This window comes from Ranitomeya imitator, unplaced genomic scaffold, assembly GCF_032444005.1.
Source record: "Ranitomeya imitator isolate aRanImi1 unplaced genomic scaffold, aRanImi1.pri SCAFFOLD_325, whole genome shotgun sequence".
Lineage (NCBI taxonomy): Eukaryota > Metazoa > Chordata > Amphibia > Anura > Dendrobatidae > Ranitomeya > Ranitomeya imitator.
Window position 1 is genome coordinate 714 of NW_027193546.1, and position 144,179 is coordinate 144,892.

The window sequence follows — 144,179 nt, forward strand, 5'->3', positions numbered from 1 at the left end:
GGTGGGGGGCAGGCTCCCTTCAATTTCAGTTCATGTGCCTGCGTGGCGTTTGCAGGTCACGTTGCAAGCTACACAGCAGGGGAACAGCTGGCGTTGCTGAACCCCACTGACACATTGACTGGTGTTTTTCTCTGTGCAGATTGCATGTCCGGGCAAAAACTAGCGGTGTTAGAGCCCAGGGTCAGCAGGAGGAGGAGGAGAGGAGCAAAGTGTAGGCCGAAGCCTGCACTGGTGGCAGCTTTTGGTCGGTTGTGCCAGCGTGGCTTGTGCTGGACACGATGCCGGCTACACAGCGGGGGAACAGCTGGCGGTGCTGAACCACACTAACACATTGGCTGGTGTTTTTCTCTGTGCAGCTAGCATGTCCGGGCAGAAACTGGCGTTGTTTGAGCCCAGGGTCAGCAGGAGGAGGAGAGGAGCAAAGTGTAGGCGAAGCCTGCACTGGTGGCAGCTTTTGTTCTGTTGTGCCAGCGTGGCTTGTGCTGGACACGTTGCCGACTACACAGCAGGGGAACAGCTGGCGGTGCTGAACCCCACTAACACATTGGCTGGTGTTTTTCTCTGTGCAGCTAGCATTTCCGGGCAAAAACTAGCGGTGTTTGAGCCCAGGGTCAGCAGGAGGAGTAGAGGAGCAGAGTGTTGGCCAAAGCCTAGTTGAACCAATTTCAAAGGTTACCTTTAACCCCCCCCTCAGGTGTTGCAAGGTACAAGAGCCACACCTTGAACAGCATTATTGATGCACAAGTCAAAGGTTGCTCTATTTAATTTTGCTCCTTGCACACGCTGAATTAAACACGTACACTATTTAGCCCATTATACTGTCAAACAGTAGTGGAGGCGTGACTACTAGTCTTTTTAAGGAGACGCAGCACAGGTGTACAAATTTACACCTAGGTGCTGTGCGCAGATTCCTTACCGTTGTTATTTCCAGTACAGGAAACTGCGCTCTTGTGTTATCCCTTGGCAATACCCTGTTAGTGCAGGCCGTCTCATGACCTCATTTCATGTTGGCCGGTGCGGTTAACGATGGCCATAAATCCCAGACCCACAGTGGCTTTTCCTAAAGTCACACTGCGGTGCTGGGATTCGTGGCCTTGTGCAGTAAATATGTTCGCCGCTCACACATGTCCTTACACCTGCTTCAGACTGGGCGGCCTCAGCTGATCCCTTATCGCATGCCGCGGCCATGAGGCCGCACAGTCAGAAGAAGGCGGAAGGAGGGGAGTGAAAACAGGGGAACATATGCACTGCTCGTGCCCATCAATCACACCCTCGCAGTCAAAATATATGAGACAACGGGGGGCGTTGTGTCGGGCAGGGGGGACGCACAGGCACAGCCAGCCAACCAATGATGTCAGGAGACGGGCAGCGCTAACAATGGGGGTGCTGCGTGTCATTAAAAAGGAAAGTCACACCTCAGGGACATTGTAATGGTCTGTAATGAGACACATTTTGTACTTGTTGAGTTCCACGTGTGCAAGGAGAAAAAGTCAGCCACCTTGTACAAATGCAGCAGTACTGCTGTACAAGGTGGCTGTTATACATAGAAACACCTGGGGGGGTGGGGGGCAGGCTCCCTTCAATTTCAGTTCATGTGCCTGCGTGGCGTTTGCAGGTCACGTTGCAAGCTACACAGCAGGGGAACAGCTGGCGTTGCTGAACCCCACTGACACATTGACTGGTGTTTTTCTCTGTGCAGATTGCATGTCCGGGCAAAAACTAGCGGTGTTAGAGCCCAGGGTCAGCAGGAGGAGGAGGAGAGGAGCAAAGTGTAGGCCGAAGCCTGCACTGGTGGCAGCTTTTGGTCGGTTGTGCCAGCGTGGCTTGTGCTGGACACGATGCCGGCTACACAGCGGGGGAACAGCTGGCGGTGCTGAACCACACTAACACATTGGCTGGTGTTTTTCTCTGTGCAGCTAGCATGTCCGGGCAGAAACTGGCGTTGTTTGAGCCCAGGGTCAGCAGGAGGAGGAGAGGAGCAAAGTGTAGGCCGAAGCCTGCACTGGTGGCAGCTTTTGTTCTGTTGTGCCAGCGTGGCTTGTGCTGGACACGTTGCCGACTACACAGCAGGGGAACAGCTGGCGGTGCTGAACCCCACTAACACATTGGCTGGTGTTTTTTCTCTGTGCAGCTAGCATTTCCGGGCAAAAACTAGCGGTGTTTGAGCCCAGGGTCAGCAGGAGGAGTAGAGGAGCAGAGTGTAGGCCGAAGCCTAGTTGAACCAATTTCAAAGGTTACCTTTAACCCCCCCCCTCAGGTGTTGCAAGGTACAAGAGCCACACCTTGAACAGCATTAATGATGCACAAGTCAAAGGTTGCTCTATTTAATTTTGCTCCTTGCACACGCTGAATTAAACACGTACACTATTTAGCCCATTATACTGTCAAACAGTTGTGGAGGCGTGACTTGTCTTTTTAACGAGACGCAGCACAGGTGTCAAAATTTGCACCTAGGTACTGGGCGCAGATTCCTGAGCGTTGTTATTTGCTGTACAGGAGTCTGCGCTATTGTGATCCCTTGGCCATGCGCTGTGAGCGCTTCCTGTCTTCTGACCTCATTTCATGTCGGCCGTTGCGGTTAGCGATGGACATGAATCCCAGACCCACAGTGTGTTTTTAAAAAATCACACTGCGGTGCTGGGATTCGTGCCCTGGTGCACTAAATATGTTTGCCGCTCACACATGTCCTTACACCTGCTTCAGACTGGGCGGCCTCATCTGATCCCTTATCGCCTGCCGCGGCCATGAGGACACCCAGTCTGAAGAAGGCGGAAGGAGATGAGTGAACACAGGCAAACATATGCACTGCACATGCCCATCAATCACACCCTCGCTGTCCAAAAAAATAAGACACCGAGGGCCGTTGTTTCGAGCAGGGGAGATGCACAGGCGCAGCCAGCTAACCAATGATGTCAAAAGACGGGCAGCGCTAACAAGGGTGGTGCTGCGTGTCATTACAAAGGAAAGTCACACCTCAGGGACATTGTAATGGTCTCTAATGAGACACATTTTGTACGTGTTGAGTTCCACGTGGGCAAGGAGAAAAAGTCAGCCACCTCGTACAAATGCAGCAGTACTGCTGTACAAGGTGGCTGATATACATAGAAACACCTGTGGGTGGGGGGCAGGCTCCCCTTCAATTTCAGTTCATGTGCCTGCGTGGCGTTTGCAGGTCACGTTGCAAGCTACACAGCAGGGGAACAGCTGGCGTTGCTGAACCCCACTGACACATTGACTGGTGTTTTTCTCTGTGCAGATTGCATGTCCGGGCAAAAACTAGCGGTGTTAGAGCCCAGGGTCAGCAGGAGGAGGAGGAGAGGAGCAAAGTGTAGGCCGAAGCCTGCACTGGTGGCAGCTTTTGGTCGGTTGTGCCAGCGTGGCTTGTGCTGGACACGATGCCGGCTACACAGCGGGGGAACAGCAGGCGGTGCTGAACCCCACTAACACATTGGCTGGTGTTTTTCTCTGTGCAGCTAGCATGTCCGGGCAGAAACTGGCGTTGTTTGAGCCCAGGGTCAGCAGGAGGAGGAGAGGAGCAAAGTGTAGGCCGAAGCCTGCACTGGTGGCAGCTTTTGGTCGGTTGTGCCAGCGTGGCTTGTGCTGGACACGTTGCCGACTACACAGCAGGGGAACAGCTGGCGGTGCTGAACCCCACTAACACATTGGCTGGTGTTTTTCTCTGTGCAGCTAGCATTTCCGGGCAAAAACTAGCGGTGTTTGAGCCCAGGGTCAGCAGGAGGAGGAGAGGAGCAGAGTGTAGGCCGAAGCCTAGTTGAACCAATTTCAAAGGTTACCTTTAACCCCCCCCTCAGGTGTTGCAAGGTACAAGAGCCACACCTTGTGCAGCATTAATGCTGCACAAGTAAAAGGTTGCTCTATTTGTTTTGCTCCTTGCACACGCTGACTAAAACACGTACACTATTTAGCCCATTATACTGTCAAACAGTTGTGGAGGCGTGACTTGTCTTTTTAACGAGACGCAGCACAGGTGTCAAAATTTGCACCTAGGTACTGGGCGCAGATTCCTGAGCGTTGTTATTTGCTGTACAGGAGTCTGCGCTATTGTGATCCCTTGGCCATGCGCTGTGAGCGCTTCCTGTCTTCTGACCTCATTTCATGTCGGCCGTTGCGGTTAGCGATGGACATGAATCCCAGACCCACAGTGTGTTTTCAAAAAATCACACTGCGTGGCTGGGATTCGTGGCCTTGTGCAGTAAATAGGTTTGCCGCTTACACATGTCCTTACACCTGCTCCAGACTGGGCGGCCTCAGCTGATCCCTTATCGCCTACCACGGCCAGGAGGCCGCACAGTCTGAAGAAGGCGGAAGGAGATGAGTTAAGACAGGCGAACATATGCACTGCTCGTGCCCATAAACCACACCCTCGCTGACAAAATAAATATGACAACGAGGGGCGTTGTTTCTAGCAGGGCGGATGCACAGGCGCAGCCAGCTAACCATGATGACAAAAGACGGGAAACGCTACCAAGGGGGGTGCTGCGTATCATTACAAAGGAAAGTCACACCTCAGGGACAGTGGAATGGTCTCAATGAGACACATTTTGTACGTGTTGAGTTCCACGTGGGCAAGGAGAAAAAGTCAGCCACCTTGTACAAATGCAGCAGTACTGCTGTACTAGGTGGCTGTTATACATAGAAACACCTGGGGGGGTGGGGCCAGGTTCCCTTTTAATTTCAGTTCCTGTGCCTGCATGGCGTTTGCAGGTCACGTTGCCGGCTACACAGCAGGGGAACAGCTGGCGTTGCTGAACCCCACTAACACATTGGCTGGTGTTTTTCTCTGTGCAGCTAGCACTTCCGGGCAAAAACTAGCGGTGTTTGAGCCCAGGGTCAGCAGGAGGAGGAGAGGAGCAGAGTGTAGGCCGAAGCCTGCACTGGTGGCAGCTTTTGTTCTGTTGTGCCAGCGTGGCTTGTGCTGGACACGTTGCCGACTACACAGCAGGGGAACAGCTGGCGGTGCTGAACCCCACTGACACATCACCTAGTGTTTTTTTCTGTGTAGACAACACTTCCAGGTGGCAACTGACAGTGTTGAAACCCAGGGAATCAAAGAGGAGCAGAGTGTAGGCCGAAGCCTGCAGTGGAGCAAGTTGAAAGGGAACCTTTAACCCCCCCCCCAGGCATTTGTTGCTGAAAGAGCCATCTTGTACAGCAGTAATACTGCACATGGAAAATGGTGGCTCCGAAAATTATGCTCCTTGCAAACGCTGAAGTACACACTCATATAATGTGTCCCCTCACACCGTCAAACCATCCCGGAAGTGGGACTTTCCTTTGTAATGTGACACAGCACAGCCGTCATTCCAACCCCCTTGGTGCCGGGCACCACCTCCTCAACGTTGTTTGGTTCTGTCACGGAGCCCGCACTGTAATGTTATCCCTTGGCCATGCACAGTTAGCGGTGCCCGTCTTCTGACATCATGTAGGTGTCAGGCTGGCAGTGCCTGTGCGTCCAAGCTGCCCGAGATCCAACCTTGCAGTGTCATCTAATGTAGTCCCACTGCGGGCCAGGGATCCATGGGCATGCGCAGTGCATATCATCGCCTCTCACTCACCTCCTTCCTGCTTCTTCAGACTGTGCGGCGTCACGGCCGTGGCATGCTATTAGGGATCAGCTGACGCCGCCTAGTCTGAAGAAGCGTGAAGAAGGGGAGTGAGAGGCTAGTATATGCACTGCGCATGGCCATGGATACCAGGCCCACTGTGGGATCACATTAGACGACACTGCGAGGTGTGATTTCGGGCAGCGTGGACGCACAGGCGCAGCCAGGACGACAACAAATGATGTCAGAGGACGGGCAGCGCAAACTGTGCATGGCCAAGGGATAACATAACAGCGCAGGGTCCATGACGGAATCAAACAACGCTAAGGAGGCAGCGCACGGTGCCAAGGGGGTAGCAATGACGGCTGTGCTGCGTCACATTACAAAGGAAAGTCCCACCTCCAGGACGGTTGGACGGTGTGAGGGGACACATTACATGAGTGTGTAGTTCAGCGTTTGCAAGGAGCATAATTTCAAGAGCGACCTTTCCCTTGTGCAGTATTAGTGCTGCACATGGTGGCTCTTTCAGTAACAAACGCCTAGGGGGGGGGGGGGACAGGTCCCCTTACATTTTAGTTGTGCCAGCGTGGCGGTCGCATGACACGTTGCCGGATACACAGCTGGGGATCAGCTGACGTTACTGAACCCCAATAACAGAGGAGCGACTGTTGACTGTGCACACAGCACTTCCAGGCACCAACTGGCGGTGTTAGAGCCCAGGGACAGCAGGAGGAGCAGATTGGAGGTATTGCCGCACACACAGCTGGGGATCAGCTGACGTTACTGAACCCCAATAACAGAGGAGCGACTGTTGACTGTGCACACAGCACTTCCAGGCACCAACTGGCGGTGTTAGAGCCCAGGGACAGCAGGAGGAGCAGATTGGAGGTATTGCCGCACACACAGCTGGGGATCAGCTGACGTTACTGAACCCCAATAACAGAGGAGCGACTGTTGACTGTGCACACAGCACTTCCAGGCACCAACTGGCGGTGTTAGAGCCCAGGGACAGCAGGAGGAGCAGATTGGAGGTATTGCCGCACACACAGCTGGGGATCAGCTGACGTTACTGAACCCCAATAACAGAGGAGCGACTGTTGACTGTGCACACAGCACTTCCAGGCACCAACTGGCGGTGTTAGAGCCCAGGGACAGCAGGAGGAGCAGAGGAACAGAGTGTAGGCCGAAGCCTGATTGGAGCAAGTTGAAAGGAAACCTTTAACCCCCCCCCCCAAGACGTTTGTAGCTGAAAGAGCCATGTTGTGCAGCACTAAGGATGCAAAAGGAAAAGGTTGCTCTTTTAATTATGCTCCTTGCAAACACCGAAGTAAACACTAAAAATGTGTCCCTTTATACCGTTAAACCGTTCCGGAGGTGCGAATTTCCTTCGTAATGGGACACAGCACAGCTGTCATTCCTATCCCCTTGATGCCGTGCGCTGCCTCCTCAGCGTTGTTTTAAGCTGCCACGGAGCCTGCGCTGTTCTGTTAGCCCTTGGCCATGCCCAATTAGCGCTGCCTGTCTTCTGACATAATTTGGTGTCAGGCTGTCAGTGCCTGTGCGTCCACGCTGCTCCAGATCCCACCTCGCAGTCTCATCTAACGTAATCCCACTGCGGGCCTTGGAACCATGGGCATGCACAGTGCATAACCTCGACTCTCACTCCCCTCCTTCCCTCTTCTTCAGACTGTGCGGTGTCACGGCCGTGGCATGCTAGGGATCAGCTGACGGCGCACAGTCTAAAGAAGGCGGAGGGAAATGAGCGAGAGCCCGAGGGGAAGATATGCACTGCGCATGCCCATGGATCCCAGGCCCGCAGTGTGACTCAATCAGAAGACACTGCGAGGCGGGATCTCGGGCACCGCGGCCGCACAGGCGCAGCCAGCCTGACACCAAATTATGTCAGAAGACAGGCAGCGCAAATAGGGCATGCCCAAGGGATAACAGAACAGCGCAGGCTCCATGACAGCTTAAAACAACGCTGAGGAGGCAGCGCATGGCACCAAGGGGGTAGGAATGACGGCTGTGCTGCGTCACATTACGAAGGAAAGTCCCAGCTCCGGGACGGTATAACGGTATCAGTGAACACATTTTATAAGTGTTAAGTTCTGCGTGTGCAAAGAGCTAAAAAAAAAGAGCTACCTTTTCCTTGTGCAGCATTACTGCTGCACAAGATGGCTCTTTCAGTAACAAACGACGGGGGGGGGGGGGGGGACAGGTTCCCTTACATTTAGGTTGTTGTGCCAGCGTGGCGGTCGCAGGACACATTGCCGGCTACACAGCTGGGGATCAGCTGACGTTACTGAAACCCAATAACACTGGGTCGTATGTTTTTACTGTGCAGCCTGCACTTCTGAGCCGCAACTGGCGGTGTTGGAGCCCAGGAATAGCAGTTCAGGTGGTAGAAAGATGAACACAGCAGGAGACCTGGATGACACCCAATTACTTAATCAGGCAGAGGAGTGGCAAATTCCTGCGAGATCCAGGCCTGGTTCATTTTCAGGAAAGTAAGCCGGTCAACGTTATCGGAGGATAGTCGCATGCGACGGTCTGTTAGTACACCACCTGCGGCACTAAAGACACGTTCCGATAAGACACTAGCCGCAGGGCAAGCCAGCACCTCCAATGCATACTGGCTTAGCTCTGGCCATGTATCCAGCTTAGAGACCCAAAACTTGAACGGGGAAGAGCCGTCTGGGAGTACAGTAAGAGGGCAAGCCATGTAGTCTGTCACCATCTGACGGAACCGTTGCCTCCTGCTGACTGGAGCCGCCGGTGATGGTGTAGACATTTGGGGCGGGCACACAAAAGTGTGCCAGAGTTGTGCCATACTGGGCTTGCCTTGGGCAGAGGCACTGCTTCTGCTCCCTCTTTGGGCAGAGCCTCCCCCACTGCCTCGACGCACTGAGCTGCTTTGTAAAGCACTAGCAGCACTCCTCTCAGTTGGACAGGAGAAGATGATGGAATTCACCAGTGTGTCGTGGTACTCCCGCAATTTACGCTCCCGGGTCAACGCAGGGATGAGGTTTTGGACGTTGTCCCGGTAGCGAGGATCGAGGAGGGTGAACACCCAATAATCAGGCATGTTGAGAATGTGGTCGATGCGGCGGTCGTTTCTCAGGCACTGCAGCATGAAATCCACCATGTGCTGCAGAGTGCCAACCGGCCCAGAAACGCTGTCCCCTGCTTGAGACATGATCTCTGCCCGCTCGTCATCACCCCACCCTCGCTGTACACACTGACCACTGGACAATTGTGTCGCTCCCTCCTCTGGACGGAGCTCTTCCTCCTCCATTGACTCCTCCTCATCCTCCTCACAAATTGGCCCCTGCGTACCCCTTTGTGAGGAACCACGTGGCGCTGACTCTCCAGAAGCTGATGGAAAAGGTGACTCCTCATCCTCCACCTCTTCCACCACATCATCCCTTAACCCTTGCAAAGTTTGCTGAAGCAGGCAGATAAGGGGGACAGTCATGCTGACTAGTGCATCATCTGCACTTGCCATCCGCGTGGAATAATCAAAAGGACGCAAAACCTGGCAGACGTCCTTCATAGTGGCCCACTCTGTGGTTGTGAAGTCTGATCGGCGCTGACTGCGACTTCTTTGCGCCTGATGCAGCTGGTACTCCATAACTGCTTGCTGCTGCTCACACAACCGCTCCAACATATGTAACGTGGAATTCCACCGGGTAGGTAGGTCACATATGATGCGGTGTTCCGGAAGGCGGAATCGGCGCTGCAGAGCAGCAATGCGGGATCTGGCCAAGCTGGAACGCCGCAAGTGAGCACACTCTAGGCGGACCTTGTGCAGCAGGGCATCAAGATCCGGATAGTCCCTCAGAAAACTCTGCACAACCAAATTGAGCACATGTGCCAGACATGGGATGTGAGTGAGGTTGCCAAGGGCCAAAGCTGCCACCAGATTTCGGCCATTGTCACACACTACCATGCCTGGCTGGAGATTCGCTGGCAGTAACCACACATCGCTCTCCTGCTTTATAGCATTCCAGAGCTCCTGCGCTGTGTGGCTTCGATGCCCCAATGAAACTAGTTTCAAGACGGCCTGCTGACGTTTGGCCACGGCTGTGCTCATGTCGGTCATAGGTAAACGTTCACGGGTCCATGTGGGGGTGGACTGTGACGGATCCTGCAGAGAGGAATCAGAGGAACTGGTGTAAGAGGAGGAGTCGATGCGTACAGACTGGATTCCTGCAATCCTTGGAGTGGGCAGGACACGTCCTGCGCCACTCGCACGATCTGTACCTGGCTCAACAACATTAACCCAATGGGCAGTGAGGGAAACATATCGCCCCTGTCCATGCTGACTGGTCCACGCATCGGTGGTGAGGTGGACCTTGCTACTGACGGCGTTCAGTAGCGCATGTTTTATGTTTGCCTCAACATGCCTGTGCAGGGCAGGGACAGCCTGCCTGCTGAAGTAAAAGCGGCTGGGCACCTTGTACTGTGGGACTGCCAATGCCATCAAGTCACGGAAGCTGTCAGTCTCCACCAGCCTGAACGAGAGCATTTCCAGGGACAACAGTTTGGCAATGCCTGCATTCAGAGCCTGTGCTCGGGGGTGGTTGGCCGAGAATGCCCGCCTTTTCTCCCATGCCTGTACTACCGATGGCTGTAGAGTAGACTGGGAGTGTGAGGATGACTGGGAAGGTGGTGCTGTGGGTGGAATTACACAAGGTCTCTGGGAGGAAGCCAAACCAGCTGTGCGTGAGCTGGAGGAAGAGGCAACACGAGCTGAAGAGGTGGTAGCTGCCGCTGTTGGTTGGCCTACATCTTCAGTGTGTTTCTGTAACTCCACCGCGTGCCTGGTCCGCACATGTTTCCACATATTTGTGGTATTGAGGTTGCTGACATTTTTCCCTCTTTTTACTTTATGATGACACAGCTTGCATTTGACAAAACAAATGTCATCTGCAACTGTGTCAAAAAAGGACCAGGCACTGCAAGTCTTGGGAGCGCCCTTTTTGGCTTTGGAAAGAGACAGGCTCCTAACGGGTGCCAAAGTGGAGGCTACAGGCTCCGCAGTCTTCCCCCTCCCTCTCCCTCTTTGGCCCGTAAGAGGAAGCTCTTCCTCTGAGCTGCTCCCACCACCTTCCTGTTCCTCACGCCACGATGGGTCAAGGACCTCATCATCTCCACTACCCTCTGCCACCAACTGCTCCTCCTGGGTAGTCTCAGCAGCACAGTACGCACGAGAAAGCGGCACCTGAGTTTCATCATCAGATGCGTACTGCGCTGTGGTCACCGGAGGCACTGGCCCACCTGCCTCTTCAGAGTCAGAGAGAAAAAGGTGTTGGGCATCACTGCACACTGCCTCTTCTTCCATTTCTCCAATGCTGCTTGGCTGGCCCCCTGTTTCCAAGCCAAGAGATTCAGAGAACAGAAGTAGAGACGGCTCCTGTCCTGGGCTCTCTGACTGCCTGGCCAATTTGGCAGGTGGTGAAGAGACAGATGGCTGCTCTCCAGTGCTCTGTGCCTGAGAGGATGTGGCACTAACTGAAGTCGATGCCGAGGCGTTAGCTGCCATCCACCCGACAACGGCTTCAATTTGGTCTTCACGCAGCAGCGGTGCACGGCACTCTCCGACAAAGCTGCGCATGAAGGACTGTTCCCTGCTGAAACTGAGTGACGACGAGTCACCGGCGCCCGCAGCAGGCACAGAATCACCACGTCCTCTCCCTGCTCCTCTCCCTGCTCCGCGCCCACGCCCACGTGCCTTACTCCCTGCCCTCTTCATCTTGGTTGACAGATAAAGATAAGCAGAAAAGTACTAAGGCCTTAGTGTGCTTATTCCTGTAATGCTCCTCCTAACAGGTGTAAGAAACACTAATGTTGTAAATTGTGGACTAAACTTTATTATTTTGCAAATGTGGCCTACACAAGTGTAAGTTGTGTTTGGTGAACTTAACCTTTTTTTTGGTGCAGATCGGGCTACAGAGCTAGTTTAAATCACACGGAGACCGTGCAGACAGCCGTAAACGGCGCTGCAAGGCCAAGAAACCCTCCTCTCGGTTATCCTATATAGTGTTTTTCCACTATTTAGCTGGATACGAGTGGAAAGACACTAATAGGAATTTTTTTTTTCAAATTTTAAACTGGCTGCACTATTTGAAAAAAAGGAAATTGTTTTTCAAGGTATGAGGCAGTAACGCACCCTGAGCTGAATCCAACCGGCTATGGCTGCACACAGACTACAGGGCGAGCTGCGCTCACACAGAGACCGTGCAGACAGCCGTAAACGGCGCTGCAAGGCCAAAAAACCCTCCTCTAGGTTATCCTATATAGTGTTTTTCCACTATTTAGCTGGATACGAGTGGAAAGACACTAATAGGAATTTTTTTTTTCAAATTTTAAACAGGCTGCACTATTTGAAAAAAAGGAAAATTTTTCTCAAGGTATGAGCCAGTAACGAACCCTGAGCTGAATCCAACCGGCTATGGCTGCACACAGACTACAGGGCGAGCTGGGCTCACACGGAGACCGTGCAGACAGCCGTAAACGGCGCTGCAAGGCCAAAAAACCCTCCTCTCGGTTATCCTATATAGTGTTTTTCCACTATTTAGCTGGATACGAGTGGAAAGACACTAATAGGAATTTTTTTTTTCAGATTTTAAACAGGCTGCACTATTTGAAAAAAAGGAAAATTTTTCTCAAGGTATGAGCCAGTAACGAACCCTGAGCTGAATCCAACCGGCTATGGCTGCACACAGACTACAGGGCGAGCTGGGCTCACACGGAGACCGTGCAGACAGCCGTAAACGGCGCTGCAAGGCCAAAAAACCCTCCTCTAGGTTATCCTATATAGTGTTTTTCCACTATTTAGCTGGATACGAGTGGAAAGACACTAATAGGAATTTTTTTTTTCAAATTTTAAACAGGCTGCACTATTTGAAAAAAAGGAAAATTTTTCTCAAGGTATGAGCCAGTAACGAACCCTGAGCTGAATCCAACCGGCTATGGCTGCACACAGACTACAGGGCGAGCTGGGCTCACACGGAGACCGTGCAGACAGCCGTAAACGGCGCTGCAAGGCCCAAAAACCCCCCTCTAGGTTATCCTATGTAGTGTTTTTCCACAATAGAGCTGGAGACTGGTGGAAAAACACTAATAGGAAATTTGAGAAAAAATGTGCAGCAGGCTGCACTAAGAGCAAAAAAGAACAACTGTGTGAGGCAGTGTGAACCCCCCCTGAGCTGAATACAACCGGGTATATGGCTGCACACAGACTACAGAGTGAGCTGCACACACACACACACACAGAGACCTTGCAGAACGCTGTTAAAACAGCGCTGCAAGGCAAGAGCAAGGTGAACAGTGAAGAACACACAGCGTTTTGCTAAATTAGCCTTTGGAAAGGAAAATAAAGCAATTAGCTAGCTCGACTGGCCCTCAGTTAGAACACAGCGTCCTGTCCCTAACTGAAATCACAGCAGAGTGAGCGCAAAATGGCGGCAGCGCTTTTTTATAGTGCAGAGTGACATCATTTCAGCAGCCAATCCCAGCCTTGCCAGTACTTACATGCCCACCATGCTAAACAGGATGTGCCCACACTTTCATTCATTCCTCATTGGCTGCTGCGTTCAATTTGAATTCTGGGAACTTCCGATTCCGGTATCCGATACGCGGGAAGTATCGGAATTCAGTATCGGAATTCCGATACCGCAAATATCGGCCGATACCCGATACTTGCGGTATCGGAATGCTCAACACTAATGATCGCAGAATAATCTCCATGGTGAAGAAAACCCCTTCACAACAGCCAACCAAGAGATCAACACTCTCCAGGAGGTCGGCATATCAATATCCAAATCTACTATATAAAGCTGAATGTGTGTGTGTATGTGTGTATGTCCGGGATTGGCATCTGCACCGTCGCAGCTACAGCCACAAAATTTTGTACAGTCACACGTCTGGACCCCGAGAGCGTCATAGGCTATGTTGTGAGGCGAAATTTTAACCCCGCGCGTTCCAATTCACCAAACTATTTTGCCCCTATCTACATAATGGGGAAAAAAGTGAAAGGAAAAGTGTTGGAGGCGTCGCAGTTACAGAAACAAAATTTTGCACAGTCACATGTCTGGACCCTGAGAGCGTCATAGGCTAAGTTGTGAGGTGAAATTTTAACCCTGCGCTTTCCAATTCACCAAACAATTTTGCCCTTATCTACATAATGGGGAAAAGTGAAAGGAAAAGTGTTGGAGGCAAATTGACAGCTGCCAGATGTGAACAAGGGGGACTTAAAGAATGAGAGTGATGGCACAAAAGAGTATATACCGATCAGTTGCTAAGGTGGGGCCCCGACATGAGATAATCACCACACATGGGGATATGAACACACACACAAAATGCGCCACACACTACCACGTGCTTGAACACATATACCACCCTCAGCACACATTTCACCACACATACACCAACCTCGCCACATAAAAGTCGAAACACAAAAGTCGCCGCTCAAAACTCACCACGCGCAAAACTCGCCACATGCAAAAACTAGGCTCACGCAAAACTCGCCACAAGTGCAAAACTCACCTCATGGAAAACTCGCCACACGCAAAACTTGCACACGCGGAAAAATTGCCACATGCACAAAATTTGCAACACATGCAAAAGTTGCCTCACACTAAACTTGCACATACTCAAAAGGCACCAGACATAAAACTCACCACGCGCAAAACTCGCCATGCGCAAAACTTGCTACACTAACCTGTCACATGCAACTCGACACACAAAAAGTTGCTACACGCATGTTGCCACACAAAACTCATCTCACAAAAGTCGCTACATGCTTGTCGCCACACACAACTCAACACACACAACTTGACAAACGAAACTCGCCCTAAAACACACACAAGTCTGGTATTAGCCTTCAAAAATAAAAATCTGATTAATAAGCAGACAAACTACAAGAGCAACAAATGTACCATATAGGAAATACAGCAGCTGTCAGTCACATGACCTGTCTATTATGTGTATGTGTGAGCTAATATATACTGCCAGGGGGAGGGCTTCCTGTTGGCTGGGGATTTATCAGGCTGCCAATTTATCTTACAAATACTGAGTTAAAAATACTGAGCAAATAACGTGTTAACGAGGTCTAATACAGGAGATCACACAGGTATATACTATATACAGGGGAGATGACACACAGATATATACTATATACAGGAGAGATGACACACAGGTATATACTATATAGAGGAGGAGATGACATACAGGTACATACTATATACAGGAGGAGATGACATACAGGTATATACTATATACAGGAGGAGATGACACACAGGTATATACTATATACAGGAGCAGATTACCTACAGGTATATACTATATACAGGAGGAGATGACATACAGGTATATGCTATATATAGAACATGACATACAGGTATATACTATATACAGGAGGAGATGACATACAGGTATATACTATATATAGAAGGAGATGACATACAGGTATATACTATATATAGGAGGAGATGACATACAGGTATATACTATATATAGGAGGAAATGACATACAGTTATATACTATATATAGGAGGAGATGACATACAGGTATATACTATATACAGGGGAGATGACACACAGCAGGTATATACTATATACAGGGAGATGACATACAGGTATATACTATATACAGGAGATGACATACAGGTGTATACTATATATAAGGGAGATGACAAACATGTATATACTGAGGTGAAAATGAGAGGTGTGAGGTGAAAATGAAAAGGTGTGAGTGCAAAATGAGAGGAGTGAGGGAAAATAGTGGAGTGATCGGAAAATGACAGATGTGAGGTCGAAATGACAAGTGTTAGGGGGGAATGAGAGGAGTGAGGGGGAAAATGAGAGGTGTGAGTGAGAAAATGAGAGATGTGAGGGGGAAAATTAAAGATGTGATTGGGAAAATGAAAGGCGTGATGGGAAAATAAGAGAAGTGACGTGCTATAACTAACCACAGATATTTACTATGCCCAGGCAACGCTGGGCTCTTCAGCTAGTCTACCATAAAGAGAAGACTGCATGAAAATAAATACAGAGGGTTCACTGCACGGTGCAGCCACTCATAATAATAATAAATAATAATCTTTATTTTTATATAGCGCTAACATATTCCGCAGCGCTTTACAGTTTTGCACACATTATCATCACTGTCCCCATTGGGGCTCACAATCTAGAATAAGAATCAAGAATAAAAAGGCTAGACTGGACTTTGATAAAAACATCTAAAAAAGCCAGCACAGTTCTGGAAGAACATTCTTTGGACAGATGAAACAAAGCTCAACCTCTACCAGAATGATGAAAAGAGAAAAGTATGGCAAAGTCGTGGTACAGCTCATGATCCAAAGCATACCACATCATCTGTAAAACACGGCAGAGGCAGTGTGATGGCTTGGGCATGCATGGCTGCCAGTGGCACTGGGTCACTAGTATTTATTGATGATGTGACACAGGACAGAAGCAGCCGAATGAATTCTGAGGCATTCAGAGCCATACTGTGTGCTCAGATCCAGCCAAATGCGGCAAAACTGATTGTCCATCTGTAGTATGAAACGACGACCAATGACCCAAAACATAATGCCAAAGCAACCCAGGAGTTTATTAAAGCAAAGAAGTGGAATATTCTTGATTGGCCAAGTCAGTCACCTGATCTCAACCCAATTGAGCATGCATTTCACTTGTTAAAGACTAATCTTCAGACAGAAAGGCCCACAAACAAACAGCAACTGAAAACCACCACAGTGAAGGCCTGGGAGAGCATCAAAAAGGAGGAAACACAGCGTCTGGTGATGTCCATGAGTTCAAGACTTCAGGCAGTCATTGCCAAAAAAGGGTTTTCAATTAAGTACTAAAAATGAACATTTTATTTAACATTATTGAATCTGTCCAATTACTTTTGGTCCATTTAAAAACAGGGTGGTACATGTTAAAGAGCTGAAATTCCTAAACCAATTTTAATGTGGATGCCCTCAAATGAAAGCTGAAAGTCTGAACTTCAAGTGCATCTGAATTGTTTTGTTTAAAATTCATTGTGGCAATGTCTATAACCAAAATTAGAAAAATGTTGTCTCTGTCCAAAAATATATGGACCTAACTGTACATACATACATACATATTCTAGAATACCCAATGCGTTAGAATCGGGCCACCATCTCATTGTTTCTATAAATAGCTGGCTCCACCTGAGCAGCTTCACAGCCAATTTTTAGTCAAAAGAATATTACTGCGTCTTGGTGTTTTTATTGGTTAGCTAAAGTGGGTTTTGTGTCACCATGAAACTAGGAGAGGAGTGATTCACTAATTTACCAATTAAACTAGGAAGGGAGTGATTTACATATTTGACAACGGAACTATTAGGGAAGTGATTCACTAATTTACCAATGAATCTAGGAAAGGAGTGATTCACTAATGTATCAATGAATCTTGGAAAGGAGTGATTCACTAATGTATCAATGAATCTAGGAAAGGAGTGATTCACTAATGTATCAACTAATCTAGGAAAGGAGTGATTCACTAATTTACCAACGAATCTAGGAAAGGAGTGATTCACTAATGTATCAATGAATCTAGGAAAGGAGTGATTCACTAATGTATCAACGAATCTAGGAAAGGAGTGATTCACTAATTTATCAATGAAGCTGGGAAAGGAGTGATTCACTAATGTATCAATGAAACTAGGAGAGGAGTGATTCACTAATGTATCAATGAAACTAGGAGAGGAGTAATTTACTAATTTATTAATAACATTTAGAGGGTTGACGAATTATTACTGACAGGCTTTAATTACAGAGGACTTTGCTGATATGATTTCAGTAGTAGGGAATAATATGACCAGGAACAGTAATATTTCTCTATGGACTTATTATTAGCTATGACTGAAGTAATATCAGCCCCCTATAGACATAACATGGGCATACAGAGTTTATATTAGACACTAAAGAAGTCACCTGTGTGACTATATTACAGAAGTAATGTGGAGCGCTCCCAGACGCAGGGCCGCGGGGTACTCGGTACCGGTTCTTTCTGTCTCGGTGCTGGGGTTGTCACGGTGGCTGGACCCGGTCCGTGACCCTGCCAATGGGATGTCCAATGAAAGGGTGAGGAAAGTTTGTCAGGGGTTCGTGACGCCACCTGTGGTATTCGGTCAGGGCGACTGACGCTGCTTGGGGTCCGCTGGGGTGATGGAATGGCAGCTAGATGGTATACCTTCCCACAGGTGAAGTATATCCCCAGGGCTTCCCAGTAGTGTTGGTGGCGATGATGTGAGGTGCAGTTAATAACGAGGACACAGGGTTGAAGTCTCTTTACCTTTTTACAGAAGACTTCGGCATCCGCAATCCAGAGCACTGCTAACAGGCCTGGCTGAGTCCGGACGTTCTGAAGGCACACCCAGAGTTCCCTTTGCAGGTGGAAATAAGTGCCTACCAACTAGCGCCTGTGTGTTGTAGTCCTTCCCTGCTGAGCATTCGGGATAGTCCTCACAACTTTCGTATTCGTTCTTTCTCTTCTCCGTCCCCCAAGTTTATCTGGCTAGGAAGCACCCGTATGACGGGTTGGCTCGTAGCCATTCTGGGACCCTAGAGACGCCCCTCTCCACGTTTGCCCCTATGTCTGCTTAGGTGATGTAAGGTAGACAGCCAACCTATAATCAACTGTCCTGCCGCTGTTTGAAGTAATGCTTGGAGTGTTTCACTTCCTCGGCGTTCCGGCCACCGGCTACGCGCCTCAGTAGGATGTTGCCGATCTCGGGGCACGACTCCTACTGGTTTATCTCCTTGAGCTGCAATTTAGTTTCTCACTTCTCCACAATATCCTTCACTTCGTGTCCTTCCTTAGGATGCCACCGCAAGGTAGTGCAGGCGCGGCTCCATAACTGTCTGTCCTTTCTGCTAGGTACCTGCCAGGAACCCACCCCTGACAGGTCCTCCCTGGAGCTCTCCCAGGCTGCGTTCTCCCTCACTTCCCATCCAACCCCCAGTTTTACCAAAGTGTGAGGAGTGACCTAATACATAGTGCCTTTTGCTCCCCCTGGTGGCTGGAGTGTGAAGTGTAATGCGTGACTGTGATACCTGGTTAGGTGAACTCCTTTAGTGCAATCAGACAAAACATCACTCCCCTTAGTGGCAGAGCAATATTACTGCAATGACCAGGACTCTGGGGCGCTGCAAATATAAGCCTGTATCAGCCACTGATATGAGCCTTGTACTGTGTGCGATTAACTTAAAGGGGTTCTCTGGGCTAAATGTAATGTTGCCCAGAGGCATTGATTCCCCCCCCCAAAAAAAAAAAAAATTGATGATCAATGATTTTCAGCATGGATTCAGTCAGCTACAGATGTGATACCGTCACAGTTCACCAACCACGGATGATGAAAACAGGCCATGATGTAATATTTGATTTATCTGAAAACTGCAGGTGTTTTTTTGGGGTGGAGATGTTTGGACAGGAGGTGGATTATTTCAATTTCCACCTCTGGCAGCAGAAAAGCTAAAGTTGTCGTTCCCTGAGACTGTTGTGTGCATTTTGCTGCAAGGTTCCTAAAGGTTCTAAAACCAAAATATCATCTCGGAATTGTCGGGTGTTAAAATTCAGCAAAAACTGTGCTACCATTAGAAATTTCACCACCTACTCATTCTTTATGAAATCTCTTGTCACATCACACATTTCATCTCTACACGGATTCTTGTCCTTCAGGAAAATCGGCCCCCATCTAGAATCATTCTTCTCGGTGACAGCGACGAGCGTCATCTGGCAGAATCTTCTCAGTTGAGTGTGATTAAAAGCACACATACAGCCCACCGGCAGACACACACACACCATCACATCTAAACAATGCTCGTCCCGAAAGCATATATGACAATGTTGTGATTACTGCAAATGATGAAACCGTTGAAGATGATCAAGCAATAATTTCCTATATTAATATGTGGAATATAGGCATATCGCACGGTAATGTGCACATCAGTGCCTGCGGTAAGCAGACTGCTCTGGAGTGCAAAATGTGCAGAAATAGCACCATTCTTTTGCGTGGACATGTCTGGTATTTCAAAGCCAGCCTATTCAAAGAAAAGGGTTTTACGCCGCCACCGCCACCCGCTTTTCCCTGCTATACTTACCTGTCCTCGGCGTCCCGGCATGGCTCTGCTGCTGCGGCGTCCCTCCTCCAGCACTCGCTCCCGGCGTCAGCTGATCGTCGGGTGCGCGCTCACGCTGGCTTTCGTTCTGCGCATGCGCACCTCTAGCCTCTTACTAACGCTGTCTGCCCTGTCCACTCTATGATCCTGGAGGACCCTCTCCACCCGGAAGTAAGCTCTTGCGCTGCTATTTCTTCCTGTCTGCTCCTTGCCTCTGTGCCTGATGATCACTTGTGCTTCGCAAGTGCTCCTGGTCACACGTAATCTCTGTGCATCTTTTGTGCTCTGATCTTGTGCTTTGTTATTTGTCTTTCTGCAGTTCCTGCGTCAGTCCTTGGCGTCGGTTACTCAAGTTCCAGTCTCGTTACTGTTCCTGTGTTTCCAGCTCTCCTTGTGTTTCTAGTGGTACCGTGTTACTTCTAGTCCCCGTCTCCCTGCGGTTCTCTTGTGTCTTTTCCTCCTTGGTCCTCCAGCTTCCGTGGCGATAGTCCCTTACGTTCCTGCCCCTAACACTCGCTGTATAGGTGTGGTCAACCTGGTCAGCTCGTCCGTGAGGGGATCATCGTCACGTCTCAGAGGGTCCACCTTTTTCCTAGAGATCCTCACAAAGGGGTTTAGTGGTAGTATTATGCATGGCCTGTGAAAAATAATGGTGCTGTTTTTGAACAAAAAATGTCCAATTTTATATGCCATATCATAAATGTACTTACATGCTGCGTTCAGGCACCCATTCAGTGGCGCCATTGGAGCTTACATCCCTATATGTGGCCGTAGACTTTAATGATGACGACAGAGTCTATGACCCTGCCGGCGAATGCACCCACATCTAGTGGATTTGGATGTAAGCAGTGAGCATGCAGCCCCGACGCGCGCTCATACCCTCCACTGCCTGCACAGACACCAACAAATCCCCGCAGGATACAGTGAGGACTCATAAGTGTGCAGTCACACAGAGTGACTGCAGACTTATCAGTTTTGACCAGACAACCCCTTTAATCTAACACTAAAGATGTTTTTTGAAGCACACATCTGAAGATGGCCTAATACTTGCTTAAAAACGCACCATATCATAAAGGACCTCTTTACAATCCTGCGGTACAGTGCACATGCATTTCTACAATATTAAATGTGACTTCCGTTTAACGTAAGCTTTTTTTTTTTAAATAAAAGGAAACTGTTAAACAGAATGTCTTTTAGCCAACCTACCCAAGAAAGTCATTCTCCAGCCCAGCAAGAATACAATACCATAGATGATACCATAGATGTACCATAGTAAAAAAAAAAAAAAATCAGTAAAATGCTTTCAGAGGTATTTGCTTGTTAAAGCTCTCAGCAAAGGTCATACAGAGTCTCTAGCTGATTCTCCTAATAAAAGCTTTGAAGAGAGGAAATTCTGCTAGCACGAAGGAAAAGATAAGACCAAAAAAAAGGAAGACGTTGATCCCTATACAGGGATATCAAATGAAAGTTCAGTTCCTTGACAAAAGTTTTCTTTTAATTTCTACCTCATTTAAAATGGTCCGAACTGTATAAAAAAAATAGCTCCCACCTTTAATGTAATGCATGACACCAATTATGCGAGGTTGAGTGCATGGCTCCTGCATACGCAGCACACATCTTGTATTAGAAACATTTTTAATTAGACCTTGGCATCATTAGTAAGTGTTGTGTGTGGCCCATCATTAGTAGCAGACTAACACAGACTACAGAGAATCGGGGATTTTCTGTTGTGTATTCCGAGACAGAATGTGACCAAGTTCTAATCAATGTCAAACAATGGCTGAAGCCGAAGAAACATTTGACTTCTCAAATACACATTATATCCTTTGGTTGCGTTATAAGTTTGTGAGCTATACACAACAAAATACTAAACCAGTATTATGTCAGGTTCCTCCCTCTGCAGGTTAAATCTCTAATTTACAGTTGTCTCTGAGCTGGTGGGTGGAGACATGCATACACAAGAGATTCCTACTCTGTTGTTTCTATGTCACTCATTTAAAGAAGAATCAGCACAGAGTCCTTTATACGACTGTACTAACTAGTGTAGCTGTGAATCCAGCATGCACTGAAATAAACACATTTTAGAAGGCAGCAAAATGATCTTCATATCTCTGTGCCCCCTAACTCTCCATAAACTTCAAAAGGCAGCTAAAATCTGATACCTCAGTGAGCTTGGCAGACTGTCTTTTCTTGAATAAGACAGATTTCAGCCTTTTTTTTTTAGAGTTAAAGGCGGATTCAGTAAGAAAGGGCATATGTCTCTGAAAAAAAAATTAGAGAATTTTCTTATAATCGTTTGTGCTATTAAATTATGTGAATTTTACTAAAACGACAATCGAACTACATCCTCTCTACAGTGCCAATTGTGCCACACAATACAGAAACACCAGGTGTTTTCTTTCCTTATACCTAAGGGTATATTTACATGTATAGAAGCTTCTTCAGTTCCATTCATCTATCTGATTGGAATTGTTTTGGTGGGAAAGAGATTTGGTCAAAAAGATTTGTACTACCTCGGTTTAGCACCCACGTTTGTACTCCATGGCAGACGATCCATGGCAGTACAAAATTCCTCAGTTGGCATTCGAAAGCTGGCATCCTTGGCGTCTCTCGTAATTACTAGGTCACCATGACCACATGATGTCTAATAAATAGGCCTCATATGGCGCTATCATGCATGACAACATGACTTCGTGACTAGGGTTGAGCGAAATAGATCGGCACTTTTCAAAAGTCGCCGACTTTTAGCAAAGTCGGGTTTCGTGAAACCCGACCCGATCCCACTCTGGAATCGGGTCGGCGGTCGGCGATCTGTACTCCAAAGTCGGGTTTCGTCTTTTATATATATATGTCATAGAGACACATATATATATATATATATATATTTATATATATACAGTGGGGCAAAAAAGTATTTAGTCAGTCAGCAATAGTGCAAGTTCCACCACTTAAAAAGATGAGAGGCGTCTGTAATTTACATCATAGGTAGACCTCAACAATGGGAGACAAACTGAGAAAAAAAAATCCAGAAAATCACATTGTCTGTTTTTTTAACATTTTATTTGCATATTATGGTGGAAAATAAGTATTTGGTCAGAAACAAAATTTCATCTCAATACTTTGTAATATATCCTTTGTTGGCAATGACAGAGGTCAAACGTTTTCTGTAAGTCTTCACAAGGTTGCCACACACTGTTGTTGGTATGTTAGCCCATTCCTCCATGCAGATCTCCTCTAGAGCAGTGATGTTTTTGGCTTTTCGCTTGGCAACACGGACTTTCAACTCCCTCCAAAGGTTTTCTATAGGGTTGAGATCTGGAGACTGGCTAGGCCACTCCAGGACCTTGAAATGCTTATTACGAAGCCACTCCTTCCTTGCCCTGGCGGTGTGCTTTGGATCATTGTCATGTTGAAAGACCCAGCCACGTTTCATCTTCAATGCCCTTGCTGATGGAAGGAGGTTTGCACTCAAAATCTCACGATACATGGCCCCATTCATTCTTTCATGCACCCGGATCAGTCGTCCTGGCCCCTTTGCAGAGAAACAGCCCCAAAGCATGATGTTTCCACCACCATGCTTTACAGTAGGTATGGTGTTTGATGGATGCAACTCAGTATTCTTTTTCCTCCAAACATGACAAGTTGTGTTTCTACCAAACAGTTCCAGTTTGGTTTCATCAGACCATAGGACATTCTCCCAAAACTCCTCTGGATCATCCAAATGCTCTCTAGCAAACTTCAGACGGGCCCGGACATGTACTGGCTTAAGCAGTGGGACACGTCTGGCACTGCAGGATCTGAGTCCCTGGTGGCGTAGTGTGTAACATATGGTAGGCCTTGTTACATTGGTCCCAGCTCTCTGCAGTTCATTCACTAGGTCCCCCCGCGTGGTTCTGGGATTTTTGCTCACCGTTCTTGTGATCATTCTGACCCCATGGGGTGGGATTTTGCGTGGAGCCCCAGATCGAGGGAGATTATCAGTGGTCTTCTATGTCTTCCATTTTCTAATTATTGCTCCCACTGTTGATTTCTTCACTCCAAGCTGGTTGGCTATTGCAGATTCAGTCTTCCCAGCCTGGTGCAGGGCTACAATTTTGTTTCTGGTGTCCTTTGACAGCTCTTTGGTCTTCACCATAGTGGAGTTTGGAGTCAGACTGTTTGAGGGTGTGCACAGGTGTCTTTTTATACTTCATATTTCATCAAAGGATAATAAAAGAAGCGGCACTCACCAGTTTGCTGAAAAAAGTGTCTGTCTGTTAATGCAGCCTTAATCCATGCTTACAGGCTATTCAGACACGTTGCAGGTGATTGTGAGGGTGCGGGGAGTGAAGGAGGACGACGGCCGTTTCGTGCAATCAGCACTTCGACGGGTCCATGTGGAAGTGCTGATTGCACGAAACGGCCGTCGTCCTCCTTCACTTCCCGCACCCTCACAATCACCTGCAACGTGTCTGAATAGCCTGTAAGCATGGATTAAGGCTGCATTAAAGACACTTTTTTCAGCAAACTGGTGAGTGCCGCTTCTTTTATTATCCTTTGATGAAATATGAAGATTACTGTTACTTATTGAGCAGAGCACCGTATCCAGTAGCTTTATCTGGAAAACGCAATTGGTATATATCGGTGAAATAAGCAAAGGGGCATAGAACCAGAAGGCGAGCCCTGGTGCTGTTCCAATCTCTATGTTTGTCATGTCTTTTTATACTGATAACAAGTTTAAACAGGTGCCATTACTACAGGTAATGAGTGGAGGAAAGAGGAGACTCTTAAAGAAGAAGTTACAGGTCTGTGAGAGCCAGAAATCTTGACTGTTTGTTTCTGACAAAATACTTATTTTCCACCATAATATGCAAATAAAATGTTAAAAAAACAGACAATGTGATTTTCTGGATTTTTTTTCTCAGTTTGTCTCCCATAGTTGAGTTCTACCTATGATGTAAATTACAGACGCCTCTCATCCTTTTAAGTGGTGGAACTTGCACTATTGCTGACTGACTAAATACTTTTTTGCCCCACTGTATATATATATATATATATATATATATATATATATATATATATATATTTACTTCAGCGCGATAATGTTGAAAAGCCGGTAATTCAATTGCTGGCTTTTCATTTCTCCTGCCTAAACCCGACATGATATGAGACATGGTTTACACACAGTAAACCATGTCATATTCACCTTTTTTTTGCATATTACACACTAATAATGTTAGTAGTGTGTATGTGCAAAATTTCGGCGCTCTAGCTATTAAATTTAAGGGTTAAATCGCGGAAAAAATTAATCTCCATTATTAATCTGGCTTAATGTCACCTTACAATAACAAGGTGGCATTAACCCTTCATTACCCCATATCCCACCGCTACACGGGAATGGGAAGAGAGTGGCCAAGTGCCAGAATAGGCGCATCTTCCAGATGTGCCTTTTCTGGGGTGACTGGGGGCAGGTGTTTTTAGCCAGGATGGGGGGGCAATAACCGTGGACCCTCTCCAGGCTATTAATATCTGCCCTCAGTCACTGGCTTTACTACTCTGGCGGAGAAAATTGTTAAAACTATTAAAAGTCTCTCATCCTACTATCTACTAAAAAGTGACAAACTCTAGAAAGCAGCTGTCTGTTCCTTTCAGAGAAATCTCTGGTTTGTCTAAATATCCTAAGTTATGTGTCAAAGTTTGTTAAAGATTGAGACTGTGACTTTTAAGGTAGCTACCTTCAAAGCATGGGGCTGTAGAATTAGCTTGAGAATTGAAGGTAATTTGAATATGTAACGTGCTAGGGCCGCGGGGTACTCGATATCGGGTCCGGTACTTAAAGGGATGTGTCACGGCGGCGGCGACCCGATCCGTGGCCTTGGGTGCCCATGTTAAAGGGAAAGTCTTTAAAGGAGTTATGAATAAAGTTTGTGTTCATGATGCCACCTGTGGTTCTTGGTCAGTGATGACCGATGCTGCTTAAAGGGGACCGCTGGGTGATGTTATGGCAGCTAAGATGGCATAGCTTCCCACAGGTGAAGCTGGATCCCCAGGGCTTCCGGTATGGAGATGAAGATGGTGAGTAGTGTAGCTAAAACCAAGGACACATGTTTGCAGTCTCTTTACATGGTTTATTGAAGAATTCAGGCAGCCACACTCCAGGGTCCCGTATTACAGGTACAGGTCCAGCCATCTTGGAAGTGAGTTCGGAGTCCCCTTTACCAGGTGGCGTTAGAAGCCTTCCCTCTAGCGTTGTGGTGTAGTTCCTTGCTGCCCTAGGCCTTTCACAAGGTCCTCACGTGTTCTCTCTGTCCTTCTTGAAGTTAGGACACTATCCTGAATGGCAGGTGGCTCAAGCCTTTTTACAGGGTCTCTATCATGACCCGGGCTCTATGCACCACTGTGTCTCCAGCTGTCAGGGCGGACAGGTAATATATAATCCAGCTGTCCTGCCGGTTTCTGCTGTGAGCCGTGGAGTTCCTCACAACCTTGATCTTCCGTCTACCGTTGTCTGCATTCTGTAGGGAGGTAGCCCAGTCGTAGCTGTCCTCCCCAGTTCTCACTCTCCTGCTCTTCACTTTTCCTACATCTCTCTACAAATTGTTCGGCTTTCTCCTTCTTTCTTTCCAGGAGCTGCAGCACTTTCTCGTGGCTGCACAGCCCATCTGCTTCCTTCTCCTCTGTCTCTTTGACAGGAACTACCTGAACTTTCCCTCCAGACCAGAATATATATAGGGGAGCCACCCACAAGCTGGATCATTGCTCCCCCTTCTGGCCTGGAGTGTGAACATGTTGTATGGTTGTATGTACCTGGTAAAGATCCTTTCTCTCTTCCAAGCATGACATGACTCTCCCCGTGAGGAAAGGAATGCCACTGTCACAACCAGGACCCTGGGGTGTCACAAATACTTTTCCCCAGGGCCTATGCGTCTTCCTACTTCAACTTGGTGGTCTCCACAAGAAGAAACTGCACAACCTAAACTTTTATCAAAAGCCTCTCAACCAACCTATCTCAGTCCCTATCACTTTCTGATGATATGATTGGGTATGTTAACCCAAAAGCAGCGATGGCTGGTTGGCTAGACGGTTGGTTGGCTGGATAGTTGGTTGGCTGGTCAGTTGGTTGGCTGGTCGGTCAGTTGGTAGGCTGGTCAGTTGGTTGGCTGGTTGGTTGGTTGGCTGGTCGATTGGTTGGCTGGTCGATTGGTTGGCTGGTCGGACAGTTGGTAGGCTGGTCAGTTGGTTGGCTGGTCTGTTGGTTGGCTGGTCGATTGGTCATTCAATCATTCTAGAAATCTTACTTTGTGTGGCAAAGCTTGTTAAAGAGTTAAGATCTTAATTGAGGAAACCTTGCTGCCAAGGAGCATGATCTGGCCTTTAAGACTCCATTAGCCAGCTTGGCAGTCTCAAAAAAGAGAACCAGTGCCCCCTAAACATCCTATTCTGGTGACATGTCTATTTTGTGCTTCCTTGTGTATATCTAATATTAAACAACGGCAGTCACTGGCTGTCTACAGTCCAATAAAGCTTACAATATATTGTGGAAAAAAAACAACACCTATTGATTGAGGCAAACATCTCAATACGCAACTGTCAAAAAACAATATCCTAAATAAGCTGACCTTTAAGATAACAATGATCCAGATCCAGTGATAAACATTTTCCCACTGACATTTTTCACAGGGTCTCGTATGCTTCAGTTTCCCAGCAATATGCACTGTAGACGTTGTATTGCTACATCGCTTGTGTAATATATGAAGAATATTAACGCTCTGTGCTGCCTGCTCAGCATTATTCCAGTGCAATCCATGCTATTTTATTGCCAACTAATGCACATTACTATATTACAATCTCCAAGATGTACAAAGCTACATTATGGCAGCACCTGATTAAAATCACATTATACCCTGCCCTTTAAGTAGTAAACACTATAAAAAGGGTTAAACTTTAATTTCCACAGGAAAGGCCAAAATCTGCCCAATGGAGTCCTTAGTTACCAATCACAAGAATGGAGTCCTAATGCTCCCTTTGCGAATGTTGCAAGAGTAAGCATATGCAACCAGGGGACTCGGCAGTTTGCAATTATTTGCTGCATACGTTCCTCAGGTTAATGTTAGAATCGGGAGTTCCATTGTCAGCTGAGAACATTTTTAGGGACTGTGCAGACAAATGACTTTTCTCGGCATTGTTACACCATTTTGTAACAGTTCCAAGAGTTGTCCGCAGGGCCTGTTTGGCTGCGATGACCGAGTTTCTTAAGGACCATGGAAGAAGGGAACTTGTCAATCTCATATGGAATTTAGTTTCCGCGGGAACATGGCAAAGACACACAAAAGCTTGGAGTGATTGGCTTCTATGTGTGATGGGTATCGTATTGGAGGCTCATCTTTATTATTGGCAATGTTTGATTACTTAGAAGTCCTGTGGCAGTGAGATGCGTCAGCTAGTAAAGTAACCATTACACATCATACTGGTAACTATTATTCATCACACTGGTAACCATTACACATCACATGGGTAACCATCACACATCAGACATCACACTTGTATCCATTACACATCACCCTGGTAACCATTGCATATGACACTGGTAACCATTGCACACCACAATGGTGACCATTGCATATCACACTGGTAACTATCACACATCACACTTGTGTCCATTACACATCACACTGGCAGCCATTACACATCACACTGGTAACCATTACACATCACACTGGCAACCATTACACATCACACTGGTAACCATTACATTACACTGGTACTAACCATTACACATCATACTGCTAACCTTTACACATCACACTGGTACTAACCATTACACATCACACTGGCAGCCATTACACATCACACTGGTAACCATTACATCACACTGGTAACCATTACACATCATACTGCTAACCTTTACACATCACACTGGTACTAACCATTACACATCATACTGGTAACCATTACATATCACACTGGCAGCCATTACACATAACACTGGTAACCATCACACATCACACTGGTAACCATTACACATCACACTGGTAACCATTACACATCACACTGGTAACCATTACACATCACACTGGTAACCATTACACATCACACGGGTAACCATCACACATCACACTTGTATCCATTACACATCACACTGGTAACCATTGCACATAACACTGGTAACCATTGCACATCAGAATGGTAATCATCGCACATCACACTGGTAACTATCACATATCACACTTGTATCCATTACACCTCACACTGGTAATCATTACACATCACACTGGTAACCATTACACATCACACTGGTAACCATTACACATCACACTGGTAACCTTTACATATCACACTGGCAGCCATTACACATCACACTGGCAGCCATTACATATCACACTGGCAGCCATTACACATCACACTGGCAGCCATTACACATCACACTGGCAGCCATTACACATCACACTGGCAGCCATTACAAATCACACTGGCAGCCATTACACATCACACTGGCAGCTCTCCTTCATGGAAAATAAGCTCTGGAGGCAGAGATATCTTCCAGGCACTGTCCTCCCCATAATTTGGAAGAGATTATTTATGTAAAGGGATAAAATATGATTTATCTACAACAAGGCACCTAATATGAGACACATGGGTATCACTTTTTCAGCATTATTTAAGCTGTGTGCCCATATTAATAGTATAGAGATCAAATGTGGTAACAGATTCCCTTTAAGGATCGGGGAATTAGTCCCTCCTCCATAAAGTGAATTTAAAGGTCTCCCGCTCAAGGCTGTATTAGTATCGGAAAATGTGTTGAGAATCTGTATAAGAAGATCAAAGACAGATGTTTTGGTAGGGCCACATGGCTATTGGCTAATAAGTTGCGAACCAAATTTTAACCAGTCAGTATGTTTGAGTATTCAGGTCTAAGGGGTTTGTGTGAAGTATTCCTTTTGCACATAGACAATTCTCCATTGACTCATAAGTTTCGGCAATAATCAAAGTTTATATTTGGGAATTTGGGTTTGTTGTGTGTGGCACGGTTGCAAAGAAAGTGAAGGTTTTAGGTAGATTTAAATCACAATGTTATAGGGGTTATATTCCACCGGATTAGCAGTCGGAGGCCCTATTTGTTAGGTAGGGAAGCATTATTACCCATTGATTTTAATTTGGTTTTAGTTGTATTTGTGATAGGACATTTGTATATTTTCTGGGCAGAATGGGCAACGAGAGTTCATCCGGTTGGAATCAACTTTGGCCATCAGAATGTTTCGGTTGTTTGGATGGGTATAAGAGGTCTACAATAGACACAAGTCCTTAATTCTGAGGTTAAGTGTAGCAAACATTATTAGGCAACTTAGTTTTGGTGATACATGCAGGTGGCAACGACTTTTGGAAGGTAACAGTCGGTAATTTACTGTTTCAAATAAAACAGGACACAACAAGGTTTGAGGAGTTTTTCGATAAGGTTGCTATAGTTTGGTATAATATAAATAGTGCCAAGGAGGAATTGTCGAGGTGCTCTGAGCCCTGCAGGAATAGAAAAAGGCCGGAAGCCTTTTAAATACATGAATATCTAAACATGTACAGTCCATGGACAAGGGTAGTAATGAAACATAGGTAGCTCGAAGGTGACAATGCGGATTTACTCAGGAGACTGGGTTCATTTGGACCAAATAAGAACATATATATTCCTTTAAGGGTTACAGCATAGGCTTGAAAAATCCTTAATTCTTTTGGATGGGGTTGGTTGAAATACAAAGTAGATTTATTTTGTCTTCGTAGGTGGCAATTCTCCTCCATGCCTGAGTAGGTTTAATCACAATGCCCATTGTACAGCAGAGGTTGGCCTTCATTTTGCTGTTTGTCTAAGAGATTGGTTGGAACAAAAAAGAAATGGGCATGGTAAGAGTGTAGAGTTGTTGTAATGGTTTGACAGTTGTTCAATAAAGCTATGGCCAAGCTTTTTAACCCAGAACGATGTCCAGTGTTTTTATTAACATAGGCTACAAGGTTTTAAAGCAGACTAAACACCTGGCAAGGGGCCAGAGATTTGCACTCCTTGCTGTCTGGAGAGCATGGGTAAGGCGATAGACAAAGATGAAAGAGGAGATGTATGGTGGGGCAGAGCTATGGAGACCTTTTTGGGTGAGAGTGATATGTTTTAATTAGTGATGAGCGAGCATGTTCTGGTAAGGTCAAACAAAGAGGCTATCTCTGCATGTGTTGCGGCTCTCAAAAACCATGAGACATGCAGCAGCGGCGACTCTAGAATTTTTTTTTGAGCATGCTGAAAATACTCAATTAGGAAACAAGCGTGCTTGGATGGCACATCATTCGAGCATGCTCGTTCATCACTAGTTATAATGCCATCTCTTCCAAGTGATAACTGGTTAAGTCTTACCTTCTTTCCTTTTTTTCCCACTAATCCTTGATACAATTAACACAGTCAGTTAATCTTCTGCCAGCTGCCAGTAGATTTTAATACTGCAGAGTTTTCCTATTGATATGCAAGAAATGTCTTCTGTGTTTTGAGTTGTGCAATTATGTGTAATTCATTTATGCCATGATGTTTTGTTGTCACTATAGTGGGTGAAGAAATTTTAGCGCCACTCAACCTCCCGTAGCAATAAATGTCAACAGCAGCGTATTTAGAGCTACTTCATAGCCATATTTACTAGGACAACATTTACTGCTGGGGCTTCCCAAGGCATATAAGACTGATGAACTTGTCTTTTACCAATACAGTTGCAGATAAACTTGTTGGGTAATTAAAAATTGACAGCAGTTTCCTTCACTCTCAGTAGGCACTCTCTTCAAAAATAGGTCATTATTGGGTTGGAGGAACTGGCAAGAAAACCTGATGACTACTGAAGGTTCTAAATGGGGTGGTGCAGGACACGAAAAAACGTAGATAGATGGCATGCGTCACCCCCCTCTAAATTTTATAGAAGGCAAAGCAGAGTGTAGAAGTTTTCCTGAAATGTTTTTTTAACGCACTGAACTCCATGTATTTTTCTCGATTCATTTGTCACGATCTTTATGTACAAGCTTTGTTCCTGGTGGGTCTTCTTTCAGTTTTTGACCCAAAGCAGCACATGATTTCCAGTGTCTTAACTCTCATATCAAACAAAGAGGAAAAACACAATGTGAATTAAGCCTTAGCAATTGGTTTAACAGATTAAAAATAGTAAATTGTGAACTCTTAATTTATGACGTTCCCAGGTTATGTGCAAAACTTGCATTCTAAAGATTTTGCTGCAAAATCCATGCGATAATAGGCATCTAGTGTTTATTCTTTCCTCTACATGTGGAAGAGGGTTTCAAAACAAAATGTCTGCAATGTAAAGTATTGCAATTTGAGAGAAAAAGAGAGCAAGTGAGCGAACGAGACTGATCAGAAGAGAGAGCAAGTAAGCGAACGAGACTGATCACACAAAAGAGCAAGCGAGAGAATGAGAAAAATAGAGAAAACGAGACAGACAAATCAAGCCAGCGAGTGAGTGGCAAGAAAACAAGCGAACAAACAATGTAAAGCAAACAAAAGAGAGCACAAGCTTGTGAGAGAAAGAAAAAGAGCAAGAAAGCAGGAGAAAGAGAGAAAGAAAAGCCAGCAACTGAACAAGTGAGAGAAAGTCAGAAAATGAGAGTAGGCATGCCAGTGAAAGCAAGGGCAAAGGAGTCAGGAAGCTGGAAAAATTAGCAAGGGTGAACCAAATAAAGAGCTAGCCAGTGAAGAAGACATAAAGCAAGATAGCAAACAAGAGAAAGCAATTGAAAAAGAGAGCAAACTTGTGAGAGAAAAAGAAAAGTGTAAGCAAAAAAAGGAGAGAGTGCAAAAGCATGATAGCAAGCAAAAAGGTGAGCAAGTCGGCAAACAAGGAGAAAGAAGCAAGAGAAAAAACATTTGAGCGAACGAGAACAAGTGAGCAAGGGAAAGAGAGATAAAGATAACAGAAGAAGAAAGAGTAAGAGAAAGAGAGCAATTGAGCTTTAGAAAGAGAAAGAGAGAGAGGAAAAGCAAGAGAGCAAGAGAAAGTGCTAGAGGAAGCGAGTGAGAAAGAAGGCACTGTGGTGTATGATGTTTTGAGGTCAGAAAAGCCATGCTCATTGCTTAACATCCTTTGTCTTTCCAGCAGTCAGAGCTCTGTGAAGCGCGTTCATGTCTGTGCCAGGTTGTTCTCACACATACATATACTGTAGCTCGCTTTAGATTGAATGTATTGTTTATTTTAGGATCATAAAACCTCGGAGAACTCATGTGGACTCCTGGCCCATAAGTTATTAACTTCTGTATTATTCCATTAAGTATTTTTTCTTTATTAATTGGCAAAGAATTCAGTATAATGGTGGGGTTTCTCCGTCACTTGTTTTTTTTCGTCACATTTATCAGCTTCAGAATTATCCGCGTTCTTTAGAAGCGACTTCCTGTGGATCTTTTATTTACTATAATAAAGCAGCGGCTTCATATAAACACTTTCTGCCATGAACCGCAGGATGAAATATTTAGTAAAATAATCTTTGGACTCTGCCGTTGTATGCAAATTAGAAGACACTTTAAATGATCCTAAATGTTTTCTTGGCAAGTCCAGCAGCATTTGAGCACACGCACCCAGCGGGGAGCTGAATTACCGATAGTTGACATTAATAAATGGACTTGGCTTGGTTTATGATAGCTATGAGTAGAGAATGAAGGCAATAAGTATGTTACGTATTTATATATACACTATGCAGCATATTGTTATGGATTTAGCTAGATTATTGCAACAATTCAACTGTGAAATTTGTTAGCTTTTTTTGTAATAGATTGATTAAAGGGGTACTATATTCCCATCAGATACACCAAAAATGTCTAAGAGCTGGGAATCCAACCTTTACGACCCCGATCTACTAACAAAACAGTGACCCCAATTTTACAAGCCAAATCAGCTGCATATCAGGCGGAACAGAGTAAAGAGGTAGGAAGGGTTTTTAACCACTTCTGCACCACCTGTAGACTTTAAACATCAGGAACTCTGCTATATACAATTGTTTAGCTGCAGAAGCGGTGACCCAACTGTCAGAAACAGCTGCAATTCCCATACAGAAGGCACAGGTGGTTTATTGCCACCTCCGCCTTCTCCATCACTGTTTAAGTAATGCTAAAGAAGTATTGAGTACACGGTAATAGGAAGTGCTGAAGGTGCGTCTTTCCCCATACATAAATGTCAAGTGCTCGCTGTGTATAGTGTGTGAGAAGGAACTGCTGGGTCATAGGAGACCTAGACAGCTCTGCTATGCAACTAGGAAGCTGCATTTCCCCTGTAACTTGGGCAAATATACCAGCCCCAGTTACAAAGAAATGATGAAAATTAAAATAATTTAATATTTAAGTCCGAGTGCCCCCCCCCCCCCAAATGACTTCTTATGATCTTATCAGGGTGCACAATGTGCAAACTAAAAGTAAATGCATAAATAAAAACATGCCACTGTCAAATCAAATCTATTATTTTAGCTGTTGCTAAAAAAAGTATTCAATGTATAATAATAATAATTGCAGACTGGGGAACACATTTCTAACTGTATTTCAGTGGTCCTAAAGAACAGATACTTATTTCCTTCATTTTTTCACCGTTACCATAAAGAAAAGAGAAAATGTGGCAGTGACATAAACGTAAAGCCTTATCTGTAACAAAAATTGTGCTTGAATTTCTTGAATATCCAAACGAGAAAATAATATATAACTGCTTAGACCACCTGTATGAAGAAACTTTAAAATGTTGGTCAGGAATGGGTCTTTGTTTTGAGCTGGTTAAAGGGGTTGTCCAGGTTTAATACTATTTTCATATTCTTTGCCTAGAATTGTCTCTTGGTCAGAGTCTACAAGGGCTCCCAAGAGTGTATCTTGCTCAGAAGGGCCTGGCCTGCATTGATTTCCACATACAACTCATTGCATTTAATGGTTACTGTGCAAGGCTTAGTCTCCCCTGTGATGGCACTGCAGTAAAACTGGGCACTATCTACCAGGTTTCTCCAAAATTTAGGCTGATCTCTGGAGGTCTCAACAGAGAGACATATTGTGATCAGTATGTTGTGAACTGAACAGGTAGGCATTTACCAAAGAAGAGAGTCCCTTGAACTCTCATAGACTTCAATGGATAGAGCCATATAGTCCATGGTCAGTGGGTTCCTCTCCTGTAGAGTAGAAGCTGTTATAGTCAGCAGGGTCCTCTCTCTCCTGTAGAGTGTAAGCTCTTATGGTCAGTGGGGTCCTCTCTCTCTCCTGTAGAGTGTAAGCTCTTATGGTCAGCGGGATCCTCTCTCCCCTGTAGAGTGTAAGCTCTTATGGTCAGTGGGGTCCTCTTTCTCTTCTGTAGAGTGTAAGCTCTTATGGTCAGTGGGGTCCTCTCTCTCCTGTAAAGTGTAAGCTCCTATGGTCAGCGGGGTCCTCTCACTCATGTAGAGTGTAAGCGCTTATGGTCAGTGGGGTCCTCTCTCTCCTGTAGAGTACAAGCTCTTATGGTCAGTGGGGTCCTCTCTCTCCTGTAAAGTGTAAGCTCCTATGGTCATTGGGGTCTTCTCTCTCCTGTAGAGTGTAAGCTCTTATGGTCAGTTAGGTCCTCGCTCTCCTGTAGAGTGTAAAATCTTATTGTCAGTGAGGTCCTCTCTCTCCTGTAGAGTGTAAGCTCTTATGGTCAGTGGGGTCCTCTCTCACCTGTAAAGTGTAAACTCTTATGGTCAGTGGAGTCCTCTCTCTCCTACAGAGTATAAGCTCTTATGGTCAGTGCAGTCCTCTCTCTCCTATAGAGTATAAGCTCTTATGGTCAGTGCAGTCCTCTCTCTCCTATAGAGTATAAGCTCTTAAGGTCAGTGCAGTCCTCTCTCTCCTATAGAGTATAAGCTCTTATGGTCAGTGGGGTCCTCTCTCTCCTATAGAGTATAAGCTCTTATGGTCAGTGGGATCCTCTCTCTCTCTTCTGTAGAGTGTAAGCTCTTATGGTCAGTGTGGTCCTCTCTCTCCTGTAGAGTGTAAGCTCTTATGGTCAGTGGGATCCTCTCTCTCCTGTAGAGTGTAAGCTCTTATGGTCAGTGGGGTCCTTTCTCTCCTGTAGAGTGTAAGCTCTTATGGTCAGTGGGGTCCTCTCTCTCCTGTAGAGTGTAAGCTCTTATGGTCAGTGAGGTCCTCTCTCCTGTAGAGTGTAAGCTCTTATGGTCAGTGGGGTCCTCTCTCTCTCCTGTACAGTGTAAGTTCTTATGGTCAGTGAGGTCCTCTCTCTCTGCTGTAGAGTGTAAGTTCTTATGGTCAGTGGGGTCCTCTCTCTCCTGTAGAGTGTAAGCTCTATGGTCAGTGGGGTCCTCTCTCTCCTGTAGAGTGTAACCTCTTATGTTCAGTAGGGTCCTCTCTCTCCTGTCGAGTGTAAACTCTTATGGTCAGTGGGATCCTCTCTTCTGTAGAGTGTAAGCTCTTATTGTCAGGGAGATATTCTTTTTCTTTTTTGAGTTTAAGTTCTTAAGGTCAGTGGGGTTTTCTTTCTCCTACAGAGTAGAAGCTCTGATGATCAGCAGGGTTCTCTCTCTCTCATTCTCCCTCCTCTTCCACACATGTATTTAACAAGCTTTCCGGTAAGAAATTTTCACAAATTTATTCGACGTGAATCAAATTTTGGGGGAAAAATTCTCAGAAGTCGGTGTATTTGAACTTCAAAATATTCACTGATTTCTTTTCATGGTGACTTGATGGTCTACACTGTAGCCTTACACAGCTGGGCTCTTGAGTTCAAATCTCACCAAGGAGAACATCTCCAAGGAGTTTATATGTTTTCCCCTTGTTTGTGTTGTTTTCCTCCAGGTTCTCCCCTTTCTGCCCACGTTCCAAAGACATACCGATAGGGGATTTAGATTGAGAGCCCCTAATGTAAAGAGCTGTGAAAAATAATGAGCTGTAGTGAGTAAATTAAATAAAATGTGATTGAAAAATAACTCAAAAGTATAACAAAGTCATAAAGTCAGAGGTAGAAAGTCCATGCAACACGTTTCAACTCCAGACCAGCATCCTCATCAGAAATTATATGAGTGTAGGTGTTGACATTGGCAATTTTTGGTTTTACCACCCTAACCAGTATAAATGAGTATTGTATGACTGGTTAGCCAGTGCTAATTTTGGCTGCTGCATAGGAATAAATTTTACCTTAGCATTAGTTTCCGATGTAATGAAATTCATCCTCCGTGATCCTAATGAGAGGCTATACGTCCAGTATGTTAATGATAGCCGGCTTATTTCCCTCTGCTCAGATTCTGGCTACGTTCTCCGTGCGCACTCGCTCGTCATGTAGGAATACATTTGCTTACTTGAAAGTTAGAACTAAGATGTAATCTCATTTTGTTTTCAATAGACCGAAGCTAAATTAATTATTCATCGGGATATTTTCTTAAAGTAGTGTCTTAGCCTTAATTTCCAATTCCCTTAATGCGGTAAGGATCTGTGCTGGCAAGCTATCAATTATTAATGGAGTTAAAACAATATTTGTTTTACATACGATAAATTCCTGAGGGGGAGCATTAAATCTGCTTACAAATTCCGTGTTAGCGTTTCGCTTCCGCACAGATGAGACTCAGAACCAAATACAACAATGCCGGCTCCTTACTTTTGTTCTACTAACTTTAGTTAATGTACTTTTAATAAGAAAATGGTAAACTTAGACTCCTCGGAGACAGACGTTGCCATGGGAATTCTTTGTTCCAGGCTGGACATATGCTGAGACTACATGCAAATTATTCAATGCAGATAGAAAAATGCAACAATAAATTTCCACAGACGTAAGCCTTAAAGGGTGACAAATAAACAATAATGTTCCCCCAGAAATGGCACCACTTCTTTTTTTTTGCCACATTTGATATTGCTGCTGCTACCCATTCTGGTAAATGTATGGTAGTTGAACGGCACTGTCCAGAGGAACAAAAACCCTCTTAAAGGGAATATGTCAGCAGGTTTTTAATGTGTAATCTGAGAGCAGCATGATGTAGAGACATAGACCATTATTCCAGCAATGTATCACTGGGCTTTGTTTTGATGTTTTAATACAATTAGTTTTTTAGCAGCATGAAATTGTAACTACATGACTAGGTGTCTCATGCCTCCTAGTCCAGCCCCCAGCACAGTGTACACAGAAAGCAATCAGTGATGTGGATAATACTGAACCTGTGAACATGGCCTTAGCCTCAAATACATGAATTTATGTATGGTTCAATTTTTTTCATGGGCCCATAGACTTGCATTGCCAATTTTAATCTGAATCCTCAGATCAAAATAGGACATGTCTTCATTTTTTTTTCTCGGACCACTGGAAAAAATTACACATGTGAATGGCCCCATAGAATATCACAGGTACGAACGCTATATGTAAAAACCACAGATAGAACTTGCATTTTGTTGACCCTAAAAGCTTGTTCATACTTCCGATTTTATAATACAAGTGACATCTTCTTTGATTAGACAACTGGAGACCTTTGCTTGATCCTGTGAACTGATACTCCATTCAAAGAGGACTTGCTACCAGGTCAGCAGTAATCAGTTCTTGACATCATTTAACAGGGGGCGCATCATCGCGAATGAAGGTAACTATAGGTCATTGACCTACATTACCTTCATTCGCTTTGGTTTACAGCCACGAGCACAGCTGCATTATAGCAGAGCTCCTGGCTGTAAAATATTTTAACCCCTTCAGATGGATTTACAAAGTGGGACGTGACAGATCTACGGAAGGTATGTATATTGTTGGTTTATTATTTTTAATTTGTTACAGAGCGAGGGTCTTCAAGTGGATTGAGAGTACAATAAAATATTAAAACAACCTGTGTGTTTATTTCATTAAAATACTTTTTAGTAATGTGTGTGTGTTTTTTTTAACCATTTAATGAAATTGGATTAATAATGGATAGGTGTCAGAATTGATGCCTCTCCATTATTCATCTGGCTTAATGTTACCTTACAATAGCAAGGTGACATTAACCCTTCATTACCCCACATCTCACCTCTACACGGGAATGGGAAGAGAGTGGCCAAGTGCCAGAATAGGCGCATCTTCCAGATGTGCCTTTTCTGGGGTGGCTGGGGGCAGATGTTTTTAGCTGGGGGGTCAATAACCGTGGACCCTCTCCAGGCTATTAATATCTGCCCTCAGTCACTGGCTTTACTACTCTGGCGGAGAAAATTGCGCGGGAGCCCACAACAATTTTTTCTGCCATTTAACCCATAAATTTAAGAGCTAGAGCGCCGAAATTTTGCACATACACACTACTAACAATAGTAGTGTGTAATATGCAAAAAAAGGGGGATATGACATGGTTTACCGTATGTAAACCATGTCTCATATCATGTCAGGTTTAGGCAGGAGAAATGAAAAGCCGGCAATTGAATTACCGGCTTTTCTGCTATATCACGCTGCAATAAATATAAAAATAAAAAAATTCCCATTGACTGTGCATTGGGTTTCGTGTTTCGGCCGATCCCCGACCCCGACTTTTCAATAGGATTGGCCGATTTCACTCGACCCGACTTTTCAGAAAGTCGGGTTTCACGAATCCCGACTCGACCTGAAAAAATGAAAAGTCACTCAACCTTAGTTTTGATGCCTTCAGTGTGAATGTGCAATTTTCATAGTCATGAAAATACAGAACAATCTTTAACCCCTTACCGGCATCGGACGTACTATACCGTCCGATGCCGGCTCCCCTGCTTTGATGCAGGGCTCCGCGGTGAGCCCGCACCAAAGCCGGGACATGTCAGCTGTTTTGAACAGCTGACATGTGCCCGTAATAGGCGCGGGCAGAATCGCGATCTGCCCGCACCTATTAACTAGTTAAATGCCGCTGTCAAACGCAGACAGCGGCATTTAACTACCGCTTCCGGCCGGGCGGCAGGAAATGACGTCATCGCCGACCCCCGTCACATGTCCGGGGGTCGGCGATGCGTCTCCATTGTAGCCATAGAGGTCCTTGAGACCTCTATGGTTACTGATTGCCCGTCGCTGTGAGCGCCACCCTGTGGTCGGCGCTCACAGCACACGTGCAATTCTGCTACATAGCAGCGATCAGCAGATCGCTGCTATGTAGCAGAGCCGATCGGCTTGTGCCTGCTTCTAGCCTCTCATGGAGGCTATTGAAGCATGGCAAAAGTTAAAAAAAAAAGTTTAAAAAAATGTGAAAAAAATAAAAAAAACATAAAAGTTTAAATCACCCCCCTTTCGCCCCAATCAAAATAAATCAATAAAAAAAATATCAAATCTACGCATATTTGGTATCGCCGCGCTCAGAATTGCCCGATCTATCAAATAAAAAAAAGTATTAACCTGATCGCTAAACAGCGTAGCGGGAAAAAAACTCGAAACGCCAGAATTACGTTTTTTTGGTCGCCACGACATTGCATTAAAATGCAATAACGGGCGATCAAAAGAACGTATCTGCACCGAAATGCTATCATTAAAAACGTCATCTCGGCACGCAAAAAATAAGCCCTCAACCGACCCCAGATCACGAAAAATGGAGACGCTACGAGTATCGGAAAATGGCGCAATTTTTTTTTTTTTTTTTTTAGCAAACTTTGGAATTTTTTTTCACCACTTAGATAAAAAATAACCTAGTCATGTTTGGTGTCTATGAACTCGTAATGACCTGGAGAATCATAATGGCAGGTCATTTTTAGCATTTAGTGAACCTAGCAAAAAAGCCAAACAAAAAACCAATGTGGGATTGCACTTTTTTTGCAATTTCACCGCACTTGGAATTTTTTTCCCGTTTTCTAGTACACGACAGGTTAAAACCAATGATGTCGTTCAAAAGTACAACTTGTCCCGCAAAAAATAAGCCCTCACATGGCCAAATTGACGGAAAAATAAAAAGTTATGGCTCTGGGAAGGAGGGGAGCGAAAAACGAACACGGAAAAACGAAAAATCCCCTGGTCATGAAGGGGTTAAATGAGAAGGTGTGTCCAAACTTTTTGTCTGTACTGTATATATATTCCACTCTGCAGCCTCTATTACATTATGTGTCTGCTCAACCTGAAAAAATTGGTGAAAGATCCTCTTTACCCAAGTGCATAGCACACAGAAACTTCTAGTTAATGGGAATAGGTAAGAGTAACTCAACAATTGGTTTATAAGTTTGTCCAACATGGATAGTTATGAAATTTTGCAATTCACTTTATTAAAGGATTTAACTTTATTCCTTTAAAACTAAAAAGTGCACGTAAGTGGCTTCCAACTCTCTGCTTTGGCCTTCTCTATGCGCCTATTTTTTTTTATCATCATGGGCTCATTTGGATTACTGATGCTGGGAGTGAAGAAGAATATATAGAGGATTGGAGTATTACTTGGAAAGAGAGTTGGCTACTTGATGATCACTGGACTTCCTTGTAGAGTTAAAGGATGGGGTGAAGTCTGTGGACCAGACAGACGAAGGACGTAGAAAAAAAGCCTAAGCCCTGATTTTGGAAGAGAAGTGCACCCTACATCACTATCCAGTGAATCTGCTTATGTTTGTAACTTGCTGCTGTACCCACAGAGGAGGAACCGCTAACCTTTGTGCACTAAAGTACATCATGAAAACCTGGGTTTGACTTCAACTACTGCTCTCTGGATCTCCTGTATTGTCTTTATTTAACATCTTTGGGCACATCACTATCTGAGACAGGAGGAACTTTACAGCCCAGTGCCACTACAACTTTTCCATCACTTCAAGTAATTTCCTTTGCCCATTACTCTCATATCTGCATCAGGCCACTAAACATACACTATAAGGGTAGGTTCACAGTCTGATGTCTCCACATCCAAGAAAAATGGTCGTGTGGCATCAGTATTTCTCAGACGTGGAGAGGGAAAAAAAAGGTTCTTCACCTTCTCAATTCTGTTAGTCCGTTAAAATTGGACAAGACACAGATGTTATCCAAGTGTGGTCTGATTTCTATCACGGACTCGTAGGCCGTTGACAATTTTGATCCGACAACAGATCAAAATCGGACAGGTCTCCTATTTTTTTTCAAGCATCACTTGGTCCAAGCAACAAATTAGACATGTGAACAACCCCACAAAATATTATAGGTATGAGTGCTATCCGTGAAAACCACAGATTGCACTCATCAAGTAAATCGATGGTGTGCGCAAGCCCTTAAAAAGCAAATTTGAAAGAGAAGTCTAAGGCAAACAATAGGAATTTGAACAATCGGAAGCAAATTAAATTAGATATAAATTTCCCCAAAATTTAGGATTTACCAATTTGTTTTTCATTTTCTGGTCTGAGAAGGGATTAAAAATGTAAAAAAAAATATATATACTCACCTGTGCAAGATGTTAAGGGGTGACGGATGTCATGATGGTGCATGAAGCCTAGTCATAGCAAGAAGTGCCAAAGAATGAAGACTAGGGTTGAGCGAAACGGGTCGAACATTTTCAAAAGTCGCCGACTTTTGACAAAGTCGGGTTTCATGAAACCCGATCCGACCCCTGTGCAGGGTCGGCCATGCGGTACGCGAATTTCGCCCCAAAGTCGCGTTTCAATGACGCGAAAAGCGCCATTTCTCAGCCAATGAAGGTAAACGCAGAGTGTGGGCAGCGTGATGACATAGGTCCTGGTCCCCACCATCTTAGAGAAGGGCATTGCAGTGATTGGCTTGCTGTCCGCGGCGTCACAGGGGCTATAAAGGGGCGTTCCCGCCGACCGCCATGTTACTGCTGCTGATCTGAGCCTAGGGAGAGGTTGCTGCCGCTTCGTCAGAAGCAGGGATAGCGTTAGGCAGGGTCCATTAACCACCAAACCGCTTGTGCTGTAGCGATTTCCACTGCCCAACACCACCTTCGGTGTGCAGGGACAGTGGAAGCTACATTTTTTATTTTTTTTTCCCCTCAGCGCTGTAGCTCATTGGGCTGCCCTAGAAGGCTCCCTGATAGCTGCATTGCTGTGTGTACGCCGCTGTGCAAACCAACTGCTTTTTTCAAAGCACAAATCCTCTTGTTCCTTCCTTTCTGCACAGCTATCTTGTTTGTTTGTCCACACTTTTTATTTAATTTGTGCATCAGTCCACTCCTTATTGCTGCCTGCCATACCTGGCTGAGATTACTGCAGGGAGATAGTAATTGAAGGACAGTTCCTTTTTTTTTTTTTTTTTTGTGGGAGATTAAGATTGGCATTTCTGCTAGAGTGCCATCCCTGTCTGTGTCATCTCTCACTCAGTGGGCCATAGAAAGCCTATTTATTTTTTTGCTTGATTTGGGTTCTAAAATCAACCTAAAAAAATCACTACATCAATCAGTGGGAGAAAAATATTGGCCTCAGGGCTTGTGTGCCACTCCTTACTCCTGTGTGTGCCATCTCTCAGTCAGTGGGCCATAGAAAGCCTATTAATTTTTTTGCTTGATTTGGGTTCTAAATTCTACCTGAAAAAATCAATAAATCAATCAGTGGGAGATTAATATTGGCCTTTGGGCTTGTGTGCCAGTCCTAAGCGTGCCATCTCTCCCTCTCTCAGATAGTGGGCCATAGAAAGCCTATTTTTTTATTATTTTATTGGGTTTATAAATTTTCCCTGGAAAAAAAAAAAAGTGGGAGATTAATATTGGCCTCTGGGCTTGTGTGCCAGTCCTGAGCGTGCCATCTCTCTCACAAATAGTGGGCCATAGAAAGCCTATTTATTTTTTTGCTTGATTTGGGTTCCAAAATCTACCTGAAAAAATCAATAAATCAATCAGTGGGAGATTAATATTGGCCTTTGGGCTTGTGTGCCAGTCCTAAGCGTGCCATCTCTCTCTCTCAGATAGTGGGCCATAGAAAGCCTATTTATTATTTTTTTTATTGGGTTTATAAATTTTCCCTGGAAAAAAAAAAAAAAGTGGGAGATTAATATTGGCCTCTGGGCTTGTGTGCCAGTCCTGAGCGTGCCATCTCTCTCACAAATAGTGGGCCATAGAAAGCCTATTTATTTTTTTGGTTGATTTGGGTTCTAAATTCTACCTGAAAAAATCAATAAATCAATCAGTGGGAGATAAATATTGGCCTCTGGGCTTGTGTGCCACTCCTGACTCCTGTGTGCGTCCTCTCTCACTCAGTGGGCCCTAGAAAGCCTATTTTTTGTTTTATTTGTTTTCTAAATTCTCCCTGAAAAAATCATTTTATTTTATTTGGTTTCTAAATTATTCCTGAAAAAAATCATTTTTTTTTTTTTTCTTAAAGTCTCCCTGAAAAAAAAACAAAAAAAACAAATCAGTGGGAGATTAATATTGCCCTTTCTGCTTGTGTGCCAGTCTTGATTCCTGGGTGTGCCATCTCTCTCTCTCCAATTGTGAGCCATAGAAAGCCTATTAATTTTTTTGCTTGATTTGGGTTCCAAAATCTACCTGAAAAAATCACTTAATCAATCAGTGGGAGATAAATATTGGCCTCTGGGCTTGTGTGCCACTCCTGACTCCTGTGTGCGTCCTCTCTCACTCAGTGGGCCCTAGAAAGCCTATTTTTTGTTTTATTTGTTTTCTAAATTCTCCCTGAAAAAATCATTTTATTTTATTTGGTTTCTAAATTATTCCTGAAAAAAATCATTTTTTTTTTCTAAAGTCTCCCTGAAAAAAACAAAAAAAAACAAAACAGTGGGAGATTAATATTCCCCTTTCTGCTTGTGTGCCAGTCTTGACTCCTGGGTGTGCCATCTCTCTCTCTCCAATTGTGGGCCATAGAAAGCCTATTAATTTTTTTGCTTGATTTGGGTTCCAAAATCTACCTGAAAAAATCACTTAATCAATCAGTGGGAGATAAATATTGGCCTCTGGGCTTGTGTGCCACTCCTGACTCCTGTGTGCGTCCTCTCTCACTCAGTGGGCCCTAGAAAGCCTATTTTTTGTTTTATTTGTTTTCTAAATTCTCCCTGAAAAAATCATTTTATTTTATTTGGTTTCTAAATTATTCCTGAAAAAAATCATTTTTTTTGTATTTTTTTTTTCTAAAGTCTCCCTGAAAAAAAAAAAAAAAATCAAATCAGTGGGAGATTAATATTGCCCTTTCTGCTTGTGTGCCAGTCTTGACTCCTGGGTGTGCCATCTCTCTCTCTCCAATTGTGGGCCATAGAAAGCCTATTAATTTTTTTGCTTGATTTGGGTTCCAAAATCTACCTGAAAAAATCACTAAATCAATCAGTGGGAGATAAATATTGGCCTCTGGGCTTGTGTGCCACTCCTGACTCCTGTGTGCGTCCTCTCTCACTCAGTGGGCCCTAGAAAGCCTATTTTTTGTTTTATTTGTTTTCTAAATTCTCCCTGAAAAAATCATTTTATTTTATTTGGTTTCTAAATTATTCCTGAAAAAAATCATTTTTTTTTTTTCTAAAGTCTCCCTGAAAAAAACAAAAAAAAACAAAACAGTGGGAGATTAATATTGCCCTTTCTGCTTGTGTGCCAGTCTTGACTCCTGGGTGTGCCATCTCTCTCTCTCCAATTGTGGGCCATAGAAAGCCTATTAATTTTTTTGCTTGATTTGGGTTCCAACATCTACCTGAAAAAATCACTTAATCAATCAGTGGGAGATAAATATTGGCCTCTGGGCTTGTGTGCCACTCCTGACTCCTGTGTGCGTCCTCTCTCACTCAGTGGGCCCTAGAAAGCCTATTTTTTGTTTTATTTGTTTTCTAAATTCTCCCTGAAAAAATCATTTTATTTTATTTGGTTTCTAAATTATTCCTGAAAAAAATCATTTTTTTTGTATTTTTTTTTTCTAAAGTCTCCCTGAAAAAAAAAAAAAAAATCAAATCAGTGGGAGATTAATATTGCCCTTTCTGCTTGTGTGCCAGTCTTGACTCCTGGGTGTGCCATCTCTCTCTCTCCAATTGTGGGCCATAGAAAGCCTATTAATTTTTTTGCTTGATTTGGGTTCCAAAATCTACCTGAAAAAATCACTAAATCAATCAGTGGGAGATAAATATTGGCCTCTGGGCTTGTGTGCCACTCCTGACTCCTGTGTGCGTCCTCTCTCACTCAGTGGGCCCTACAAAGCCTATTTTTTTTAATTTTATTTTCTAAATTCTCCCTGAAAAAATCATTTCATTTTATTTGGTTTATAAATTCTTCCTTAAAAAATCATTTTTTTTTTTTTTTTTTTTTTCTAAAGTCTCCTTTTTTAAAAAAAAAAACACAAATCAGTGGGAGATTAATATTTACATTTGCGCTTCAGTGACAGTCCTGCGTGTGTGGCATCTCTCTCATTTGTTGCCACCAACAACAGAGTGTGTAACATTGTGCCTGATTTTCGTTGTGGTCTCACCCACCTGTAAACGGGTAGCTAAATCATACTGAAGTTATAGCTCACCGTGTAAGTTGTGTGACTGCAACAAATACCGTTAGTTTGGTAACGTTTTTAAAACAATGAGGAAGTCTGGTGGAAGAGGTCGTGGCCGGGGGCGTTCATTGTCAGCTGGTAATGAGGGTAGTGGTAGTGGTGGAGCATCAGGTGGTCGTGGGAAAAAAAATATTGCACCTAAGTCTGGAGCTGTGGAGCCAGGTTCGTCGTCTGGCTACACAAGGCCTCGAACGCTCCCTTTTCTGGGAGTAGGAAAACCGCTTTTAAAGCCGGAGCAGCAAGAGCAAGTTTTGGCTTATCTTGCTGACTCAGCCTCTAGCTCTTTTGCCTCCTCTCGTGAAACTGGTAAAAGTAAAAGCAGCGCGTCGTTAGTGGATGTTCACAGTCAGGGACAAGTCGCTTCCTTGTCCTCTTCAGCAAAAACAACAACAGAGAAGAATGCAGCAGGCGACACAACGGGTTACTCCATGGAGCTCTTTACACATACCGTCCCTGGCTTAGAAAGTGAAGCAGTTAACAGTCCATGCCCATTACAAGTTGAATCTGACATGGAGTGCACTGATGCACAGCCACAGCCAGACTACTATGCTGGTCCTTTGACTCAGACCACAACATTGCCCTCGCAGGGTGCTGATCAAGAATCAGACCCTGATGAGACTATGTTGCCCCATCACGAACGCTATACCACCGACCGACAAGGTGACACAGACGAAGTTGCACACGAGCTACAAGAAGAGGTAATAGATGACCCAGTTCTTGACCCCGATTGGCAGCCATTGGGGGAACAGGGTGCAGGCGGCAGCAGTTCTGAAGCGGAGGAGGAGGGGCCGCAGCAGGCATCAACATCGCAACAGGTTCCATCTGCCGGGCCCGTATCTTGCCCAAAACGCGTGGCAAAGTCAAAACCTGTTGGAGGACAGCGTGGCCATCCGGTTAAAGCTCAGTCTGCAATGCCTGAAAAGGTATCCGATGCTAGAAAGAGTGCAGTCTGGCATTTTTTTAAACAACATCCAATTGATCAGCGCAAAGACATCTGTCAAAAATGTTCAACTACCTTAAGCAGAGGGCAGAATCTGAAAAGTCTCAATACAAGTTGCATGCATAGACATTTAACCACCATGCATTTGCAAGCTTGGACTAACTACCAAACGTCCCTTAAGGTTGTAGCACCCTCGGCCAATGAAGCTAGTCATCAACGCAACATCCCTTCCGGCAGTGTAGGGCCACCATTTTCTGCACCACCTGCAGTTTCTGTGCAGGTTTCTTTGCCAGGTCAAAGAAGTCAGGGTCAGGGAATCACCAGTTTCGTAGTAGGAAACACTGCATCTAGGGCACCGGCGGCAACAATACCATCTCCCACCGTCTCTCAGTCTGCCATGTCCACCGGCACCCCCGCTAGTTCCACGATCTCCAGCTCTCCAGTCCAGCTCACCCTACATGAGACTATGGTTAGAAAAAGGAAGTACTTAGCCTCGCATCCGCGTACACAGGGTTTGAATGCCCACATAGCTAGACTAATCTCGTTAGAGATGATGCCCTACCGGTTAGTTGAAAGCGAAGCTTTCAAAGCCCTGATGGACTACGCTGTACCACGCTACGAGCTACCCAGTCGACACTTTTTTTCCAGAAAAGCCATCCCAGCCCTCCACCAGCATGTTAAAGAGCGCATCGTCCATGCACTCAGGCAATCTGTGAGCACAAAGGTGCACCTGACAACAGATGCATGGACCAGTAGGCATGGCCAGGGACGTTACGTGTCCATCACGGCACACTGGGTAAATGTGGTGGATGCAGGGTCCACAGGGGACAGCAAGTTTGGGACAGTTCTGCCAAGCCCACGGTCTAGGAAACAGTTGGCTGTAGCCATTCGCACCCCCTCCTCCTCCTCCTCGTCCTCCTGCAGAAGCGAGACCTCGTCCACAGACCGCAGTCGCACAACCACTCCATCCGCAGCTGCCACTGTTGCACACCAGGTCTCCCATTATGGGGCAGCTACTGGCAAACGTCAGCAGGCTGTATTGGCTATGAAGTGTTTGGGCAACAACAGACACACCGCTGAAGTTCTGTCCGAGTTCTTGCAGAAAGAAACGCAGTCGTGGCTGGGCACTGTAGATCTTGAGGCAGGCAAGGTAGTGAGTGATAACGGAAGGAATTTCATGGCTGCCATCTCCATTTCCCAACTGAAACACATTCCTTGCCTGGCTCACACCTTAAACCTGGTGGTGCAGTGCTTCCTGAAAAGTTATCCGGGGTTATCCGACCTGCTCCTCAAAGTGCGTGGACTTTGCTCACATATCCGCCGTTCGCCCGTACACTCCAGCCGTATGCAGACCTATCAGCGTTCTTTGAACCTTCCCCAGCATCGCCTAATCATAGACGTTGCAACAAGGTGGAACTCAACACTGCACATGCTTCAGAGACTGTGTGAACAGAGGCGGGCTGTTATGTTTTTGTGGGAGGATACACATACACGGGCAGGCAGTAGGATGGCAGACATGGAGTTGTCAGGTGTGCAGTGGTCGAAGATTCAAGACATGTGTCAAGTCCTTCAGTGTTTTGAGGAATGCACACGGCTGGTTAGTGCAGACAACGCCATAATAAGCATGAGCATCCCCCTAATGCGTCTGCTGATGCAAAGTTTGACGCACATAAAGGATCAGGCGTCTGCAGCTGAGGAAGAGGAAAGCCTTGATGACAGTCAGCCATTGTCTGGCCAGGGCAGTGTACAGGACGAGGTAGCGGGAGAACAGGAGGAGGAGGACGAGGAGGATGATGGGGATGATTATATTTTTAATGAGGAAGCTTTTCCGGGGCCAGTGGAAATTGTTGGCGCGGCACGGCCGGGTTCTGGTTTTTGGAGGGACACAAGTGACGTGGATTTGCATGAAACTGCCCCTCAACCAAGCACAACCACAGATTTGAGAACTGGAACTTTGGCCCATATGGCGGATTATGCCTTACGTATCCTCAAAAGGGACACACGCATAACAAAAATGATGAACGATGACGATTACTGGTTGGCCTGCCTCCTTGATCCTCGCTATAAAGGCAAATTGCAAAATATAATGCCACATGAGAACTTGGAACTAATATTAGCAACCAAACAATCAACTCTTGTTGACCGTTTGCTTCTGGCATTCCCTGCACACAGCGCCCGTGATCGTTCTAACACGAGCTGCAGGGGCCAGCAGACCAGAGGTGTTAGAGGGGCAGAAATCAGAAGTGTCGTTGGCCAGAGGGGTTTTCTGACCAGGTTGTGGAGTGATTTTGCTATGACCGCAGACAGGACAGGTACTGCAGCATCAATTCAAAGTGACAGGAGACAACATTTGTCCAGTATGGTTACTAACTATTTTTCATCCCTTATCGACGTTCTCCCTCAACCGTCATTCCCATTTGATTACTGGGCATCAAAATTAGACACCTGGCCAGAATTGGCAGAATATGCATTGCAGGAGCTTGCTTGCCCGGCAGCTAGTGTCCTATCAGAAAGAGTATTCAGTGCTGCAGGTTCAATACTAACAGAAAAAAGGACTCGTCTGGCTACCCAAAATGTAGATGATCTAACCTTCATTAAAATGAACCACAACTGGATTTCGAAATCTTTTGCCCCACCTTGCCCGGCTGACACCTAGCTTTCCTATGTAAAGGTCTTGCCTGTGGACTATTCTGAACGACTTTTCCAATCTCGTAATTTGCAGCACCTGACTGTCCAGCATCCGACATGTTAACACCTCCCTAAATGGCCAAAGTCCCCACACGGGGCCGTGGTGTCGCCACTTGGCGCCAGCACCCGTGAGAGTACTGTTTGTCTGAAGAGGTGGGTGTGCCCGCTTTTGGTCGACGGCACTGCCACTAGGTCCCTCATAGTACAATAAAGTGTCTGGCGGTGGTGGTGCGCACCCAACGTCAGACACACCGTTGTAATATGAGGGGCCCTGGGCCTGTACCGCCGGCCTCAAGACAGTCCCCCCCCCCAGGTCAAACAGTGCTCTACCACTTGCAAAATTTTCTCTCACAGCTCCACCAATGTTTAGTCTATGCGCTGACATCCTTCAATGCCTGGCACTGTCAATACCATTGTATTGACATTTTTCTTATGTTAGGCCTTTGAAGCCTGTCTGCGGTCCCTCCTTCCACTAGGCCTCCACTGACCTGTCTACTGCTGCCCGGGTTCCCCTGGAACCAATTTTAAATTGCCTACAGCCAGCCCAATTTATTATGTTAGGGCTTCGAAGCCTGTCTGCGGTCCCTCCTTCCACTAGGCCTCCACTGACCTGTCTACTGCTGCCCGGGTTCCCCTGGAACCAATTTTAAAATGCCTACAGCCAGCCCAATTTATTATGTTAGGGCTTCGAAGCCTGTCTGCGGTCCCTCCTTCCACTAGGCCTCCACTGACCTGTCTACTGCTGCCCGGGTTCCCCTGGAACCAATTTTAAATTGCCTACAGCCCGCCCAATTTATTATGTTAGGGCTTCGAAGCCTGTCTGCGGTCCCTCCTTCCACTAGGCCTCCACTGACCTGTCTACTGCCGCCCGTGTTCCCCTGGAACCAATTGTAAATTGCCTACAGCCAGGCCAATTTATTATGTTATGGCTTTGAAGCCTGTCTGCGGTCCCTCCTTCCACTAGGCCTCCACTGACCTGTCTACTGCTGCCCGTGTTCCCCTGGAACCAATTGTAAATTGCCTACATCCCAATTTTTGTTATGTTAGGCCTTCGAAGCCTGTCTGCGGCCCGTTTTTCCACTACTACTACACTGACCAGGCCACTGCTGCCCGTGTTCCCCTGGAACCAATTTTAAATTGCCTACAGCCAGCCCAATTTATTATGTTAGGGCTTCGAAGCCTGTCTGCGGTCCCTCCTTCCACTAGGCCTCCACTGACCTGTCTACTGCTGCCCGGGTTCCCCTGGAACCAATTTTAAATTGCCTACAGCCAGCCCAATTTATTATGTTAGGGCTTCGAAGCCTGTCTGCGGTCCCTCCTTCCACTAGGCCTCCACTGACCTGTCTACTGCTGCCCGGGTTCCCCTGGAACCAATTTTAAATTGCCTACAGCCAGCCCAATTTATTATGTTACGGCTTCGAAGCCTGTCTGCGGTCCCTCCTTCCACTAGGCCTCCACTGACCTGTCTACTGCCGCCCGTGTTCCCCTGGAACCAATTGTAAATTGCCTACAGCCAGGCCAATTTATTATGTTAGGGCTTCGAAGCCTGTCTGCGGTCCCTCCTTCCACTAGGCCTCCACTGACCTGTCTACTGCCGCCCGTGTTCCCCTGGAACCAATTGTAAATTGCCTACAGCCAGGCCAATTTATTATGTTAGGGCTTCGAAGCCTGTCTGCGGACCCTCCTTCCACTAGGCCTCCACTGACCTGTCTACTGCTGCCCGGGTTCCCCTGGAACCAATTTTAAATTGCCTACAGCCAGCCCAATTTATTATGTTAGGGCTTCGAAGCCTGTCTGCGGTCCCTCCATCCACTAGGCCTCCACTGACCTGTCTACTGCCGCCCGTGTGCCCCTGGAACCAATTTTAAATTGCCTACAGCCAGCCCAATTTATTATGTTAGGGCTTCGAAGCCTGTCTGCGGTCCCTCCTTCCACTAGGCCTCCACTGACCTGTCTACTGCTGCCCGTGTACCCCTTGAACCAACATCAGAAAATATAAAAATAAGTATTTTGCTTATAAAAAAGAAAATACTGGAGAGATATCAAATGCAGACATTTTAACATTAAAAACAAACACATACAACAAAAATCTGGTAAAGTACTAAAAATGGCCACCAGCTACAATAACTTTCTCCTGCAAGTAGTTAACTGAAAGTTTTTTTCAATTTAAAACACAGATATGGCATCCACCGAGTGTTGTCCTGTCGCGTCTTCTTTATATTATTGCAAAGAAGATGCAAAACAATGAAAATAATAAAATCATTATTTACCAAAAAAATAGAGTAAGTCAAAACAACATTGCAAATAAACATTCATTACAAATAAAGAAGCAGGGCGCGTCCGATGGTGAGTATATACATAATAAGAATATAATCACCCTCGGACGCGCCCTGCTTCTTTCCGACAGCCTTCCTTCCTAAGAATCAGCCCTTCCGTGGTGTAGAGAGAGGGCTGTTACACTCCAAGGTGTTCCCCAGGTTGCCTTTCCTGAGCTTCGATCTTCATGCTCTCGTTTAGTAGTTGTTGGAAACTACACTGCATTAGGCCTACAAATTGGGTATGGGGTGTAGAGAGATGGTGTGTTCAACTCCAATGTGTTCTCCAGGTTGCCTTTCCTGAGCTTCGATCTTCCGGCTCTCGTTTAGTAGTTCTTGGAAACTACACTGCATTAGGCCTACATATTGGGTATGGGGTGTAGAGAGATGGTGTGTTCCACTCCAAGGTGTTCTCCAGGTTGCCTTTCCTGAGCTTCGATCTTCCGGCTCTCGTTTAGTAGTTGTTGGAAACTACACTGCATTAGGCCTACAAATTGGGTATGGGGTGTAGAGAGATGGTGTGTTCCACTCCAAGGTGTTCTCCAGGTTGCCTTTCCTGAGCTTCGATCTTCCGGCTCTCGTTTAGTAGTTCTTGGAAACTACGCTGCATTAGGCCTACAAATTGGGTATGGGGTGTAGAGAGATGGTGTGTTCCACTCCAAGGTGTTCGCCAGGTTTCCTCGCCAATGCTTCGATCTTCATGCTCTCGTTTAGTAGTTGTTGGAAACTACGCTGCATTAGGCCTACAAATCGGGTATGGGGTGTAGAGAGATGGTGTGTTCCACTCCAAGGTGTTCTCCAGGTTGCCTTTCCTGAGCTTCGATCTTCCGGCTCTCGTTTAGTAGTTGTTGGAAACTACACTGCATTAGGCCTACAAATTGGGTATGGGGTGTAGAGAGATGGTGTGTTCCACTCCAAGGTGTTCCCCAGGTTTTCTCGCCAATGCTTCGATCTTCATGCTCTCGTTTAGTAGTTGTTGGAAACTACACTGCATTAGGCCTACAAATTGGGTATGGGGTGTAGAGAGATGGTGTGTTCCACTCCAAGGTGTTCCCCAGGTTTCCTCGCCAATGCTTCGATCTTCATGCTCTCGTTTAGTAGTTGTTGGAAACTACGCTGCATTAGGCCTACAAATTGGGTATGGGGTGTAGAGAGATGGTGTGTTCCACTCCAAGGTGTTCTCCAGGTTGCCTTTCCTGAGCTTCGATCTTCCGGCTCTCGTTTAGTAGTTGTTGGAAACTACGCTGCATTAGGCTTACAAATTGGGTATGGGGTGTAGAGAGATGGTGTGTTCCACTCCAAGGTGTTCCCCAGGTTTCCTCGCCAATGCTTCGATCTTCATGCTCTCGTTTAGTAGTTGTTGGAAACTACGCTGCATTAGGCCTACAAATTGGGTATGGGGTGTAGAGAGATGGTGTGTTCCACTCCAAGGTGTTCTCCAGGTTGCCTTTCCTGAGCTTCGATCTTCCGGCTCTCGTTTAGTAGTTCTTGGAAACTACACTGCATTAGGCCTACAAATTGGGTATGGGGTGTAGAGAGATGGTGTGTTCCACTCCAAGGTGTTCTCCAGGTTGCCTTTCCTGAGCTTCGATCTTCCGGCTCTCGTTTAGTAGTTCTTGGAAACTACGCTGCATTAGGCCTACAAATTGGGTATGGGGTGTAGAGAGATGGTGTGTTCCACTCCAAGGTGTTCCCCAGGTTTTCTCGCCAATGCTTCTATCTTAATTAGTGTTGAGCATTCCGATACCGCAAGTATCGGGTATCGGCCGATACTTGCGGTATCGGAATTCCGATACCGAGATCCGATACTTTTGTGGTATCGGGTATCGGTATCGGATACATAGAGATGTGTAAAATAAAGAATTAAAATAAAAAATATTGATATATTTACCTCTCCGGCGGCCCCTGGACTCAGCGCGGGTAACCGGCAGGCTTCGTTGTTCAAAATCAGCGCTTTTAGGACCTGAGAATCACGTCCCGGCTTCTGATTGGTCGCGGGCCGCCCATGTGACCGCCACGTGACCAATCACAAGCCGCTACGTCTTTGAAAGTCATTAACGCGCTCATTTTTAAAAATGAGCGCGTTAATAGCTTGCGGTGACGTCGCGGCTTGTGATTGGTCGCGGCCACGCGACCAATCACAAGCCGCTACGTCTTTGAAAGTCATTAACGCGCTCATTTTTAAAAATGAGCGCGTTAATAGCTTGCGATGACGTCGCGGCTTGTGATTGGTCGCGGCCACGCGACCAATCACAAGCCGCTACGTCTTTGAAAGTCATTAACGCGCTCATTTTTAAAAATGAGCGCGTTAATAGCTTGCGGTGACGTCGCGGCTTGTGATTGGTCGCGGCCACGCGACCAATCACAAGCCGCTACGTCTTTGAAAGTCATTAACGCGCTCATTTTTAAAAATGAGCGCGTTAATAGCTTGCGATGACGTCGCGGCTTGTGATTGGTCGCGGCCACGCGACCAATCACAAGCCGCTACGTCTTTGAAAGTCATTAATGCGCTCATTTTTAAAAATGAGCGCGTTAATAGCTTGCGGTGACGTCGCAGCTTGTGATTGGTCGCGGCCACGCGACCAATCACAAGCCGCTACGTCTTTGAAAGTCATTAACGCGCTCATTTTTCAAAAATGAGCGCGCTAATAGCTTGCGGTGACGTCGCGGCTTGTGATTGGTCGCGTGGCGGTCACATGGGCGGCCCGCGACCAATCAGAAGCCGGGACGTGATTCTCAGGTCCTAAAAGCGCTGATTTTGAACAAAGAAGCCTGCCGGTTACCCGCGCTGAGTTCAGGGGCCGCCGGAGAGGTAAATATATCAATATTTTTTATTTTAATTCTTTATTTTACACATCCCTATGGATCCCAGGGCCTGAAGGAGAGTTTCCTCTCCTTCAGACCCTGGGAACCATGAGAATACCTTCCGATACTTGATGTCCCATTGACTTGTATTGGTATCGGATATCGGTATCGGCGATATCCGATATTTTTCGGGTATCGGCCGTTACTATCCGATACCGATACTTTCAAGTATCGGACGGTATCGCTCAACACTAATCTTCATGCTCTCGTTTAGTAGTTGTTGGAAACTACGCTGCATTAGGCCTACAAATTGGGTATGGGGTGTAGAGAGATGGTGTGTTCCACTCCAAGGTGTTCCCCAGGTTTCGTTGCCAATGCTTCGATCTTCATGCTCTCGTTTAGTAGTTGTTGGAAACTGCGCTGCATTAGGCCTACAAATTGGGTATGGGGTGTAGAGAGATGGTGTGTTCCACTCCAAGGTGTTCTCCAGGTTGCCTTTCCTGAGCTTCGATCTTCCGGCTCTCGTTTAGTAGTTGTTGGAAACTACGCTGCATTAGGCCTACAAATTGGGTATGGGGTGTAGAGAGATGGTGTGTTCCACTCCAAGGTGTTCCCCAGGTTTCCTCGCCAATGCTTCGATCTTCATGCTCTCGTTTAGTAGTTGTTGGAAACTACGCTGCATTAGGCCTACAAATTGGGTATGGGGTGTAGAGAGATGGTGTGTTCCACTCCAAGGTGTTCTCCAGGTTGCCTTTCCTGAGCTTCGATCTTCCGGCTCTCGTTTAGTGGTTCTTGGAAACTACACTGCATTAGGCCTACAAATTGGGTATGGGGTGTAGAGAGATGGTGTGTTGCACTCCAAGGTGTTCTCCAGGTTGCCTTTCCTGAGCTTCAATCTTCCGGCTCTCGTTTAGTAGTTCTTGGAAACTACACTCCATTAGGCCTACAAATTGGGTATGGGGTGTAGAGAGATGGTGTGTTCCACTCCAAGGTGTTCTCCAGGTTGCCTTTCCTGAGCTTCGATCTTCCGGCTCTCGTTTAGTAGTTCTTGGAAACTACACTGCATTAGGCCTACAAATTGGGTATGGGGTGTAGAGAGATGGTGTGTTCCACTCCAAGGTGTTCTCCAGGTTGCCTTTCCTGAACTTCTATCTTCAGGCTCTCATTAAATTGTGGTTAAACGGAACAACTGCATTTGGCGTACTAGTTGGGTTGGGGCCTACTATCGGTGTCTGCCACTCCTTGCTGTTCTCCTCCACTGAACAAAGCTGTGCCGCCTGTTTACTACGGTTGCCAATTTTGAACTGCATTTCGACTACTTACTGATTTGGGCCTACTCTCTGTGTCAGCCTCTCATTCCAGTTGTCCTCCACTGCAATGCCCCCTGGTTATTCCTGTGTTACCAATTTTGAACTGCATTTAGCCAACTTTATTCTTTGGGCCTATATCTGTGTTTCCTCCTCATCCTGCCCATTGCCCAGCCAGTGATAGATGAGTCTGCTGGTACATTGACCCATAACGCAACATTCCCCGTGCATGCTACACAACAACATTGTGACCCTGCTGAAAGTCAGGTTGCTCTTCCCGCATACCATACCACCTTACACGGGGACAAAGAGGAAGGTGCAGATGAAAGTGCAGGTTCCTTCATCAGGTGGGGGGAGGAATACTAGTTGGCGACGTCACTGGCACAGGGCCTCTCATAGTACGCAAAAGTGTTGCTGCCGGTGGGAGGCGCCCCCGCCGTGCAAACACACCGCTGTACTTTGAGGGGCCCTGTGCCAGTGCCAATGCCAACGAGTGGGCCCCCCCTGCTTGCTCAGGTTCACAGCACTTGCAAAGTTGAAATACTTACCTCTCCCTGCTCCACTGCCGTGACGTGGTCCAGATTTCCTGGGCCCACTAATTACTTGAACCAGCCCTACCCACCACAACTTTAGCCAAATGACCCCCAATTTCAAATGCCTTCCAATTATTATAAGGTAAATTACGCTTGACAAGCTTTATTAAGAAGAATGGATGGTTTTGACATTAAAATGGGCACTCTAGGTGTTTTCCTGGCCCCCACTCACTGCCGACTATGCTGCCCCATTGACTTGCATTGGGTTTCGTGTTTCGGTCGATCCCGACTTTACGTCATAATCGGCCGATTTCACTCGACCCGACTTTTGAGATAGTCGGGTTTCGCGAAACCCGGCTCGACTCTAAAAAGGTCAAGGTCGCTCAACTCTAATGAAGACAATAGAAAAAGAAGAATGGAGCTGGTGGAGAGCGAGGGAACTAGGACAGATGAGGGATGAACTGATTATATATTTTTTTTGTTTTTTAAGTTTTACCGGTAATTGGGACACATTTGATTCACAAAACGAGAATCCCATCTGAATTCGACTGAATCTCCAAAATTTGAATTTCAGAAGATAAGCTCAGCTCCAGTAAATAATCCTTAGCAAAATCTGTTTTGCAAATTGGAAGGTTACGCGGGGATATAGAGAAAGGACTATATGTGTTCATTTATTTCCATTTTCTGTAAAGAGGAGTCCAAATATTCTCACAAGGAGACCCAGAGAACATCTGTCAGACATGTAATGTGGCAGACATAACAGGTGGCTGTACACAAAAATATTCATCGAAATCCATCAGGTTTTCTCACTTCTCCCTTAATGGAACCTATGAGATCAGATCATAGATATAAACAATCATGAAGGTTAACTAATGGAGATCTGCTCCAGTAATTTCTTTCAGCTGGGTATGGAAATTGTGAATATTTAATTGAATATTGCAAATGAATATGATTAACTGAAATGTTAAAGGAATATTCCAATTATGTTTGTAATGCAATTAGGATTTCTTTCCTTTCTCTATAAGCGCAGCATATAACAGATACAGGTCCATATCCAAAACTCCTATTATTCTGCTTCATTCCCCTCACATCATTAATTTTAATAAAGATGAACTGCAATACCAGACACAACCCATGGACAAGAGTAGCACTGGTGTCTGGAATTTCCGTTTGCAAATGTAATGTAAAAAAAAATGATACAGTTTTCTTAGTGGTTACAGTGGCTATATGTCTCATCATTTTGGAGATCTATGCTTGCTGTTAGTGTATGCAAACATTTTACCCAGAGGCTGAAAGCTAGTTTGGACCGAATACTAGTTTTGGCTCTCGAAGTGTTCTTTTACGCATCAGGAAGGGAATGCTGTAAATAAAGATAGAGTTGTGCCCTAATGTTCTGATGTGTCTGCTGGAAGCGCAGCCTAAGGGTTTATTGTAAGAATGTTCCATAATGTTATGGGAGCTATTTTCATACACATTAAAATTGAATAATATGATGTAGACACAGGAAAAATAAAATGATAGATGATGTCTGTGAATAAAAAATAGAAACGGGATAAACAAATACATAGATGATAGATAGATAATGGATATAGATAATAGAGATAGATAGATAGATAGATAGATAGATAGATAGATAGATAGATAGATAGATAGATAGATAGATAGATAGATAGATAGATAGATAGATAGATATAGATAGATACAGTGCCTTGCGAAAGTATTCGTCCTCCTTGGACGTATCAACCTTTTCCCACATATGATACTTCACACATAAAGACACCAAATGTAAATTTTTGGTGAAGAATGATCAACAAGTGGAACACAATTGTGAAGTAGAACAACATTTATTGGTTATTTTAAATTTTTGTGGAAATTCAAAAACTGAAAAGTGGGGCATGCAATATTATTTGGCCCCTTTACTTTCAGTGCAGCAAGCTCACTCCAGAAGTTCATTGTGGATCTCTGAATGATCCAATTTCCTCAATGCCTAATGATGATAAATATAATCCACCTGTGTGTAATCAGGTCTCCGTATAAATGTGATAGTCTAAGGGTTCTGTTTGAAGCACAGAGAGCATCATGAAGGTCAAGGAACACAACAGGCAGGTCCGTGATACTGTTGTGGAGAAGTTTAAAGCCGGATTTGGATAAAAAATGATTTCCAAAACTTTAAACATCCCAAGGAGCACTGTGCAAGCGATCATATTGAAATGGAAGGAGTATCATACCACGTTAAATCTACCAAGACCCGGCCGTCCCTCTAAACTTTCATCTCAAACAAGGAGAAGACGGATCAGAGATGCAGCCAAGAGGCCCATGATCACTCTGGATGAACTGCAGAGATCTACAGCTGAGGTGGGACAGTCTGTCCATAGGACAACAATCATTCGTACACTGCACAAATCTGGCCTTTATGGAAGAGTGGCAAGAAGAAAGCCATTTCTCAAAGATATCCATAAAAAGTGTTGTTTAAAGTTTGCAAAAAGCCACCTGGGAGACACACCAAACATGTGGAAGAAGGTGCTCTGGTCAGATGAAACCAAAATCGAACTTTTTGGCAACAAAAACCTTTTTTGGCAACCCCGAACACACCATCTCCACTGTCAGACATGGTGGTGGCAGCATCATGGTTTGGGCCTGCTTTTCTTCAGCAGGGACAGGGAAGATGGTTAAAATTGATGTGAAGATGGATGGAGCCAAATACAGGACCATTCTTGAAGAAAACCTGTTGGAGTCTGCAAAAGACCTGAGACTAGGACGGAGATTTGTCTTCCAACAAGACAATGATCCCAAACATAAAGCAAAATCTACAATGGAATGGTTCACAAATAGTGTTGAGCAATACCGTCCGATACTTGAAAGTATCGGTATCGGATAGTATCGGCCGATACCCGAAAAGTATCGGATATCGCCGATACCGATATCCGATACCAATACAAGTCAATGGGACACCAAGTATCTGAAGGTATTCTGATGGCTCCCAGGGTCTGAAGGGGAGGAAACTAACTGCCCATGAATTGAGGAAAATCAAGCATGATGCCACCAAGATGCCATTTTCCACCGGCTTTGCCATATTTCAGAGCTGCAACCTTGCTGGAGTAACAAAAAGCACAAGGTGTGCGATACTCAGGGACAAGGCCAAGGTAAGGAAGGCTGAAAAACGACCACCTTTGAACAAGAAATATCTTAAGACTGACATTTCAAAAGTTTTATGGGCTGATGAAATGAGAGAGACTCTTGATGGGCCAGATGGATGGGCCAGAGGCTGGATCAGTAAAGGGCAGAGAGCTCCACTCCGACTCAGATGCCAGTAAGGTGGAGGTGGGGTACTGGTAGGGGCTGGTATCATCAAAGATGAACTTGTGGGACCTTTTCGGGTTGAGGATGGAGTGAAGATCAACTCCCAGACTTACTGCCAGTTTCTGGAAGACATCTCCTTCAAGCAGTGGTACAGGAAGAAGTCAGTATCGTTCAAGAAAAACATGATTTTCATGCAGGACAATGCTCCATCACATGCCTCCAACTACTCCACAGTGTGGCTGGCCAGTAAAGGTCTCAAAGAAGAAAAAATAATGACATGGCCCCCATGTTCACCTGATCTGAACCCCATAGAGAATCTGTGGTCCCTCATAAAATGTGAGATCTACAGGGAGGGAAAACAGAACACCTCTTGGAACAGTGTCTGGAGGCTGTGGTGGCTGCTGCACGCGATGTTGGTCGTGAACAGATCAAGAAACTGACAGAATCTATGGATGGAAGGCTGCTGAGTGTCATCATAAAAAAGGTGGCTATGTTGGTCACTATTTGTTTGGGGGGTTGTTTTTGCATGTCAGAAATGTTTATTTCTAAATTTTGCGCAGTTTTATTGGTTTACCTGGTGAAAATAAACAAGTGAGATGGGAATATATTTGGTTTTTATTAAGTTGCCTAATAATTCTGCACAGTAATAGTTACCTGAACAAACTGAAATCCTCTTAAGATAGCTAAATCTAAACAAAAAAACACTCCAACTTCCAAAAATATTAAGATTTGATATTTATGAGTAGGGTTGAGCGACCTTTACTTTTATAGGATCGGGTCGGGTTTCACGAAACCCGACTTTTTCAAAAGTCGGGTCGAGTGAAATCGGCCGATCCTATAAAAAAGTCGGGGTCGGGGTCGGCCGAAACCCGAAACCCAATGCAGTGCATTGGGTTTCCATGGTTCCCAGGGTCTGAAGGAGCGGAAACTCTCCTTCAGGCCCTGCGATCCATATTTTAGTGTAAAATAAAGAATTAAAATAAAAAATATCGCAATACTAACCGGGAACCTTCCTCCTTCGAATCAGCGCTTCCAGGACCTTGCGGTGACGTCGCGGTGACGTCGCGGCTTGTGATTGGTCACGTGGCCGCCCATGTGACCGCTCGCGCGACCAATCAGAAGCCGTGACATCACCGCAACATCACCGAAGGTCCTGCAAGTGCTGATTCTTAGGAAGGAAGGCTGCCGGAAAGAAGCAGGGCGCGTCCGAAGTTGAGTATATTCCTATTAGGTATATACTCACGCTCGGACGCGCCCTGCTTCTTTCCGACAGCCTTCCTTCCTAAGAATCAGCGCTTGAAGGACCTTCGGTGACGTCATGGCTTCTGATTGGTCGCGCGAGCGGTCACATGGGCGGCCGCGCGACCAATCACAAGCTGCGACGTCACCGCGACGTCACCGCAAGGTCCTGGAAGGCTGATTCTAAGGAAGGAAGGTTCCCGGTTAGTACCAGGGCGCGTCAGAGGGTAAGTATTGCGATATTTTTTATTTTAATTCTTTATTTTACACTTAAATCTGAATTCCGATACCAATTCCCGATATCTTAAACATATCGGGAATCGGTATCGGAATTCCGATTCCAGATTCAAAAGATCGCCGACTTCATGGCCGACCCCACACAGGGGTCGGGTCGGGTTTCATGAAACCGGATCTTGCCAAAAGTCGGCGACTTTTGAAAATTTTCGACCCGTTTCGCTCAACCCTATTTATGAGTCTTTTGGGTTGATTGAGAACATAGTTGTTGATGAATGATACAAATAATCCTCTAAAATACAACTTGCCTAATAATTCTGCGCACAGTATAGATAGATAGATGATAGATAGATAGATAGATAGATAGATAGATAGATAGATAGATAGATAGATAGATAGATAGATAGATAAATAGATAGATAATAGATAGAACATAATAGATAGAAACATAGATAAAGTTGAAACCAGAAATTTGCATACACTATATAAAAAGACACATATCCATGTTTTTCTCATTATCTGACATGAAATCAGAATAAACCTTTCCCACTTTAAGTCAATTAGGATTATTAATGTTTTCCAAATGCCAAAATAATGAGAGCAAGATAATTTTTTAAGGCATTTTTATTACTTATTGCAAAGTCAAAGGTTTACATATACTAATATTACTATGCCTTTAAACAAATCTGAACTGCCCATATGATGTCATGTGTTTGGAAGCTTCTGAGGATGTATTTTGAGGAGACACACCCGTGGATGTTTTTTAATGCACACCTGAAATGCACTGCTTTTTTGTGTAGCATCATGGGAAAGTCTCAATAAATCAACCAAAATATCAGGAAGAGAATTGTTTGACTTGCACAAGTCTGACTCATCCTTAGGTACAATTTCAAGATACCTGAAGGTGCCTCGTTCATCTGTACAAACAATTATACACAAGTACAAACAAGATTGGAATGTCCAGCCATCATACCGCTCAAAAAGAAGATGGTTTCTGTTTCCCAGAGATGAACCCAAGGAAAAAGCAAAATACCTTGTGAAGAAGATGGTGAAAGCTGGTAAGATTGTTGTCAATATCCACAGTGAAACGAGTACTGTATCAACATGGGTTGAAAGGACACAGGAAGAAGCTATTACTGCAAAAGAAACATAAAAACGGTAGATTAATGTTTGCAAATGCACACAGGAACAAAGACCTTATACTACATATACTTTTTCAATCTTTGTGGGAACAATTTGGGGAAGGCCATTTTCTGCTCCCCATGAATGTGACCCAGTGCACAAAGTTGAAAAAGACAAGGGTAAAGGGGTCAACATGCATATGTTCCTATAGGTGTAAAGTATAAGTGACCCAATAAATTTGTCCATATAAGGTATAATATTTATAAATTAGTTACAATTAGGATTTCAAATATTTTTTGAGTTACTTTCACCTACAAAAGTTGCTTTGTCACAATCTATCATTGGGTTACTGCAACAAAGAGGAGCCAGAAAATGGCAGCATCTGATTGCTCCTACTCCTGCGCCGAAAAGAAGCATTTCTCATTTTTAAATGGTATTTATGTCTTTTGGCAGAACAGGGGTTAATCATCCATGTTGGAGAGTCTGGGAGTCTGAGCTCTCAGCTGAGCTCGGTTAGCGACTCCCATTCCATTTATAATCTGTGTCCTTCAAATCCATTGTCAGAGCTAGCTTTTGCTGCATGACTTGGTGGAGAGGTGTTCTTATGAGAAGGAGGTTTGAAGGAATTATCTGTGACTTTTGCATGGTTTGTGTGATAATTCCCTTCCCTCCTCATACTTTTGTTATTCCCATGTCCTTCACTCCCTGGTGCATTTCTCTGTTATATGTGAGTGAATATTTGTATGCTTGGTATTTCAGTTTACCCTGGTTTGTGTTGCCTTGTTCTTCGGGTTGGTGTACTGCGGTGCACATTAGAGTCCCTCTTCTCTGGGTGGGGAAGAGAACAGATGGCGGGCTGATACAGAAGATAAGGCAAGGGTAGCAGGCCCGGCATCTTCACCTTCAGAAGTATTCTGGGGAATAGGGCGAGCTAAGGCACCCCCTAGTGGTAGAGAAAGGAAAGGAGCCCCTGGTCCTGGGTCACCTGACAGCGGAGTCATGACAAAATCTCTTTCATATTACCTTAGGAAGGGTGATTAATTAATTTCCATAGGTCCAGCTCCAGAAAAAGAGAAACAAACACATTGCTTCAACTTATTTGAAGTCCTTAGTAGAGGATTAATTGCAGTAATTCTACCATTAAAGTCTGCTTCTCACAGTAGTCTTTTCTAGGCAATTGATGTCGAGATATGTCTGATACTTTCTGATTGTATTAATTCTGATGAAATTATCCTCTGCATCAAAAGTAATTCTTTTGTCTTCCTTTCCTGTGGTAGTACTCCTGAGTAGGGTTGAGCGACTTTTCTTTTTATAGGATCGGGTCGGGTTTCACGAAACCCGACTTTTTCAAAAGTCGGGTCGAGTGAAATCGGCCGATCCTATAGAAAAGTCGGGGTCGGGGTCGGCCGAAACACGAAACCCAATGCAGTGCATGGGGTTTCTAATGGTTCCCAGGGTCTGAAGGAGAGGAAACTCTCCTTCAGGCCCTGGGATCCATATTTAAGTGTAAAATAAAAAATCAAAATAAAAAATATTGATATACTTACCCTCGGACGCGCCCTGGTTCTCACCGGCAGCCTTCCTTCCTAAGAATGAGCGCCTGAAGGACCTTCGATGATGTCGCGGCTTGTGATTGGTCGCGTGAGCGGTCACATGGGCGTCACGCGACCAATCACAAGCCGCGACGTCATCTAGGGTCCTTCAGGCGCTGATCCTTAGGAAGGAAGGCTGCGGGTTAGAACCAGGGCGCGTCCGAGGGTGAGTATATACCTATTAGGAATATACTCACCCTCGGACGCGCCCTCAGACGCTTCCTTCCTAAGAATGAGCGCCTGAAGGACCTTAGATGACGTCGCGGCTTGTGATTGGTCACGTGACCGCCCATGTGACAGCTCACGCGACCAATCACAAGCCGCGACGTCATCGAAGGCCCTTCAGGCGCTCATTCTTAGTAAGGAAGGCTGCCGGTGAGAACCAGGGAGCGTCCGAGGGTGAGTATATCAATATTTTTTAATTTTTATTCTTTATTTTACACTTAAACATGAATTCCGATACCGATTCCCGATATCTTAAACATATCGGAACTCGGTATCGGAATTCCGATTCCAGATCAGAAGATCGCCGACCTCATGGCCGACCCCTCACAGGGGTCGGGTCGGGTTTCATGAAACCCGACTTTGCCAAAAGTCGGCGACTTCTGAATCTGGCCGACCCGTTTCGCTCAACCCTACTCCTGAGGGTCAGTTTCACCCTAACGGTTTATGGTTTTCATGACTGGCTACCTTCAAGAGCCAAGCAATTTTCCAGATTGACTGACTTTCATGTCTGGAAGTAATGATGGAATATTGTTTCCGTTTACTTTAAATGAGTTATTACCATATTCTGGCTTAGAACAATTGTGGAATAGTGTGAGCACTGTATGGAGCTGTAGACCAACACTGCTTTGGCATAACATACCTGATGGTCTCAAACAGATGGTCTCAAACACTTTATGAAGGCCAATGACTCTACAAATGGACTCTTGACTAGGCATACTTGTCCTTTGGAAACCATTCCAGGTGACAACCTGATTAAGCTGCTTGAGAAAATGCTAAGGAGGTATAAAGCTGTCATGAAAGTAAAAAAAGGGAGAGTGTCCTAAAGGAAGCTAAGGAGTACTGCACACTCTGGTTTGTTTCACATGTGTTTATTTACTCCTTGTTTCCATTTTAGCCCCTTTGTGGTTTTGCTGCCTTCAGTCTGAATCTGCAATGCAGTGCATATGGAAAGTATTCAGACCCCTTTACATTTTTTACTCTTTGTTTCATTGCAGGCAGCCATTTGGTAAATTCAAAAAAGTTCATTTTTTTTTCTCATTAATGTACACTGCACCCCATCTTGACTGAAATATAAAAAAACTGAAATGTAGAAATTTTTGCAAATTTATTAAAAAAGAAAAACCGAATCTTAGACATATCAAGTTCTTTCAATAACCTATAAAATAAAGTTTTGGTGACAGGTGAATGCAGTTTTGAAAAAATCAAAAAGTTTTTTATGTATTTGGCATTTATAAAAAAATACATAAATTAAACTCTATCCTTTAAGAAACCAAAAATTATTCTAAAAATGTATAACTTGCCTCAAATAGCTCTTTAGCCTTAAAAGGAACCTGACAGCTGACACTCAGGATTGAGCCACATGTGAAACTAATCTCCCTGCTTGCAGCTAGTGAGTGACAAGTCTCTCCCTATGTGAGCCCGTAGTGAGGGAACTGTCACTCCAGTGGAACAGTCAGAGGAAAGTCCATGAGGGCCTGTCTGTCTGGCTAGTCTCCAGCACAGCTAAGTCTCCGGTGGCTTTGAATCTGTTTTTTTCTGAAACATCAGAGCGTTTCAGATAAAATATGTATGGCAGCATGTATCAGCTGTCAGCTTCCCGTTAAAGAAAAAAAAAATAATGGTTACCAGAAGGCAAAAAATAAAAAAAAATTTGCCTCAATTGTCAAATGGTTAACCATCACATCTTATGCTTCTGGTGCAAAAGACAAAACCCTAAAACAGTAAGTATCATAATTTAATACAATCAGATTTGCGGAATGAGGTTGGACAAATACATCATTTCAGAAGCGTAAATTCATGTTCGCGGTATACATCATAAGCCAGTGTGTAGCGAGACAGGAAGGACATTATTTTAGCCTCCCTGAATGATTGCATTCCTTCTCAGTGACAGACAGAAGCAATGAATTAGTGCATGAGCGCATTAGATGGAGCGAGACGTGAAGAAATGTCTGATAGTAGCGGAGAAAACGGGTATTGTAGCAGAATAAATCCCAACATTAGCTCAGTACATCTGTGAAAGAAAATGACCTCCGGCAAGCTGAGATATCCTTCGCTGATACCGTGCGGATATATAACCCGCCGATTACACACATACGGGTTGAAGTGAATGGAATACAGGGTATTTTCTTGGGAAAAACATCCGCTCCTATCAGATATGCATGGCAGATTTCCTGTTGACACTGTTTAGGAGCAGGAAAAGGTTAAAGGGGTTGTACAAGACTAAAGTATAGATTAACCACTTTGCTGTTATTGGGTCCCGTGACTGCCATAAGAATACAGTGTACATAGCGCCGTTCCCTGTGCAGTAGCCGCTCTCATTAACTTCAACGGGAGAAGAGCTGCAGTACAAAGAATGGCCACTACACAGTGTAAGGAGCTATGTATTTCCATCATCCATGGGCACTGCTAACAGATGATCATTTGATTGCCGGTGTCGGATCCCTTTGGATCTGATAATGACAACTACCCTGAAGATCGGTTATCCGTATTGTAGTCTTTGGCAATCCAATAGTTATACTTGACAACTTTTTATCATGCCCGTACCGGAGAAAAGTGATAGTCATGCCCCCTTTTAAAGACCATGGCCTATCTAATCCTCTTCATACCCATTGAATGTGCATTTTGGGGCCACCAAAGACTGCCCAACCCTGCTTTCTGTCAGAATACAGGAAGAGCTGACAACTCCATCTAGAGACCAGGGGGCCAACGCTGTTTTTTTGGGAGCTTTCCAGAAGAGTTGCTAATTCAGGAGCGGACATTTCGTTGGTGCAACCTGTGCAGAAGCACAGGAGCCTAAAGGTACCTTCACACTGACCAACTTAACAACGATATGGCTAGCGATCCGTGACGTTGCAGCGTCCTGGATAGCAATATCGTTGTGTTTGACACGCAGCAGCGATCTGGATCCTGCTGTGACATCGTTGGTCAGAGCAGAAAGTCCAGAACTTTATTTCGTCGCTGGACTCCCGCAGACATCGCTGAATCGGCGTGTGTGATGCCGATTCAGCGATGTCTTCACTGGTAACCAGGGTAAACATCGGGTTACTAAGCGCAGGGCCGTTCTTAGTAACCCGATGTTTACCCTGGTTACCAGCGTAAACGTAAAAAAAACAAACACTACATACTTACATCCCGGTGTCTGTCGCGTCCCTCGGCGTTCTGCTTCCCTGCACTGTCAGCGCCGGCCAGCCGTAAAGCAGATTACAATGGTGACGTCACCGCTGTGCTTTACGGCCAGCCGGCGCTCACAGTCAGTGCAGGAAAGCACAGCGCCAGGGGACAGACACCGGAATGTAAGTATGTAGTGTTTGTTTTTTTTACATTAGCACGGCCCTGCGCTTAGTAACCCGATGTTTACCCTGGTTACCAGGGGACTTCGGCATCGTTGGTAGCTGAAGAGCTGTCTGTGTGACAGCTCTCCAGCGACCACACAGCGACACTGCAGCGATCGGGATCGTTGTCTAGATAGCTGCAGCGTCGCTAAATGTGACGGTACCTTAAGTGGAGAGGGAACCCATTTATATCTCCAAAGCAGAGGTAATTTATAGGAGCTATTGGGCTGCAAAGGGCAAATATATATTGTTATATTGTTCTTGCACAGGGGCCCTTTTCTGTTTGTGTTAATATGCAAATAGCCCATTATGTGGCCATCGCTGTGTCACTCATGTATGTGGCACTCTATGTCCCCAATGAAGTTTATGGTCATTGTGTAATGTTAGGCTGATACTGAATGCAGGGAGCCCTCTAGACAGTGCCATAGTAAGTGCCATTGAAGGTTGCCTAGTAACAGGCATCATTTTCGGAGGTGACCCCACTTGTTCTCCCTTATCTTGTGGAGACCACCAAGTCACGTTCTATACTACAAAAGGGTGGAATAAGGGCAAATAGTCATCACTGACCACTGGTGGACCACTACAGCTTTCTGTCGGACATGTATGTTGCTGATATGCACTTCCAATGGAAGTCTCCGGCATATGTATTTGATGATATATGTCACCATTGTAAAACACATATACCATGAAACATACAGATTTTTGTAATTATGTCCATCTGTATAGCACACCAGACACCACCCTGATGGGGGACAAAATGACACGATTGACCTGACAGAGGCCAAAAGTGTGTCATTTTGGCCCCTGTCAGGTCAATGGTGTTCTATGGATGTTCCCAATTTATACAATAAGTGTAATCCTCTGATATTGTGGAAGATCGAAAACCATCCAAAAAGAAAAATCTCTGTGTTGCCCATAGCAACCAACCACAGTGCAGCTTTCATTTTGCATTCTGAATTTTGAAAACTAAAAGCTGCGCTATGATTGGTTGACAATGGCAACACAGGCGTTTTTTTCTTTTGGGTGTTTTTCTTAAATCTGCACCATTATGCACAGAGCCAAAAATAAACACTTTAGGCAAAGCATTAAATTAGTTTTGCTGAAATTTTACTGTGAATCCCCTTATATAGCCAGTACTCCCCTGGTCTTATTAAAGTTGGCTCAATATACAATAAGTTTAAGGCTGCGATATCATCACTAATTCATCCCAGCTTCCCATGGCATTTAGTGATTTTAATGTATCCATGTAGGGAAGTAAGTCCTACAATAATCTCATGATACCTGTAGTGGCTGGGATCTTTGTGGTTATGTGCCTTGAAGCGGGCTGGTAGCTGTGGACGAGGACTTGTCTCTTATGCCCCAGCACGTTGCATGAAGGTGGGAGTCCTGGCTGGGTGTGTGGACTTGTGCAGTCTGCATTTAACCGATGACTTTGGTTGACCAGGACCAGATGTTCGACAATTCAATGAGGGAGACCACCATTCAAAAAATAAACTTTTCACTAAGCGATAACTTGGCGGGGATTTTATATGAGTCAGTAGATACAGTACATAGGTACACAACTTGCTGAACGTTTCTCTTAGTGCATGGAACATCTTCAACACCTTCATACACATTCTCCCTGTCCGTCTCAGGATGACTCTGATCTGCATCATTTAGTCCTATCTCTTCACCACTGCCCAGCACAGTACTTCAGGAGCTTCCCTCGTCCCGAACATTGTTACTACAGTCAGTATGTGAGAGTCCTGTACTTGTACCCGCGGTTCCCCCTTGTACCCGCCGGTCACCTGACTGCTCACGTGACCGCAACGTCATTGAAGGTCCTTCACTCTCTGCATTCTTAGAAACGGAGGCAGACGTTTGCAGAGGAGACAGCCAGGGTTCGTCGGAGGGGTGAGTATATCCATATTTTTTATTTTTATTCTTTATTTTTTACATGAATATGGATCCCAGGCCCTGAAGGAGAGTCTCCTCTCCTCCAGACCCTGGGAACCACACGCACCGCACATGCCGAAGATGACTGGGAACTTATAAGAACTTCCGATTCCGATTTCCGATATCGCAAAAATATCGGAACTAAAGTATCGGAATTCTGATACAGCAAATATCGTCCGATACCCGATATTTGCAGTATCAGAATGCTCAACACTACTCTCCACTGAATCACACTATGTGATCTGCTGACTAATCAGACCAGAGGTCTGCCCTAGCTGCAAGCTAGGCCCTGTCTGACTCACTAGAAGAAGGTCCTCTCTTATCAGGCTACATAGGCCATCCCTCTTTGGGCTAGTCCCAACTCTTAACTTGATCAACGCCTGCTCACTACCTGTTGCTGAGCAGAACACAGTTTCATCATGTGACAATTAGTGTTGAGCGATACCTTCCGATATCGGAAAGTATCGGTATCGGTTTGGATCGGCCGATATTCAAAAAATATCGGATATCGCCGATACCGATACCCGATCCCAATGCAAGTCAATGGGACCAAAATATCGGAATTAAAATAAACCCTTTCTTTCCTTGTAGGTTCATTCTACATGAAGGAAAACAACTAAGAATAATGCCGGATGTATTTGGGGAGGTGGCGGAGACATTAAAGTCATAGAGGTTTATCCCAATCAAATAGAATAGCATGTTTTTTGTTTTTTTTTAAGACGTTCGGAGTGACAAAGATATTGACTATGTAAATTTTTTTTTTATTTTGTCAGATATTGATGTTTCACTATTCCACGCCCTTCCCCTTCTTTTTTTTCTTTTTTTTTTTCTTTTCCCACACTTTCATCTTCATCATCATCAGCATCTTTGACATCAACTTCTTCACCTTATTCATCTTCTTCTTCATCTTCTACCTATTTTTTTTTTTTTATTACATTCTTCATATTCATTTTATTCAACTATTATTATTCTTCTTATTCTACATATTCTTTTTATTCCACTGTTATTATTCTTCCTATTCTACTTCTTCATCATATTCTCATTTGTGACAGGCATTCCCGTAGTTGTTATCTATAAAAGTTTGAAGATTACACCTTCCGTTCTGCCAGTCACAAAAGTTACATTTGTCCGCGTTCAGTTTGGCCTGCAGCATCAGGCTTTATCCAGGGGCACCACGAGGAGGAACGGACTCACCCCCATACACTGCTTAGTCTTCTTCTGCATATAATTTAGATAATATCTTTTGCTCTGATATTAAGTCTTATGCTTAATGTTCTTCTGCTCTTTGTTCTGCAGCCTCTTGTTCTTCTGCTTCTCGGTCTTCCATGTTGTCGTCTCCAGGGTCGTCGTCTCCAGTGTCGTCATCTCCGCCGTCGTCGTCTCCGCCGTCGTCGTCGTCGTCATCGGGGTGGTCTTCCGTGTCGTCGTCATCGTGGTGGTCTTCCGGGTCGTCGACGTTAGGGTCTTCAACTTGGAAATGTAGCAGAAGGTACAAGAAGGCTGAGAAAATGCCAAGAACCAGCTGATGGAACTGGAACTCGGATGGCTACCCGAAGGTTCAAGAGCCTATGGAACTACCGAGGACCAGCTGACGTTACTGGAACCCGGTTACTAAGCAGGAGGTACCCGTGCTAAAAAGCACTACCAAGGACCGCCTGACGTTGACGGAACTCGGATACCCAGAAGGAGGCACCTAAGCCAAAGGCTCTGCCCGGAACCAGCTGACGTTACTGGAACCAGGATGGGGAGCAGAAGGTACAAGAGCAAAAGACACTGCCGAGAACCAGCTGACGGTACTGGAACCCGGATGGGTAGCCGAAGGTCCAAGAGCCAATGGAACTACCGAGGACCAGCTGACGTTACTGGAACCCGGTTACTAAGCAGGAGGTACCCGTGCCTGAAAGCACTACCAAGGACCACCTGACGTTGGTGGAACTTGGATACCCAGAAGGAGGCACCTAAGCCAAAGGCTCTGCCCGGAACCAGCTGACGGTACTGGAACCAGGATGGGGAGCAGAAGGTACAAGAGCAAAAGACACTGCCGAGAACCAGCTGACGGTGCTGGAACCAGGTGGTGGACCCGAAGGTCCACAGGAGAGGAGAGAACAGCTAGGCCGCGAGGCAGCCGCAGTTACCGAACCCCAACAGTCCTACAGGGGGAGCTGGGCCTACTGGCACTACAGAACCAGCCTTGACTACCAGTTCACGCAGCCCACATAGGAAGCTCCTAAACTGGAGGCACCCTGGAGTTGGCTAACCCGACCGCACCACGACGAGGCAAGCATAGGTGTCTCAGTGAGCTTGACACAACCCGGAAACAGCTGACGGTGCTGAAACCAGGCTTGGCACGAGGGAGTACCTGTGACAAAAACACTGCCGAGAACCAGCTGGCGGTGCTGGAACCCGGATGCGTTGCCCCAGTGTGCAAGAGCCAATGGCACGACCGAGGACCAGCTGACGGTGCTGGAACCCGGTTACTAAGCTGTAGGTGCCCGCGCTTAAAAGCACTACCAAGGACCGCCTGGCGTTGGCGGAACTCGGATACCCAGGAGGAGGCACCTAAGCCAAAGGCTCGGCCCGGAACCAGCTGACGGTGCTGGAACCAGGTGGTGGACCCGAAGGTCCACAGGAGAGGAGAGAACAGCTAGGCCGCGAGGCAGCCGCAGTTACCGAACCCCAACAGTCCTACAGGGGGAGCTGGGCCTACTGGCACTACAGAACCAGCCTTGACTACCAGTTCACGCAGCCCACATAGGAAGCTCCTAAACTGGAGGCACCCTGGAGTTGGCTAACCCGACCGCACCACGACGAGGCAAGCATAGGTGTCTCAGTGAGCTTGACACAACCCGGAAACAGCTGACGGTGCTGAAACCAGGCTTGGCACGAGGGAGTACCTGTGACAAAAACACTGCCGAGAACCAGCTGGCGGTGCTGGAACCCGGATGCGTTGCCCCAGTGTGCAAGAGCCAATGGCACGACCGAGGACCAGCTGACGGTGCTGGAACCCGGTTACTAAGCTGTAGGTGCCCGCGCTTAAAAGCACTACCAAGGACCGCCTGGCGTTGGCGGAACTCGGATACCCAGGAGGAGGCACCTAAGCCAAAGGCTCGGCCCGGAACCAGCTGACGGTGCTGGAACCAGGTGGTGGACCCGAAGGTCCACAGGAGAGGAGAGAACAGCTAGGCCGCGAGGCAGCCGCAGTTACCGAACCCCAACAGTCCTACAGGGGGAGCTGGGCCTACTGGCACTACAGAACCAGCCTTGACTACCAGTTCACGCAGCCCACATAGGAAGCTCCTAAACTGGAGGCACCCTGGAGTTGGCTAACCCGACCGCACCACGACGAGGCAAGCATAGGTGTCTCAGTGAGCTTGACACAACCCGGAAACAGCTGACGGTGCTGAAACCAGGCTTGGCACGAGGGAGTACCTGTGACAAAAACACTGCCGAGAACCAGCTGGCGGTGCTGGAACCCGGATGCGTTGCCCCAGTGTGCAAGAGCCAATGGCACGACCGAGGACCAGCTGACGGTGCTGGAACCCGGTTACTAAGCTGTAGGTGCCCGCGCTTAAAAGCACTACCAAGGACCGCCTGGCGTTGGCGGAACTCGGATACCCAGGAGGAGGCACCTAAGCCAAAGGCTCGGCCCGGAACCAGCTGACGGTGCTGGAACCAGGTGGTGGACCCCAAGGTCCACAGGAGAGGAGAGAACAGCTAGGCCGCGAGGCAGCCGCAGTTACCGAACCCCAACAGTCCTACAGGGGGAGCTGGGCCTACTGGCACTACAGAACCAGCCTTGACTACCAGTTCACGCAGCCCACATAGGAAGCTCCTAAACTGGAGGCACCCTGGAGTTGGCTAACCCGACCGCACCACGACGAGGCAAGCATAGGTGTCTCAGTGAGCTTGACACAACCCGGAAACAGCTGACGGTGCTGAAACCAGGCTTGGCACGAGGGAGTACCTGTGACAAAAACACTGCCGAGAACCAGCTGGCGGTGCTGGAACCCGGATGCGTTGCCCCAGTGTGCAAGAGCCAATGGCACGACCGAGGACCAGCTGACGGTGCTGGAACCCGGTTACTAAGCTGTAGGTGCCCGCGCTTAAAAGCACTACCAAGGACCGCCTGGCGTTGGCGGAACTCGGATACCCAGGAGGAGGCACCTAAGCCAAAGGCTCGGCCCGGAACCAGCTGACGGTGCTGGAACCAGGTGGTGGACCCCAAGGTCCACAGGAGAGGAGAGAACAGCTAGGCCGCGAGGCAGCCGCAGTTACCGAACCCCAACAGTCCTACAGGGGGAGCTGGGCCTACTGGCACTACAGAACCAGCCTTGACTACCAGTTCACGCAGCCCACATAGGAAGCTCCTAAACTGGAGGCACCCTGGAGTTGGCTAACCCGACCGCACCACGACGAGGCAAGCATAGGTGTCTCAGTGAGCTTGACACAACCCGGAAACAGCTGACGGTGCTGAAACCAGGCTTGGCACGAGGGAGTACCTGTGACAAAAACACTGCCGAGAACCAGCTGGCGGTGCTGGAACCCGGATGCGTTGCCCCAGTGTGCAAGAGCCAATGGCACGACCGAGGACCAGCTGACGGTGCTGGAACCCGGTTACTAAGCTGTAGGTGCCCGCGCTTAAAAGCACTACCAAGGACCGCCTGGCGTTGGCGGAACTCGGATACCCAGGAGGAGGCACCTAAGCCAAAGGCTCGGCCCGGAACCAGCTGACGGTGCTGGAACCAGGTGGTGGACCCCAAGGTCCACAGGAGAGGAGAGAACAGCTAGGCCGCGAGGCAGCCGCAGTTACCGAACCCCAACAGTCCTACAGGGGGAGCTGGGCCTACTGGCACTACAGAACCAGCCTTGACTACCAGTTCACGCAGCCCACATAGGAAGCTCCTAAACTGGAGGCACCCTGGAGTTGGCTAACCCGACCGCACCACGACGAGGCAAGCATAGGTGTCTCAGTGAGCTTGACACAACCCGGAAACAGCTGACGGTGCTGAAACCAGGCTTGGCACGAGGGAGTACCTGTGACAAAAACACTGCCGAGAACCAGCTGGCGGTGCTGGAACCCGGATGCGTTGCCCCAGTGTGCAAGAGCCAATGGCACGACCGAGGACCAGCTGACGGTGCTGGAACCCGGTTACTAAGCTGTAGGTGCCCGCGCTTAAAAGCACTACCAAGGACCGCCTGGCGTTGGCGGAACTCGGATACCCAGGAGGAGGCACCTAAGCCAAAGGCTCGGCCCGGAACCAGCTGACGGTGCTGGAACCAGGTGGTGGACCCCAAGGTCCACAGGAGAGGAGAGAACAGCTAGGCCGCGAGGCAGCCGCAGTTACCGAACCCCAACAGTCCTACAGGGGGAGCTGGGCCTACTGGCACTACAGAACCAGCCTTGACTACCAGTTCACGCAGCCCACATAGGAAGCTCCTAAACTGGAGGCACCCTGGAGTTGGCTAACTCGACCGCACCACGACGGGGCAAGCATAGGCGTCTCAGTGAAGTTGACACAACCCGGAAACAGCTGACGGTGCTGAAACCAGGCTTGGCACGAGGGAGTACCTGTGACAAGAACACTGCCGAGAACCAGCTGGCGGTGCTGGAACCCGGATGCGTTGCCTTGCCTATTAAAGATTGTCTTCCTAGAGCCCCAACTAGCGGTGTTGGAGCAAAGGGTAAGCAGGGGGAGATGAGTGTAGGCCGAAGCCTGCACTGGAGGCAGCTTTGTGTCTGCGTTGCGTTTGCAGGACACTTTGCCGGCTACACACTGGGGGAACAGCTGGCGTTGCTGAACCCCACTAACACAATGGCGTGTGTTTTTCTCTGTGCAGCTAGCACTTGCGGGCAAAAACTAGCGATGTTAGAGCCCGTGTTGAAGCAGGAGGAGGAGGAGAGGAGCAGAGTGTAGGCCGAAGCTTAGTTGAACCAATTTCAAAGGAAACCTTTAACCCCCCCCTCAGGTGTTACAAAGTACAAGAGACACACCTTGTGCAGTATTAATGCTGCACAAGTGAAAGGTTGCTCTATTAATTTGTCTACTTGCACACGCTGAATGAAAGACATACACAATTTACCCCATTCTACAGTCAAACTGTAGTGGATGCGTGACTTGGTTTTTTGATGAGACGCAGCACAGGTGTCCAAAATAACGCCTTGGTGCTTGGAGCAGCTTCCTGAGCGTTGTTATTTGCTGTACAGGAGTCTGCGCTCTTGTGTTATCCCTTGGCAATGCCCTGTTAGCGCTGCCCATCTTATGACATCATTTCATGTTGGCCGGTGCGGTTAACGATGGCCATAAATCCCAGACCCACAGTGTCTTTTCATAAATCCACACTGCGGTGCTGGGATTCGTGGCCTTGAGCAGTAAATATTTTGGCCGCTCACACACGTCCTTACACCTGCTTCAGACTGGGCGGCCTCTGCTGATCCCTTCTCGCATGCCGCGGCCATGAGGCTGCACAGTCTGAAGAAGGCTGAAGGAGATGAGTTAAGACAGGCGAAGATATGCACTGCTCGTGCCCATCAATCACACCCTCGCAGTCAAAATAATTAAGACAACGAGGAGCATTTTATTCAGGCAGGGCGGACGAACAGGCGCAAGTAGCCAACCAATGATGTCAGAAGACGGGAAGCGCTACCAAGGGGGGTGCTGCGTATCATTAGAAAGGAAAGTCACACCTCAGGGACAGTGGAATGGTCTCAAAGAGACACATTTTGTACGTGTTGAGTTCCACGTGGGCAAGGAGAAAACATCAGCCACCTTGTACAAATGCAGCAGTACTGCTGTACAAGGTGGCTGTTATACATAGAAACACCTGGGGGTGGGGGCCAGGCTCCCTTCAATTTCAGTTCATGTGCCTGCGTGGCGTTTGCAGGTCACGTTGCAAGCTGCACAGCAGGGGAACAGCTGGCGGTGCTGAACCCCACTAACACATTGGCTGGTGTTTTTCTCTGTGCAGCTAGCATTTCCGGGCAAAAACTAGCGGTGTTTGAGCCCAGGGTCAGCAGGAGGAGGAGGAGAGGAGCAAAGTGTAGGCCGAAGCCTGCACTGGTGGCAGCTTTTGGTCGGTTGTGCCAGCGTGGCTTGTGCTGGACACGATGCCGGCTACACAGCGGGGGAACAGCTGGCGTTGCTGAACCCCACTAACACATTGGCTGGTGTTTTTCTCTGTGCAGCTAGCATTTCCGGGCAAAAACTAGCGTTGTTAGAGCCCAGGGTCAGCAGGAGGAGGAGAGGAGCAGAGTGTAGGCCGAAGCCTAGTTGAACCAATTTCAAAGGTTACCTTTAACCCCCCCTCAGGTGTTACAAAGAACAAGAGCCACTCCTTCTGCAGCATTAATGCTGCACAAGTAAAAGGTTGCTCTATTAATTTGTCTACTTGCACAAGCTGAATGCAACACGTAGACTATTTAGCCCATTATACTGTTTAACAGTAGTGGAGGCGTGACTTGTCTTTTTAAAGAAAAGCAGCACAGGTGTCGAAAACAACACCTTTTTGCATGGGCGCAGCTTCCTGAGCGTTGTTAGTTGCTGTACAGGAGTCTGCGCTCTTGTGATCCTTTGGCCATGCGCTGTGAGCGCTTCCTGTCTTATGACCTCATTTCATGTTGGCCGTTGCGGTTAGCGATGGACATGAATCCCAGACCCACAGTGTGTTTTTAAAAAATCACACTGCGGTGCTGGGATTCGTGCCCTGGTGCAGTAAATATGTTTGCCGCTCACACATGTCCTTACACCTGCTTCAGACTGGACGGCCTCATCTGATCCCTTATCGCCTGCCGAGGCCATGAGGACACCCAGTCTGAAGAAGGCGGAAGGAGATGAGTGAACACAGGCAAACATATGCACTGCACATGCCCATCAATCACACCCTCGCTGTCCAAAAAAATAAGACACCGAGGGCCGTTGTTTCGAGCAGGGGAGATGCACAGGCGCAGCCAGCTAACCAATGATGTCAAAAGACGGGCAGCGCTAACAAGGGTGGTGCTGCGTGTCATTACAAAGGAAAGTCACACCTCAGGGACATTGTAATGGTCTGTAATGAGACACATTTTGTACGTGTTGAGTTCCACGTGGGCAAGGAGAAAAAGTCAGCCACCTCGTACAAATGCAGCAGTACTGCTGTACAAGGTGGCTGTTATACATAGAAACACCTGTGGGTGGGGGGCAGGCTCCCTTCAATTTCAGTTCATGTGCCTGCGTGGCGTTTGCAGGTCACGTTGCAAGCTACACAGCAGGGGAACAGCTGGCGTTGCTGAACCCCACTGACACATTGACTGGTGTTTTTCTCTGTGCAGATTGCATGTCCGGGCAAAAACTAGCGGTGTTAGAGCCCAGGGTCAGCAGGAGGAGGAGGAGAGGAGCAAAGTGTAGGCCGAAGCCTGCACTGGTGGCAGCTTTTGGTCGGTTGTGCCAGCGTGGCTTGTGCTGGACACGATGCCGGCTACACAGCGGGGGAACAGCTGGCGGTGCTGAACCCCACTAACACATTGGCTGGTGTTTTTCTCTGTGCAGCTAGCATGTCCGGGCAGAAACTGGCGTTGTTTGAGCCCAGGGTCAGCAGGAGGAGTAGAGGAGCAGAGTGTAGGCCGAAGCCTAGTTGAACCAATTTCAAAGGTTACCTTTAACCCCCCCCTCAGGTGTTGCAAGGTACAAGAGCCACACCTTGAACAGCATTAATGATGCACAAGTCAAAGGTTGCTCTATTTAATTTTGCTCCTTGCACACGCTGAATTAAACACGTACACTATTTAGCCCATTATACTGTCAAACAGTTGTGGAGGCGTGACTTGTCTTTTTAACGAGACGCAGCACAGGTGTCAAAATTTGCACCTAGGTACTGGGCGCAGATTCCTGAGCGTTGTTATTTGCTGTACAGGAGTCTGCGCTCTTGTGTTATCCCTTGGCAATACCCTGTTAGTGCAGGCCGTCTCATGACCTCATTTCATGTTGGCCGGTGCGGTTAACGATGGCCATAAATCCCAGACCCACAGTGGCTTTTCCTAAAGTCACACTGCGGTGCTGGGATTCGTGGCCTTGTGCAGTAAATATGATCGCCGCTCACACATGTCCTTACACCTGCTTCAGACTGGGCGGCCTCAGCTGATCCCTTATCGCATGCCGCGGCCATGAGGCCGCACAGTCAGAAGAAGGCGGAAGGAGGGGAGTGAAAACAGGGGAACATATGCACTGCTCGTGCCCATCAATCACACCCTCGCAGTCAAAATATATGAGACAACGGGGGGCGTTGTGTCGGACAGGGGGGACGCACAGGCACAGCCAGCCAACCAATGATGTCAGGAGACGGGCAGCGCTAACAATGGGGGTGCTGCGTGTCATTAAAAAGGAAAGTCACACCTCAGGGACATTGTAATGGTCTGTAATGAGACACATTTTGTACTTGTTGAGTTCCACGTGTGCAAGGAGAAAAAGTCAGCCACCTTGTACAAATGCAGCAGTACTGCTGTACAAGGTGGCTGTTATACATAGAAACACCTGTGGGTGGGGGGCAGGCTCCCTTCAATTTCAGTTCATGTGCCTGCGTGGCGTTTGCAGGTCACGTTGCAAGCTACACAGCAGGGGAACAGCTGGCGTTGCTGAACCCCACTGACACATTGACTGGTGTTTTTCTCTGTGCAGATTGCATGTCCGGGCAAAAACTAGCGGTGTTAGAGCCCAGGGTCAGCAGGAGGAGGAGGAGAGGAGCAAAGTGTAGGCCGCAGCCTGCACTGGTGGCAGCTTTTGTTCTGTTGTGCCAGCGTGGCTTGTGCTGGACACGTTGCCGACTACACAGCAGGGGAACAGCTGGCGGTGCTGAACCCCACTAACACATTGGCTGGTGTTTTTCTCTGTGCAGCTAGCATTTCCGGGCAGAAACTGGCGTTGTTTGAGCCCAGGGTCAGCAGGAGGAGTAGAGGAGCAGAGTGTAGGCCGAAGCCTAGTTGAACCAATTTCAAAGGTTACCTTTAACCCCCCCCTCAGGTGTTGCAAGGTACAAGAGCCACACCTTGAACAGCATTAATGATGCACAAGTCAAAGGTTGCTCTATTTAATTTTGCTCCTTGCACACGCTGAATTAAACACGTACACTATTTAGCCCATTATACTGTCAAACAGTTGTGGAGGCGTGACTTGTCTTTTTAACGAGACGCAGCACAGGTGTCAAAATTTGCACCTAGGTACTGGGCGCAGATTCCTGAGCGTTGTTATTTGCTGTACAGGAGTCTGCGCTCTTGTGTTATCCCTTGGCAATACCCTGTTAGTGCAGGCCGTCTCATGACCTCATTTCATGTTGGCCGGTGCGGTTAACGATGGCCATAAATCCCAGACCCACAGTGGCTTTTCCTAAAGTCACACTGCGGTGCTGGGATTCGTGGCCTTGTGCAGTAAATATGATCGCCGCTCACACATGTCCTTACACCTGCTTCAGACTGGGCGGCCTCAGCTGATCCCTTATCGCATGCCGCGGCCATGAGGCCGCACAGTCAGAAGAAGGCGGAAGGAGGGGAGTGAAAACAGGGGAACATATGCACTGCTCGTGCCCATCAATCACACCCTCGCAGTCAAAATATATGAGACAACGGGGGGCGTTGTGTCGGGCAGGGGGGACGCACAGGCACAGCCAGCCAACCAATGATGTCAGGAGACGGGCAGCGCTAACAATGGGGGTGCTGCGTGTCATTAAAAAGGAAAGTCACACCTCAGGGACATTGTAATGGTCTGTAATGAGACACATTTTGTACTTGTTGAGTTCCACGTGTGCAAGGAGAAAAAGTCAGCCACCTTGTACAAATGCAGCAGTACTGCTGTACAAGGTGGCTGTTATACATAGAAACACCTGTGGGTGGGGGGCAGGCTCCCTTCAATTTCAGTTCATGTGCCTGCGTGGCGTTTGCAGGTCACGTTGCAAGCTACACAGCAGGGGAACAGCTGGCGTTGCTGAACCCCACTGACACATTGACTGGTGTTTTTCTCTGTGCAGATTGCATGTCCGGGCAAAAACTAGCGGTGTTAGAGCCCAGGGTCAGCAGGAGGAGGAGGAGAGGAGCAAAGTGTAGGCCGCAGCCTGCACTGGTGGCAGCTTTTGTTCTGTTGTGCCAGCGTGGCTTGTGCTGGACACGTTGCCGACTACACAGCAGGGGAACAGCTGGCGGTGCTGAACCCCACTAACACATTGGCTGGTGTTTTTCTCTGTGCAGCTAGCATTTCCGGGCAGAAACTGGCGTTGTTTGAGCCCAGGGTCAGCAGGAGGAGTAGAGGAGCAGAGTGTAGGCCGAAGCCTAGTTGAACCAATTTCAAAGGTTACCTTTAACCCCCCCCTCAGGTGTTGCAAGGTACAAGAGCCACACCTTGAACAGCATTAATGATGCACAAGTCAAAGGTTGCTCTATTTAATTTTGCTCCTTGCACACGCTGAATTAAACACGTACACTATTTAGCCCATTATACTGTCAAACAGTTGTGGAGGCGTGACTTGTCTTTTTAACGAGACGCAGCACAGGTGTCAAAATTTGCACCTAGGTACTGGGCGCAGATTCCTGAGCGTTGTTATTTGCTGTACAGGAGTCTGCGCTCTTGTGTTATCCCTTGGCAATACCCTGTTAGTGCAGGCCGTCTCATGACCTCATTTCATGTTGGCCGGTGCGGTTAACGATGGCCATAAATCCCAGACCCACAGTGGCTTTTCCTAAAGTCACACTGCGGTGCTGGGATTCGTGGCCTTGTGCAGTAAATATGATCGCCGCTCACACATGTCCTTACACCTGCTTCAGACTGGGCGGCCTCAGCTGATCCCTTATCGCATGCCGCGGCCATGAGGCCGCACAGTCAGAAGAAGGCGGAAGGAGGGGAGTGAAAACAGGGGAACATATGCACTGCTCGTGCCCATCAATCACACCCTCGCAGTCAAAATATATGAGACAACGGGGGGCGTTGTGTCGGGCAGGGGGGACGCACAGGCACAGCCAGCCAACCAATGATGTCAGGAGACGGGCAGCGCTAACAATGGGGGTGCTGCGTGTCATTACAAAGGAAAGTCACACCTCAGGGACATTGTAATGGTCTCTAATGAGACACATTTTGTACGTGTTGAGTTCCACGTGGGCAAGGAGAAAAAGTCAGCCACCTCGTACAAATGCAGCAGTACTGCTGTACAAGGTGGCTGATATACATAGAAACACCTGTGGGTGGGGGGCAGGCTCCCTTCAATTTCAGTTCATGTGCCTGCGTGGCGTTTGCAGGTCACGTTGCAAGCTACACAGCAGGGGAACAGCTGGCGTTGCTGAACCCCACTAACACATTGGCTGGTGTTTTTCTCTGTGCAGCTAGCATGTCCGGGCAGAAACTGGCGTTGTTTGAGCCCAGGGTCAGCAGGAGGAGGAGAGGAGCAAAGTGTAGGCCGAAGCCTGCACTGGTGGCAGCTTTTGGTCGGTTGTGCCAGCGTGGCTTGTGCTGGACACGTTGCCGACTACACAGCAGGGGAACAGCTGGCGGTGCTGAACCCCACTAACACATTGGCTGGTGTTTTTCTCTGTGCAGCTAGCATTTCCGGGCAAAAACTAGCGGTGTTTGAGCCCAGGGTCAGCAGGAGGAGTAGAGAAGCAGAGTGTAGGCCGAAGCCTAGTTGAACCAATTTCAAAGGTTACCTTTAACCCCCCCCTCAGGTGTTGCAAGGTACAAGAGCCACACCTTGTGCAGCATTAATGCTGCACAAGTAAAAGGTTGCTCTATTTGTTTTGCTCCTTGCACACGCTGACTAAAACACGTACACTATTTAGCCCATTATACTGTCAAACAGTTGTGGAGGCGTGACTTGTCTTTTTAACGAGACGCAGCACAGGTGTAAAAATTTGCACCTAGGTACTGGGCGCAGATTCCTGAGCGTTGTTATTTGCTGTACAGGAGTCTGCGCTATTGTGATCCCTTGGCCATGCGCTGTGAGCGCTTCCTGTCTTCTGACCTCATTTCATGTCGGCCGTTGCGGTTAGCGATGGACATGAATCCCAGACCCACAGTGTGTTTTCAAAAAATCACACTGCGTGGCTGGGATTCGTGGCCTTGTGCAGTAAATAGGTTGGCCGCTTACACATGTCCTTACACCTGCTCCAGACTGGGCGGCCTCAGCTGATCCCTTATCGCCTACCACGGCCAGGAGGCCGCACAGTCTGAAGAAGGCGGAAGGAGATGAGTTAAGACAGGCGAACATATGCACTGCTCGTGCCCATAAACCACACCCTCGCTGACAAAATAAATATGACAACGAGGGGCGTTGTTTCTAGCAGGGCGGATGCACAGGCGCAGCCAGCTAACCATGATGACAAAAGACGGGAAACGCTACCAAGGGGGGTGCTGCGTATCATTACAAAGGAAAGTCACACCTCAGGGACAGTGGAATGGTCTCAATGAGACACATTTTGTACGTGTTGAGTTCCACGTGGGCAAGGAGAAAAAGTCAGCCACCTTGTACAAATGCAGCAGTACTGCTGTACTAGGTGGCTGTTATACATAGAAACACCTGGGGGGGTGGGGCCAGGTTCCCTTTTAATTTCAGTTCCTGTGCCTGCATGGCGTTTGCAGGTCACGTTGCCGGCTACACAGCAGGGGAACAGCTGGCGTTGCTGAACCCCACTAACACATTGGCTGGTGTTTTTCTCTGTGCAGCTAGCACTTCCGGGCAAAAACTAGCGGTGTTTGAGCCCAGGGTCAGCAGGAGGAGGAGAGGAGCAGAGTGTAGGCCGAAGCCTGCACTGGTGGCAGCTTTTGTTCTGTTGTGCCAGCGTGGCTTGTGCTGGACACGTTGCCGACTACACAGCAGGGGAACAGCTGGCGGTGCTGAACCCCACTGACACATCACCTAGTGTTTTTTTCTGTGTAGACAACACTTCCAGGTGGCAACTGACAGTGTTGAAACCCAGGGAATCAAAGAGGAGCAGAGTGTAGGCCGAAGCCTGCAGTGGAGCAAGTTGAAAGGGAACCTTTAACCCCCCCCCCCAGGCATTTGTTGCTGAAAGAGCCATCTTGTACAGCAGTAATACTGCACATGGAAAATGGTGGCTCCGAAAATTATGCTCCTTGCAAACGCTGAAGTACACACTCATATAATGTGTCCCCTCACACCGTCAAACCATCCCGGAAGTGGGACTTTCCTTTGTAATGTGACACAGCACAGCCGTCATTCCAACCCCCTTGGTGCCGGGCACCACCTCCTCAACGTTGTTTGGTTCTGTCACGGAGCCCGCACTGTAATGTTATCCCTTGGCCATGCACAGTTAGCGGTGCCCGTCTTCTGACATCATGTAGGTGTCAGGCTGGCAGTGCCTGTGCGTCCAAGCTGCCCGAGATCCAACCTTGCAGTGTCATCTAATGTAGTCCCACTGCGGGCCAGGGATCCATGGGCATGCGCAGTGCATATCATCGCCTCTCACTCACCTCCTTCCTGCTTCTTCAGACTGTGCGGCGTCACGGCCGTGGCATGCTATTAGGGATCAGCTGACGCCGCCTAGTCTGAAGAAGCGTGAAGAAGGGGAGTGAGAGGCTAGTATATGCACTGCGCATGGCCATGGATACCAGGCCCACTGTGGGATCACATTAGACGACACTGCGAGGTGTGATTTCGGGCAGCGTGGACGCACAGGCGCAGCCAGGACGACAACAAATGATGTCAGAGGACGGGCAGCGCAAACTGTGCATGGCCAAGGGATAACATAACAGCGCAGGGTCCATGACGGAATCAAACAACGCTAAGGAGGCAGCGCACGGTGCCAAGGGGGTAGCAATGACGGCTGTGCTGTGTCACATTACAAAGGAAAGTCCCACCTCCGGGACGGTTGGACGGTGTGAGGGGACACATTACATGAGTGTGTAGTTCAGCGTTTGCAAGGAGCATAATTTCAAGAGCGACCTTTCCCTTGTGCAGTATTAGTGCTGCACATGGTGGCTCTTTCAGTAACAAACGCCTAGGGGGGGGGGGGGACAGGTCCCCTTACATTTTAGTTGTGCCAGCGTGGCGGTCGCATGACACGTTGCCGGATACACAGCTGGGGATCAGCTGACGTTACTGAACCCCAATAACAGAGGAGCGACTGTTGACTGTGCACACAGCACTTCCAGGCACCAACTGGCGGTGTTAGAGCCCAGGGACAGCAGGAGGAGCAGAGGAACAGAGTGTAGGCCGAAGCCTGATTGGAGCAAGTTGAAAGGAAACCTTTAACCCCCCCCCCCAAGACGTTTGTAGCTGAAAGAGCCATGTTGTGCAGCACTAAGGATGCAAAAGGAAAAGGTTGCTCTTTTAATTATGCTCCTTGCAAACACCGAAGTAAACACTAAAAATGTGTCCCTTTATACCGTTAAACCGTTCCGGAGGTGCGAATTTCCTTCGTAATGGGACACAGCACAGCTGTCATTCCTATCCCCTTGATGCCGTGCGCTGCCTCCTCAGCGTTGTTTTAAGCTGCCACGGAGCCTGCGCTGTTCTGTTAGCCCTTGGCCATGCCCAATTAGCGCTGCCTGTCTTCTGACATAATTTGGTGTCAGGCTGTCAGTGCCTGTGCGTCCACGCTGCTCCAGATCCCACCTCGCAGTCTCATCTAACGTAATCCCACTGCGGGCCTTGGAACCATGGGCATGCACAGTGCATAACCTCGACTCTCACTCCCCTCCTTCCCTCTTCTTCAGACTGTGCGGTGTCACGGCCGTGGCATGCTAGGGATCAGCTGACGGCGCACAGTCTAAAGAAGGCGGAGGGAAATGAGCGAGAGCCCGAGGGGAAGATATGCACTGCGCATGCCCATGGATCCCAGGCCCGCAGTGTGACTCAATCAGAAGACACTGCGAGGCGGGATCTCGGGCAGCGCGGCCGCACAGGCGCAGCCAGCCTGACACCAAATTATGTCAGAAGACAGGCAGCGCAAATAGGGCATGCCCAAGGGATAACAGAACAGCGCAGGCTCCGTGACAGCTTAAAACAACGCTGAGGAGGCAGCGCATGGCACCAAGGGGGTAGGAATGACGGCTGTGCTGCGTCACATTACGAAGGAAAGTCCCAGCTCCGGGACGGTATAACGGTATCAGTGAACACATTTTATAAGTGTTAAGTTCTGCGTGTGCAAAGAGCTAAAAAAAAAGAGCTACCTTTTCCTTGTGCAGCATTACTGCTGCACAAGATGGCTCTTTCAGTAACAAACGACGGGGGGGGGGGGGGGGACAGGTTCCCTTACATTTAGGTTGTTGTGCCAGCGTGGCGGTCGCAGGACACATTGCCGGCTACACAGCTGGGGATCAGCTGACGTTACTGAAACCCAATAACACTGGGTCGTATGTTTTTACTGTGCAGCCTGCACTTCTGAGCCGCAACTGGCGGTGTTGGAGCCCAGGAATAGCAGTTCAGGTGGTAGAAAGATGAACACAGCAGGAGACCTGGATGACACCCAATTACTTAATCAGGCAGAGGAGTGGCAAATTCCTGCGAGATCCAGGCCTGGTTCATTTTCAGGAAAGTAAGCCGGTCAACGTTATCGGAGGATAGTCGCATGCGACGGTCTGTTAGTACACCACCTGCGGCACTAAAGACACGTTCCGATAAGACACTAGCCGCAGGGCAAGCCAGCACCTCCAATGCATACTGGCTTAGCTCTGGCCATGTATCCAGCTTAGAGACCCAAAACTTGAACGGGGAAGAGCCGTCTGGGAGTACAGTAAGAGGGCAAGCCATGTAGTCTGTCACCATCTGACGGAACCGTTGCCTCCTGCTGACTGGAGCCGCCGGTGATGGTGTAGACATTTGGGGCGGGCACACAAAAGTGTGCCAGAGTTGTGCCATACTGGGCTTGCCTTGGGCAGAGGCACTGCTTCTGCTCCCTCTTTGGGCAGAGCCTCCCCCACTGCCTCGACGCACTGAGCTGCTTTGTAAAGCACTAGCAGCACTCCTCTCAGTTGGACAGGAGAAGATGATGGAATTCACCAGTGTGTCGTGGTACTCCCGCAATTTACGCTCCCGGGTCAACGCAGGGATGAGGTTTTGGACGTTGTCCCGGTAGCGAGGATCGAGGAGGGTGAACACCCAATAATCAGGCATGTTGAGAATGTGGTCGATGCGGCGGTCGTTTCTCAGGCACTGCAGCATGAAATCCACCATGTGCTGCAGAGTGCCAACCGGCCCAGAAACGCTGTCCCCTGCTTGAGACATGATCTCTGCCCGCTCGTCATCACCCCACCCTCGCTGTACACACTGACCACTGGACAATTGTGTCGCTCCCTCCTCTGGACGGAGCTCTTCCTCCTCCATTGACTCCTCCTCATCCTCCTCACAAATTGGCCCCTGCGTACCCCTTTGTGAGGAACCACGTGGCGCTGACTCTCCAGAAGCTGATGGAAAAGGTGACTCCTCATCCTCCACCTCTTCCACCACATCATCCCTTAACCCTTGCAAAGTTTGCTGAAGCAGGCAGATAAGGGGGACAGTCATGCTGACTAGTGCATCATCTGCACTTGCCATCCGCGTGGAATAATCAAAAGGACGCAAAACCTGGCAGACGTCCTTCATAGTGGCCCACTCTGTGGTTGTGAAGTCTGATCGGCGCTGACTGCGACTTCTTTGCGCCTGATGCAGCTGGTACTCCATAACTGCTTGCTGCTGCTCACACAACCGCTCCAACATATGTAACGTGGAATTCCACCGGGTAGGTAGGTCACATATGATGCGGTGTTCCGGAAGGCGGAATCGGCGCTGCAGAGCAGCAATGCGGGATCTGGCCAAGCTGGAACGCCGCAAGTGAGCACACTCTAGGCGGACCTTGTGCAGCAGGGCATCAAGATCCGGATAGTCCCTCAGAAAACTCTGCACAACCAAATTGAGCACATGTGCCAGACATGGGATGTGAGTGAGGTTGCCAAGGGCCAAAGCTGCCACCAGATTTCGGCCATTGTCACACACTACCATGCCTGGCTGGAGATTCGCTGGCAGTAACCACACATCGCTCTCCTGCTTTATGGCATTCCAGAGCTCCTGCGCTGTGTGGCTTCGATGCCCCAATGAAACTAGTTTCAAGACGGCCTGCTGACGTTTGGCCACGGCTGTGCTCATGTCGGTCATAGGTAAACGTTCACGGGTCCATGTGGGGGTGGACTGTGACGGATCCTGCAGAGAGGAATCAGAGGAACTGGTGTAAGAGGAGGAGTCGATGCGTACAGACTGGATTCCTGCAATCCTTGGAGTGGGCAGGACACGTCCTGCGCCACTCGCACGATCTGTACCTGGCTCAACAACATTAACCCAATGGGCAGTGAGGGAAACATATCGCCCCTGTCCATGCTGACTGGTCCACGCATCGGTGGTGAGGTGGACCTTGCTACTGACGGCGTTCAGTAGCGCATGTTTTATGTTTGCCTCAACATGCCTGTGCAGGGCAGGGACAGCCTGCCTGCTGAAGTAAAAGCGGCTGGGCACCTTGTACTGTGGGACTGCCAATGCCATCAAGTCACGGAAGCTGTCAGTCTCCACCAGCCTGAACGAGAGCATTTCCAGGGACAACAGTTTGGCAATGCCTGCATTCAGAGCCTGTGCTCGGGGGTGGTTGGCCGAGAATGCCCGCCTTTTCTCCCATGCCTGTACTACCGATGGCTGTAGAGTAGACTGGGAGTGTGAGGATGACTGGGAAGGTGGTGCTGTGGGTGGAATTACACAAGGTCTCTGGGAGGAAGCCAAACCAGCTGTGCGTGAGCTGGAGGAAGAGGCAACACGAGCTGAAGAGGTGGTAGCTGCCGCTGTTGGTTGGCCTACATCTTCAGTGTGTTTCTGTAACTCCACCGCGTGCCTGGTCCGCACATGTTTCCACATATTTGTGGTATTGAGGTTGCTGACATTTTTCCCTCTTTTTACTTTATGATGACACAGCTTGCATTTGACAAAACAAATGTCATCTGCAACTGTGTCAAAAAAGGACCAGGCACTGCAAGTCTTGGGAGCGCCCTTTTTGGCTTTGGAAAGAGACAGGCTCCTAACGGGTGCCAAAGTGGAGGCTACAGGCTCCGCAGTCTTCCCCCTCCCTCTCCCTCTTTGGCCCGTAAGAGGAAGCTCTTCCTCTGAGCTGCTCCCACCACCTTCCTGTTCCTCACGCCACGATGGGTCAAGGACCTCATCATCTCCACTACCCTCTGCCACCAACTGCTCCTCCTGGGTAGTCTCAGCAGCACAGTACGCACGAGAAAGCGGCACCTGAGTTTCATCATCAGATGCGTACTGCGCTGTGGTCACCGGAGGCACTGGCCCACCTGCCTCTTCAGAGTCAGAGAGATAAAGCTTTTGGGCATCACTGCACACTGCCTCTTCTTCCATTTCTCCAATGCTGCTTGGCTGGCCCCCTGTTTCCAAGCCAAGAGATTCAGAGAACAGAAGTAGAGACGGCTCCTGTCCTGGGCTCTCTGACTGCCTGGCCAATTTGGCAGGTGGTGAAGAGACAGATGGCTGCTCTCCAGTGCTCTGTGCCTGAGAGGATGTGGCACTAACTGAAGTCGATGCCGAGGCGTTAGCTGCCATCCACCCGACAACGGCTTCAATTTGGTCTTCACGCAGCAGCGGTGCACGGCGCTCTCCGACAAAGCTGCGCATGAAGGACTGTTCCCTGCTGAAACTGAGTGACGACGAGTCACCGGCGCCCGCAGCAGGCACAGAATCACCACGTCCTCTCCCTGCTCCTCTCCCTGCTCCGCGCCCACGCCCACGTGCCTTACTCCCTGCCCTCTTCATCTTGGTTGACAGATAAAGATAAGCAGAAAAGTACTAAGGCCTTAGTGTGCTTATTCCTGTAATGCTCCTCCTAACAGGTGTAAGAAACACTAATGTTGTAAATTGTGGACTAAACTTTATTATTTTTCAAATGTGGCCTACACAAGTGTAAGTTGTGTTTGGTGAACTTAACCTTTTTTTTGGTGCAGATCGGGCTACAGAGCTAGTTTAAATCACACGGAGACCGTGCAGACAGCCGTAAACGGCGCTGCAAGGCCAAGAAACCCTCCTCTAGGTTATCCTATATAGTGTTTTTCCACTATTTAGCTGGATACAAGTGGAAAGACACTAATAGGAATTTTTTTTTTCAAATTTTAAACTGGCTGCACTATTTGAAAAAAAGGAAATTTTTTTTCAAGGTATGAGGCAGTAACGCACCCTGAGCTGAATCCAACCGGCTATGGCTGCACACAGACTACAGGGCGAGCTGGGCTCACACGGAGACCGTGCAGACAGCCGTAAACGGCGCTGCAAGGCCAAAAAACCCTCCTCTAGGTTATCCTATATAGTGTTTTTCCACTATTTAGCTGGATACGAGTGGAAAGACACTAATAGGAATTTTTTTTTTCAAATTTTAAACAGGCTGCACTATTTGAAAAAAAGGAAAATTTTTCTCAAGGTATGAGCCAGTAACGAACCCTGAGCTGAATCCAACCGGCTATGGCTGCACACAGACTACAGGGCGAGCTGGGCTCACACGGAGACCGTGCAGACAGCCGTAAACGGCGCTGCAAGGCCAAAAAACCCTCCTCTAGGTTATCCTATATAGTGTTTTTCCACTATTTAGCTGGATACGAGTGGAAAGACACTAATAGGAATTTTTTTTTTCAAATTTTAAACAGGCTGCACTATTTGAAAAAAAGGAAAATTTTTCTCAAGGTATGAGCCAGTAACGAACCCTGAGCTGAATCCAACCGGCTATGGCTGCACACAGACTACAGGGCGAGCTGGGCTCACACGGAGACCGTGCAGACAGCCGTAAACGGCGCTGCAAGGCCAAAAAACCCTCCTCTAGGTTATCCTATATAGTGTTTTTCCACTATTTAGCTGGATACGAGTGGAAAGACACTAATAGGAATTTTTTTTTTCAAATTTTAAACAGGCTGCACTATTTGAAAAAAAGGAAAATTTTTCTCAAGGTATGAGCCAGTAACGAACCCTGAGCTGAATCCAACCGGCTATGGCTGCACACAGACTACAGGGCGAGCTGGGCTCACACGGAGACCGTGCAGACAGCCGTAAACGGCGCTGCAAGGCCCAAAAACCCCCCTCTAGGTTATCCTATGTAGTGTTTTTCCACAATAGAGCTGGAGACTGGTGGAAAAACACTAATAGGAAATTTGAGAAAAAATGTGCAGCAGGCTGCACTAAGAGCAAAAAAGAACAACTGTGTGAGGCAGTGTGAACCCCCCCTGAGCTGAATACAACCGGGTATATGGCTGCACACAGACTACAGAGTGAGCTGCACACACACACACACACAGAGACCTTGCAGAACGCTGTTAAAACAGCGCTGCAAGGCAAGAGCAAGGTGAACAGTGAAGAACACACAGCGTTTTGCTAAATTAGCCTTTGGAAAGGAAAATAAAGCAATTAGCTAGCTCAACTGGCCCTCAGTTAGAACACAGCGTCCTGTCCCTAACTGAAATCACAGCAGAGTGAGCGCAAAATGGCGGCAGCGCTTTTTTATAGTGCAGAGTGACATCATTTCAGCAGCCAATCCAAGCCTTGCCAGTACTTACATGCCCACCATGCTAAACAGGATGTGCCCACACTTTCATTCATTCCTCATTGGCTGCTGCGTTCAATTTGAATTCTGGGAACTTCCGATTCCGGTATCCGATACGCGGGAAGTATCGGAATTCGGTATCGGAATTCCGATACCGCAAATATCGGCCGATACCCGATACTTGCGGTATCGGAATGCTCAACACTAGTGACAATGCAAACCATTAAACAGGCAAACATTGCAATGCGTCACACATCACAACAACACAAGTGTCTTCAAGTGGGAACGTGGGCAGCATGTCCGTCTCCTTACAGTCTTCAGAAGTTTTCCTCACAATTTGTACCTTTATAAGTTTCATGACAACTTTAGTATGACCCAACGAAGTCACAGAATTAATGCCGCACAGCGGATCCCTCCATCAGCGTCAGAGGTTATTCTTCATTATACACAGGTGTAATTGAAATAAAAGAGGCAAATAAAATTAGTATCTGTACAGGAACACTCTGACCTCATGTACCAGCAGTATGTTTATGGGAGAAATGATAACAGAGACATATGTCTCAGAAATTCAGCTACATCTGCAGTACAAGAATATTATCTATCTATTTATATTTACAGTGTCTTGAATAAAGTATGGATACCCTGTGAACTTTTCCATATTTTTTCATGTTAGGCTACTTTCACACTGGCGTTTTTTTTAATACGTCGCAATGTGTCGTTTAGGGGAAAAAACGCATTCTGCAAAGTTGTTTGCAGGATGCGTTTTTGCCCCATAGAGTTACACTACTGACGCATTGCGACGTATTGACACACGTCGCAACCGTCTTGCGACGGTTACGCCATGTTGTGGCGGACCGTCGGGAGCAAGAAACGTTAAATGTAACGTTTTTTGCAGCCGACAGACCGCTTTTTCCGACCGCGCATGCGCGGCCGGAACTCCGCCCCCACCTCCCCGCACCTCACAATGGAGCAGCGGATGTGCCGGAGAAATGCATCCACTGCACCCGTTCTGCAGCACAACAAACGCTAGCGTCAGAATCTTGGCCCGATGCATTGCGACGGGGAGATTCCGACGCTAGTGTGAAAGTAGCCTTACACCCCCAAACTTAAATGTATTTTATTGGTTTTTTATGTGATATACCAACATAAAACATTAAATATTTGTGTGACGTGTAAGGGTAAGTTTGCACTAGGCATTTTTTTGAGCATTTTTTTCTGCAGCAAAACCTGATCTCTTTGCAGGAAAGAAGCTACAGAAAAAAACATGATTTCCTTGTTTTGCCTTGTGCTTTTTGCTGCGTCTTTGCTGTGGTTTTGACAGGCTGGATTTGTCTCTTGCGCATGCTGATAAAGTTTAATGTTGAAAAAAATGCTATTTTACAGAATCGGGTTTTGGTACAATAAACACAGCAAAACCTGATACCTGCGGCTTTGGTACATTTTTTCAGCAATTTTTCACCACTTATTCATAACAATAGTGAAAAACACTGAAAAAACACTGAAAGAATTAATATGCTCCATTGTCTAAAAAAAACATGCACAGCACAAAATCCTTATGACAAAAATACTAAGGTGTGTGCATGAGATTTGTGAAATCTCATAGACTTTGCTGGTACTATAAAACTGAAGCTGAAATTTTGCTTTAAAAAAATGCTGCAAAAAAGCCTAGTGTGATCTTAACCTAAGGAAATTCTAAACAGTTTTCTAAATATTTTAAAAATATAAATCTAAAAATTGTGACGTGTATTTGAATTCAGCCTCTTGTAGTCTGATACTCATATGTAAAATAAAATTCTGAGTGACCAATTGCCTCCAGACATCGTCTAATTAGAATAAATTACACTAAGGAGGACTCATTTTACTCTGTATAACTACAACTTCTCTGCGAAGGCCCCAGAGGTTTGTTTGAGAACATTAGGGAGCAAACAGCAACATGAAAACCAAGGAACACACCAGATAGGTCAGGGATAAAAATGTGGAGAAGAGTAAAGCCAAGGAACACACCAGACAGGTCAGGGATAAAGATGTGGAGAAGAGTAAAGCCAAGGAACACACCAGACAGGTCAGGGATAAAGATGTGGAGAAGAGTAAAGCCAAGGAACACACCAGACAGGTCAGGGATAAAGACGTGGAAAATAATAAAATAGGTTATAAAAAAAAGCCCAAGCTTTGAACAACTCATAAAGCTCTGTTTTATCTACCATCCCAAAATTAAAGGAGTATGACACAACTGCAAACCCATCAAGACATAGCCGTCCACCTAAACTGACATCTCAAGCAAGGAGAAACCTAGAGAAGCAGCCAAGAGGTCCATGGTCACTCTGGATGAGCTGCAGTCATCCGGAGCTCAGGTGTGAGAATCTATCCATTGGCCAGATTCACAAGTTCAGTATTTGGTCAGCATTTTACATCACTTATTTGTAAGCCAAAATTAGGAGTGGAACAATCAGACGAAAAGTACAAAAGAAACGCGTCACCACTTCTGTATTTTTCACCCTCGCCTGGTTTTGGCTTACAAATACTAAGGTAAAAAATTTACCAAAAGCTGAATATGTGAACGTGACCTTAGTCATATACTCCACAAGCCTGGCCTCTATGGAAGAGTGGCAAAAAGAAAGCCGTTTTTGAAACCAAAGCAAAGAAGTCCTGTTTGCTGTTTGCAAAAATCTATCCATCTATTTATGCATCCAAAATGAATATATCTATCTATCAACCTGTATTTCTATTCATCCGTTTCATATATATGTTATATCAATTGAACTATCTATTTTCATCCTCCCATTCGCTGACACCAAGCAGAGATTTTGCCAATATTGAATAATTAACAAAGTATATTAAAACAGTTGCAAAACTTTAAACAATATGCCTCATTAAAAAAAAACACACGCAGAAAACCCTTTATGCCATTGTGCAGGAAACTCTGCTATCTGTTGACATTGAATAAGGCAGGAAAATCCAAGAAACATAAATAATCTGTAATGGATATTCTTGCCAAAAGATTCTATATAATTTGTGGTTTTTTTTTTTTTCATCTAACTCCTTGCTCCTTTTAGTCCAGAGTCTGAGGCTTTTCAGAAATTGACAGCTACAGTTGAAACCAGAAGTTTACATCCACTATATAAAAAGACACATATCCATGTTTTTTTCAATATCTGACATGAAATCAGAATAAACCTTTCCCATTTTAGGTAAATTAGGAGTACCATAATTATTAATATTTGCCAAATGCCAGAATAATGAGAGAACCGTTATAATAGATGAAATGTGGATTACATCCGCGCTGCTGCGACAAATAATAGATCCAGAGATATCTCTGTGTGGAAACTTCCTGAAGAAGAAGCCATGAGCTTCGAAACGCGTTGAATAAACCACCCGAACATCTTACAAGTATATCTGGATCTATTATTTGTCGCAGCAGCGCGGATGTAATCCACATTTCATCTATTATAACGGTTCTGAGAGGTCGCAGCGCCGACCTGTGGATCTGCAGCAGCTGACAAACTACACGCTTGTACTGTGTACTACCAGGTGAGCAGTTCTCTCACAATTGATCAGAAACAATCCTGGGGATAAGACCCTATTTGCGCTTTTTTTGTCTCCTATCTTTCAATTCTAGAATAATGAGAGAGAATGTTTTAAGGCTTGAGAAAGGCTTTTGGAAGTCGAAGCGTCGCTACGCCATGTGGGCTTGTTAAAGTCCACCAGTGTTTTTTGCTAAGGTTGGAGTGCTGCTTTCCATTTTTTATTGATAGAAAGAAAGAAAGATAGATAGATAGATAGATAGATAGATAGATAGATAGATAGATAGATAGAAGATAGATAATAGATAGATAGATAGACAGATAATAGATAATAGATAGATAATAGATAGATAGATAATAGATAGATAGATAGATAGATAGATAGATAGATAGATAGATAGATAATAGATTGATAGATAGATACATAGATAATAGATGGATAGATAGTTAGATAGATAGATAGATAGATGATAGATAGATAGATAGTTAGATAGATAGATAGATAGATAATAGATAGATAATAGATAGATAACAGTTAGATAGATGGATAGATAGATAGATAGATAGATAGATAGATAATAGATAGATAGATAATAGATAGATAGATAGATAGATAGATAGATAGATAGATAGATAGATAATAGATTGATAGATAGATAGATAGATAGATAGATAGATGATAGATAGATAGATAGATAGATAGTTAGATAGATAGATAATAGATAGATAATAGATAGATAGATAGATAGATAGATAGATAGATAGATAGATAGATAGATAGATAGATAGATAACAGTTAGATAGATAGATAGATAGATAGATAGATAGATAGATAGATAGATAATAGATAGATAGATAGATAGTTAGATAGATAGATAGATGATAGATAGATAATAGATAGATAGATAGATAGATAGATAGATAATAGATAGATAGATAGATAGATAGATAGATAGATAGATGATAGATAGATAATAGATAGATAGATAGATAATAGATAGATAGATAGATAGATAGATAGATAGATAGATAGATAGATAGATAGATAATAGATTGATAGATAGATAAATGTTCAGAGTGACAGATTCCCTAAGAGAGGAATAAGAATTACTTTGACCTTATGTGGAAAAAAAATAAAGCAGAGACTACTAATGTTATCATCATCATCTAAGTGTCGTCAGCCATTGATTTGCTGTGAATGATAATGGATCTCATTAGGCAGGAGAGGTGGTATTGTAGAGCTGTCTCGGTAATCTGGCTAAATTACTTGACTTGTTTGACCCAAAGAGGTAAAATTATAATCACACATCTGCAATTAAAGTGATTGCATATTTGAGAGTCCATCTATCTTGCATAACACATGTATTAATGGCTGATATCATTATTACAAAGCAGAAACGTACTGCTGTATAACTGTGCCGGTAAAAATATGCTCGCTTTTCCAATTGTATCTCAGACACTTCACAGGTGAAGCTGAAGAGCTTGTCAGTAGGACCATGTTATAAATAATGGCGCTCAGGGCCACAAGCAAACTAGGGACCCGTTTCTTAATTTAAGTGAAATGTTCTTATAATCCAAAGTGCAGTATGTTAATTAAAAGGTTTATACTGGAATACTACCATAATGCATCATGCAATGCTCCCATAATACAGCCATTTGGTGCCCTTTTAACATATTGTGTAATAACTAAATACTACCTTCATATAGCATCAAAACAATACCGGTTAAAGCTCACATACCTCTGCCATATATTCCTTACACAATACTTCCCTTCTTTAGCATCTGAATAATATCACAATAGAAAGTCTAAATAATGCTGCAAAATAACATCTAAATAAAAATATTAAATAGTTCTCACATATCAATGCTATGAATAATACTGCTATAATATGCCAAATTAATGACTTCATACAGTATTCAAAAAATACTACTATATACTGCTCACATAACACCGCCATATATATTCTGCGCAAAACGGACGTTTGTCAATGATTTAAAAATACATCCATACAATGTCTAAATAATATCTGCATACAACATCCAAATAATCCTACTATATAGTGCTCACATAACACTGCTCTGTAATTCCCATTTGAAACTGCTACTATTTAGTGTTTGAATAATATTGCTATAAACTACCTAAGTAATGTCTGCATAAAATATCGAAATTATTGTACATCAGGAGGAAAAAGAGCAATCAGGTACCAATTAAAACTCAACAAAATTTATTAATACCATTAAAATACAACATCAAGTAATACACAAAATAGCAGGAGGAAGCACCATAAGGGAACACAGGGCTCCACACTAAATGCCTAGCCGAAAAATGCAACGCAGGTTACATATATAGCGTTAAGGTGCAAGTGCAATGTCCATGCTGCATATAGGCAGCATCCCCATACACCCCAAGAGTAATCACAATATTAATGTATCAAAAAGAAGCCATTGGGGGTGGAATGCTTACCAAGGGTCAGGGTGTGGAGGTACTGGACCGGGTGTGCGTGCGTGGGGGCACGCACACCCGGTCCAGTACCTCCACACCCTGGCCCTTGGTAAGCATTCCACCCCCAATGGCTTCTTTTTGATACATTAATATTGTGATTACTCTTGGGGTGTATGGGGATGCTGCCTATATGCAGCATGGACATTGCACTTGCACCTTAACGCTATATATGTAACCTGCGTTGCATTTTTCGGCTAGGCATTTAGTGTGGAGCCCTGTGTTCCCTTATGGTGCTTCCTCCTGCTATTTTGTGTATTACTTGATGTTGTATTTTAATGGTATTAATAAATTTTGTTGAGTTTTAATTGGTACCTGATTGCTCTTTTTCCTCCTGATGTACAATATGTTTATCTGAGCAGGGTTTCTGTTTTGTGAGCCTGGCTCAATTGAGCCGTATAGGTGTGGCATAGTTATTATGTCACTGAGGTTGTGGTATTTATAAAATATCGAAATCATACTACAAACAAGAGCTCATATAACGCTGTCATATATTTTCCATGTTATACCGCAATTCAGTGTCTGATTAATACCGATGTACAATTTCTAGATAAGTCCTTCCTAACATTAAAATAAGGTATACAGTGTACACATACCCCTGCATTACATTTCCCACACAATAATACATTTCTTTAGTATTTTAATAATACCGCCCAGTGGCATACCGGTAATAGCGGCACACCACACAGCTGCTACAGCGCCCATGAGTTGAGAGATCCCTGTGTCGGCACCTGCACTGAAGTGTCCAGCCCGACATCACACTTTCAAATGTATCTTGGATGCAGATATAGTTGAAATCAGTGATGGAACAGAGAGTTGTCAGCTCCTTCCGCCATCATCCTATCTGTGCGTCTGAGCACTGATGTGTCAGCACAGCGGGTGTGATGATGCCACTACTATCGTGCCCACTATGCAGATTTGGATGGCTGTGTGAAAGTCTTTATACTGTATGGAGGGCTATGCTGGGGCTATTATACTGTTTGGGGGACTATGTGGGGGCCATTGTACTGTTTAGATGGCTGTGTGAGAGCCATTGTACTGTTTAAAGGACAATGTGGGGGTCATTACACTGTTTAGAGGGCTGTGTGGGGGGCATTATACTGTTTGGAAGACGATGTGGGGTCATTATACTGTTTACTATAAGTTAAGCCAATATACAGCTTGGAAGGCTATGTGGGGGGGGGGGGGGGAAACTGTTTTGAGGATGATGAGGAGGGACATTTTGTTGTTTAGAGGGCTGATGGGGCCATTATACTGTGTGCAGGTCATGAAATAGTGTGGAGAGTTGTGTGGGGTTCATTATACAGCGTAAAGGGGTTTGAATTCCATTATAAGATATGGAAGGCCATTATACTGCATGGATGGTCACCAAACTATATGAAAGACCATCTTACTGTATGGAGGGCTGTGTGGGGGGCATCATATTGTGTGGGAGTGCTGTGGGTAGCCTCATACTAGGTGGGAGGACTGTGTTAGATCCATCTCACTCCATGTGAAGATCTGTGGGAGAAACCATTCTGTGTTGGAGTCACTGTTGGGGCATCATACTGTGTTGGATTCCCTGCAGAGGTATCACAATTTTGGGGGACTCTGTGGAGGAATTCCCTGTGGGGTTCTGTGTTTGGGGGGGGGGCAATTTTGTTGGCATCATATTTTATGGGGGCCATGAAAGAGGTATCTTACTGCTCGAGAACACTAAGGGGCTTCAATAGGACCAAAATTACTTAATGTAAGGACAGCAAAGTAGCGGGATATGCTCTTCAGTGAGCTGCTGAATGGCATTTTTTTTTTGGGGGGGGGGTGGAGGGGTGGGTGACTCAATTAGGACTTTTGCTATGGGGCACCGTGATTTCTATGTACGCCCTTGATACTGCCACACAAAGCCTAAACAATACCACCATACAGTATATAAATAACAATACTGTAAAGTACTCACACATCACTGCCATAAACTTGCTACACCATACTGACATTGTAAAAAAATAATACTTCTATACAACAAATAAATAACTACTTCACACAGTATACAAAAATACTACTGTACAGTAGAGTTGAGCAGATTGATACATGGAGTATGCAACTATCGGATAGAAATTCTTCAAATTTTCTGTTCCATGTAAAATTTGAACACTGTAGATTCAATTTGTAATTTGTAAAAAAATGAGTAAATAAATGCCAAGCCACCATATTGGTGAAGCTTTTAAGGAGAGCAAATGGTAAAAAAAAAATGAATACTCACCTCTCCGGCTGCCCCACTGCTCACTGCTTTCTGCTCTCAGTTCCGTCCCCTTGTTTCTGCCATTGTGCGCCACATCTCCATCCTCTTCAGTATAGCCCAGGACTTCGGAAAGGATTTGGGACTGTTTAGATTGCAAAAAAAGAAGGCTAAAAGGAGACTTAATAGCTGTCTACAAATATCTGAAGAGATGTCATAGTGTAGAGTAGTGTTGAGCGATACCGTCCGATACTTGAAAGTATCGGTATCGGATAGTATCGGCCGATACCCGAAAAATATCGGATATCGCCGATACCGATATCCGATACCAATACAAGTCAATGGGACATCAAGTATCGGAAGGTATTCTCATGGTTCCCAGGGTCTGAAGGAGAGGAAACTCTCCTTCAGGCCCTGGGATCCATAGGGATGTGTAAAATAAAGAATTAAAATAAAAAATATTGATATATTTACCTCTCCGGCGGCCCCTGGACTCAGCGCGGGTAACCGGCAGGCTTCTTTGTTCAAAATCAGCGCTTTTAGGACCTGAGAATCACGTCCCGGCTTCTGATTGGTCGCGGGCCGCCCATGTGACCGTCACGCGACCAATCACAAGCCGTGACGTCAATCGCAGGTCCTTAACGCGCTCATTTTTTAAAAATGAGCGCGGTAATGACTTTCAAAGACGTAGCGGCTTGTGATTGGTCGCGGCCACGCGACCAATCACAAGCCACGACTTCACCGCAAGCTATTAACGCGCTCATTTTTAAAAATGAGCGCGTTAATAGCTTGCGGTGACGTCGCGGCTTGTGATTGGTCGCCTGGCCGCGACCAATCACAAGCCGCTACGTCTTTGAAAGTCATTAACGTGCTCATTTTTAAAAATGAGCGCGTTAATAGCTTGCGGTGACGTCGCGGCTTGTGATAGGTCGCGTGGCCGCGACCAATCACAAGCCGCTACGTCTTTGAAAGTCATTAACGCGCTCATTTTTAAAAATGAGCGCGTTAATAGCTTGCGGTGACGTCGCGGCTTGTGATTGGTCGCGGCCACGCGACCAATCACAAGCCGCTACGTCTTTGAAAGTCATTAACGCGCTCATTTTTAAAAATGAGCGCGTTAATAGCTTGCGGTGACGTCGCGGCTTGTGATTGGTCGCGTGGCCGCGACCAATCACAAGCCGCTACGTCTTTGAAAGCCATTAACGCGCTCATTTTTTAAAATGAGCGCGTTAATAGCTTGCGGTGACGTCGCGGCTTGTGATTGGTCGCGTGGCCGCGACCAATCACAAGCCGCTACGTCTTTGAAAGTCATTAACACGCTCATTTTTAAAAATGAGCGCGTTAATAGCTTGCGGTGACGTCGCGGCTTGTGATTGGTCGCGTGGCCGCGACCAATCACAAGCCGCTACGTCTTTGAAAGTCATTAACGCGCTCATTTTTAAAAATGAGCGCGTTAATAGCTTGCGGTGACGTCGCGGCTTGTGATTGGTCGCGTGGCCGCGACCAATCACAAGCCGCTACGTCTTTGAAAGCCATTAACGCGCTCATTTTTAAAAATGAGCATGTTAATAGCTTGCGGTGACGTCGCGGCTTGTGATTGGTCGCGGCCACGCGACCAATCACAAGCCGCTACGTCTTTGAAAGTCATTAACGCGCTCATTTTTAAAAATGAGCGCGTTAATAGCTTGCGGTGACGTCGCGGCTTGTGATTGGTCGCGTGGCCGCGACCAATCACAAGCCGCTACGTCTTTGAAAGTCATTAACACGCTCGTTTTTAAAAATGAGCGCGTTAATAGCTTGCGGTGACGTCGCGGCTTGTGATTGGTCGCGTGGCCGCGACCAATCACAAGCCGCTACGTCTTTGAAAGTCATTAACGCGCTCATTTTTAAAAATGAGCGCGTTAATAGCTTGCGGTGACGTCGCGGCTTGTGATTGGTCGCGTGGCCGCGACCAATCACAAGCCGCTACGTCTTTGAAAGCCATTAACGCGCTCATTTTTAAAAATGAGCGCGTTAATAGCTTGCGGTGACGTCGCAGCTTGTGATTGGTCGCGGCCACGCGACCAATCACAAGCCGCTACGTCTGTGAAAGTCATTAACGCGCTCATTTTTAAAAATGAGCGCGTTAATAGCTTGTGGTGACGTCGCGGCTTGTGATTGGTCGCGTGGCCGCGACCAATCACAAGCCGCTACGTCTTTGAAAGCCATTAACGCGCTCATTTTTAAAAATGAGCGCGTTAATAGCTTGCGGTGACGTCGCGGCTTGTGATTGGTCGCGTGGCCGCGACCAATCACAAGCCGCTACGTCTTTGAAAGTCATTAACGCGCTCATTTTTAAAAATGAGCGCGTTAATAGCTTGCGGTGACGTCGCGGCTTGTGATTGGTCGCGTGGCCGCGACCAATCACAAGCCGCTACATCTTTGAAAGTCATTAACGCGCTCATTTTTAAAAATGAGCGCGTTAATAGCTTACGGTGACGTCGCGGCTTGTGATTGGTCGCGTGGCCGCGACCAATCACAAGCCGCTACGTCTTTGAAAGCCATTAACGCGCTCATTTTTAAAAAATGAGCGCGTTAAGAACCTGCGAATGACGTCGCGGCTTGTGATTGGTCGCGTGGCGGTCACATGGGCGGCCCGCGACCAATCAGAAGCCGGGACGTGATTCTCAGGTCCTAAAAGCGCTGATTTTGAACAACGAAGCCTGCCGGTTACCCGCGCTGAGTCCAGGGGCCGCCGGAGAGGTAAATATATCAATATTTTTTATTTTAATTCTTTATTTTACACATCTCTATGTATCCGATACCGATACCCGATACCACAAAAGTATCGGATCTCGGTATCGGAATTCCGATATCGCAAGTATCGGCCGATACCCGATACTTGCGGTATCGGAATGCTCAACACTAGTGTAGAGTGATCATCATTATTCTCATTTGCACATGGAAACACGAGAAGCAATGGAATGAAACTGAAAAGGAGAAGATACAGATAAGATATTAGAAAAAACTTTTTGACAGTGAGTGTGATCAATGAGTGGAACAGGCGGCCACGAGAGGTGGTGAGAACTCCTTCAATATAAGTCTTCAAACAGAGGCTGGACAGACATCTGTCTGAGATGGTTTAGTGAATCCTGCATTGAGCAGGGGGTTGGACACAATGAATTTGGAGGTCCCTTCCAACTCTAACATTCTATGATTCTATGATTCTGGTCCCAACCAGGCTTTGGGGATCACTATTCATCACAGAGTCGTGATGTCACAAGGTGAGCCATGACTTTACAACTCGCAGTGATCGGGTTGGAAGTCTTGGCCTACAGAGAAGAGATGGAGATGTTGCGTGCTTAAAGAAGACAGGATGGCTGACAGTGAGAAGCAGGGCAGCTAGAGAGGTGATCAGTTAGGTGAGTATTAGTTCTTGGGATTTTTTTACGTTACATTTATTATGTTCTGGGGTCTCCATAATATGGAAGATTCAATTCATAGTAAGGAACATTCAATGGGTTAATGGAAAAGTCCCAGGTGATCCTGGGAATATATGCCACTCAACAGAGATGCAATGCTCTGTAGACAATTTCCCAGTTTGTCACCCCTTAAAACTAGTCTTGAATAACGAGAGTTGCGGCTTGTGTGTTGGGTGGAAAGAAAACTGAAGAGTTAACAAAATTTATTCTGTTGCTTACAGCAAAACCACATAACCTTTAACAGTGTACTCACATTATGTATAATATGTAAAAAATATCACCTGCTGATGTACCCACAGAGCTAGGGCAGGTGATGACATCTGCAGACGGCTGAGGGAGAAAGTGCAAAAGTTAACATATACCTGTCATGCAGATTGGAAGAATGTAACACTAAAGTTTGCCTATACAGTAAGAAAGAAATGTGTGTATATATACATATTAACTGTATATATATACACTGCTCAAAAAAATTAAAGGAGCACTAAAATCCCACATCCTAGATAACACTGAATTAAATATTCCTGTTGTAAATCTTTATTCATTACATAGTGGAATATGTTGAGAACAAATAAAACCTAAAAATGATCAATGTAAATCACAACTAATATCCCACAGAGGTCTTGAGTTAGAATGATGCTCAAAATCAAAGTGGAAAATGAAGTTACAGGCTGATCCAACTTCAGTGGAAATGCCTCAAGACAAGGAAATGATGCTCAGTAGTGTGCGGCCTGTTGTGAATTCTGTTGTCGGGCTCCCTCCTGTGGTCATGAATGGTACTTCAGCTGGTTCTGTCCATGGACTTCCTCTGGTGGGTGTTTCTGAGTTTCCTTCCTCAGGTGACGAGGTTAATTCGTTAGCTGGCTGCTCTATTTAACTCCACTTAGATCTTTGCTCCACGCCACCTGTCAATGTTCCAGTATTGGTTTAGTTCACTCCTGGATCGTTCTTGTGTCCTGTCTTCCCAGCAGAAGCTAAGTTCCAGCTTGTATTTCTTTAGTTTGCTATTTTTCTGTCCAGCTTGCAATTTTTATTGTTGTCTTGCTTGCTGGAAGCTCTGGGACGCAGAGGGAGCGCCTCCGCACCGTGAGTCGGTGCGGAGGGTCTTTTTGCGCCCTCTGCATGGTCTTTTTGTAGGTTTTTGTGCTGACCGCAAAGTAACCTTTCCTATCCTCGGTCTGTTCAGTAAGTCGGGCCTCACTTTGCTAAATCTATTTCATCTCTGTGTTTGTATTTTCATCTTACTCACAGTCATTATATGTGGGGGGCTGCCTTTTCCTTTGGGGAATTTCTCTGAGGCAAGATAGGCTTTATTTTTCTATCTTCAGGGCTAGCTACTTTCTTAGGCTGTGCCGAGTTGCATAGGGAGCGTTAGGCGCAATCCACGGCTATTTCTAGTGTGTTTGATAGGATTAGGGATTGCGGTCAGCAGAGTTCCCACGTCCCAGAGCTTGTCCTTATTATCAGTAACTATCAGGTCATTCCGTGTGCTCTTAACCACCAGGTCCATTATTGTCCTGACCACCAGGTCATAACAGTACAGGAGGCCCAAAGTACTAATGCATATCAATAGAGGGATAAGAGAAGTTCTGAGACCATTTTTTTTTCTTTGCAGTGTGTTTTGTCTCTCTTTTCCCCTTTACCTCTGGGTGGTTCAGGATACAGGTGTAGAGATGGACATTCAAGGTCTGTCCTCTTGGATGGATAATCTCACTACAAGGGTACAAAACATTCAAGATTTTGTGGTTCAGAATCCGATGTCAGAGCCTAGGATTCCTATTCCTGATTTGTTTTTTGGTGATAGATCTAAGTTCTTGAATTTCAAAAATAATTGTAAATTGTTTCTTGCCTTGAAACCTCGCTCCTCAGGTGACCCTGTTCAACAAGTAAGGATCATTATTTCTTTGTTACGTGGTGACCCTCAAGACTGGGCATTTTCCCTTGCGCCAGGAGATCCGGCATTGCGTGATGTTGATGCGTTTTTCCTGGCGCTTGGATTGCTTTATGACGAACCTAATTCAGTGGATCAGGCAGAGAAAATCTTGCTGGCTCTGTGTTAGGGTCAGGATGAAGCGGAGATATATTGTCAGAAGTTTAGAAAGTGGTCTGTGCTCACTCAGTGGAATGAATGTGCCCTGGCAGAAATCTTCAGAAAGGGTCTCTCTGAAGCCCTTAAGGATGTCATGGTGGGGTTTCCCATGCCTGCTGGTCTGAATGAGTCTATGTCCTTGGCCATTCAGATCGATCGACGCTTGCGTGAGCGTAAAGCTGTGCACCATTTGGCGGTACTATCTGAGCATGGGCCTGAGCCTATGCAATGTGATAGGACTTTGACCAGAGCTGAACGGCAAGAACACAGACGTCAGAATGGGCTATGTTTTTACTGTGGTGATTCCACTCATGCTATCTCCGTTTGTCCTAAGCGCACTAAGCGGTTCGCTAGGTCTGCCACCATTGGTACAGTACAGTCTAAATTTCTATTGTCTGTTACTCTGATTTGCTCTTTGTCATCCTATTCTGTTATGGCATTTGTGGATTCAGGCGCTCCCCTGAATTTGATGGACTTGGAGTATGCTAGGCGCTGTGGTTTTTTCTTGGAGCCCTTGCAGTATCCTATTCCATTGAGAGGAATTGATGCTACGCCTTTGGCCAAGAATAAGCCTCAGTACTGGACCCAATTGACCATGTGCATGGCTCCTGCACATCAGGAGGATATCCGCTTTCTGGTGTTGCATAATCTGCATGATGTGGTCGTTTTGGGGTTGCCATGGCTACAGGTTCATAATCCAGTATTGGACTGGAAATCTATGTCTGTGTCCAGCTGGGGTTGCCAGGGGGTACATGGTGATGTTCCATTTTTGTCTATTTCGTCTTCCACTCCTTCTGAAGTTCCAGAGTTTTTGTCGGATTATCGGGATGTGTTTGATGAGCCCAAATCTGGTGCCTTACCTCCTCATAGGGATTGCGATTGTGCAATTGATTTGATTCCTGGTAGTAAGTTTCCTAAGGGCCGATTGTTCAATTTATCTGTGCCAGAACACGCCGCTATGCGGAGTTATATAAAGGAATCATTGGAGAAAGGCCATATTCGCCCGTCGTCATCACCGTTAGGAGCAGGGCTTTTTTTTGTGGCCAAGAAGGATGGTTCTTTGAGACCTTTTATTGATTACCGGCTTCTTAATAAAATTACAGTCAAATTTCAGTATCCTTTGCCGTTGCTATCTGATTTGTTTGCTCGTATTAAAGGGGCTAGTTGGTTCACCAAGATAGATCTTCGAGGGGCGTATAATCTTGTGCGTATTAAACAAGGCGATGAATGGAAAACTGCATTTAATACACCCGAGGGCCATTTTGAGTACCTGGTTATGCCATTCGGGCTTTCCAATGCTCCATCAGTATTTCAGTCCTTTATGCATGACATCTTCCGAAAGTACCTGGATAAATTCCTGATTGTGTATTTGGATGATATTTTGGTCTTTTCGGATGATTGGGAGTCTCATGTGAAGCAGGTCAGAATGGTGTTCCAGGTCCTTCGTGCGAATTCCTTGTTTGTGAAAGGGTCAAAGTGTCTCTTTGGAGTTCAGAAGGTTTCATTTTTAGGGTTCATTTTTTCCCCTTCTACTATCGAGATGGACCCTGTTAAAGTCCAGGCCATTTACGATTCGACTCAGCCGACATCTGTGAAGAGCCTGCAAAAGTTCCTGGGCTTTGATAATTTTTATCGGCGCTTCATCGCTAATTTTTCTACTGTTGCTAAACCGTTGACTCATTTGACCAAGAAGGGTGCTGATGTGGTCAATTGGTCTTGTGCAGCTGTAGAGGCTTTTCAGGAGTTGAAGCGTCGTTTTTCTTCTGCCCCTGTGTTGTGCCAGCCAGATGTTTTGCTCCCGTTTCAGGTTGAGGTTGATGCTTCTGAGATTGGAGCAGGGGCTGTTTTGTCGCAAAGAAGTTCTGATGGCTCGGTGATGAAGCCATGTGCTTTCTTTTCTAGAAAGTTTTCGCCTGCTGAGCGTAACTATGATGTTGGTAATCATGAGTTGTTGGCCATGAAGTGGGCATTCGAGGAGTGGCGTCATTGGCTGGAAGGAGCCAAGCATCGCGTGGTGGTCTTGACAGATCACAAGAATTTGACTTATCTTGAGTCTGCCAAACGGTTGAATCCGAGACAGGCTCGATGGTCGTTATCTTTCTCCCGTTTTGATTTTGTGGTTTCGTACCTTCCGGGCTCTAAGAATGTGAAGGCTGATGCCCTGTCAAGGAGTTTTGTGTCTGACTCTCCGGGTGTTCCTGAGCCGACGGGTATTCTCAAAGAGGGGGTAATTTTGTCTGCCATCTCTCCTGATTTGCAGCGGGTGCTGCAAAAATTTCAGGCTGATAGACCTGACCGTTGCCCAGCGGAGAAACTGTTTGTCCCTGATAGATGGACTAGTAGAGTTATCTCTGAGATTCATTGTTCAGTGTTGGCTGGGCATCCTGGAATCTTTGGTACCAGAGATTTGGTCGCTAGATCCTTCTGGTGGCTGTCTTTGTCACGGGATGTGCGTTCTTTTGCGCAGTCCTGTGGGACTTGTGCTCGGGCTAAGCCCTGCTGTTCTCGTGCCAGAGGGTTGCTTTTGCCCTTGCCGGTCCCGAAGAGGCCCTGGACGCATATTTCTATGGATTTTATTTCGGATCTCCCCGTCTCTCAAAAGATGTCGGTCATTTGGGTGGTTTGTGATCGCTTTTCTAAGATGGTCCATTTGGTACCTTTGTCTAAATTGCCTTCCTCCTCTGATTTGGTGCCATTATTTTTCCAGCATGTGGTTCGTTTACATGGTATCCCGGAGAACATCGTTTCTGACAGAGGTTCCCAGTTTGTTTCGAGGTTTTGGCGATCCTTTTGTGCTAGGATGGGCATTGATTTGTCTTTTTCCTCGGCTTTCCATCCTCAGACAAATGGCCAAACCGAACGAACTAATCAAACTTTGGAAACATATCTGAGATGCTTTGTTTCTGCTGATCAGGATGATTGGGTGTCCTTTTTGCCATTGGCTGAGTTCGCCCTTAATAATCGGGCCAGCTCGGCTACTTTGGTTTCGCCGTTTTTCTGCAATTCTGGTTTCCATCCTCGTTTCTCTTCAGGGCAGGTTGAGTCTTCGGACTGTCCTGGTGTAGATACTGTGGTGGATAGGTTGCAGCAGATTTGGACTCATGTGGTGGACAATTTGACATTGTCCCAGGAGAAGGCTCAACGTTTTGCAAACCACCGGCGCTGTGTGGGTCCCCGACTTCGTGTTGGGGATTTGGTTTGGTTGTCATCTCGTTATGTTCCTATGAAGGTTTCCTCTCCTAAGTTTAAGCCTCGTTTCATTGGTCCGTATAAGATTTCTGAGGTTATCAATCCTGTGTCATTTTGTTTGGCCCTTCCTGCTTCTTTTGCCATCCATAATGTGTTCCATAGGTCGTTATTGCAGAGATACATGGCGGCTGTGGTTCCATCCGTTGATCCTCCTGCCCCGGTGTTGGTTGAGGGGGAGTTGGAGTATGTGGTGGAGAAGATTTTGGATTCTCGTGTTTCGAGACGGAAACTCCAGTACCTGGTCAAGTGGAAGGGTTATGGTCAGGAAGATAATTCCTGGGTTTTTGCCTCTGATGTTCATGCTGCCGATCTGGTTCGTGCCTTTCATTTGGCTCATCCTGGTCGGCCTGGGGCTCTGGTGAGGGTTCGGTCACCCCTCCTCAAGGGGGGTACTGTTGTGAATTCTGTTGTCGGGCTCCCTCCTGTGGTCATGAATGGTACTTCGGCTGGCTCTGTCCATGGACTTCCTCTGGTGGGTGTTTCTGAGTTTCCTTCCTCAGGTGACGAGGTTAATTCGTTAGCTGGCTGCTCTATTTAACTCCACTTAGATCTTTGCTCCACGCCACCTGTCAATGTTCCAGTATTGGTTTAGTTCACTCCTGGATCGTTCTTGTGTCCTGTCTTCCCAGCAGAAGCTAAGTTCCAGCTTGTATTTCTTTGGTTTGCTATTTTTCTGTCCAGCTTGCAATTTTTATTGTTGTCTTGCTTGCTGGAAGCTCTGGGACGCAGAGGGTCTTTTTGCGCCCTCTGCGTGGTCTTTTTGTAGGTTTTTGTGCTGACCGCAAAGTAACCTTTCCTATCCTCGGTCTGTTCAGTAAGTCGGGCCTCACTTTGCTAAATCTATTTCATCTCTGTGTTTGTATTTTCATCTTACTCACAGTCATTATATGTGGGGGGCTGCCTTTTCCTTTGGGGAATTTCTCTGAGGCAAGGTAGGCTTTATTTTTCTATCTTCAGGGCTAGCTAGTTTCTTAGGCTGTGCCGAGTTGCATAGGGAGCGTTAGGCGCAATCCACGGCTATTTCTAGTGTGTTTGATAGGATTAGGGATTGCGGTCAGCAGAGTTCCCACGTCCCAGAGCTCGTCCTTATTATCAGTAACTATCAGGTCATTCCGTGTGCTCTTAACCACCAGTTCCATTATTGTCCTGACCACCAGGTCATAACAGCGGCCTCCACGTGCCTGTATGATCTCCCTACAACGCCTGGGCATGCTCCGATGAGGCGGTGGATGGGCTCCTGAGGGATCTCCTCCCAGACCTGGACTAAAGCATCCGCCAACTCTTGGGCAGTCTGTGGTGCAACGTGACATTGGTGGATGGTGCAAGATATGATGTCCCAGATGTGTTCAATCGGATTCAAGTCTGGGGAATGGGCGGGCCAGTCCATAGCTTCAATGCCTTCATCTTGCAGGAACTGCTGACACACTCCATCCACATGAGGTCTGCCATTGTCCTGCATTAAGAGGAACCCAAGGCCAACCGCACCAGAATATGGTCTCACAAGAGGTCTGAGGATCTCATCTCGGTACCTAATGGCAGTCAGTCTACCTCTGGCGAGCCCTCCAAAGAAATGCCACCCCAAACCATTACTAATCCACTGCCAAACCAGTCATGCCGAAGGATGTTGCAGGCAGCAGATCGCTCTCCATGGCATCTCCAGACTCTGTCACGTCTGTCACATGTGCTCAGTGTGAACTTGCTTTCATCTGTGAAGAGCACAGGGTGCCAGTGGCGAATTTGCCAGTCCTGGTGTTCTGTGGCAAATGCCAAGCGTCCTGCATGGTGTTGGGCTGTGAGCACAACCCCCATCTGTGGAAGTCACGCACTCAGACCATCCTCATGGAGTCGGTTTCTAACCGTTTGTGCAGACACATGCACATTTGTGGCCTGCTGGAGGTCATTTTGCAGGGCTCTGGCATTGCTCCTCCTGTTCCTCTTTGCACAAAGGCTGAGGTAGCGGTCCTGCTGCTGGGTTGTTGCCATCCTTCGGCCCCCTCCACATCTCCTGGTGTACTGGCCTGTCTCCTGGTAATGCCTCCAGCCTCTGGACACTACGCTGACAGGCACAGCAAACCTTCTTGCCACAGCTCGCATTGATGTGCCATCCTGTATGAGCTGCACTACCTGAGCCACTTGTGTGGGTTGTAGAGTCCGTCTCATTCTGCCAAGAGTGTGAAAGCACAACCAACATTCAAAAGAGACCAAAACATCAGCCAGAAAGCATTGGTACTGAGATGTGGTCTGTGGTCCCCACCTGCAGAACCACTCCTTTATTGAGAGTGTCTTGATAATTGCCAATAATTTCCATCTGTTGTCTATTCCATTTCCACAACAGCATGTGAAATTGATTGTCAAACAACATTGCTTCCTAAGTGGACAGTTTAATTTCACAGAATTTTGAGTTACTTGGAGGTATATTCTGTCTTTTAAGCATTCCCTTTATTTTTTTAAGCAGTATATATATATACAGTATATATATATATATATATATATATATATATATATATATATATATATATATATATATATATATACGAGGGGCGATCCAAAAGTAATGATAATCAATACTAAACACAATGAATATAGTCAAAAATTTTTTTTATTTTTTTACATAGTCTCCTAACAAGTCTATACATTTAGTCCATCTCTTTTCTAAACTTAGAATTCCCTTCGAAAAAAATTCTTGATCTTGACCCTCAAAAAAATCCCCAACAGCAGTTATCAGTCACGTCACTATTGTCATCAAATTTCTTGCCCCGGAGGTGTTCCTTGAGCCAAGGAAAGAGAAAGAAGTCACTGGGGGCTAGATCTGGCCAATAGGGGGGGTGTTCCACCAGTTCAAAGCCCGCTTCTTGAATGGTAGCCATGGCAACTGCAGCTTTGTGAGCCGGCGCGTTATCTTGGTGAAAGAGCACTCCAGCCCACAGTTTGCCGCGCCTTTTCTCCTTGATAGCCTCCCGCAATCTTCTTATTTGTTCTGCATAGTAGGAGCCCGTAATAGTGGCTCCCTTCTCCAAATAGTCCACCATAAAAATTCCTTCAGCGTCCCAAAAAACGGACGCCATAACCTTCCCTGCTGAGCTTGACACTTTGAATTTCTTCGGCGTCGGTTCGTCGGCTCGTTTCCACGTCATCGATTGTTGTTTAGTTTCGGGATCAAAGTGGTGGATCCAGGTCTTGTCCATGGTCAAAAAACGTGACAAAAAATTTTCCTTGTCTGCTTGGAACTTTTCGAGATTTGCTATTGAAATGTCAACTCGTTTCTTCTTTTGCTCGTCGGTTAACATTTTTGGCACCCAACGTGCGGAGACCTTTCTCATATGCAATTATTTTGCAAGGATTCTTTGAATACTGCCATATGAGATCCCTGTGACCTCAGCTACATGCCTGATAGTCACTCTTCGATCTGCCAATACAACTTTTTTCACGTTTTCTTCACTGAGGGACGTGGATGGGCGTCCTTCACGATGTTCAACTTCCGTCGATGTTCTTCCCAGCTTAAATTCCTTGGCCCAGCATGCAACTGTGGAATATGGAGGAGATGAGTCCCCCAATGTTTCCACCAAGTCGCTGTGTATGTCTTTGATAGTCATTTTTTTCAAGCAGAGGTATTTGATGACAGCTCTGAGCTCATTTTTTTCCATTTTGATGTTCACTCCTTGGCAGTTCATATTCAAATGAATGTAGCTCCCGGGAATCGTGGTCTATTTAAGTGATTTTTTTTTCCTGGACTAGTGGGTACCTAAGAGAGAAGAAAACATTTTATTTTAATTTCTGTGTGCAATAGAAATAACCGATTATCATTACTTTTGGATCGCCCCTCGTATATATATATATATATATATATATATATATATATATATATACTATCTATCTATATACGGTACATATATACAGTACAGACCAAAAGTTTGGACACACCTCATTTAAAGATGTTTCTGTATTTTCATGACTATGAAAATTGTATGTACATTCAGAATGAAGGCATCAAAATTATGAATTAACACATGTGGAATTATATACTTAACGAAAAAGTGTGTAACAACTGAAAATATGTCTTATATTCTAGGTTCTTCAAAGTAGCCACCTTTTGCTTTGATGACTGCTTGGCACAATCTTGGCATTCTCATGATGAGCTTCAAGAGGTAGTCACTGAAAATGTTTTTCACTTCACAGGTGTGCCCGGTCAGGTATAATAAGTGGGATTTCTTGCCTTATAAATGGGGTTGGGACCATCAGTTGTGTTGAGCAGAATTCTGGTGGATGCACAGCTGATAGTCCAACTGAATAGACTGTTAGAATTTGTATTATGGCAAGAAAAAAGCAGCTAAGTAAAGAAATACGAGTGGCCATCACTACTTTAAGAAATGAAGGTCAGTGTTAGGAGTCGAGTTCCCGTCGCTGCACAGGGGGAATCTCGAACCATGCCTGCTGCGGTCTCCCATTCTGCATCGGCCGCAGTGGAGCCTGCTCAGCGGAGATGCCGGTCCCAGCATCTCACTGAGTCTGATACTGTGCAAAGGGTTGCTGCTGCCTCTCCAGGCTCTACTATTGTACCCTGCACTGGTCTGCGGCGAGCAGGATTTTCTGGGACTAAGTCCTGCTTTGCACACACTGAGCATGCCCAGGGTAAGATCTCTCAGTGGAGATCAAGGGTCACATTCTCAGGTACTGCAGCAACTTCCATTGGTCCTCCAGGAAGGTCCTGTACCTGATCAAGTTCTGTGGCAGCCTTCCATTGGTCCTTCTTGGAAGGTCCTGTAGGTGCTACAGCTATAAAAGGTTCTCATGACCGCTTGGCCATGCGCTAGTATCAAATATGTACGAGCTCACCGCCAGTGTGGTCGTGTGTGTGGTCAGGGACCCGGCTAAAATAAGCCCCAAGAATGCTGGCACCTCCGGCGAGGAGCTTTGTGTATGCAGTCAGGGACCCGGCTGAAATAAGCCCCTAGAAGGCTGGCACCACCGGCGAGGAGTTTATGTGTTGGTTGGACTGCATGACCACTGTCGGCTCTACACAGTAAAGAAGCTGCGGAGACACCATCACGTGTTTCTCGACGCAAGCAGTGAATAGCCAGGCCTTTCCCCGGGAAGGAACAACCATGGGAAGGGCAGCATCCTATGAAGGAAAGCCACCTATGCCAAGCATGGTATCCATCCACAGACAGCTGTTTCAGGGTTTTTGCCCCTCATCAGTGTGGAGTAGGAATCTGGCTATTAGGAGCAGTGCCTAGTAAAAAGGCTATAAAGGCACAGATGATTGGCCCCCATGTGCTGCTCCCATCCTGCGCCCCCGTTCTGTCATGTGCTGCTTCCATCCTGCACCCCCGTTCTGTCATGTGCTGCTGCCATCCTGCACCCCCGTTCTGTCACGTGCTGCCCTATTCTGTCATGTGCTGCTCCCATCCTGTGCCCCAGTTCTGTCATGTGCTGCTCCCATCCTGCACCCCAGTTCTGTAATTTGCTGTTCCCATCCATATGCCCCATACGCTGCTCCATAAAGGTTGATGGCCCCATAAGATGCTCCATAGTATATGCCTCATATGCTGCTCCATTATGGTTGATGGCCCCCATAAGATGCTCCATAGTATATGCCTCATATGCTGCTGTATTATGGTTGATGGCCCCCATAAGATGCTCCATAGTATATGCCTCATATGCTGCTCCATTATGGTTGATGGCCCCCATAAGATGCTCCATAGTATTTGCCTCATATGCTGCTGCATTATGGTTGGTGGCCCCCATAAGATGCTCCATAGTATATGCCTCATATGCTGCTCCATTATGGTTGATGGCCCCCATAAGATGCTCCATAGTATATGCCTCATATGCTGCACCATTATGGTTCATGGCCCCCATAAGATGCTCCATAGTATATGTCCCGTATGCTGCTGCATTATGGTTGATGGCCCCCATAAGATGCTCCATAGTATATTCCCCGTATGCTGCTGCATTATGGTTGATGGCCCATTAAGATGCTCCATAGTATATGCCCCGTATGCTGCTGCATTATGGTTGATGGCCCCCATAAGATGCTGTTCAGTCAGAGGGTGGCGCGCATTAAGCGAGTCATCGCGCCCTCTGAACTGTGAACGTCACAGGCAGAGGACCCGGAAGATGGAGTGGCGCGCAGCGCTGGAACGGGACAGGTGACTATAGCATACTCACCCTCCTGGCGCGTCCCTGCTTCTCCGTTGGAGATCGCGGTGTGCATTCAGTGCTTACGCATACCGCGATCTCCTGGGCTGCGTCACTCTGTGGGGTCCAGACTGCGCCGGCGCTTGCGCTTGCGCAGTCTATAAAGGCTTCGGATAGAGTGACGCTCCCAGCCTTATATTATAGATGAGATCACTTTGATATTATTTGGGCTGCGATTGCATTAAAAAGCTTGAAAACAATTGGATACACTCCTAGGGGACCTCATATATATATATATATATATATATATATATATATATATATATATATATATATATATATATATATATATTCTGAGCAATTGCAGGCTCTCCAGTACTTTTGATGGTCCACTAAAGTTGGTGTGAATCAATTCGCCCTACCCAGTCTAGCGACCAGATCAGCAATCTCTGGACACAGGACGGTAGTTCAGAGGGTCAGCTCTTACCACCTCGTTACTTCTTTTGATTAACTGTATTGGTGGGCCGCCACATGTGCATCATGTGGCAAAGAATACATCTCGCCAAGCCGGCTAATCAAAAGAATAGCCACCAATGCTGAGAGGTAGGAGACGGTTCTTGGGGCTCCCATCCAGTGACCACAGATTACTCACCTGGCCACTGTAGTGGATCTTCAGAATCAATTTGCACCAGTTCTCAGTGTTCCCATATAACAATCACATATTACTGACCTTGCCACTCTGCTGGATCTTGAGAATCGGTTCACACCAACTCTTTTCGCCACTAATCAAATTTTCAGGAAAAATTTGGCAAAACTGGTAAATTTAAATTTCAAAAGGTTTGCTTATCTGTGGTTAGCACATTTGAGGGACTGCCAGTGATTAGGCCGGTTAAACCCTCCTTGTCACTACCTATCCACTAAAATGCCAACCAAAGTTATGGAATAAAAATCTTTCCCAAGCAATAAGAAAAGCAAAGCAAGACTGTACATGGATAACTGTCCTAAATCACCTATACTGATATTTATTTGTAAGTCGGGCTCTATTTAGAGCTCCCTAAAGTTAATTATGAATGCGAAATAAGTGAATTCTTTCTGAGCAGGGCATTGGTGTTTATAATGTAATTCTTCAGACTAGCTAGCTAACATATTTTTTTAATGAACCGGGTCTGTAGTAATTGATATTATAATTTTTTTCCGGATTGTGCTATGAGCGTGTATTATCCATTCAACGATGGTGCGAGAAATATTTGACAATTTTTTTTTTCCATATAAAACAAGTAAACAACAAGAACAACTCTCTGTTATCTGAAGATGGCCGGAAACAAGATAATCTGCTAAACTCTATTGCCCTCTGCTGGAATTCTAACAATCTAAGGAAACAAAGAATTATCAACAATTTTGCCTTTTATGGAAATATTGGCGAATACAATGGACGGATTTATCAATGAGTCTTAAAAAACTGTAGTTACTGATTTGTAAGGAAACCGTCAGCTCAAAACGGGCTTCTGAAGTCATATCTTGCACTGCTCATTCTGGTAACTGGCATTTACCCTTTAACTAGACGTGAGCACATACGGTACATTTGAGTGAAATTAATAATAATTATAATAATAAATTTTATTTTTATAGCGCAAACATGTTTCACAGCAGTTTACAATTTTAGAGGGAACGTGTACAGACAATAAAGACTATAAAATCTACTCAAATTTTATAAAAATTCACATTTGTAAAAATTAAGTAATTGACCTCCGTGCAGATTCAGCAAAGGTCACCGCGCATCATGGTGTCCTGACATTATAACTTTTTGCATGCTTGCGCCGAATCCTCCCGGACCTTATCTGAGCTGGAAGTGGTGGCTCAGTGTGGGGGGCTCATAGATTTCAATGAAAGCAGTGGAGATCAGAAGATGCAGCAAGGACCAGATGGGTGATGATGGGGAGCAGGATTGGCCGGAGAGGTAAGCGGTAATGTGAGTATAAGGATTTTTCCTGCCTCAGAGTAACCCTGGATTCTGCCCTGTCCTTCAAACCGCACATCCAAGCTCTCGCCTCCTCCTGTCGCCTCCAGCTCAAAAATATTTCCATAATCCGTCCTTTCCTCAACCTTCACTCTACCAAAATGCTTGTGCATGCCCTAATCATCTCCCGTCTCGACTACTGCAAAATCCTCGTCTGTGGCCTACCTTCTAACACTTTCGTACCCCTCCAGTCCGTCCTTAACTCTGCTGTCCGACTAATTATTCACTCTCCTCGCTACTCCTCCGCTTCCCCTCTCTGCAAATCCCTTCACTTGCTCCCAATTTCCCAGCTTATCCAGTTTATACTACTAACACTGACCTACAAAGCCATCCATAACCTTTCTCCTCTGTATATTTCCAAACTAATCTCTCAATATCTTCCCTCACGTAATCTCCGGTCCTCCCAAGACCTCCATCTCTCCTCCACGCTTATTCGCTCCTCACCCAACAGCCTCCAAGACGTCTCCCGAATATCCCCCATCCTCTGGAATTCTGTGCCCCAACATGTCCGGTTATCCACCACATTTGGATCCTTCAAAAGAAACCTGAAAACCCACCTCTTCAAAGAAGCTTACAGCCTGTAATGACCACAAACAACCTCAACACCACCGGAGCTACTGCAACCCCCAAACTAGTGTCTCCTTCCCCATAATCCTGTAGAATGTAAGCCCGCAAGTGCAGGGTCCTCTCCCCACTGTATCAGTCCGTCATTGTTAGTTTGTTTACTGTAAGTGATATCTGTAACTTGTATGTAACCCGTTCTCATGTACAGCACCATGGAATCAATGGTGCTATATAAATAAATAATAATCTACTATATAATTGTCTAAGGGTCACTTCCGTCTTTCTGTCTGTCTGTCTTTCTGTCTGTCACGGATATTCATTGGTTGCGGCCTCTGTCTGTCATGGAATCCAAGTCGCTGATTGGTTTCGCCAGCTGCCTCTCATACTTGCCACGACCATTCAGCGATGGCCACGGTATGATTAGTCCCTCCCTACTCCCCTGCAGTCAGCGCCCGGCGCCCGCGCCATACTCCCCGCAGTCACAGCTTACACAGGGATAATGCCAGCGGTAACGGACTGCATTATGCCGCGGGTAACTCACTCTGTTACCGTCGCTATTAACCCTGTGTGACCAAGTTTTTACTATTGATGCTGCCTTTGCAGCGTCAATAGTAAAAACATATAATGTTAAAAATAATTAAAAAAAATCAAAAAGTCATTATATACTCACCTTCTTCCGCCTTTCCCCCTCCTCTCTACGCTTCGGTAACTGCTCCATGCAAGCGTCAGGTTCCGGTGGCAACCATGGTATGAGAGAAGGACCTGCCATGACGTCGTGGTAATGTGACCGCGACATCATCACAGGCCCTGCGCGCCGGTGCGAGAAGAACCTGCCATGACGTCACGGTCATGTGACTGCGACGTCATCACAGGTCCTGCACGCCTGCGCAAGAAGGACCTGCCGTGATGTCACGGTCATGTGATCGAACTACCAGGGGCCCTCGGAAGGTGAGTATATGTTTATTTTTTATTTTTGACCTGTGACATACGTGACTGGGCAATATACTACGTAGCTGGACAATATACTACGTGACTGGGCAATATACTACGTAGCTGGGAAATATACTACGTGACTGGCCAATATACTACGTGGCTGGGCAATATACTACGTGGCTGGGCAATATACTACATGGCTGGGCAATATACTACGTGGCTGGGCAATATACTACGTGGCTGGGCAATATACTACGTGGCTGGGCAATATACTACATGGCTGGGCAATATACTACGTGGCTGGGCAATATACTACGCATATTCTAGAATACCCGATGCATTAGAATCGGGCCACTATCTAGTAATAATAATAATAATTATACTCTGAAATCTGGAGAGACTCCAGAGCATAAAAAGGGACATTACATTTGTGTAGAATAACTTCTGGGCAAATTGAATTTTGGGAGAAAAAAATTCAAGAATAGGCAAATTCAAATTTTTCCTGCTCTTCTCATCTTTCCTTAACTCTTCTATATCGATCGATCGTTACCTTGCTGCAGAGATTGGATCAACAGAGTCGCTGACTGGTGAAGTAAGCAGAGTCAAGAAAGCAAACTAGTCAAAGTAGTAACCAGATATTCATCAACAAGGACAGAATGAGGACCAATAAGAGGGGCTGTATCCAAAAAAGTCAGATAGGGAAGAGTTAATCAGGCTGAGGTCAAACCACAAGGGGCAATCCAGCGTTAATGCAGAGGGTTAGTTAAGAATTAGCAAGGTCAATACTTTACATAAATGATTGAAATGACCCCCTCCTCAAAACTGATTAAAGGGGAACATAATTGAACAAAAGGGGTTCTCTGAACTTCTATAAGAATTATCTATATTTTTTGTTGAAGTTGATGGAATTAGGCTGGATGGTTCCCCTTTAAGAAATAGGAGACTGGGTGTGTAATAGATTACTGTGATGAGGCTCTTTTAGGATTGCTACTTCCAGTAGATGGCAATAGGGTTCTAGTCCTCTCCCTCTATGAAGAGACAATTTTCATTTTTCCCAGAGGAGCATTGCAAGGCTTAAAAGTCTCTTCACCTTGACATGTCAGTCTCTGCAAGGAGAATCATTACCACTTGAATGTGAGGAGGTTGGAATTTATAAAGACATGTAACTTTATTGTTTTACTGTGCAAATGATTATTGCCCTACTTGACTGTTTATCCTGTTTAAGTTGGTCTATACATGATTTATTTGTCTGTAATCTTTTTTGCACATATGCAATACTGTAATTTTGTTAAGATGCTGATATGCATTTTGACATTAAAGGGGTTGCCTGGTCAAAACTGATAAGTCTGCAGTCACTCTATGGTGACTGCAGACTTATGAATCTGGATTTGCTGGTTTCGGATCAGGAAACGGAGGGTATGTATGCGTCATACATATCCGTGGCTGGTGGGTGCGGCGTCGCTCTCCATACACTTTTAGTCTTGGCTCAATCCAAGTCTACAGAGTGAGGCTGCACAGGAACCTGATTCGCAACACCAGTTTGCACATATAGTTTTTATTTATTCTAACAGTTGATGAGCCATGGGGAAAAGTGGCCAAATCTCAACCTGAATCACTCCTCTCATATACATATATTCATCTCCATCCTGCAGTACATCTTTTTCTCAGCCCCCCTATATACTACTCCATCCTGCAGTATAACAGTCCTATAAGCCCCCTATATATAGCCCCATTCTGAGGTATATCGCTCCTTTCCTCTCTATTTACAATCCCATTCTAAAATGTATCACTCTTCTCAGCCCTTCTATACAGTATATCACTCCTCTCAACATCCTGTACACAGCCCCACCCTGTCATATATCAATCATCTCTGCCACACTATACACATCCCCATTGTTAAGTAGATCACTCATCTCAACCTTTATATATTCAACCTCATCGTGCAGTACACCACTCCTTTCAGCCCCTCTTTATCCCTCCTCCCCCCTTTGTTTTCAGCTCCATGCTGCAATACATCACTCCTCTTTACCCCTCTATGTAAAGCCCCATCCTATAGAATAACACTCATCTTCTTGATGTATAGCCATATTCTACAGTATATCACTTCTCTCATTCTCTATATATACTGCCCAAACCTCCTGTATATTACTTCTCTCAGTGCCTAGATACAGCCCCATCCTACACTACATCATGCTTTTTAGCTACGCTTTATACAGACTCTTCCTGTAATACATCACCCTTTTTCTCTAAATACAGCCCCACCCTGCAGTACATCACTGCTCTCAGCCCCTATATATACTGTCCCATCTTGCTGTACATACAGTCCCCTATACATAGACCCCTTCTATAGTATATCACTCCTCTCAGTCCCTATACACAGTCCCCTCCTACAGTATATCACTCCTCTTAGTTCACTATATACAGTCCCCTCCTGCAGTATGTCACTTCTTCCAGCCTATATATAACCCAGTCCTGCAGTATATCACTCTTTCTAAACCCTCCATATACAGACCCTCCATATACATAGCTCCCGAACTGCTGTTCACCACTATATATTGTATTATTATTTTATTTTGCTCTGGATGGTGCAGGAATAAGTGATGGCCCTTGGCCACAATGTATACATATAATTTAATTTTATTTCTTAAGAAGGTACATTTTTTTTAATAAAGAAATAAAAATCCTGCGTTTCTATTTACAAATTGATCATGTAGCCTGATAAAATTCCTTATTACTTTATAGCTGTTGCCACAAGAGAAACTAAGTTTATAGCAATTTTTGCAATTCTATTGAACTTATTCCTAAAATCATATGCAGTGAGCTCCCCCTGATGGTAGCTTCAAGAGTTACAGTCTTTATTTTTTTTTTCCCAGAACTGTTCAGGGGGCACTTTCTATAGACAAAAAAAAAAAAAAAACTCAGTAAATTCCTGACAAAGGTCATATGCAGAACCTGAATTTTACTAGACTGAAGTGTGATACATATGTACATTATTAATGCATGGCATTTATTCCGCTTGCAAAATTCAAGCTGGAAAAAGACTATAGGACAATTCTCTCTAAGAAATAAACTGTTACTAGCCGGCGCGGGACGCTACTGGTCAATGTACTCGTCTTCCAGCAGCGGCTCGCTACATGAAGATGGGGGTCCTAGCTGAGTGTTTGGCCTTCGACTATGGGGGTGCTATGCCCTTGCAGACCGCATGCTACTGATGACTTTGGTTACCAAGACCAATTGCTCTAGAGATCAATGAGGAAAACCACCAGCCAGCAATAAATAGTCTTTTGCTTATCAGGAATTTGGTGGAAACTATGTACAATAGATATCAGCTGCAAAACTTCACAAATGTTTCCTTTAAAACATGCAAATTGCCTCTTCTGAGAAAAAGAGGACTTAGACTCTACAGCGCCACCTGTTGGAAGTAGCAATCCTACAAGTCACAATAAACTCTTTAACGAGTCGTGCAATATGACTTAGGATAAAAGCCAAATCAGCATCTCAATTTGCAGACACGGTGTTTCGGGCTGTTGGCCCGCGTCAGTGCAAAGCATGAGAACTGATTTGGCTAGGTGAGAGGCTCTGGACTGGGGTCTAAGGGGTATCGTTTCATGAAGCATCTTCAAACACAGTCTCTTTACCTCTTCGAAACTTATTTGTTTCTACCCCCAAATTCCTCTGCTTTGAGCATAATCCAGAACAGCACTACAGACCAGTATGTGAGACTCCTGACCTCAATTCCGCTGTTCCGTGTCTTCTTTTCCTATAGGGAAGCTAATTTTCCACTATGGTGGTTACTTAGCTCCTCTGCTTTCTGACACATTGGAATTACTACCTGGGGCACTCTCTTGGTCTCACATCCCTGTTCCATCCTGGCTTGTTACCTCTCTGACTTGCGTACTCGGGACCGTACTGCTAGGCGTCCTGCCCCAAGACCCATCTCTGGTAAAACACTAAAACACTGTCCTTCCATCTGTTTTCCTTTCTCCTCTCTGGATCATGCTATCCACCGCCTCGATCTCCGTTCACTTTGGGGACAACCGACTCACATAGCTCTAATGAGTACTCAGACTAAAGATTTACTCTAGCTGCAAGCTAAACCTGACTCAGTACCAGGAAGTCCTCTCCGATCTTGCTACACAGCCCCTACCTCTCTGGACTAGTCCAATCTCCTAACTGTCCATATCTACGCACTGCCTGTTGCTGGCCAGAACAAAACTCTATCACATAACAATGATAAGTGAGCGTGCTTGATGCTGTTCGATACTCAATGAAGCATCAGGGTGCTTGGACATGTTTGTTACTTGATCGAGTATAGCGGGTGTTCAAGTGCTATGCTCAAGTCCCCAACCCACATGTTTGGTGCCTGTTAAACAGCCAATAAACATGTGGGGATTGCTTGCTGTACGCGGTAATGTTGTAACCATATTATCTACTGGCATTACTTTGAATGGCTAGCCGCAGTCACATTGAACCATCAGACCTTGTATGAGACCCGTTGATGCAATGCTCAGCAGTGTTCTCAGTAAGCAGATCAGGGAAAGTTGTTATAGGAGGGAGAGCATATGTTCAATAATATATTTTTTAATTACGTAGGGTGCCCCCTATTTTTGATAACCAGCCAAGGTAAAGCAAACAGCTGCAGGCTTCCATTATTAGGTTTGGGATGGTGCCTGATTATTCGGCCCTTCCCAGTCTTAAAAATACAAGTCAGCAGCCGATCAAGAATTCTGGAGCTTTTCTCAGCTGCCCGGGGTGTCCTGCTGCAGTGGCAATTGGGTAATATTTTTTGGGGTTGATGTCAGCTGTGTGATGCCATCGAGCCTAGGGTTTATTAACGGAGAGACATCTATCAGACACCCCGATTATTAAACCAGTAATAATAAAAAGGGAAACACACACTTTGAATAAAGACCCCCCCCCCCCACACTATCCTTTGTTCACCAATTTATTAAAAAAAAGTGTTCCTATGAATCTCGTCTGCCGTAAACCATGATCTTTGATGTCTCAGTAACATACTGCTTTTCATAGGTTCTTGGTAGTGAGAATAACTCTCATCAGAGCCTCTGGCTCAGTTCTTCACTCAACGATAGCCAGCGGCTCTGAGAGTTGTCACTACCCGGCGCATGTGAAAAGCTGCACTTTACTGCTATTCACAGATGCCGGAGACATCTAGGAACGTGGATTATGACGGAGGAGCTTTGTGGGAAAAATTTTTAAAAAATTGGTGAACGAGGGATGGGAGGAATCTTTATTCAAATAAAGTATTTGTTTTTGTGTGTCTTTTTTTTTCTCTTTTTACTTACTGAGATAGCAATGGGGGGTATCTGATAGATGCCTATCCATTACTAACTCTTGGGCTCGATGTCAGTTGACATTGCACAGCTGACAACAACCCCCAAAAATATTACCTCGATCGTCACCACACCAGGGCAATCAGGAAGAGCCGGGCAAAGTACCAGAATTGGTGCATCTTGTATGATAATCTAATTCTAGGGGGGCTGAGGGCTGTTTTTTTAGGCTGGGAAGGGAAAGGTAACCAAGATCTGTCCCAGCCTGATAATATAAGCCGCCTGCAGCGGTCTGCTTTACCTTGGCTGGTTATCAAAAATAGCGAAGAACCCACATTTTTGTTTAATTATTTGTTTAATAAATACTGATTGTGGTGGGAATCAAGGTAATGTTTTTGGCGTTCAGAGTCAGACAGCCTCATTACTAACCCAGTAGTAAGAGAAAGAAACATAAAAAAATCTTTATTTGAAAAAATCACTCCACAATAATTTGCCTTGTTCATCAATTTATTAAAATCCCAAAGCCTGCTAGTCCTCTGTAGTCCACATGAAGGTCCCACAATGATGCCCGACTCTGTCATCCAATATCTGTGGAGCTTTGTTCAGATGAGGAGGCTTCATGGACTTCCATTATACTCATAGCTCTAGTCCAAGCATTCGACCTGCTCGATTCGAGTAACAAGCACTCCAGCATTTTAGGGCTTGTCATCATCACTAATTGTAATACAACACATCACAGCACAAATCAAGAAGGAGGAACGTGGGCACAACTTATCGCTTCTAAATTGCAAGACTATGTGCAACCTACAGCTTGGCATGATTTCTACTCACTGAGCATTTAGCTGTCAAATCTGCATCTAGTCTGTTAGAATAAAATAGTCGTTTTTTGAATGAATTTGCTCATAGAGCCACTTGACCCAATCAAAATCCAATAGATGAGTGTAATAACATTGAACTACGTTACCCCACATTACGCAGGCATAAAGAAAGCCGTTGGCTTGTTTTCTTATCATATGGAAATAGAGATAAAATTAAACTGTTGCTTATTTAGCACAATACTAAGCAAAAAGCTACATAAAAAAAGATTAAATGGAATTAAAACTAACTTTGCTGATGCTTTTCTGGACGCTGTTTTTACTGTTGTACGATTTGAAAGGGATATAAAATCTCATGCTTGCATTATACATGGCCAAAGAGGTTTAATATGTAATAAAATAGCAAACTTTGCAGGAGGAAGGCATTAAGCGCAACATATAAATAACAAAGGGAAAGTAAATCAAGGAATTGGCTCATTAAAAATCCCACAAAAATATCATATGTATTAGCCCGCTCTTTGCCGAAAATACTGGGGGGCAAATAAAGACAGCTTAAAGGGAGCCTGTCACCAGGTTCTGGTTGCCTAATCTGAAAGCCCGATGTCAGGACAGAAACCCTGATTCCAGAAATGTGTCACTTGCTTCGTGCAGTTTCAATAAAATCAGTGTTTTATCAGCAGGATATTATCAGTAGAGGTCTAGTAAACCTTCTGCCATTTCGTCATCCAGATTTGAGTGCTTTATAACCCCGCCACCACTACAGATTGGCAGCTTTCTGCCTATGCACAGTGTATACAGAAAGCTGAAAATTAGTGGTATGGGCAAGATTTTACAGAGCTCAACTTCAGATAACTACTAAATTTGCAGGAAGCAGCTCAGCACGTAAAACATCACTTGAATCAGGGTCTCTGCCCTTACATTATGCTGCTCTCAAATGGGGTAGAAAAAGTCTGGTGACATATTTGACCCCTTAGTGACAGGGCCAGTTTGGTATTTAATGATCAAGCTGATTTTTACAATTCTGACCACTGTCAGTTTATGACGTTATCCCACTGATTCTGAGATTGTTTTTTTCGTGACATATTGTACCTCATGTTAGTGGTCAAATTTAAACAATAGCTCATTTTTCTGATGATACATTCCATAAAAGCTAAGCATTCGCTTTTACCTGGGATATTTCAGATTTTTTTTCTGGCAGCATTCTCCATTCTGTGAAATTGGAAAAGCTGATACACCAATTGGTTTATTGGGGAGGTTTAGTGTTAAGTTTTCATTGATGGAGATAGTAGAATCAGTAGGAATTGAAAGACTTTCTATGTTGAAAATATGTTGAAAAACACAAAGTTTTTGCATTGCATTCCATTTTGTTCTGTTGACTTGCGGCCAACATCTTGATGCCGTAATTTAATATTCGTCTTTGTGCAGGGATTTTAGGGTTCAGTATAAATATAAAAGTGGAGACTCGATTTTAAATGTTTTTTTTTTTTTACCCTTTATAAATAGCAATACAAATATGTTTAAATTTTTTTTTTGACAATTTCCAAAAATTTTGCATGTGCTTTTCCATTTGTCAAATGATCGCCAACTACCAACGCCGGAAAGAAAAACCAAGCATTTAGCAAAAGTAGCCATCTAAATTTCTGCCCATTCAACTACGTAATAATTGCAGATCCTGTTTATTTAGATGCCTCTCGGTGTTCGTGCACCCAGCGGGGAACGCCAAAATGACCTGCGTCGCAAACAATTTGAAAGAATTGAATTAATTACAGATTACATGGTAATAATCTTGAAAATATTTTTTCTTTTAGTAAATAATGGCGGCCACCCGCTGGGTTGATGTAGACTGGCGACAGATTCTGTTCTCTCGTAATTTGCCTCCAATTAAATGTTCATAGAGCCAGCTCAGTAAAAGGCTAAAATTAAGTATATGTACATCAAGAAATGTGACATTAAAAGAAATAAAATATTACTTTCAGTGCCTTTATAATGGAAGACTGGAAATGAACTGATGAGTAATTAGCCTCCTTACACGAGATTTACAGCAGAATTCGACTTTTCCCGCAAGGATGGGGTCAGAATATAAATTGTATAAATTGTATTTCATTTTATCGGGTCATCACTTTGCAGAAGTAAGCACACGGCTTTGCATGTCACATGAAAGGTTTTATTTCTTCTATTCATGTATCCTACTTTCAGATACATATAGGCTATGCAGTAATGACTTGTTATCTTCCAACATTTAGAATCAAGTAATATTCTGCTTTATCTTGTTTGTCACTATGTTGAGACCAGAAAAGCATAAAGAGACATCTTTAACTAATAATGGGGGTCTTAATATGCAAAGTCACCGATAAAGCCTACAAGTCCAGGAAACCTGCAACCTGGTTACCAACAAAGCCAAAACGCCAGGAATCTGTTGTTTGGTCACAACATTTTTTTTACCAGTACACATTTTCTATTAACTGTGCACCAACAAAGCTTATAAGTCCACTATAACTCTCCCGTGATCATCATTAAGTCCAGTCTATAAGTCCATGAAACACATCACTTGGTCATCCATAAAGTCGACAAGTCTAGGAAATCTGTCACCTGGTCACCAACAAAGCCTTCAAGTCTATCATGTCTGTCATCTAGTCAGCAACAAATCCTACAAGTCCATTAAAGCTCTTACCTGGTCACCCATAAAGCCTAAAAGTCCAGAAAACTTGTCACCTGGTGTTAGGGCTAGCGGAACGCACCAAATAATAAGACTGATAGTGTACGGTGCGTTCGTAGCCCGGGGTCCACCGTGCAGAGATGGAACCTGCTGCTGAGTAATGACGGACTATATGGCGGTACTCATAAGTATACTCGCGTGGGTTAAACTTCACCCAACGTGAAGGAAGCGATCCTGTTGCATCACAGGATCGCGGTACCGCACATTGAAGGCGAGCAAGCAGTCAGCGAACTTAACCCCAACTAGGATTGAAGTCCGATTAGACCACTTGCTGACACAACACTGCAACAGGGTGTGTTAGGCAACTCTTATAATTAGAGCACCGAAGTGCGAACTGTGCCGTGCTGGCAGGCACCACTAAGCACCCAGACGTGGGTCAGGAAGCGCACTACTGGCGCGTAGCGTCGCACTGGCGGTCACAGCAATAGACGCTGATACGTGTGTGACACGTTGAGTGATTTGTCGGGCGCTAGATAGCAGCCATACTCCAAACGCGAACAGTCATACAATAGGGTAGGGGTATTTAATGAACGACTTGCACTCACAACAAACACACATATTCAATTGTACACTAGCGCATGGCCGTGCGGTCATGCGCAGTTTATATAATTGCAGGACAGGAAGTGGCCACAGAAACTTTGCCCTTCCAGGGCCTGCCAAGAGGACCATTGGAATGCGCTGCAGAGCCAGAGCACATGACCCTCGATCTCCAACGGGAGATCTTGCTCTGGGCATGCTCAGTGTGCGCAAACAAGGACTTAGTCCCAGGGAAGTCCGCTCGCCGCTCACCAGCACTGACTTTAATGGCAGGAGCTGAAGAAGCAGCAGTAACTCTCTGTACAGAGTGAGAGCGAGCAAGACACTGGGAGCGACGTCCCTGCTGAGCAGACTCCACTGCGGCTGGAGGAGAATGGGAGACCGCAGCGGAGACGGATCGAGATTCCCCCTGTGCAGCAGAGGAAACTCGACTCCTAACATTACCCCCCCTCCTAGGGCCCCCCCCTCCTTGGGCCTCGCTACGCTCGAAGGCAGCAATGAGCTGTGGGGCCCGAATGTTTTCAGCAGGCTCCCAAGACCTGTCCTCTGGACCATAACCCTTCCAATCCACCAAATAAAACTTTTTGCCTCGTACCACCTTGCACCCCAAAATAGCGTTCACCTCGTAATCGTCCATAGACGAACCCGATGTCCCGGCAGATGACTCGGAAAACCGGGACATGTATACGGGTTTCAAGAGGGACACATGAAAGGTGTTGGTGATACCCAAGCGTGGAGGAAGAGCCAGGCGGTAGACCACAGGATTAACCTGTTCGAGAACCTTGAAGGGACCCAAGTAGCGAGGAGCAAACTTAGTGGACTCAACTCGCAGCCTGATGTTACGGGCGGAGAGCCACACCAAGTCGCCAGGGGCAAAAGTCGGAGCGGGGCGCCGATGAACATCGGCGGAGGACCTCATTCTCTCCTTGGAGGCCCGAATGGCATCCTGCGTGCGATCCCAAATGTCCCGTGCCTCCACAGCCCAGTCTGCCACCCTGGGATCAGCGGAAGACACAGGCATGGGCACAGGAACACGCGGATGCTGGCCGTAATTTAAGAGGAATGGAGTCTGACCGGTAGAGTCGGCTACGGCATTGTTAAGTGCAAACTCTGCCCACAGTAGCAAGGATGCCCAGTCATCCTGTCTGGCAGAAACAAAATGTCGCAAATATGTGACCAAGGTCTGGTTGGCCCTTTCTACCAACCCATTCGTCTCGGGATGATATGCCGAAGAGAGATTTAACTCAATACTGAGTAGACGACATAGCTCCCTCCAGAATCGAGACGCAAACTGGGGACCCCGGTCACTATCAATTTTGTCTGGCATACCGTGTAAGCGAAAGATATGCTTGATAAACAAGACAGCCAACGCCCGTGCAGATGGTAGCCGTGGAAGAGGCACCAAATGCACCTTTTTGGAAAAATGATCGGTGATCACCCAGATAATGGTGCAATTACGAGACTTGGGTAAGCCAACCACAAAGTCCATCCCGACCATCTCCCAGGGCCTGTCAGCCACGGGCAGAGGATAAAGCAACCCAGCTGGCCGTTGCCGAGGAGTCTTGTTCCTGGCGCAAGAGACACACGCCCGAACGTACTCCGCGACATCACGAGCCATATGCGACCACCAGTATGTCCTCGCCAGTAACTCTGATGTCCTTTTAGTACCAAAATGTCCACCCACCCTGGACAAGTGCGTCCAAGAGAGAACCTCCGGTTGCAAACTAGATGGAACAAAAGTCTTGCCCGGGGGCATAGACTCCAGCGAAACCGGGGCCACAGTTCTCAAACTCTCGGTGGGGACAATAAGCCGAGGCTCCTCCTCCTCCTCCACAGATGACACAATGGAGCGAGAGAGAGCGTCGGCCCGAATGTTCTTCTCCCCAGAAAGGAAATGGAGGGTGAAATAAAACCGGGAGAAGAACAAGGACCATCTGGCCTGGCGAGAATTCAACCGCTGAGCTGTCTGCAGATACACCAAATTTTTGTGATCTGTGAAGACTTGGAAGGGAAAACGTGCTCCCTCCAAGAGATGTCTCCACTCCGAGAAAGCCAACTTCATGGCTAGCAACTCCCTGTCCCCGATGGAATAATTCCTCTCTGCTGGTGCGAAGGTCTTGGAGAAAAAGAAGCAAGGATGCTTCCGACCTTGAGCATCCTTTTGGAAGAGGACTGCTCCAGCACCAACAGAAGAGGCAACCACCTCCATGATAAATGGCTTATCAACATCAGGGCAATGAAGAATGGGAGCGCTAGCGAAGTGTGACTTTATAGAGATAAAAGCCTTGGAGACCTCCTCAGACCACAATTTGGGATTCACCCCCTTCTTGGTGAGGGCAACCAATGGAGCTACCAAAGTTGAGAAATGCGGGATGAACTGGCGATAATAATTGATGAACCCCATAAAGCGCTGCACCGCTTTAAGAGAATGGGGTTCCTGCCAGTCCATCACAGCCTGTAGTTTGGCAGGATCCATAGCCAATCCCTGGGCTGAGATGATGTAGCCTAGGAAAGGTAAGGACTCCTGCTCAAACATACACTTCTCCAACTTGGCATAGAGGGAGTTTGCCCGTAGGAGGTCGAAGACTTTGCAAACATCTCTCCGGTGGGAGTCAATATCTAGAGAGTAGATGAGAATATCATCCAGATAGACTACGACCGAGGTGGAAAGCATATCCCGGAAGATATCGTTCACAAAGTCTTGGAAAACGGCTGGGGCATTACAGAGCCCAAAGGGCATCACCAGATATTCATAGTGCCCATCCCTGGTGTTAAAAGCCGTCTTCCATTCGTCCCCCTCACGGATGCGAATCAGGTTGTAAGCACCCCGCAGATCTAATTTAGTAAATACCCTTGCTCCCCGAAGCCTATCGAACAGTTCAGATATCAAATGCAAAGGGTATTTATTCTTAACGGTGATGGCGTTAAGACCCCTGTAGTCGATGCATGGACGCAATTCCCCACTCTTCTTCTGCACGAAGAAGAACCCTGCCCCAGCAGGTGACACTGACTTCCTGATGAACCCTCTTGCCAGATTTTCCTGGATGTAGTGTGACATTGCCCCCGTCTCCGGGAGAGATAGCGGATAGACTCGACCCCGGGGAGGCTCAGCACCAGGCAAGAGGTCAATAGGACAGTCATAGGGGCGATGGGGCGGAAGGGTCTCCGCCGCCTTTTTGCAGAATACGTCTGCATACGACCAATACTGCTTGGGGAGAGAGGAAAGATCTGCGGGTACCTCAGTTGTAGCTACCTGAACGCACTCCCTCTGACACCTACCCCCACAAGATTCACCCCATCCCAGAATTCTGCCTGAGGACCACTCGATATGAGGAGAGTGGTACCGTAGCCAAGGTATTCCCAACAGGACTTCATCAATTCCCTCTGGAATGACGAGCAGAGAAATAATCTCCTGATGAGATGGCGACATGGACAGAGTAAAAGGGATGGTCTTGTGAGTTACCTGTGAGGGCAGAGTCGACCCATTCACCACTCGTACCGTTACAGGTTGAGCTAGCATAACCAGAGGTATTGCGTGGCGTTGGGCGAAGGCAGAAGACATAAAATTGCCCTCCGCCCCAGAATCCACGCAGAGCTCTACCGAGTGGGAGAATTAGCCTATAGTAATTGTCCCCTTAAAAGACAATTTAGAGGCAAACGTCGCCGTGTCTAGTGTACCTCCACCTACGACCACTAGACGCTGACGTTTCCTCGACCGCTGAGGACATCTGGTGGCTAAATGTCCAGACTGCTGGCAAACATGACAGACCCTGAGTGCACAAGCAGTCCGGGACTTAGGTTCCGCTTGTGACACTTCCCTGGCCTCATGTGACTCAGGAACCAGGACCGGAGATTCCAGAGGTTTGGCGAAAGTAGGAGCCAGCCGAAACCTCTGCCTACACTAGGCTCGCTCTAACCTCCGCTCGTTAAAACGGAGGTCAATTCGAGTGGAGACTGTTATTAACTCCTCCAGTGTGGCAGGAATCTCCCTAGTGGCCAGAGCGTCCTTTACATGGTCAGCCAAGCCCCTCCAAAATATGGGGATAAGAGCTTTATCCGACCATTCCAGCTCAGATGCTAAAGTGCGGAATTGGACGGCAAAATGACTGACCAAGGACTCACCCTGAGTTAATGCCAGCAGTTGGAGCGCAGTATCATGGGTGACTTGAGGTCCTAAAAAGACCTGTTTTAAAGTGCTCAAAAACAGAGGAGCACTCTGCACCACATGATCGCCATGCTCCCACAGCGGCGTAGCCCATTCCAACGCCCTGTCCGACAATAGAGACACAATAAATCCCACCTTAGCCCGCTCTGTGGGGAAACGTGCAGCCAGAAGCTCGAGATGGATAGAGCACTGACTCACGAATCCCCTACAAAATTTGCTATTACCAGAAAATTTTTCTGGCAGCGGGAGGCGTGAAAATGTTGGAACAGGGGTGGCAATGGACAAAGTTGCTGCAGCCACGCTGGCAGCCTGTACAGCAACTGCGGTAACATCCACAGCTGAGGTTGCGCTCTCGAGAGCCGCCAACCTACCCTCCAGCTGCTGTATATACCGCAGGGATTGCTGTTTGTCCGTCATCACTAGCCAGACCCTGGTGCTAGTGTAATGTTAGGGCTAGCGGAACGCACCAAATAATAAGACTGATAGTGTACGGTGCGTTCGTAGCCCGGGGTCCACCGTGCAGAGATGGAACCTGCTGCTGAGTAATGACGGACTATATGGCGGTACTCATAAGTATACTCGCGTGGGTTAAACTTCACCCAACGTGAAGGAAGCGATCCTGTTGCGTCACAGGATCGCGGTACCGCACATAGAAGGCGAGCAAGCAGTCAGCGAACTTAACCCCAACTAGGATTGAAGTTCGATTAGACCACTTGCTGACACAACACCGCAACAGGGTGTGTTAGGCAACTCTTATAATTAGAGCACCGAAGTGCGAACTGTGCCGTGCTGGCAGGCACCACTAAGCACCCAGACGTGGGTCAGGAAGCGCACTACTGGCGCGTGGCGCCGCACTGGCGGTCACAGCAATAGACGCTGATACGTGTGTGACACGTTGAGTGATTTGTCGGGCGCTAGATAGCAGCCATACTCCATACGCGAACAGTCATACAATAGGGTAGGGGTATTTAATGAACGACTTGCACTCACAACAAACACACGTATTCAATTGTACACTAGCGCATGGCCGTGCGGTCATGCGCAGTTTATATAATTGCAGGACAGGAAGTGGCCACAGAAACTTTGCCCTTCCAGGGCCTGCCAAGAGGACCAATGGAATGCGCTGCAGAGCCAGAGCACATGACCCTCGATCTCCAACGGGAGATCTTGCTCTGGGCATGCTCAGTGTGTGCAGACAAGGACTTAGTCCCAGAGAAGTCTGCTCGCCGCTGACCAGCACTAACTTTAATGGCAGGAGCTGAAGAAGCAGCAGTAACTCTCTGTACAGAGTGAGAGCGAGCAAGACACTGGGAGCGACGTCCCTGCTGAGCAGACTCCACTGCGGCTGGAGGAGAATGGGAGACCGCAGCGGAGACGGATCGAGATTCCCCCTGTGCAGCAGAGGAAACTCAACTCCTAACACCTGGTCACCAATAAAGTCTACAAGTCCAGGATATCTGATGTTTGATCATGAAAAAAAAATCTTACAAACGCACATTTTCTGTCACCTATTATTCAATAAAGCCTACAAGTCCAGGGCCTTCTTAACACATGGTCCCGATGGGCACTTGCCTGGGGGCCCCAGGAGTATAGGGGGCCCTGCTAATCTGTGTATGTTAAAGTATAACTAAACTTTCAGACAACTTTACACTAAATGAATTGCTGTGTTTAGCTGTCAGCTTCATCTTGGCTGGTTAATAGGGGGGATGCCACGCCATTTTATGTAATTATTTAAATACTTACAAAAAAATACAAACAATTTTTGATAACCAACCAAGCTAAAGCAGACACTTGAGGATGGTATTCTCAGACTGGGAAGGGGCCATGGATATTGGCTCTCCCCAGCCTAAAAATAGCAGCCCGCAACCGCCCCATAAATGGCAGATTCATTAGATGTACCTGTGAAGATCTGGAGTTGTGGGTTGTAATAAACACTTTTACAGGTTATTGAAAAAACGTTTTTAATTCTTTATGTCCATGGTTTTACAACAACTCTGGGTAGATGGCAAAAATACATTGCCCCCAGTCGACAAGATCCCCTCCCTGGGGTCGGTAGTTTCACTGCCCCGTACGAGGCGATACTCACTGTCTCCCAACTTTTGGTTGGCCCACATATTTTGTATCTCCCGCCAGTACAGTCTATATTCACAGTCCACACTGCTCCAGATGACAGATAACACGACTGAACACCCTGCCCTTCGAAGCTAACTGTGTATTAGTGGCAGTATTTTCCTTCAAGCCAAACTCATTACCTGGAACTGCATCTGAGACCCCCTTTGGCAATGGCTCCATTGGGTCTATTATCCCCATCCACACAATGGGATAGGTCCCGGGAAGAACAATGGAATGATTACCTTCCTTTGTTACTAATCTTGAGTCTGGGCTTACAGTATGCTTAAAGGTACCTTCACACTGAGCAACTTTAGAACGAGAATGACAACGATCCGTGATGTTGCAGCGTCTTGGATAGCGATCTCTTTGTGTTTGACATGAAGCAGCGATCAGGATCCTGCTGTGATATCGCTGGTCGTAACTAGAAGTCCGGTACTTTATTTGGTCGTCAGGTCGGCGTGATTCGTCATGTTTGACAGCAAAAGCAACGATGCCAGCAATGTTTTTACATGGAGCTAACAACCAGCGAGAACGATAAGTACGTCACTGGATCGCTCCGGCATCGTTCTCGTGTTGCCGTGCTTGACGTCTCTACAGCGACTTAAACAGCGACGCTGCAGCGATCGGCTCATTGTCTATATTGCTGCAGCGTCGCTTAGTGTAACGGTACCTTAAGATCCAGGCTGCATGTCTTCCTCTGCTTACTGTCACTGAAAGGAAGAATTGATTCCTGAGGCTGAACTGACAAGCAAGCCAATCTCTAATAAAACACAGCAAACAAATCAGCAGCTGTGAGGCCCAGAAGCCTTAAGGGAGACTTTAAGGCTTTTTTCACATTGCGCTATGGCTCTACGTTTAACGGACTACATTACACTGCGGCATAACGCGGTGAAACGTAGTTAACGCCGCCATAGACTGCAATGTCGGACGCATCTCTAGCGCACGCCCACACTGGGCGTGCGCTAGCGATGTGCCGTCATTTGAGTGACGGACCCGAGATGCGGGCTGCAGCGTTTCCGGGTCCGTCACTGCTAGCGCAGATGGAGCTAGCAGAAGCTCCATCTGCGCTAGCGCTGTGCAAGCGCCGGCACTTGCGTTAGTGCAGTCCGTTTAATGGATATGTTGAACGGACTGCACTAACGTAGTGTGAACCTAGCCTAAGAGAAATTTTAAGGATACTGGTGTTTCCAGCTGTTTGAACACCTTGGGACTGCAAACTAAGGTTACATAGGGTGTGTATTTTACTGTCTTTGTTTGCAAATAATTGAAAAAAATTATGTGGGGGCCCCTATATTCAATAACCAGCACAGGCTAAACAGACAGACATTGATATTGGCCGCTTCCCAGACTAATAACATGAAGCCCTCAGTCGTTTCAGAAATGGCACAGCCCTCTTCCCAATTGCGAATCATGATAGCAACCATTCAAACAAACGCAGAGTATATAAAACAACTAGGGTAGAGAATATGAAGGAAGGTATTTCACAAACAATGTGTTCAAACGTGAGCTGTAGAAAGGAAAGGCGAATGTTTAAAACATGAATGGCTACTCTATTCATCATCCCAATGTAGTTTGCACTGCTTTGTATGTCGCCTATTGTCCAAGAATGAAGCTCCATTTGCTACATCGGAGTTCAATGACTGGAAGCACAGCAATGTTATTGTAGAACATGAAAATGGACAATAACATCGAAAGTGCATGACAGCATATTTGGTAAGGCATAACTAAACTGGAAGTGTAGAAGTGCTTTATTACTTAAGCAACATCGCTCAAAGCAGGAATATTGGCATAAAGCGTTGACACTTGTGGTTTCTGTAATTCGCTTTCTTAGCTCCAGAGGTTTGCCATTTCATGGAGACAATCTGCTTAACGGGTCAGCAAAAATGGCCACTCTTTAGGAATGCCAACGCTGCTGAGTGATTTTCACCCTTTCTTAGAAGAACATCTCAAAAAGTTTAGAAATTCTTCAAAAAGGAATCAAAAAAGCATTATTCAATAAGTGTAACTTCCACTCCCGAAATCTCACACACAGATCAAATGATATTTACTATACGTTAAAGCTTGTGAGTCTGTGGAACGTTTTTTTGATGTTCATCCCCATCTTTTCTCAAGGAGTAAAGGCTCTAACGGACACGGTTGTGTATTTTCTTAGGCTACGTTCACACTAGCGTTGTGCGCCGCTGCGTCGGCGACACAACGCACAACGCACGCAAAAACGCAGCAAAATGCACGCAAAAACGCTGCGTTTTGCGACGCATGCGTCGTATTTTGCCGAAATTTGGACGCAACAAAAATGCAACTTGTTGCGTTTTCTTCGTCCGACGCTTGCGGCAAAAAAGACGCATGCGTCGCACAACGCAGCACAAAAAGACGCATGCGTCCCCCATGTTAAATATAGGGGCTCATGACGCATGCGTCGCCGCTGCGTTGCCCGACGCAAACACGACGCAAAACGGGAAACGCTAGTGTGAACGTTACCTTAATGAGAACAAAATTCCACTATCAAACTGCCGAGGTCAGTCATACGATAATGCCTCACATATGTCAGGACAACATACTGGATTGCAAGCACAAATTCATCAACTTAATTAGCTCTCCATCTTTGTCCCCTGTGCTGGTCACAGCCTGAACTTGGTGGTAGTAAAAGCAGTAAAGTGCTGTCTACAGACTGAAAAATTATTTGACTTTGTTTAGCATTTGTATTCATTTTTTGCTAGTTCTTCTCATCGCTGGAATGTATTGAAATAATCTTTAGGAAAATATTTTGTGTTCAAGCATCTGATACACGAAGGTCAACACATATTGATGCTGTTCATGCTCTGTATGAGGGTTTTGAGAAAATAAAACTTGCACTGGATTTTCTATCACTTAACAATGAACAGCAAGTGGATACAAGGCGAGAGGCGGTAGGATTGAGAAAAAATAATGGAAAACCTGGAAACAATCTTTCTCATAATTCTTTGGAATGAAATTCTAGAAAGAATAAAAAAGAAAAAAACAAGCAAGACCCTGAAATCAAAGGATGTGAACATCCTTGTTGCCACAAATGTTGAGTCAATGAAAACCTATTTTCAGGAAACTAGAGACAAATTTAGTGAATATGAATTCAAAGCCAGGAGTATATGTCCAGAAACAGATTACAGTGATGGGGAGAAACTGGAATACAAAAAGAACGAAGTGTTCATCTTAGTCTATATGATAATGATGGATCAACTGAAGAAGAGGTACCTCTCAGTAAAACTTAAAAGTTCAAGGTGGAACCATTCCTCTCTATTCTGGACACTCTGATCATTAAATTGACAAAACGTGCACAGTTTTAAAGAGGTTGTCCACTACTTTGACACTGATGCCCTATCCTGTGGATAAGGCATAAGAATCCATATAAAAAGAGAAGAAAGTATGACGGCACCAGGATAGATGGTTTTAGATGGCCTTCAAGTGAGCAATTTACTGCAGCAATCAAAGTCTCTTATGGCAATCGGACCAACAGTGGAATATAATCGCACTGTGGTGCTCTACCAAACAGTAGACCCATTGAAGCGCATCGTGCGCGAAATGGCCGTCGTCCGGTTCACTCCCCGCACCCTCTCGTTTTACCTGCAGCCTGAAAGGCATGTCCTTACTCCGTTATATGGAAGAATAAAGGATTATTAATACATCGCTTGGTGAGTGCCACCTTTTCTTTTTCTTTGGATGTTCAATAAGGCATAAGAATGCCTGATCAGCTTGGGTCTGGCACTTGGTGCCCCCGCCAATCTGCTGTTATCGGTACTGCCGGCCGGAAGTACTTACTTGCGAAGCTTGGCTGTCTACTTGTAGTGGCGACCGCATGGTACTACACATCCGCCTCCTGTTCAATCCAATGAGAGGCAGATGTGCAGTAACAATCTCCGGACACTACAAGTAGACGGTCAAGCTCCACAAATAAGCATTTCCGTCCGGCGGATGCTGCCGCCGGCACTGATAATAGCTGATCGGCAGGGGTGATGAGTGCCGGACCCCAGCCGATCTGACATTGATTCCTTATCCTAAGAATAGGATATCATTGTAAAAGTAGTGGACAACCTCTTTAAGAACTGATTGGAAATCTGTTTGATTTTTTTCAGTGAGTAGAAAACTTCTTACGCCCTAAAGTAATGTATCACAAAGACCTGAATTATAATGAGCTTTTAAATAAATGAGCATCTGAAGCACTACATGACTGTTGATTTAAATTGTGAGGCTCTCCCTGCACTGCACAGAAAAATAATTTTGGACAACTTGAAATCTGTATTCCAAAATGTTGAAATTGCACTCGGATTGGTCATGTGCATGATGGTGGCCAACAGGACTGGAGAACGTTCTTTATCAAAACTGAAATATATAAAACATTTGCTTCGTATCACAATGGGGCAGCATGGTTTGGACCGGTTTTCACTCGTGTGCATGGAAAATGACATCCTTAAGACCATTGACTTCAAGCTAACAATAAGGCAATTCTCTGAAAAGAAATGCTTGTTATAATAAGAAGTCCGTACTTTCATCGAATCTGTATTATTGCATTTTTCAAACATTGTGTTTTGTTCAGATATTTATCATGATGATTAAGTGTTGCTTTACAGCATAATTTTATTGTTTTAACACCAGTTTTGTTGAAGTGCCAATAAAATAAATATATGTTTAATATTATCGACCATTTACTTTTAATTCTTGTGAGTGGTTGTTGTAGGAGCCCCAGCACACTGCTTTGCCCAGGGGCCTTTAAAGCCATTAATTAGGCAGCATTCTGTAGCGCCATTGCTTGCAAACATGAAATATGAAAATTGAATCGCAGTACCGCACTAGAAATATGAAAAATTGAGAGAGCTTAGTGCATAAATTGCCCAATTCATGTGTACCTGGTAGCCACGGTAAGGCGTTTCTCGTTACCAGGACCTATCAATGCCAATCCTTTAATTTTCATATTTCTTGTTTGCTAGCTATGGCGCTACAGAGTGCTGCCTTATTTTTTTGATTGTATATGAGTTGGTGACTCTAAGTCAGCACCTCTTCACACCTAGTCTATGTTTGGATGTGAGTTTTTTAAAATTTGTATTCATTAGCTCTCTGACTGAGTACTCCGCCTCTTAGCTTCAATAAGAAGCTGCGGTCGTCCAGATCGAGACGAGAATGAATCAGAGGAACAATAAATGTCACCTGGTCACCAACAAAGCTTACAAATCCAAATTTTCTGTCGCCAGGTCCCTAACAAAGTCAAAAAGTCCATAAATCTATAAGCTGGAGAAGGAATGAATGTTTTTAAATGTCATTGTCACAATAACAATTTGGGCAAAACATTTCAGGTAAACAATTTTTTTTTTACAAATATCATATTTAAGCAACTTTGTGTAAAGAATTACACATTTCTTGCTGGATATTTTTACATATGAATGTATAACTGTATAATTATGAGTCAGATTGCCTAGTGATGTAGTACCGCAGGTGCTAAAGGCCTCTATTCAAACTAACTCAATACAGATGTGTCTGAATACATAACATTGCCTGATGTATATCAAATTTCAGAAAGAAATATTAAAAAGCTCATCAAGTCTGCAGGGAGCATCCATTGATCCATGCAGTACATTTCAGAAACTTTGTGCTGAAATGGTAAAATCTTATTGCATTCACTGGCATCTGTCAACACTTGCAGTGGGTTTCTTCAATCCATAAATGAGAGTGGTGCTGTTTCTGATGTTAAATCTCCATGGGTGGGTATGGGCAGCATATGTTTGGCAAAATAAAGTGAAGGCTACATAGAACTGCCGTCAAAAAGCATGTTGAGATCTGGTTTATAAATTGATTGTTAAAGTGATCATGTCCTTTTACATAAATCTGTAGAATGCATAGTTTAGTAGCCCTTATCACCTACATCAAGGTAAAACTGCTATGGGTGCACATACAAGTCTAATATGTTCATGAACTGTTCCTGTTCCACCTCCTTTTTCATCAGCAGTATAGGCACTAGAACTTTTCACCCAGCATTTTCTAGCATGAAATGATCATGGCTTTTAAAAACAGCTTTCCTTTCATGAACTGAAAGGCAATCCCTCTGCCATGTATGCAGTTTGAAAGATGAGAACAGAAGCAGAGATTCATAAAACTCCCCTCCAAATCTTATAGAGAGTTAAAGTCCCAACCCCACTTCCTGTAAAGTGGCAAACAGCCATTCTCAATTTCTGTAGAGAGACAAAGAATCTCCCTTAATTCTTTTAATGCATCTCGGCATCTCTGCTGCTAGTTATGGATTGTTCATTACAACAGGCAACACAGAAATAAGACAGCTAATGGCCAGCACTTCAAAATTACTTTTTGGGGGGGTTAAATTACACAATTTTTAAAGTGATTTTGAAATTATTTTCCTTTATAAAAATGCTTCTAAAAGGAAGTTGGGTAACTCATACCTCAACTTTGAAAAAATGATTATTTTACACTAGGTATCCTAAACTCACTCAGTTCTTTATATGTGCCCACACAGTTATATTACTCCTAGTGAAGTCTATTACTATGCTCACATTGTATAATACCCCTGTCATGGCCACCATAGTGCTCCCTATACAGGACAATCCCCCTTAGTGTCCGTCTCATACAGTATGATGCTCTCACAGTCTCCATCACATACAGTATGATGCCCTCACCGTACATTCCTCACACGCACACAATATTTACTTATTATGGTTGTGTATATAGCTCTATTAATTTCCACAACGGTTTACAAACATCATCATGACTGTCCCTTTTGGGGCTCGCAATCTTAACACTAGAACTACCGGGGGGAGGTAGGGCATTTTGACCCTTTTGCTATTTATTTTTCTTATAATTTCTAAAATTTTAACAAATGATTTCTGAGTTTTTGTGACTTATAATTACTCATGGTAGTGTATATTTTAGAACGCAAACATTAATTGTAATTTTTTCAAGGAGCCCAGATTTAACAATTCATACCTATAAGTACAGAAATGGTCAATTGGACGCCATACACAAGGGTAATAGTAGGCCATTCAGGTAATATTCCAGAGTACAGAAAATCACAGTCCTTCTCCCTAGTTGTAGAATACAATTGTGTCATTGCATATCAGGGATGATTCAGCATTTTGTTTTGTCTAAACTTGTCTGAACATGTTTGATCCATGTCTCTACTAGTGATCTTTGTCCGCACGTCAGTAGCAAACATTACAGTTGAAGATAAAACTCTTCATGTTTGTGCAGTGTAATTTTATTACTTTTGTGATTTTACAGGTCACGTTTTGCAATGTATAAGCATGAGTAAGCAGAGGGGTCAGGCAAACTACGACATTTTGAAATTTCTTCAAAATTTATCTTAAAATGAGTCCGAAAAAAATGAGGAACAAATACTTTCCTCATGGCATTTCCAAAGAATCAAGCAGTAACAGTGATATAATTGACGATACCAAATATAATGGAGAGGATGATGGATGTCCTACTACGTCAACAAGATGTACGGCAACACCAGAATTACGGAGCGGTAAAGGAAGAAAGACCCGACCACAAGATATTAAATACAGAGGGAGAAAGAAAGGTACAGTGGACATTCCACCTGCTGTAGGTCATAAAGAGTCTTGTTGCGATGCAACTGTGTGGGAAGATGTACATAGTGCTTTTGCTTCTATTAGCCAACTGTCCCAACAAAATATACTATGAGAAACATTGGGACCCACCCCTAATGCCAAATGGAAGATCATCAATGGGCACGTATCAAGTGCTTTGGGTTGCTAATTGATGAAACTTTTCTTTGTCACATAAAGTGTACAGAAATGGAGGCTTGTCAGAAACCTGAAGATGATAAATGGACAGTTTCTCTAATCAAGCTCGATGCATTTATTGGAATATTATATGTGCAGGGCGCATATATTGCAAATGGTCTTTCTGTAAAAACCTTGTGGTCAAGTACTTGGGGTCAGTACTTTTAAAGGGAACCTGTCACCTGGTTTGGCTGATAAGAGACATGGTCACCACCTTTCAGGCCTAATATACAGCATTCTATAAGGCTGTATATCTGCCCCCAACCTGAACTGCAAGAGAAGAAAAATAACTTTTATTATACTCACTTGCGGTTCAGTCCAGTCCGAGGGGTGTTGAAGTTCTTGGTCCGCGCCTCCCATCTTCTTACTATCCCAATCCTCCTTGCTTCGTGTGGATGATGCATTTCCGCGTCATCCAGTCAGTCTTCTTGGCATCGTGCTCCTGCACACGCGTACTTCTCTGCCCTGTTGAGGGCAGGGCAAAAGCACTGAAGTCCACAGGTGCCAGGAAAGGTCAAAGAGCCCCGACGCATGCTCACTGCAGCACTTTGGTCTGCCCTCAACAGAGAAAGGAAGTATTCCTACACAGGAGCACAAAGCCGGGGACCCTGTGTGGATGATGCACTGACGTATTATTCACACGAAGCAAGAAGGAGGACAGCGATTAAAAGAAGATGGGAGGTGTCAAACCAAGTAGAGCGACACCCCTTGGACTGGATCACCCCTCAAGTGAGTATAATAAAAGTTATTTTTCTTCTCTTACAGGTCTGGTTGGGGAAGGTATACAGCATTATAGAATACTGTATATCAGCCCTGAAAGTTAGTAGCCATATCTCATACCAGCCACACCTGGTGACAGGTTCCCTTTTAAAATAAAAATTATATATTTTTACTCCAAAGCCAGTACTTTTTAATTGGGGTCAAAATGACTCCTAATGGTAATTATACATATTAAGAAATATGGGGCAGTTCTTGTGTTACCACGATTATTATCTGTTGTTACAGCTGAAGTCAGGACATACCTCCAAACTCCTAGGACAGCAGGACAGCTCCTCAAATTCACCGCTTTTAATGCGACCATACAAGTGGTAAGATTTCTGGCTGCTAGTATACAGTATCAGCGATAACTAGTGACAGATGTAAAGAGCGGTATGGAATATTTGACACATAGAAGACAACCGTAGCCAGGAAGGGCATTTCCTGTAGAATTCGGGATAAGTGGCCGCTCAGCATAGTTTCATCTAAATGATAGTTGTGTTCATCGCAAGCAAAAAAATATCTGTAATATGTTCTAAATTTAATGGTTGATTCATGCCATGAACAGCAACAACTGCACAATAGAGCATTAAGTAAATAAATTGGGAACAGACCCATTAAAGCCTTCATTTACAGGACGGTTCCACGAAAGCAGTTCCATCTGAAACATTAAGTCCTTTCTGCACCAGAGTATCAAGCGGCAGAAGAAATGGAATCCATTAACGTTTGACATGGTATTTACATTATAGAAAAATTCGGCCGATTAACTTTTATTTTTGTATCAAAGTTGTTCTTTTTTCCATCTGTCGTCTTTTTTTTTTTTTTGCTGCTTTATAGAGCATGCCACTTTATGCCATGCATTTACTTTACTCTGAGGAATTTTACTACGGTACATTAAAAATGTCATGAGAATCCTCTAAGGGCTTTTATACATTTAAGCTGAAGTTAGCTGGAAGAACGTTGCGTGATTAAAGTTTATATAACTCACATTTCCTGTAGCTTACATGTAGGGTTACATTAGGTTCTCAGATCTTTACCCAAATGAAATGTTTGCGTTTAGAACTCCGATGATCGTGATACAGATGTAGAAGAACTGACGCTATCATGATCTGTATTGAGATAAATTAAGGGTTATTCCCCAAAAAACACATTATTCTCTATCCACAGGATAGGAAACAACTTGCTAATTGCTTGGTGTCCGACCACTGGGACCCCATTGACCCCAAGGTCAGAGGTCTGGAATCCTGGAAATGGGGCTCTGCAACCTTGCCCTAAATGGAGCGGTGATGCGCATTCTTTGCCTTTGCTTCATTAATTGTCTATGGCATTTCCAAGCACTTGGCTATTTCCAACAGTCCCAAAGACAATGAATGTGGCAGAGGCTGAACATGTGCACGTTCTCTCCATTCTGGATGAGGCTGCAGAGCAACATGGATTTTTTTCTAATAACTAGTGTTGAGCGATACCGTCCGATATTTGAAAGTATCGGTATCAGATGGTATCGGCCGATATCCGAAAAATATCGGATATCGCCGATACCGATATCCGATACCAATACAAGTCAATGGGACACAAATATCGGAAGGTATTCTGTAATAGATCCCAGGGTCTGAAGGAGAGGACACTCTCCTTCAGGCCCTGGGATCCATATTCATGTGTAAAATAAAGAATAAAAATAAAAAATATTGATATACTTACCCTCTGACGCGCCTTGGTCATCACCGCTGCAACCGCCTTGCTTTCGTTCCGAAGAATGAGCGCGTAAAGGGCCTTCGATGACGTCGCGGCTTGTGATTGGTCGCTGAGCGGTCATGTGACCGCTCACGTGACCAATCACAAGCCGCGACGTCATGGAAGGTCCTTAACGCGCTCATTCTTCGGAACGAAAGCAAGGCGGTTGCAGCGGTGACGACCAGGGCACGTCAGAGGGTAAGTATATCAATATTTTTTATTTTTATTCTTTATTTCACACATTAATCTTAATCCCGATACCGATTCCCGATATCACAAAAATATCGGAACTCGGTATCGGAATTCCGATACCGCAAATATCGGCCGATACCCGATACTTGCGGTATCGGAATGCTCAACACTACTAATAACCCTTTACTATAATGCAATGATACTATGTAAATCAATACATATTGCAATGAGTTGTGCAAAATAACAAGTTCAGCTCATATCTGTCCACCCAATATCTATCTACAAACAAATGA